This window comes from Amphiura filiformis, chromosome 4 (genome assembly GCF_039555335.1).
Source record: "Amphiura filiformis chromosome 4, Afil_fr2py, whole genome shotgun sequence".
NCBI lineage: Eukaryota > Metazoa > Echinodermata > Ophiuroidea > Amphilepidida > Amphiuridae > Amphiura > Amphiura filiformis.
In genome coordinates, this window is record NC_092631.1 from 35,814,510 (window position 1) to 35,940,340 (window position 125,831).

Here is a 125,831-nt window from a genome sequence, read left to right on the forward strand (position 1 = left end):
TATAGGATTTTCTCTGGTGACGTGATCATCGGTCATTGATGGCCTACATCTTTTTCTTCCATTTTGCCCAATTTTCCCGAACTTTGATGACTTTTTTTCTCAGAGTTGGCAGTCTTTGGCACTGAAACGAGTTAGCTAGTTACGATTATACACATATAAACTATTAAATTAAACAGGTTTTATGTACCGGACTTAACCGGAACATTGTGCATTATTTAAGAACATTTTACATCTATTTTTCATCGAAAAGTCACCAAAATCTTACCTTATTTGCTAAAGCTGAAACTCAGCAAAAAACTTCCGATTTTGACGACCTTTTCGATGTTTTAAAGGACATTTTCTACACAATACGATCAAGAAAACAGTTTGACTGTAGATCCCAAAACAAAGCTACTATACATGTTCAGAACATCAGTGAAATTCCAGAATCTTACTTCCGGGTAGCGTTTGTTTGTTCGTGGATGGGTTTGTTTATAGTTTATTCCAGTAATGATTTCGCCAAGCATCGATCGCTGTAAATGGATCATACATGAAAGGAGGTACCATTGATAGCTTTTCTTTTCATGCGTCAATAGATAAGCGGATTAAAACTTGGCCGATCGAAGTCGTTGTGGTTCCTTCTCATCTCTTTCTTCCATGGTCAGAAGAGCCGTAATCCACTTACTGGGAATGTAAGGCTGAATGAGTTCAGTGATGTATGATGGAGATGTTGTTGAGTCCATGAAACATTTGTAGACAATGGTTAACAGCTTGAAATAGATGCGACTAGGTATTGGTAACCAGTGGAGTTCACGAAGGAGAGGTGTGGCATGATCATACTTTTTTGCCTTGAAGATGAGCTTGGCATGATCTATACACTCGTAATTGAGAACAGAATTTTCCACCAATAATAGGAAACATAACCTACTACCCTATTACAGCTTGCTACATAAAAATATTTAAATGTCGGTAAGTATTTTATTTTAATTGTATTTATTTATCAATTCATCTTATTTTCATTTTTTAAATAAACATGCGCAATTTATTTTGAACTAAAAGTGTCTGAGGGCATTTGAGTGATCAAAACGCTGTAGAACAGAATATTTGAATAAAATACTCATCCGTGTGCAACATCGTTTTTGGTGTGTTTTCTAAGAATGTATTTTTCTTCAAAACCATTAGAGGTAAAGACATGATTTTTTCACCAATAATAGAAAACATACTATCCTGTTACAGCCTTCAAACACAAATTATTTAAATGTCCGCAAGTATTTAATTTTAATTTTTGAAGTTGGGTACAGTTCATTTTAAATCACCCTGTACTGTGAGACGATTAGCAAATGTGACACAAAAACACTACGCCTTCATAACGAGTGAATTATTTGGGGTTTTTTTCTGTGCCACTCGCAACCTTCGGGTGTGTCTTCGCTCAAAGTCAACATCTCAATGTCTTCGTAGCCGCTTCACCATCACCTGACCACCTACGTGTAATACGTAGCTATAGAAAACAACTGTCAGCAGAAAGCATACACCGTATCTCCAATCAGCTGAAAGGCACGTGAAAGTTGTCTTCCTCTTTCGATTTTACAGAGCATTCTTCTTGAAGTATTTTAAGATATATACAGTATTTGGTAAAAACTATTATTTACATTACGTATGTTGGAAATCTAACAAATGTACTCACATTTGTGTTGGTCCTGTAATTCTGTATCTTAAACTAACGTAGGGCTAGAGAGTACAAACAGTGATCCCCGGCAGTGCTCAAAACTCAATCAACGACAACAAACTTCCCGAAACTAACCTTAGCTACTAGTCATCCGAAAGCATATGTCAGCTCGTGTACACCAATCACTTCTCAACAGAGTCACTATCGCTCCAGCAACATTCAACTCAACATTGGCGTATTACAATCCACTCACTTTAGTTTAAATTGGACTTACAATAATGGGTTGCTTTTAAGCAATAATTAAAATTAAAGGCAATGATTAAAATTATTGCCTTTTTCAATAACATATAATAGTCATGTTATAATTAGTTGAGTTTAGAAAGCGTCTATACCAAAAGACACGCAACTCACGTAGACCTATAAATTACCGAATCCACTTTAGAAAATTAATATCTTCAAAGTTCTAGTCATGCTACAAGTAGAGACTTGCAGCTCACATAGACCTATAAATTACCGAATCCACTTTAGAAAATTAAAATCTTCTAAGTTCCAGTCATGCTACACGGACCTCGCCTATGTTTGGAATACCCTGCATTTGTGAGTTACTACCAATAATTCAGGTTTCGTAAGGGATTTAGGGGATTAGTAAAAGTTTATCACCTAGGTATCTTTACTAATTTGGACCTAATGAATCCACAAAAAGAGTTTGAATAAAACGCCGGAACCGGCGCTTTATTATTACGATGGAATTATTAGTCGAACGCATACATGATGTTCATAACACAGTACGTACACGGCGTGCGGGACGGTGATATACACAACAAAGGGTCGTACCACAACATGACCGAAGGAGTGGTACGTATTGGCGACATGTGCGCTGGTAGTAAATTCCAATTTTCTTTGCTTTGCCGTAGTTGTTCGGCTCAAAAATAAAAGGCGATATATCTGACAGTAAAAGCTAACATTTTATGGCAAAGAAAAGCTAATCTATTTTGTTTGAAAATGTTATAATATGGCTTTAAACATTAACATACTTATAAGTAGAAGTACAATTAAACATTACATCAGTTATGTTTTGTATATGCTTTGTTAAATAAATAAGTCTTTAACAAGTTCTTAAAGGTTTGAAAAGAATCACAGTTTCTTATATTCAGAGGTAACAAGTTCCAAAGCGTGGGTGGAACAACAGAAAAGGCTCGATCTGCAAATGTAGATGAATCCCGTGGAACGACAAGTAATTGTTTATCAGAAGAACGTAGTATGCGACTCGGAATATAAGGAAGAAGAAGATTCATTAGATACTCTGGTGCAGTGCCATTCAAAGCTTCATACAAGTTAAAATGAGTATTTTGAAGTCAATTCTCTCACGAATACGTAGCCAGTGAAGATCTTTTAATATAGGAGTCACTGCCTTAAGCCTTATATTGGAGCAACTTTTTGACCCCTGTACAAATTGAAAATTGACCTTCGACCCTTTTTGGAACATAAGTCCGCAACCACTGGTCGAACATCATTTTTTTTTATATATCGATATGCTTATGGGTGAAATCGGAGCCATGTTTAATTTTTGACCCCTGCATAACCCTAATGGGTCATTTCTGGGTTCAACAATGATACGACGGAGGCAGCGCTGATGGAAGCGTTCAAGGAGTTGTAGATGCTTGCGGTATGCTACCCACGACTCGGAGCCGTACAGGAGGGTGGACAGAACCACAGCTTTGTACACACTGATTTGGTGGCATTCTTCAGGTGCTTGTTGTTCCACACTCGTTGTACATTCTGCCAAAGGCACTGTTTGCTTTGGCAAATCTGCTATCAATATCTTTGTCCAGCTTGGTATCTGAGGAAATAGTAGATTCCAGGTAGGTAAACTGGTGCACTGATTTTAGTTCTGTCTTGTCGATGAAAACGTGGGGAGGTTGATACACATCATGTAGTGCTGGCTGGTGAAGCACTTCGGTCTCCTTCAGGCTGACATCAAGTCCAAAGAGTTTTGTGACCTCTGCGAAACATGATGTGATGCGCTGCATGACACTCTCTGTGTGGGCAACAAGAGCGGCATCATCCGCAAACAACAACTCCAGAACTAGCAGATCGATTGTCTTTGTACGGGCCTGCAGGCGCCTCAGATTAAACAAGCTACCATTAATTCGGTAACAGATATAGATGCTGCCGTCGTAGTCAAGATCGACGGAGGTCTGATGGAGCTTCATGCTGAAGAAGATGCTGAATAGAGTTGGCGGAAGAACACAGCCCTGCTTCAACCCATTGGTAATGGGGAAGGACTCCGTGAGGTCGTTATTCAGTCTACCTGACCAAGCTGGTGTTCATGGAGCTGGATGATCATGTTAGGGAACTTTGGGGGACAGCCTAGGCGTTCCAAGATTTGCCAAAGTCCTTCCCTGCTCACAGTATCAAACGCCTTGGTCAGATCCACAAAAGTGACATAAAGCCCTTTGTTTTGTTCACAACACTTCTCCTGGAGCTAGCGTAGAGCAAATACCATGTCTGTAGTGCCTCTGTTGGATCTAAAACCACATTGGCTTTCTTAGCGTTGTTCCTCTGCAATGGTGGTTACCAGTCTGTTCAAGAGGATCCGTGCAAGAACTTTTCCACAGATGGAGAGCAGGGTAATCCTCCTATAATTGGAGCAGTCAGACTTTTGCCCTTTGTTCTTGTACAAGGTGATAATAACTGCATCTCTTAGGTCTTGGGGAAGCTTGCCTTGATTCCAGCAGCAATAGAAGAGTTCATGTAGTTTGATGTGTAGTGTCGGTCCTCCATGCTTCCATATCTGCGCAGGTATGCCATCAACTCCTCCAGCATTCCCAGTCTTGAGGAATGCGGTTGAGTGCAGTGTCCGTGTAGCATGCGGTTGGCACTGAAGAGGGATTGGAAGTGTTCTGACCATCGGTTCAGAATAGAGGCCTTATCCGTGAGGAGTGTCTCTGCGCAATGGGCTCAGAACTTGATGTGTTGGGCCATAGACTGGGTTCAAGGCTTCATAAAATCTACCATAGTCTCCTGTGTCTGCACAAAGCTGGGTTTTCTGTGCCAGGTCTGTCCATCACTTGTTTTGGATCTCACGAAGAATGCTGCATGCAGTTCTGAAGGCTGATTTCTTTTCTGGACAAAGAGGCTGGGCCAGGTGGGCCCGAAGCGCTGATCTCTTCTTTGCCATGAGAGTTTGGATCTCAGCATTGTTTTCGTCGAACCAGACACGATTTTTCTTGGAAGTGTAACCCAGGACTTCTTCAGCCGACTGCTGGATGGTGGTTTTCAACTCTTCCCAGAACACTTCTGGTGAACTGTCTATGGGAGGCTTCCTTTCCTTGGCTTAGGTTCAAATTGGAGGTTCAGTTTGCAGAGTGCAGCGTACAAGGCGATGGTCAGTATGGCATTCTGCACTGGGCATCACTCTGGTGTGTAAAACATCTTTAAGGTCACTCTGGCGTGTAACTATGTAATCTATCTAATATTTGGACCGAGGATGCATCCACGTTGTTTTTAGGCTGTCCTTCTGCTGAAATATAGTATTGGTGATGACAAGTTGCTGTTCAGCACAAAGCTCCAGGAGTATGCGACCATTGTCGTTACCGTTTCCGATGTCATGTTTTCCAAGTACTCCTTTCCAGGTGTCCGAATCTCAACCTACTCTGGCATTGAAATCGCCGAGGATGAAAATCTTGTCTTCTGTTAAAGTGCTTTGCAAGAAGCTACGGAGATCGGAGTAGAACTTTTCTTTGTCTGCTGGTTCCGACTGTAGAGTTGGAGCATACTGAAGAGTGTAACAAACTGCTCGTTTTTCAGAGGGATACGCAAGGACATGATGCGGTCAGAGTGACCGGTGAGCAGGTTTTCAAATCTGGATGCAATGGAGTCTCTGATCATGAAACCAACACCCGAGATGCATCGATCCCCCTTTGACTTGGCCGACCAGTAGAGGGTGTATCCAGCGCCATGTTCTTTGAGGCTGCCTTCCCCCCAAAATCGGACTTCACAGAGAGCAGTGATGTCTACATCCAACCTCTGGAGTTCGTAAGCAATGAGGGCAGAGCGTCACTCAGGACGACCACTGTTTGTTTTGTCTAGCATGTTCTGATGTTCCAACATGCGAGTTTGAGTTTTTTTCCATTAGGTGAGTGAGAGACACCTTTTCTAGCTCATATGGCCCATTTTTGATTGCATTCCTACCATAAGGCAAGATCCATTTTTTTTTCACAAAATTAAATCGAGTACCGTAATAATTGAAGACGACATGAAACTAGTATTGAATAAGTATATTTTCAAATTTATTATCTGAAAACTCTTATCATTGGCCATGTTACATGTTCATTTATATTTTAATAAAATATACACTTTGTTATAATTTTCAAATTTTCTTATGAGATGAACTTTTTTCCAAGATGAACTATGCATGCATCACTTAATTATATATTGCTGATTATATAAAATATGTCATTTGAAAGTTGTTAGTTGTATATAATTGCAGTTTACACGTATGTCCTGGTATAATTAGCTGCTACCAAGAATCTACTATCATTAATCCATGAACAATAAAAAAGCAAGACAGTTTGTGTTTGACTGATTTTCATGTCATAGCAAGCTGGATTATACATTTTGAAATAAAATGAGTTAAACTACCATAAACTATAATAGACCAACTTAGTGTTTCATAACCAGTAAAGTGTAGGACATTTTTTGTTTTGGCTACTTGCTCAAAATAGCATTGTATCCAAACTTTGTTACACGTGCAATTACATTAGTTTTTAGAGCCTAAAATGAGGCTATATCGCCCTTTTCAACCTTCTCTAATCTTCATCTCCATAGACATTACATATAAAATGGAAAGATCCATTCAAGTTTGAAAATCAAACACAGTTCTTCCATCTAAAATAAATAGAATCAAGAAATTAAAAGTCTAATTGTCATGGCTTCTGCACAGGAATGATATAACTTAGTTATCTTTTAATGAGAAAATGGAATAAATGCTCCCTTATAGAAAATAAAACAATAGAAATATATCATAATTCAATTTGTATTTTTGTAACCTCAAGTGAGCTATAGAGGGCGGCATGATATATCGATCGATGGGGTCATATGATGTTAGGATCAAAGATCTCTGAGTTCAACAGAACTAATACATAAACATTTATTTCGCAGGAACAAGTGATTCATTCCTGTGTAGAACCTGTTACACCCACTTACAAACTGAAATAAAAGGCAGGTATATATAAACACAACCAAAAAAGAAAGTCTCCAGTAGTTCCATCCCCATTTAATCAGATTCTGATGAGTTTATGGCAAAATATTTTATATAATAATTTTCTATACACTCTCCTTCGAAGATTGATACCAAATTTGATATCAAAAGTTTAATCATCGTGAGCATAGAAACATTTGTTTGGAAAGTCGTGCAATTTTAAAAATGACATAGGGAATTGTATCACGTAGCAGAGATACCGTGAGTGCTAAGAATTACGCCGCCTGAATAGGCCGTCAGGTTAAAGGTTTGCCCATGCATGCCAAAATGCAAATCAAATACCCGCTCTTTCAATTGTGCAGGCAAGGGTACAATGATTCCTGTACGGGCATGCTTCAGGTCACATAATAAGCTGATACCATGCATTGATTTTTGCGTGGTCAATTCGTAATTTGTCATTTATAAAATTGCACGAATTTCCAAACAACAGCTCCTTTGCTCATGATGATTAAACTTTTGATATCAAATTTGGTATCAATCTTCGCAGGAAAGTGTATAGAAAATTATTATATAAATTATTTTGCCATAAACTCATCCGAATCTGATTCAATGGGGATGGAACTACTGGAGACTTTCTTTTTTGGCTGTGTTTATATATATATTTTATAGGCACTTGAATCATTCTAGAACTACATTAATACACACACTTAGTAAATATGGTGATGAATACTTGGGTATAGCTACATTTATCTTAAAAGTATTGAGTTTGCTTTATCTTTGTCAATTTAACTTTCTCTACTTTCTCTACTTATATCTACAATGTTTCTAGTTAATTCTAGCATGATGATTGGCAGGAAAGAACAGAAAAATATTATTTGAAATAAAGTAATCTGGTACTTTCATCAAATGATCGTAAAATAAAACTTACGTATATAAAAACCTTTGGTTTGAACTTTAACCTTCATTTAATATGAAGACCTGTATACCTTGCTCTCTTTTCAGTCAGTACTCACACAATTTAGAGTTAAAATCGCTGGTTTAAATAATAACTATACAGATGAACTAACTTAATTCTAAAACTAAGTAATGCAAGTAAAAGAAAAAATATCAACTGAGTTGCGCATATACACACAAAAGTAAAAATTAAAACGCAAATAAAGAAGCACACATAATATGGATGGATAAATATACTATATATTGCATTAATTCTAGACTAAAATGGAAGAGCTGTCAGTTGCATGCATTCTACATTACACACACAATAGAGGATTATATAAACCTCTAAATATTGTAATTACAAACCATTGGGGTTTTTAATAGGAAAAAAGTTATCTACATAGGCAAGAAAAATTGTGTTCTTTTAGTATTTTTTTTAACATGGAATATATATTATGGACCCTTGAAAGTTGACTGTGAGTTTCCTGTTGTAAGTCTGCCTGCGTCACCCTTTTTATGCTGTGACTTATTAAAGTCGTTTTGCAGAAATAATAAATTCACTATTTTGTCATTTCCTTGAAAACTTGGTATATTCAAGACTTGTTTCTACTTGTAATAGTTTGTGTAATACCTCTTACAAACAGCACATAGATGGCAATATACTAAATAAGCTGTGGTATTGATCTTGCCTTCGATGTTTTGTTGGCTACCATTACATTACATATTGCATGTTCAAACCATTTGGACTTTACTAGGAGTAAAGGAGGAAAAGAAAATATTGATGGGATCCCTCCATAGTTAGACCAAGTCTAAAGTTTGACCTAGTCTAACTTGTTTTGTGCATACAGACTTTAAAGAGTCACCTCATCATTCACCAACAAATTGTTTGACGGTAAACTTGCAATACACTTTCATGGGTCTAAATTTCAGTATTTTGTCACAATCAACAGTAATTGGTGTAGCATTGCTTTCCTTAACTACTTGTATAGCTTCAATCTTACAAATAAAATTGAAGGTCCTTGTCTCAATTTTAGTCATTTTGAGATCATTGCATTGAAATCATTCTGGCATACAAGGCTGTTTCACTGATCTATGGCTTTATTGGAATTTGAAATGGACTAATAAGTCTATGTTGTCAATAGAAAGCCCATTATTTTCCAAACAAAATTTTGGTTGGTACCAAATTCTCATTTTTGCCAAAAATGAAAATGAGGCAAAGTTGTGCTGGGCCAACAAAATGTCTACAATCTTAACAACAAATGTTCTCCACTAAACATTCATAAACCTATTTAAACTTGGACACTAAGAAACTATAATAGATATTCTCTAATTCTACTGAATCTAATGTAATAATATCTAGTATTTGTGACATAATATAGGATTTATAGCTGTATAATAACATATAAAAGTTTACACAATTCATGCATGTTGTTTAGTTACAAATCAGCATGAATGAGTACATGTAACTACATAATCCTATCATACATGACACTCTACTGACATGGGTATAGTCCCACAGATCATAATCCCAACCAACATTTTTTGGGAGGGATTCCAAAATTGCTGAAAATTCAGGTATAATCCTTACCCCGTAGTTTGTGTCCCAATAATGCTGAGATTGAGAGAACAATGTTAAAATATTGATGGTTATGCCAATTTGTTGACAGGGATTTGATACAAATGGACAGTAACAATCTATTGCAATAAACCTTTTCATATATCAAGAGCTGATCAAAAATCTCAGGAAGATGTGATGTGCGGTAAATGAACACCACAACTGTTCACACACTGGGGAGAGCACATTCAATGAGTGCTTGATGCATGTGGTATGATTGTACCACATTGCTTTGACTTGACAAGCATTATATTGCATGCCAATCCACTGCGTGGATGAATATACATTGAAATTACCAGATATTGATTGATTATGTATTGATGGTTGCAATCGAATGGTATTTTTTTGTAAAATTCATCCTTAATTTCATCACATGTCAGCAAGAAGATTTTTGGTAACTGACTAGTAAATGACATTTTTACAGTTTTTCTTAATTTACGCTTGTCTTGAATAACATCAATACAGTCAGTGACACATTATTTCAGAAACAGCCATAATTACACCATGTTGGAGTTTCATGTTCAGTTGGGATATCCTGGTATATAATCCAACCCATGATTACATTGTAGTTGTGAAAGAGGTGTAACTACACATACATGCTTGGAACTATGGTAATAACAATAAGCTTCTAATTGACTATTATTTATTATCTTTACTATGTACTTTATGAAGATCCCTTTACATATTAAAGAACAATATATATACAGTAAGCCAAAGAATTAAGGTACCAGTTGAGTCAAAATTAAAACAAGCAGTCAATACCTTTACTCGTTAGCTCTGATTTAAGACCCTATTTGTTGAAATTGGTTGAGAAATTAAGAAACGGTGATCTAAAACCTAATGAAGAAACAAAATCAAAAGTTGCACTTTTGTGCTCTAATCAATGAAAGCACAACGCTAATTTTAACGTGGTAATCAATGGAAGCGTGGCGCTTGTTCACGAACGCTTTGTACAAATCAATAGGGCATGCAATGCAGCAAACTGCAACTTTTACATTGGTATCTTCCTTGGGTTTTGGGATCGCCGTGTGTTTATTTCTTGAACAATTTCAACGAACGAGGTCTTAAATTGGAGCTAAAAGATGCAGCTATTGGCGGCTAGTTCCAATTATGACATATATGTCTTTGTTTAGGATATACAGGAGGTGAACATACCCGGTACCTTAATTTTTTGGCTTACTGTATATCAGGAATGTAAAACAGTGTTCTGACCAATAATTACATCCATATCAATACATTTCACATAAAGAAGACAATCTTACAAATGTGATAAGATTTTGACCTATTTCTTGTCCTTGTCATATATTGATTAAAAACACCTCAAATTCTTAACACATTATATATATAAGCAGGTGCCATGCATCATGTGTACACATGCCATTATCAGTACATAATCAAAAGTGTATATTTGTGTATAAATTGGACAAAGCTAATAAATTATATGTTTCATAATAATTTAATTATGAACAAAATTGCACATCCAATTCTATTTCTTGTAGTGAATTTTATACATCCTCAATTCCTGATAATTTCTCTGAGAATGTGACCACTTTATATAGTCACTTATTACTGTTTTTTACCACAGGAAATGAATTGGTTTTGAAGTAATACAATTAATATTTCTACTGAGAAAGTTCTCTTTGCTCTATATTGCAATGAACTTGGTCTCATTCACACAATAACTACAAGCTGCATCATTCTATCAAAATCCATTCTCTATGTGCCCTTTCCACTATCTTGCTCTCAAAACAAGGTTCTTCCTGCGAATGCATGAGCCGCAAGTGCATTTTTGTTTGTTATTCTTTTCGAGCAATGCGCCAGAAGGATTTTGCAAAGTGTACGCAATAATCAAGCGTGCCTATGAAGGGTGTACACACACACAACATACAGTTTGGGGTAGAAATTTGGTTTGAAATGACCGTGCATAGGGTCTATTTAGATAAACATGACCTAACAATTTGTGCACAACTACATTTTACATGAATTGCACAGTAGGACAGTATTGCAATCAGAAAATAGCAGCCAAATTTTGCCAAAAGAGGCAAATTAAGCACATTTCTTTACACAGATTTTCTTTAACATTAATGATGGGCACTTCCTGCCCTGGCGTGATGTTGCTGCATATAGTCTACTGCATGCCGCCATACATCAACTGCATGTCTCAAGACCAGATCAGCTGATAGTTGCTCTTCCATTTCATGCACAGGTTGACCATCTTTGCCATCTATGTAAGCACTCAATACAGCTGAGATACTGTGGAAGAGACAGTAAATAGGTTTCTCAATGAAAGGCACAATACTAAAATGAAAAAAAGTGGTCACTTTTGGAGTTTAAAAAAAAAGTGATTTGTAGCCTTTTCAGCTAGCTTCATAATGGAATGCTCACAGACTGGCAGCTTTATGGACTCACATTATTTCTACACACATCTGATATTTATAATGCTTATCTGTATAGTTTCTCACTCATGCAGTAAATAAACCATGTTTTCATATTGAAGTAACAGACCTCCAGAACAAGTTTCTTGTCCCCACTCTATGCATGACAGGTAGCAGAATTTGTACATCATGTAACATTTGTACACTATTAGTCCATTTGGCTTCCTTGAGAGTGACGTCAGTCCATGCTTCAGTGCAAGTAGTATTAAAGGAGGTAATCAGCAAACAATTATCTTGGCATATATGGGTAGCATGTTATTAAGATATACATATCCCAAAGTTTGCAGTTATTTCGACTTCAAATAATGAAGATAATCATAATTTTTTATCATTCACGTCGGCTGTTTAGCTTTTTATTCATGTGATATGATGTAGTAGTTGCAATCAGCAGTAAAACTGGTGAATCAGTATTGATCCATTTCGACGAGCCCTTCTCCTTTCCTCTAGCTCCTGAGGTGTAAACCTGAGTGCCAGTGCATAGGCAGGATATTCCTCCTGTTCTGACATGATAAATCAATGTTTTATATATCTACTACCAGATATTGAATTGATTTGAATAAAATATTAATTTCAACGATCTGGATCTTTGTTGTTGTTTGCTGTTCACCTCCTTTAACTCGCACAGATTGACTGGCATGTTTACAAGCACGATTAAAGACAGTACATCTGTACACACTCAAAGTAATTCTGACAAAGCACTGGCATCACTCTCTCTCTCAAGGAAGCAGAGTGGACTCTAGCAAGCGGAACAAATGTAGGCCAATAAAGACTTACAAATAGATTTACCGGAGCTGTATCCTTAACAAGGCATGATCAAATTATGATCACATTGGTCTATTCTTATTATTCTTGGAATAGTTAGGCAGAATTGTGTACACAGCTCACAATGTCCCTCTCATAAGAGGCCACTCTAGCTGCATTTAAAAATAATTGTATTTGTACTTGTCAGCTCTCCTTAGTTCCAATAATCACACAATGGTTTTCTGCATATAAATCTGCAATGGGCTATTCCATTTAAAATCCACACCACCCCTGTGAAATATATTGGAAACATCTTCCACAGAGGGAATATGTTTTTCAAATGTAATTGGTCAGGGTTAATCATTTTGAAACCCATACTCCCTCTGTATTATGGATTTACCTTTATTTTCCACACATGGAGTTAGCATTTCAAATGGAAGTTACCCAATTGTCTATTCTATTTGAAACTCATACCCCCACTATGGAAGACTTTCTAATGGTAAATCTTCCACAGGGGTAGTGTGATTTTAAATGGAACAGCCCAATGTCCCCTAATATAAAAAAGGCTGAAACAGGTCATATTGATACTTACGGCCACCCAGATCTATCTTGCTCCTGGTTGCTAGTTTTCTTGAGGTCCAACATGATATATTCATACAACTCAGCTACTAGATGTTCTACATTGATGTGCCTCAGTGACTGGCCCAATTCATGTTGCTGCTCAGGGTTGATTGGATCACGGTAGTCTTGTTTCACTCCTTCAAATGGATCCTGTTTGAAAATGATAAAAGATCGTCTGATGCCAATATTTATTTGTCACTAATATCTAAATATTTTGCATTTATTTATTTAATGTCAAATTAGTTTTGTTGTGCAAATAGGTTTACTCAAATCAAAAAAGAAAAAATTGCAAAACATTTGGAATGAACGAAAAGACCTTAAGATATTGAATCATACATCATTTTTAGGAGGGATGTTAGGTTGAGCAATGAGAAAATGCTTGATTATATGATCAACAAGTTGGACAATCTGCTACGAAGCATGTCATAGTTTTGATGCATTATTTAATATGCTCCTAGAGGCAGTTCATTGAATACATTTAACAATATTATGTTAGAGCTATAGACATTTTGAGATACCGTAACATGAATTACAAAATGCCACGATGATCACAAGAAAATAAAGAGTTACAGGGAAAAACTATGAAATCAAACATTCTGATTAGAATGAGCGTGCGCGTGTATGATTATATAATCATTCATTTCTTTGCAACCACTGCACAATCGAGAGCAACTTACATTGATGTACAAAACCGATTGTGCTGCAAATTGTGTGATTTAATATGTACTTTAGTAGTTATAACAAAACAATAGCATCCAGTAATTTTTATTGGGGCACACTGTATATCTCTCACATAATGCCCTTTGTTTTCTATGAAAACCTACCTGTCTATTGTCTAGTAGCCTACGAGCTCTCTCTACTGCCAAGGCTTGCCATAATGATAAGATGTGATTTAGACGGCAATATTGCTGGGCCTAGGAACAAGAACAGCATGTTTATTGTCAATATGAAATATCACAGGTAAGAGCAGTATCATTTCAACAAAATATGGATATTAATTTGATTTTATAATAACAATTGGGGTCCTACTGATCAGGGGGTCTTAAGAAGGGGTAAATAACAATATGATCCATATAATATACCAAAATGACTTTTCCTCAAAATTAAGTATTTTGATATGAAAAGGAGCAACTTAAGAACAGTGGTTGCCAACATGTATCCCAAACATAATTCTAGCCCCAACCCAATCTCTTAATCCTAACCTTAATCCAAATCCTCAAACCTAAGCATAATCCGGATCTCTTGTATTGGGGGGGGGGCAGCAGTTATTTATAATTCTTGCTAATGAACAATATAGGATTACAAAATCATGTGTAGATTGAGAAGCATTTTGAAACACACAGATTATATACTTGGTGTAACAATATTGGAAATATAAGACCAGTCCACACTAGTATATTTTTGTCATCCCGAATTACCCGATTATGAATTATGATATATGAGCGATGAGACCTTCCACAGGGTCAGCACCTCATTGTGTTGTAATAAATTTTGGTTATACACCCCCCACAGTAATCGACTGGAAAAAACCACACTTATGTGAACCGGGTTTAAGATGTGTGAAACCCTATAACACGTACCTTAGGGCTGTGTTTGAGTCCTCTATCTAGAGGCAGCTTTAGCATTCGATGCAGGTACTCTCTGATGCGCATTGAAGCTTCTACTTCTGTGTTCACTAAGAAACCAATGGCAATGTCTAATGCTGCAAGGCAGTCGCAGAGATCTGGAAAACTCCTCAAATCGGAAAGAATCTGGTGCTTGATGGCTGGTGAAAGACTCTCCTGTATTGAGGTAGAATCAAATTATGAGATAAGTTGCTCAATAAGTGCGGTGCTCAATTAATTGTTTCTAGAAGTTTAAAAAGCAAATTCAAAATCATTTACCAGATTAGATGTTTTTCTCTTTATACAAAGATTAGTAACTATAAGTAAAATGGAACTCCAATTGCAATTTTAAGTTTTCAAGATTGTCCACACTTGTTTACTAACAGGCAGACATTTTGCCTCTGTTGCATAGTATCTGGGATATAACCATTTGGCAAAAATAACCAGGGCTCAACTTTTACACAAACCCGCACGCCAATGGCGTGTAATTTTGCTGTCGGGCGTGTGACTTTCTACAAGTACATGCCCGGCTGGCATGTGACATTTTGACACACACAGGTAAATCTACGTGTAAATAACAAACAAACTTCATTTTACTTCAAATTAATTATGTAGCCCGCACTTTGAAAAACAGCATTTACCTTAGCATTTACTGCAATGAGGAATTCCCTTGCTTACAAAAATCCCCTCTCGCTTGAAAATTAACAATAACAATACCCCCTGATGTGCGCATGCCCCAGCCCAGTGCCGCCCCTCTTTGGTCGTTTTTCTTCAATACACATGCATGCAGGTTGTTATTGTATATTGAATGATGATTTCCAATTGCATAAACGTTTTGGTTTTGAGAGAGCTCTTCAGAGGCTGAGAATGTGGAAATATGTAGCCGACAGGGGCGTAACCAGACCTGACCTTCCGGGGGGGCAAGATTGAAAAATTTCCCAATTTCTGATCAAAAGTTGTAGCATAGCGAGCGGCTTGCCGCGAAGCGTTACACGAGCGGGGTCCAGGGGCCGCCTTAGGGCCCCTGGTGGGGTCCAGGGGCAAGCCCCGACGGGGGTCAAGGGGGCGGAGCCCCCTGAAGCTCCTGGTTTTTGGCATATTAGAAGCTAAAAAATCAGTGTTTCAGAGTACAAATTTCACAATGAAAGTAGTATAGATCTTCTTCCCTCTTTCTTTTCCTTTTCTCTTCCCCCTTCCCTTTTCTCTTCTCCCTTCCCTTTTTTTCTTTTCTTCACTCTTTCTTCCCTCTTTTTTCTCTTCTTTCCCCTTTCTCTTCCCTCTTTTTCTCTCCTTCTCCCCTTTTCCCCCTTCCCAATTTTTAGCTCTTCTTCCCAGTTTTTTGTGCCCCCCACTGGTTACGCCACTGGTAGCCGAGGTCAAAGACCCATCAAAACAGAGCGCTACCAAGGATGACAAGGTGTTAAAGAAGAAATTATATGAAGACAAGAGAGAAAGAAAATGGCGACTTGGCGAGAGCAGTGGTTAGCATACAACAAGGAAGAGAGCATGTATTGCAGTGTGTGCAAGTTGTACCCTGACCAGAAGAAGTCTAACTTCCTTCAAGGGACATCAAATATCAAGATAGAGGCCATACGCCAACATGCACACTCAAAAGCACACACTAAGTGCAAAGCTGCAGAATTGGTCAAAGCGCAACTGACAAAAACGCCGGCAGCTAGAGACCTTCGATCGCTGAACCGAGCCCAGACTGAGCGGATGACAATACTCTTAAGATCTGTACACGCCAAAAAGGGGAGGCCCTTTTCTGATTTTGAATGGATGTGTGGTTTACTTATACTTATAAAGATGTTTATTACTTATAATGTTTAATAAAGAACAAGTCACAAGCAGGGCTCACCTCTAATAGTTAATTTACTGCTACAAAGTGCTACATGTATTAAACTTAATAGACCATCGTCTTCTTTTTCGCATTTATTGTAACATTATTTCAGGACAAATTCGGGCTTGTTAAATTTCTGTGCCAAAAAAGTTAAGGTCGAGCCCTGAAAATAACTAATTACAGGGAAAATGTTCTGGTGTACACCCCTGGTTGGATAGACAATCAAGTGCACACACTGAACACACCTCTACACATATCACTGCCTTTCAAAGGACATCAAACTTGCCCCACCATCTCTTCACGTTTGACAGTTGCTGTTTCCCCACCCTGGGAGCTACATGCTCGTGATATTCACTAGGCTTCTGCTTCTCGCCCTGTTCGTTTGAAATAACTAGAAATAAGTGCAGTTATCAATTACCGATACATACAGTCAGAACCATACTAAATGTTGGTCCCAAGTTTTGGACTGAATTACCCTTGTATTTAAAAATCTGCTAGAACAATAGGTCAGTTTAAAAGAAATCTGGTTCTTTATCTTCAGACCGTGTAATGCTTATTTCTTGTGGTCACTAAATATGAAAAAATTATTATCTATAATCTTGCTGATTCAAATTGCTATTGTATTGTAAGTTTATTGAGCTTGCTTGCTACATGTTTGTACTGTTTTTTAGTTTATATGTTTTGGCTTTGTTTTTTTGATAGTATTTTTGTAAGGTAGTATTTATTTCAGTTTTTATGGGTCAACATTTTGCAGGCTTATTGCCTTTTGTTGTATTTTCTCAATATTATTGTATTTTGTTATTTTCAATTTTTTAAAGATAAAAATATAATAACTATGAACTATGAGCCATTGTTCAACATCATATGTTTTGTTTTGTTTTTGTTTTATTTCTTCTTTAACCTGGGACACTCAATCAGTTGAAAACACAATTAATCATCTGTTCTTCCTTGAGGCCCAGATATGTATTCTCAGCCACTTCAGCTTCAGATTCAGCAACAACTTCTTGTCACAATGTTGTTCCTGCATCTCCTTTGACCTCTTCCGCTTCACCAGATGATGCTCATTGGTGTAGGAAACGTAGACAAGTCAACTTATGCCAGAAAATACTGACAGCACCTTCAGCGATTAATTATCGTCATAATATTACCTTGCACAATTTGATCATATGCACATTGTCGACGAGGCAACATCTGCCATTGATCATCAGACCCAGCTACTGACCCAAATACTAGACAGACTGATGGACATTTCAAGGGATGTTAAAAGACTGAACAAGCAACTTATGCCAGAAAATACTGACAGCACCTTCAGCGATTAATTATCGTCATAATATTACCTTGCACAATTTGATCATATGCACATTGTCGACGAGGCAACATCTGCCATTGATCATCAGACCCAGCTACTGACCCAAATACTAGACAGACTGATGGACATTTCAAGGGATGTTAAAAGACTGAACAAGCAACTTATGCCAGAAAATACTGACAGCACCTTCAGCGATTAATTATCGTCATAATATTACCTTGCACAATTTGATCATATGCACATTGTCGACGAGACAACATCTGCCATTGATCATCAGACCCAGCTACTGACCCAAATACTAGACAGACTGATGGACATTTCAAGGGATGTTAAAAGACTGAACAAGCATCTTATGCCAGAAAAGACTGACAGCGCCTTCAGCGATTAATTATTGTCATAATATTACCTTGCACATTTTGATCATGTGCACATTATTGCAACACATGTTTCTGTTAACATTCTATGCATTGAATCATCATTTTATCATCTTATCATGTGAATGCGTACAATCACATCTTACTGTAAATAGGGAAAAGTTGTATGCGTGTATGTATATGATATACATTGTATGTACATGAAAGGCTCTGTCAGTTTTGATCCAAATGTTGCCAAATTCATACGAGAGATCAAGGAATATGCGGAAACACCTCTAAACACCGAACACACCTCTAAAGATATCACTGCCTTTCAAAGGATATTAAACTTGCCCCACTATCTTCACGTTTGACAGTCGCTGTTTCCCCACCCTGTGAGCCACATGCCCATGATCTTAACTCGGCTTCTGCTTCTCGCCCTGTTTGTTCGACATCATATATGTATCCTCAGCCACTTCTGCTTCTCGTGCCATTCAAGCATCTTCAGCTTCAGCAACAGCTTCTTCTCACAATGTTGTTCCTACATCTCCATTGACATCTTCCGCTTCACACGACGATGATCAAAGGTGTAGGAAACGTAGACAAGTCGACAAGACAACATCTGCCATTGATCATCAGACCCAGCTACTGACCCAAATACTAGACAGACTGATGGACATTTCGATGGATGTTAAAAGACTGAACAAGCATCTTATGCCAGAAAATACTGACAGCACCTTCAGCGATTAATTATCATCGTCTTGCACATTTTGATAATGTTGTAACACATGTTTTTGTTAACATTCTATGCATTGAATCGTCGTTTTATCATCTTATCATGTGAATGCGTACAATCGCATCTTACTGTAAATAGGGAAAAGTTGTATCTTGTATGTATATATGTATGGTGTTATACCTGTGCTCATGTCTCTAACGAAACTCACATCCGCGGTCCCAATGGGGGTTTTGACATGACCTCCCACTTCACATGCATTTCTCGCAATGTAGTTTATTGTATCCAGTGTACCATAGTACTGCCATATACTATAAATGGGGGAAACCAGCCGCCGATTAGTGGATCGTACCACAGAACATCTCCGTTCAATTTCTAAGAACGTCGCAGGTTTCCCTGTTGCTCACCATTTCAATCGTCCTTCTAGTTGCAATGTTAGCCACTTCAGAGTTTCCACTGTTATTCAATCTCGCGGCTCTAATAAGGACAGACTTTTTGCAGAACACTGTCTGATATTCAAACTTGGCACTATACAACCTTGTGGACAACCAGTATTGTACATTTAATTTATAATTTTCTTGTAACACCCTGTTCACCCTGTATTTTCATAGTTGCTTGATAGGTTTGTTTACATCAGCTTTTTGGTATTGATTTTTCTTATGGTTGTGTAATTGTACTTCAGTTTGTTATATATGCATTGTAGTGTAAGTTTTTTTCTCTCTGGTTGGCCTCACACTAGTCAAAGGGTCCTACCCAAAATATTGTGTATATTTATGCCTTCTCTTATATATATTTTTGCATTGTTTCAAACTCTTAGTTCTACAACCATATGCTTTCACAGTGCTACGCAGTTACTCAATCTTATGTATATGTATGTACATGAAAGGCTCTGTCAGATTTGATCCAAATGTCATAAAGTGCATAAGGGAGATCAAGGAATATGCAGAAAGGCTAATACACTTTATTTGGTTGAAAACGGTCATGCCTCAAAATCAGAAAAATATGCTTAAAACCAGGGGGTGTTTGTTATTAAAATCGGTTGCCAACCAATCGCGTCAACGCAACTTGCAGGCAGTGTGTCGGCACTGTGTACGTAATGCGCACCACTCCATCATGCATGTGAACGACGCAGAGCCACACAAGTAAGTGCCAGAGACCAGTGGACATGATAATACTGAAAGAAGGAAAAAGAAAGGAGGGCGAAAAGGTACATCGACAGGAACGGGCATAACTTTACTCAATAAAATAAGGGCATGCGAATTAAAGCAAAATGGTTCTCAAGTACAACAGCTTCAAGGGTTGCTATGGGCTCCAGACTGGACCCTGGTTTTGCCTGCATTCATGTTGGTTACCTTGAGGAGAAACTGTTCCGTGCATACAAGGGACCGGTTCCTAGTCTCTACAGAAGGTACATCGACAACATTGTTGGAGTCATAAATGGACCTCGTAAATCTCCTGAGGAATTTATTCAATTCATGTGCTCCTTTTCTACATCCCTTAAATTCACCTTGACAATATCAGATACTACCGTTAACTTCTTGGATCTCACCATTAGCATCAACTCTGACAAGCTTGCTACACGGTTTACTACAAACACAGACTTGCACAGCTTTCTTTTGTATTCTTCCAGCCACCCCAACAAATGCAAGCAATCCATTCCTTATGCCCAGTTTAGACGCCTTCGATGCATCTGCAGTAATAACAGTGACTTTGTGAACAAGTTGGATGAAATGGCCACATTCTTCCAAAAGTGCAACTACCCTCCGACATCATTAACTCATCTGCAGAACGCATTCATCAAACAGATAGAGACACAGCACTGGAATCTACTTCTAAAGAAGATAATATGGACAGTATCCCTCTGGTCATGAACCATCATCCTAGCAATATTCCCATCTGGAGCATCATCTTCAGGAACTTCAACATTCTGCAAACCCATTCCAGCACCAAAAGTCAAGACAACTTGGTTGATATCAACAAAGAGACATATATTAATCCTTCGCAAAAAAACGCCACCAGGACTAGGAAACAGAAAGCAGAAGTGCCCTTCGCAAGAACAGACACTTATAAATATTCATTTTTCCAAGAACACTAAAGCACTTGAATTCCACAGGAGCAGACACTGTAGACTTCCAGCAGAATGATGACACACTTGCAATTTAATGCGTGCAACCCACACAAGTTAGCAATATGTGGTGTACCGCCCTGCTGACTAAACATTCAGAAGGTTCGGAAGGTTCTTGAATGACATCAATGTGGATGTTGTTCATGCACCATGTCCCATACATGAAAAACTAATCCTGTTACACTACTTTAAATGTAAAAGTGGAAATTTTCAAGCTACATTTATTTTCATGCTTTTTGTCAACAACCAAATATATTCTATTAGTGAAATTAGAATTTCAAATTTAAAAAACAAGAGAAATGTATAAAAATTGGCAAAACGCGAAGAAATAATTGCACGAAAATTCCCAATTTTACAGTATCAGCTTATCACCTACATATACAACACACATGGCATACTACAAGCTTATTACGCTACCTGTGGTATCTTAGTCCTCAATGCCTGGAAAACTGTAGCATCCCTTGAATCCTGCCTGAATACCAGATGCTCTATCTTCTGTACCAATTTAGGTCTGCCTTGTACAAATCTTTCCTTGATTTGTCTCTGTAGGCCTAGTAAGTTGTATGTCAGCCTTGTGCCATTACTACCTGCTTCCATGGCATAGTCACAATGAGAGAGGATCATGGGTAATAGATCTCTATCATGGTGATAGGCGACTAGGTGACCGATGGATGCGTCACATGGATTGATAACAGTGGCTCTGGTTTGAGAAGGAAAAGAGAACAAAATAATTTGATTTTAGTCACAATATGAGATAAATCCCTTGATCAATCAATGGTGGCATCGCATGGATTGATAACAGTAGCTCTGGGTCAAGAAAAACAGAACAAAATTATTTTCATGAATATTTAATATTTCAGTGTAGAGTAAGATTTCAGTTGAATGAATGCAACAGTATGCTGTTGTATGTCAAAGGACCAAATGTGGGCACAGCATTTTGTAAAAACTGATCAAACCAGTCGAAAGACATTGGAATCAGAATACCAATTACAATTTACCATATATACTAGTTGTGAGACTTTCGTCACATTGGTCCACTTTTCTTGACAGTTTCTTGATAACTTTTTATTTTATTTTATCCGGCGGTCATTTCTTAAAAGTGATCAAAAGACATCGGAATCAGGAGTGAGTTGGATTCACTTCCTTGGATGTAGGCATATCTCATGATGTGTTCATTCAATTACAATAGATGGTGTAGATCCATTTCTTTTCAAGAATATCAGTGTAATCTTAAATATTGGTGCATGTTCATTTGCATTCAAAAAGAGCACATCAATGAAAGGAAAGTAAATGCAGAAATGCACCATCAAGTGTAAATTTTCTCTTTTTTTATTCCTGAAATTTACTCATTATTATTTTCAGCCCAATTTGAGCTTTTTTAGCATGACTTTGCATTATTGTCTTATTTTTAAAGCATTTTCCTCTTTTTTTCACAAATGGTCAGTTTCAGGTCTTTTTATTAAGTCATTGCAGCAGAGAAACAACAATACAGTGATTACCACAAAGGGAAAAAATTAGAAGTGAACTTTCAGTGAGAAATAATTAAAAATCGGGTTCAATTGCCCAATGGTGCTCCTGTAGAAAGGAGGGATTTACAACTATACTACTGATGGCGGCGCCCACGGAATTACATGGAGCATTACATTTTCGTGGAAAATGCAAAAAACTTACACCTGTAAGTGCATCATCAAGCAAGAGTGAAATTCAACCATAATTAGGTAATTAATAAAATGGATGCCGTGGAAGTTTGAGTCATAATAGGTTTTGTCCTATTTTAAGTTATTTTCCTTGATTTACTTCTAATTTTCTATGTCTTGTTTAGTATTTTTGTTTTAGTGCCTTGAGCACTCTTAATTGAGTGGATATGTGTTTTGTTGCTATTATAATTATCATTATTATTGTCCATGCAATTTAGCGATTGTCACTGACATGACTGATGCAAGTTTTAAGCTTAATCACACGATATGGCATGGAAATGTTTGCATTTTTGTTCATCTTTCATTGAAAAATTAGAGGGGGTGTTTATTAGAGGGGGAGCGTTTATTACAGACAATACAGTACATGCAAACCTTCAGACTGTTATGCTATAGTGTCTCATCTCATGTTGAGAGTAAAGCCATTTTGGATTTCATAATGGCAGATTCAAATCAGTACGTTTATGCGGTTGTGTAGGAACATATCATCATTCTATGCATGAACATATGACCTGAAGGATTAGGCAGAATCCACTGTGAAATCCAACATGGCATTACTCTCAACAAGACACACTATAATAGTCTTAATGGGGTGAGTACCAGATGGGAATGGTGAGATACAGGGATAGTCCCTGACTCATATACAGGATGAAGGCATAGTGACTTCTCTAACTCCCTCTGTGCACATTAAAGTTCTTTTTACAAGCTATTTTGTTTCTTGATTGCAGTCAACCAAATATGATGATAACTTACTTTGGCAGTCCTGGTTGCAATCTATGATATGTTTCTATGAAGCCATTGTGTGCACGGATCAGGAAATCTACTAAGGCTGTAGAGCAGACACCGGCCTCACGTCGTGTTGGTAGTAACATGGCTAGACTACTGGATTCTGTCATGATTTGCATACAGTGTTCACGTGGGACAGCAAGACCACCTGAATAAGTCATGAACACAGAATATGATGGGATAGTAAGATCAACTGAAGTGGTATAGTATCTAGGATTTATAAGATGCAAGGAAAATAAGGCTAGATCAGACTTCAACCTCATGGGGTGTCATTAGCATGACTAGACTGCCATAATATGCATAGTGCTCACTGAGAAGCAATGAGTTACGTGCCTCTTAGTTTCGGGCATACACTTCACAGAGATGCCAGTGATGTGCCAAAAAAATATGGAAATAATACGGACAATTGTGAGTCATAGGGAGCGTAGTAACTGGAGTGCGGTGGCTCACAGATGGGGAGTCCATTTTAGATATTAAATTGAAACTTAATGCAATTCCCCCCCCCCAATTCTTTTAAAATCAACCACAGATGATTATCGCACTTGGCTCTGGCTCTCGTCCAGGGACTCTCCAAATCCAAAAAAAATCGCATAAAAAAACGCTTTTTTTTTTCATAATCAAAAAATTAGATTTTTCAATTAATAAAAATTCTGGAAACCTAATAAATTCGGGAAACTGGCATCTCTGACTTCAATCAGTAAGGACTACATAAAAGGCAAGGATACTGTTCAATTACAATTCACCATATATACTAGTTGTGAGACTTTCGTCAGACTGGTCCACTTTTCTTGACCGTTTCTTGAAAACTTTTCTTTTACATAAATAGCAGAGAGGCTACATACAGATTTTGTGCAACATTTTTGGACAAAACATCTCATGAAGTTAACATTCGAGATGAAAAATAATTTTTTTGTGTGTGTGATTTATTTACAAATTTTTACTGATCCCAAAATGTCAGAATTGAAATAGCATTTAAAAAGTAAAATAAGAGCAAATTTAATATTTGATGTGTATTTTATTTATATAGCTGATCTTTCTTTTGGGCAGTGTAGCCCCTTCAATTCTAAGGTACTGATTTCCAAGGAGGCCCTGCAATGTGTAGAATTCTTAAGCTATATTTGGAGAAAATGCATTACTTTTTTTGATTTTGACCAAAAAAGGTGTCTGAATTATCAACCCAAACATCTGAACACCTAGCTTTGCAGGAAGGAAGAAAACAGAGTGTGTAGATTAATTCTAACATCATGAGAAGTTTTGTCCAAAAATGTTGGTATTTTTCTCAAAGTAAAAAATAAAAAATCATTCTCCCCACACAAGAATTGTCATTAATGGAACTTGTGTTCATTACTTCAAGTACTAGTTTCTTACCATTGTTGACATAGTTTGGTATATGCTCTCTAACCTGGTTCCATGTGTCTATGAAGATTCCTATAAGAGGCTGTATTTGATTGACATATTGATGATCTGAAAAGAAACAAAGAAATACTTGAGGAAATAACACAAGGAGTAGTATGTTATCAATAGAGGTTATCCATGTTACTCATGTGTGACTTCTAACAAAAGGTGCTGGTTCCCGTAGTATTCCTCATTCAACCCAATTCAGTGCACAACCTCGGAGTTACCTGCACGACTTTGGCAGGGCAATTTTGAAACAGTCATGGTTGCACATGCAGGTACGTCTTTTGAAAATCCTAAACAAGGTATACCAGTCTTATAGAACACGGATAACCTCTATCCCTTTAGCAATAGATTGCCACACACACTGGTGTGTACCTCCACTTGTTTGCCATCAAATAAGGACTCATGCACAGAATTAAGCAAGTGCAGTTTGTGTGCCTGGGTTTTCAATCGCTGTGCCTAGGCCATTTCCCAACCATATCTTGCGCTTATTTTTCGTAAATGCAAATTACATTAAATGGTGCAGTTCAACCATGGAAACTTCTAGTATCAATAGGGGATATATCATCAAATGTGAACTGCCATGACTAAATGAACGTAAAGTCCCCAAGTTGGTAGTTCTGTAATGCCCTGGCTACTGCTTTGTAGGTCATGGTTTCCTTCATGAGTGGCCCATTGTGCCCCCATTCACAAAGGACAGGCAGACATACTTCTGGCTTGAACGGGTGCACGGCAAACAAAGACATCAACTCAGTCAGCCTGGATGTCTCGAAACTACCAACTTGCAACTTTATACTCATTCTGTTGTGGCTTGTCGGTATTTGGAAGCCGCTATTGAGGCCAACAGTACACACACTTGTGCACCCCCTATATATAAAGTCTACCCACCCTTGTACTACTATTCTGAGTACACCAAAATTAGTTAAAATGTGTGTCCTCAGAAACGCCATGTGTTATCAAATTGAGGTGTTTGTCAAGCAAAATCAAACGTAAGTTTTTGATTTAATTAAATGTATGCACTACCCCCTACATGCACAAAGTTTACCTTGTGGCAATTTCTCCAGGAATTCTTGTATACTCATGGACGTAGCCTCTGCAGCATCAATGCGTCTATGGTACTTGTCAATCAACATCTGCTGTAGACGGATGATGTCTGGAAGATGATGTAATAGCTGCAGGATGGCCTCCTAAATAGTCAAAAGAAATAGTCCCATATCCATGATATCTTCAATTGTGTAGGTTCTCCAAATTATGAGTACAGATAGGCCTAATATTTGAAATGTTACCATGGTTCATGTAAATATTTAATATTTCAATGTTTAGTTCCCAGACCCATTCACTTGGGTTAAAACTTGGTAAATCCCATACAGCTTTCAAAACTCAACTGCCGGTTCTGTCTGGTTGGAGCCGGTTTCTATTATTTTAAACAATGTAACACAGTTCAACCACCATCAACAGCCTGTTGAGTTTTGGAGCCGTCCCCAAGTCTTTAACGAGTTAACCCTACATTATTTACCCTAATGTGCACATCATTAGCGACCGTCATTTCTGTAACGATGTGCGTATCAGCATGACGTATGTGAGGTTAAAAAAAGGCTTACGGGATTTACCAAAAAGGTCAATAGATTAAAAGGCATTGGCTCTCAACCGTTGCCTGAAATGGAGAACAGAATTAACAAAATATAATTGGTGTCTTCCAATAGTATACTGCATTGTGTGGAGTTGTTAGGCCTGCAATTGATAATAACACCTGCACAAAAATACAGGTATAGTTTGATCAGCTCGTAATCGGCAGGCCTTATAATACCGCGGATTAATATCAATATTTCAAGAATTGTGTTGTGACATCTCATCAGAAGCATCACAAATGATTAATTCAAGCCCTATCCTTTGTCTACTATCTTTAACATGCATCATACAGACCAGCCAGGTCAACTATATCTCTTTTAACATGGGTCTACTTTTTGGTGTAGTGGTACAAGCCTAACAATTCCTGCTGATTACGAGCTGATCAAACAATAATGTGTCATAATTATAACTGCAACCAACCTGTTCCAAGAAGGCTTGCAGCAATGCCAATGGCCTCTCTTGCTGATTTCCTCTACTGCTCTGCTGCATATTCTGTGTCAAATACTGCTGCAGACTTTCTACATTGATACGAGGTCTGTGTTGCCAGATGGCTGGGAGACTGTGTAGTTGATTGAGGTCTTCTGGCTTTGTTATAGGAGCCACAGGCTGGTGTAAGAGCCGCATCAATGGGTTGGCGCTGAAGCGTTGGTCTTTTCTAAGTGTTTCACTAGCATTTGCTAATTTTTGGTCCAAGTTCTGAAACAATTTGTTAAAAATAAAAGCTTTTTAAAACATTTTTGGATGAATTACAGTAGTCATGAACATCATGATGTACACATAATCTTTTATGATAATGGTCAATGTTCTCATTTCTCACTGTTATGATAGTGCCACAATTGAGTTTGTTTGCTGTATAATACCGATCCTTTAGAGGTATGCGAGCTGATTGACAGCCTCATCCCACACTTTGAAGGTATAATATTTGGGCCTTCTGGTTCCCTCCTGCATCGTATACTGTACAGCGGGCAATTTTGGGAAGGCTTTTATTTTGCCCTTTTCACGGTTACAATTACAGAATATGGAAGTCATAACTGTTTAAGGAGTTCCTGTTTGGTAGAAAAGCCAATGAATAAAAATTAGTGTTTCTTACCTCCATGGCAGGCATGATAAATGCTTGGTTAAACTGCATTTCCCAATCTCGTCTGCATTGCTTATTTGGCCATGTTGTACCAAATGTTCCTGTGTAAGAAATACATTAAGTGGAAGTGATTTTTATATGAAAAAACAAGAGGCATCAGGCTGGAGATAATTTTCGTTAATTTTGATGTATATCAAACAAACAAATGTTAAAGAGACATACAGATAGACTTCTCCAATGATACGAACACTGACTTTTTGAATGGTCACAATCATTACCCCAGTAGTAACTCACCTGTGCAAGGACTAAATGTTTTTGTGCAAGGACTAAATGTTTTTGAGCAAGAACACATTTCAGAACAGTTTCGATTTTTATCACAAGTGTTGCTTAGTGTATGATGACCATTGGGACTGAACAGGTAATTGAGTTGCCTAATGAATAAACTTTGAATATTGTGCTCAATCTGGCCTACATATTGTTGCGATCACTGCATCATTTATAAAATTTTCATCATTTATAAAATTTCATGTAAACAAATCACTGCATGTTGTTGATAGCACCCAATTATACCTTTTAACTTTGTGGAGCAACAAGACAAGGCAAAAAAGACAATATATGTGTGTCCTTTAAAGATCATTAGCAATCATGTTCTCACCATTTTGATCCCGACTTGTTGTTATTCTATGTAGCACCATATGGATAATGAATAGGCAATCATCCTGGCTTTTACCACATGCTGCAGCTAGATGGTTGAGATCTGTCACTAAGTGATGCATCAGGAAGTCAGCAGGCTGGGTGGCTGGGGTGGGGTGAATCATCTGATGAACAGCCTATAAATTGAGACAAAAGTAAGCTGGCTGATTTGATCAGCTCTGATTGCCAAACATTGTTTTTAGCCAGCCACATGCCCATTCTGCATTTTGGATGGGCTGTTTGGTTTTCAAGTTGGTTTGGGTGGGGATGTGCAGATAGGACATCGGAAAACAACCTGACTTAAAACCAAATTGAACGAAAAACAGACCTGAAATTATACCAATGTTTTGAAAAACACACTTTCTTAAACCAAATTTTTATGAAATAGAGGGCCATTAATGAACCAAAATGGCTAAAAATGCACCCCGATATGCCGCACATCCTCCATCTCCATTTACCAAAAGAACACCCCCCAATTAAAGTGCTCCTGTAATAGTGTCCGATTATTACCCTCAAGTGATGGTCAGTTGTAATGATAGCTATAGTCTCACAACTACAATGTCTCTAAATGAGATATTCTTTATGATGTGAAGACCCACGGCAAAAACGTTCAATCTGAGGTACTATATTCTTGATATTATCAGAGTCCAAATCTGTGTGGTGTTGTCTATTCAACTTACATTTTGATTGTTGAGAGTAGCTCCTATCATAGCAGCATGTAGTAAAGCCCTCATTATTGATATACTGATAGCATTCAGGTAACGCTCTGGTACAGCTCTTGCCCCTCTATTGGTAGCATCTCCTAACACATGACCTGCTGTAGTAGTGTCACGCCTGTAGAGAGATACAGATTAGACCATTATTGATATACTGATAGCATCAAGGCTACGCTCTGGTACAGCTCTTGGTAGCATCTCCTAACACATGACCTGCTGTAGTAGTATCACGCCTGTATAGAGAGATACAGATTAGACCATTATTGATATACTGATAGCATCAAGGCTACGCTCTGGTACAGCTCTTGGTAGCATCTCCTAACACATGACCTGCTGTAGTCGTATCACGCCTATAGAGAGATCAAATTTATAAAACTCATCAAGATTTATTAAGCGAATAAATCACTGAATGAATGAATGATACATAGTACACATTACACATCAAGTAATTTTGCAATAAATAATTAAGAAAGTCTTTTTGGGTGGCCGTTTTTTTCCCTTCTACAAAATCCAGCTGCATCATTCACCACCTACTTTCCTGTCAATATGGTGGTATGAACAAACCACTGAAACTTGACATTTTTGGTCAAAATCACCTAGAAGTTTGTCTTTTACATGCAATAAGATGTGAATATTAAAGGAGTATTTTGTGATTCCAGCATCCTTTTTTTGTAGTAAATTTGAGCAAATATCCATAAAAAACGTTAATTCTAAAAATTTCAGATGATTGATTCCGATTTTGTGTTTGCGAGTTATGCAAGAGTATGTATATTACATTGCTCCATCGGTCAGTGTGCTGTAATTTGGTTCAGTTAACAGAACATTAAAAATTAATACAAATTTGATATTTTTGCTAAGCAAATGAATCTGCAAGAAGTTGTTTGCACACAAACATTATGATGCAAGAGGTTTCAGGGGATATAAAAACCTCAACCTTTTTGTTTGAAGAAAGCGGGGGGATAAGGCTATAGACTACAAAATGCCCCTTAAATTGTAATTTTCAATATATAAATATATCCCAACAATTCTACAAAACAACACATGCTTGTGACTATGTAATGGACTAAAATGTGGGGGTCATTTGATATTGTGTCCCTCACTTTAAAAAATGGGTGGTTGTGTCCCCGTCCCGACCCTATTTACACCCTTGTGTGAAACACTACCAGCGTATGATTACTTAACAACTTTCAAATTGCATGCTGTGACTGCTAGTGCGATATCTACTCGTATGATATGGGCATTTTAGGGACATGGCTATTAATATTTTTTCGTAAGAGCACCAGGTCTTCATTCAGGTTTCGAGTGTGTAATGCCTATGAAGTACCAAAGAAGGATCATGATGTCATGACAGTACCTGCAGCTGTGTTCTCGGGAACATGTGCTAAACCCGCCATGCTTGTCCCATTTCGGGGAAAGTTGCAGTACACAGAGAGAACTGACAATAGGACGTAGTATAACCTGAGCTTGGTAATACTAGCATCTTCAAGACTGTACATTCTTCAAAAACTTTGATGCAGATGAAGCCAATGTAGTGGCCACATCTACTCATGGTTCTCAATCTTTAAAATACAAGTAGTCACTTTTCCAATTCACTGTTCGTTAGTTTCACTTACATAGCAGTGACCTGTCGACCTCCCCCAACCAATCGATGAGCGGCTCCACCAATGGGCATCCCACAGTCTTGGCATTTTCCAGGTTGATTAGGTTGACCACACTGAATTAAAAACAAAACAGTAACCTATGTGTTAATAGCAATTTAAAAATTGGAATTTTAGCACATAAGTTTTTTCCATGTTCATAAGTGTTTTCCATGTTCCAAGAACTTTTTTTCAAATAGGCCAAAGACACAATAATACAAAAAATGCACATATCTCGTAGATTCATTTATTTAAAAAATGCATGATGTATGTCAAATGTGACACGATCTGGTCCATGGGGGCCAAAGGAGGCATTTTTGAAAATTGAGTTACTGTAATTATTACATTATATATACAATAGGCTACCCTTTACTGAAAACACCAAAGGTCTAGCATACTTGGTTCTTAAGTTATGAAGTTTTTTGATGTCTATTTTCTTATGTATTTTACTATTTTTTACTCAATATTTTTACCTTTATCTCAGTTTCAAATGTGCCGCCTTTGACCCCCATGGACCAGATCGTGTCACAAATTAGTAATACATGAATCTAATTATTTAACTTGTAAAAAGAAATGGATCATGTCAGGATGCTTGAATATAGAAAAAAAAATTAGGGATCACAACAACTGTTTCATAGCTATTTCTGATATGTGATTCAATTAGCTAATCAGAACCCCACTTTTGTGTTTATGCTGTGTACATATGTATGCGCTAAAGTAAACAAGTTACTATTATATTGCTGGGCCATATGAAAGAACAGAGGGATATGGCCCTACAGTAAAGAAGAAATAAATAAACAAAACAAGTGCCAAGCAAGTGTAATTCAAAGCAGCAAATAAATAACCAGTTCATATGTGAACTCCAAGGGCAAAGCACAGGCATATCGGGTGTTACCCCTGTAGTAATTGTTCGCACAAAAGATGCATAAATTAGCAAATTAATAAAATGACAAAATATCTTTTAGGAATTACTTTTTAACTTACTTACCTCTCCAATTGTGTATGGGTGACCATTCTGGCACTCTATAAAAAAAAAAAAACCATCTTTGTTAATTTGTTGATTTCACATCCCCTGTCAATTCATACTTGTAATAGGTATTACAGAGATGAAAGCAAGTACTGAAAGAAATACATGAAACTACTTCAACGTTTCCTGAAAATGTGTATTTCCCTGTACTTTTGTACAGGGAAGATCCAAACAAAATGCCTAAATTCAGGCAAATGCCTGAAAACTTACATCCCTGAAATTACATGTTTTGAGCTCAAATAATTTCAAATGATAAAGATAAGAATGTATAATGACGAGCTCTTGTGAAGGCCACAGCAGCACATAAATTGGAGCCACATAATCTAAAAGAGACTGGTTACATTTTTTTTAAATAATCTTTGAAATAAAAGAAATCCATGGAAAAAAAAGCCTGAAAGCATTTTAAAAACCATATTATTTATGGGTTATCTCCTCAAAGTTTATCATACTGAAATAATTAAAATCCTCTCTTCACATAAAGATTGCTCAGTAAAATTTAAGTCTTTGAGAGATACACTAAAAGCTATACATACCATACCACTGTACATTATCTTTTGCTGCTAAGGCCTCTCTGGCTTCCATGCGGTAATCCTCAGGCATAGTGGGTAGAAAAGAAGTCTGTAATGTCAATTTCAACCAATTAGCTGGTACCAGTAGTGATCAAAATATAAGCAACATTTATCAAAATTAAAAAAAAAAAATTGGTTGTTTGTCCATAGAGGCTTATGAAACAGTTGGGTCGGTAGGTCGGATTTTTTTTTTTTTTTTTGCAGATATTGCACTTGAAACTGACAATTTGAAGACTGGTAAATAAGTCAAAACACACAGCACTTTACTGGTTTAACTCTTGAGATGGTTCTGCATGTTATACTGTTCATTTTCTTTACATTTTCTTTCTTTAAATTGATACTAACCACTGTTTTATACGATGTCCCATCGATGCCAAAAAAAAAAATTAGAAATTAAAAAAAAAAAAAATTAAAAAAAAAAAAAATTAAAAAAAAAAAAAAGACGCAGTCGGGACCAGGGTACACGGTCGGTCGGACGTGGACAAACAAACAATTTTTTTTTTTTTTTTTCACATCTCATCAGACTTCTCTATCTTACATGTGGTAAAGTCACTTTACTAGCATATGAAGTTGGATCAGCTCACAGATAAATCCACTGGACCTTACCTTGCAATGGCTGGCACTTGTTCTTCTCCTGCATTTCTTCTTCTTTTTTTTTGTATCTTATTTAATTTGTGTAAATCATTCAGTGTTGAAACACTGTTCTCCCATGATACACCCAGTGGCTAGGGTAGAGTGAATGGACAGCCAGGCATCACCCTTTGGCCATCCATCAGGTTTTGTCATTCACTGCATCTGCCCCACTTATTCAATTGCAGTAATGGAGAGAGCTTATAGTTAAATGTAAATTTTGCTTCCATCGGGAACGAATCAAACCAGAGACCTCTCACACCAGAGTCAAAGACCTGATAACTCTGCCCTCTCTCTTTAGATCCTGAATTGCAACATTATTTGCTTGAAATGTTTTTTTCCTTCATGTGAAGGTTTTTTTCTTCATATAAGGTGTGACCTACCAACGGCTTTATATTAACATATGTTTCTATGTTGTAAGCAACATACCTGTAATTGAGCTGGAGCTATTAGAAAGTTCTTTAGTGGTCGTAGAAGATGGTGGTTTGGTGCACAACTAAGAACTGTAAAAGTGTGCACTACAAGAGCCGACAAGGTCTGGTGAATGATTGTCTGACCTGGGGCTGCTGATAAGAAGGGACCCAATTGGTTGGTCACTAGACAATTGGCTAATTGCTGAAACAAGAGAATGTTGTAGATTCAATGTAACATATCTGACGTCTGATGATTAAGCAAATAAGAATGTACACAGCTCACAAAACTCCACGTTGTAGGCCTATGGGTCTTTTCCAACTATAATCAGACAGCCAGATTTTTACAATAATCTTCAAATCATCTACCAGATGCCTAGCAGCACTGTGCTGCCCAACTAGAAATTCTATGCACATCGGAATCACATATATAATACACACACTGGTACTGGATTGGTACTACACTGGTACTCTAGACTAGCCACATAGTAGCTGGCCTACAGTGTACCTCTGGGGTTGGCAGCAATAGGAATCTGGTTGTGTATTTGTCACATTTGTTGTATAATTGCCTATTTCTATTGCAATGCAACATAGAATTGCATGGGAAATGTTTAGACTTTAGCACTCATTAAATAATAAATAAAAAAACACCACCTTAAATAACATATTTTTAAGTACTTGTGGTACTGACTGACAAACTGACTGGGGAATTGATACAAACAGTAAGTAATTTAAAAGTTATCTCATTACATAAAGCAACAATATTATTACAAAAATACACAAGGGAGCCTTTAGATATGTCCCATTTGTTTGTTTCATACCTTGCAATGGACTGCCGGACTGCTTTGTATGTAAATCTGTAGTTCTTGCTTCATCTGAGAAAAAGTGAAACAGGGGTGGATTATTATCAATTTAAAAATCACAATTCTTAAATACACAAAGTTATAAATCCAACTTCAGTTAAGTTTGGTCTTAACTCTGGAATTCTGGGACTCATAACTGCGAAGTTGTTGGTTTGAATGGTATAAGAGTATATCATCTGTGACATCAAAATTTGGTAAAAATGCTGTTTTGGGGGAAACAAAAACAAATTAAAATTTTAAAAACCTTTAACATATTCAACTGAGGCTTTAAAAACAGGCTAAGTTAAGATATCAGTAAAAAAGCATAAATTAAGGCAACCAATAAAGTAAATTACGAGGAAGTAGGTTTACTAGAAGGGAAATGGGAATTATAGGCAAAGTATCTAATTCTCCATCATGAGAGGGTGTACCTTAACTGCGTACTGTTGCATCAGCGTACTTTTTGTGGTACAGCACGATCGCATGACCACAGACCGTGATAGGTCAATTAAAAAAAAATGTGATTGCACCGTAAGTGTGTGCTTTACGCAGTACGCTCAGTGCAAATATCTGAGCTTAACCAAGTTGACTCTCATGATCAAGAATTAAAAATTTTGCCTATAGTTGTGATGATATTACATTATCAAATCATACTGAAATCTCACCTGTTGTGGCACTTCCTCTTGGTCTCCCTGGGCACAGTGAGACAATGTCACCTCTCTGTATAAAGCTAACAACAAAGCCGCTTCTCGCTGGTTTTGTGGTTTCTTACAATCCTGTATCAAATAGAAAGAGAAAAAGGAGAGAAATTGATAAAGGAAATGAGAGGGAAAAGAGACAGCGAGGAGGTTATTAGCATAGGGGTACAGAATCCTCAAATAAGACATTTGCAATCAAGAACTGTAAGTTGTAATAGGGCTATTACTGACTTGCTAGTTTGGCTACATGGAAATTTCAGACTTGTCAAGAAAGTCTCACACAAAGGCACAACTGAAACTTAATCACCATACACTTAGTAAAATAGATGTCATATATCCAGAAAAGCTGAAAGCACCTGTTCCAATCTGAGACAACAGTCAAATGAAGTGAACAGTTATATGTGAGCCCTAATAATTCTTTGCATCTTGTGAAAGATGGTGGGTTGCTCTCCTCATCTAAAATTGCTGCCATCACTTACCCTGACTGCTGCTGTTACCCCACCAAACTGGTCTGTCATTACAAACTGTGCTAAGGCCTCTCTGATCTCTCGATATGCACTACCACACACAACAAAACGATCTGGAACTTGTGTAGTCTGAAAAAAATACAAATATTCAACAATTCACAAAATGCAATGATCATGTTCAGCATGATGTTAAACCATATTGTAGAAAGAAAGTACACATTTCAAATATCCAGATATTTATATACATTTTCAGAAAGAAAAGGAAAAATTAGCAGTTTTGAAAAAATCATAAAAATTAAATTTTACTTACAGCTGTTCTCAGCTCCCTGGGTTTGACCCATTTTAGCTGTGCATGCTGGGATAGCATATCCATGGTATTGGTGCCATAGCATTTGCACAGCTGCCGTATCAGGAATAGATGAGCTTGATGGTTGGAATCCTCATTGCAGAAAGATTTGGCTTCTTCAAACAAGTTCTTGATCTAAGGAAAGTAAAATACAAAGTTTGGAAAATAGTGCTGCGTGGCTCGCTAACGCGTGATCGCGGTCCGTATCGCGTGCGCGCTATCGTGTAGCGCGCGGAGTACCGACGGGCGCAGTGCGAGCATCGGAAAGCATTACAGTGTGGTTAAGCGTGCAGCAGGTGCATCGCATCGGATCAATAGGCCTATTTTCAACACATTTCAAAATGGCACACGTGCAGAGCATGTTGAGAGACATATATCATAGTAGTTTAAAAGGTCAGGGCAAGTAGGCCTATATGGGTAACGTGTGTTGGGTAATTAGAGATAGTCACAAGAACCACCCAACCCAGAGAACCACGAAATCTAGTATGGTATAAGTTCAGAACCTTTTGTTCGATTGCAAGGAGTGTTGTGGACAGGTTAGAGTTGTTGCTTCAGGGTCCATGGTCCACTAGTTCTTAAATTGGGGTATTCCATTTGAAGTCCACACTACCCCTGTGGAAGATTTTGGAAATACTTTCCACAAGGGGAGGATGAATTTCAAATGGAATGAACATAATTATTAGTAGCTCCATTTAAAACTCACTCTCCCTCAATGGGAGATTCAAGTTAAATCTTTCTCAGAGGGTGTATGAAATTCAAATGAAGTGGAAAATGTGATCATTCCATTTGAAATTCATACTCCTTCTGTGAAGGATATTTCCAAATTCTTCTACAGGGGGAGTGTGGATGTCAAATGGAATAGTCCATAGACAAGCATACACAAGTCGCCATTAGTCATTAGTTGTGACTATTACTGGTAGTCGTGACTACGACTTTAAAAACCAAAAGTCTACTAACACAACTATATTTTTATATTAAAAAATCATGTTAAAAGAGGAAAAACAGGGGAAAAGGCTATGTGCTAAAATGTGAATTTTAAAAGCTATGCGCGATTGCGTGTGGGTTTCTGAGACAAACCTTAATTGGCCTAATTAATATTATATATACTTTAAATTTGTTGCAACTATTAAATGTGAGAAACGTCAAAATTCGTCAAGTTTAAAAATTGTCAAAACAAAACATTACTAAGTTATTTCGTCATTGTTTGAATGTAGTTTAACAGTGTGAAAAGAAATTATATGTCATATGCATGTCCTTTTTTAAAGTGTGAGAATGCGAGAAAATAATATCCCTGTGAAAATTAAGCTACCCTAAAAATAACTTGCACAAGTATTCAGGTCAGATCAGAGCATCCCCCAACACGCATGTGGTTGCATGATCAATTTTGACTGGGCGGTCGCTGCCCTGGACTGTTCCCTGATATACACACCCCAGCGGAAATTTTCCATGTGGCTGGGGACAGGAAGAATTATTTTGTTGAAAAACATGCATGTGCCATTGACCCAATATATGTAAATATTTTTATTTCATTGGACTTTCTTTACTGTTTAAAATCTAAAAACTTGCCGTCAAATCCCCAAAACAACACACAAAAATCCCAGGATTCCCTTTCCTATTTTTAGCTGTTATAAAATCAAGTCATGACGAAATTTGCCATATAAGGTCACTTATTGCTGACGTCATATCAGACTAGCCAATCACAAACTCGGAAGTCTGCCCTTGGATCGAAAGTGGGAAACCCCAATTAGCAGCTGCTGAAAGTAGGGGAAACCCCAACTCGATACCGCCGTATAATTGTTTTATTTGTTTACGATAATCAGCTTGAGAAATCATCTAAATTTCATCAGAATATTGATGATGGATGTATACATTGCAAATAGGTTTTTTTCATCAAGCGCTGTGCGGTTTATTTATTTGGCCCACTTTCTTTCTTTCTTCTTTTTTTCCGATTCAAGGCCAATTTCTTTATTATTATTTTTTTCTTATTACTAAAAAAAAAAAGGAAAAACAAGGGGAAGCTATGCGCTAAAATATGAATTTTAAAAGCTATGCACGCGGGTTTCTGAGACAAACTTGTATTTTTTCTTGGCCTTAAAATGTTAAATATTTACAGTGGAAACTCGTTAATACGAGATCGCTTAATGCGAGAAACCGCTTACTACTTAACAGAAACTCGTGGTCCCGATTTCCCCCTATTATTTACTGTACAAAATAAACTGTTTAATACGAGGTAAATAACACGAAATCCGCATAATACGAGCACTTGCTGTCAGTCAAAGCTTTTGTTTTCTATTGTTTTTATGATGGATAAAACGAGCTAATTTCCCAAGGTGAATTTATGATGTAAATCATGTGAGAAGTTGACAAAATACTCGCCGAGACATCACTTTAGCGGCAAATGAGGATTCCCTTTCCTATTTTTAGATGTTATAAAATCAAGTCATGACGAAATTTTCCATATAAGGCCAATTATTGCTGACGACATATCAGACTACCCAATCGCAAACGCGGAAGTCCGCCCTTGGATCGAAAGTGGGAAACCCTTCAAGGCATGTTTACTAGCTGCTGGAAGTAGGGGAAATCCCGATATCACCGTAGAATTGTTTTATTTGTTTACGATAATCAGCTTGAGAAAATCATCTGAATTTCATCAGAAAGCTGTAAGAAAAATGCCTCTTACCGAAAATCAAAAACAATTATTAGCCTATCATACCGATTGAGGGAATTTCGAACTGTGACATTGCTCGGAAGCTGCAAATCTAGTATAAAATAATGTGAAGCTTTGCTTGTACAGCTCACTGAGCCGACTTTAGGCTTAAACACATGCAGTATTCCGACACATTTTTTGCACCTGACTTTTAAAACGAACTCCGCTTAATACGTCTTACCAATAGTAACACTAACAAACAAATAATTAAAAAGTCCATAAATCATCATCAAATTGGTGTTGCTGATTTGTTATTGTAAATTAGCACCAATCTTTCACCCAATTTTTCGGTCCAATTTTGACCACAGATAGTCGCGACTATAGTCATAGTTGTGACTATTGGCTGCCGACTAGTCGACTATGAAAAAAGTGATAGTCGCCCAACTCTACTCCCAATGGTACATTAGGCAAAAAAAAAAAGGTTTGTCAGCTCGCGAGTGGTCTGAAAACAAATGCGAAATGCGATTTTTTTTTTATTCCCGACTTGGTATTTTAATGGTATTTTGAGAAATTTTTTTGTTGTTGAAATCTCACGAATTTACAAATGCGCGCGTAAGCTTTGAGACGAACCTTTTTTTGTTTAGCCTTACAAAGTAGGTAAATGAACAATGAAATGTGCCTCTTTCTTCGATATGGGATGCAGTTTCGTAAGGAGAAGAGTGTGTATCCCAACTGTCCCAATTCATCCTGGTTCATAATATTGTAAATATTAATCCTAACCCAACCAGAGCTCACTAAAGCTCACTATTAAAACCACTGCTAGTGCATGTACTCCACCTGATGCGATGATGCAATCAGCTTAAGTCATATATACTCAGGGAATCGCTGGCCAGGCCAGCGTAACCCCCGTGGCTAGAGGCTGGTGATCTTCTGCAATGCATGTGAGGGGTCCGAGGTTTGAATCCTGGGGGTATAAAGTGACTTCTTTGTTCATCTTCTCGCCTTTTTCATTTCTTCTTTCCCTTCTGATAGCAAAAAAACCATGGGCACGGTTAGAGTTAAATTGGGCCCTGGGTCTACCGCCTACATGCGTATGTACTCACCTCTCGTTCAATTTCTCTATCATGTGGCCTGTTACTCTCATGAAGAAATTGTGCTGTTACTACCATTCCAAATCTGGCCCCTGCTATAGCTTGTAGGTACTGTACTGTCACACCCTCATCTGGTGCATGGTGACGTAACCATGCAGCTGATTCTCGGAACTCCAGGGTAGCAGAATTCAGCAATCCTAGACTAGGGTTTGCCTGAGATGAAGCTTTGCGATACAAGGCATCCTGTACAGGAAAGTTTGAATTAATAAATCAACCATTTACAACAGGTTGAATGCATGTTTTATAACAAGGGTAGGGTAATGTACTCCCTTCATATATAGTTGATGTCATAAATGATAAAAAGAAATATCCCTCTTTATGACTAAAGCCAGGGGATAAGACACTTTTTTGGTCCATCTTAAAGCATCAGAAATAACTGTTTACATGTAAGCAATGCCAACCAAGTTTTGACACTATTTTAGACATGTAAGTGTATCTCCTACATCTTACCTCTATACAGTTTATGAACAGTGTACAGACTTCTAGTACATCATGTGCAGGACTGTTGACTAGTACTCTTAGAGCTTGGTCCAAGTACTGACTCAATCTTACCTCTATACAGTTTATGAACAGTGTACAGACTTCAGGTACATCATGTGCAGGACTGTTGACTAGTACTCTTTGAGCTTGGTCCAAGTACTGACTCAATCTTACCTCTATACAGTTTATGAACAGTGTGTAGACTTCTAGTACATCATGTGCAGGACTGTTGACTAGTACTCTTAGAGCTTGGTCCAAGTACTGACTCAATCTTACCTCTATACAGTTTATGAACAGTGTACAGACTTCTAGTACATCATGTGCAGGACTGTTGACTAGTACTCTTAGAGCTTGGTCCAAGTACTCACTCAATCTTACCTCTATACAGTTTATGAACAGTGTACAGACTTCTAGTACATCATGTGTAGGACTGTTGACTAGTACTCTTAGAGCTTGGTCCAAGTACTCACTCAATCTTACCTCTATACAGTTTATGAACAGTGTACAGACTTCAAGTACATCATGTGCAGGACTGTTGACTAGTACTCTTTGAGCTTGGTCCAAGTACTCACTCAATCTTACCTCTATACAGTTTATGAACAGTGTACAGACTTCAAGTACATCATGTGCAGGACTGTTGACTAGTACTCTTAGAGCTTGGTCCAAGTACTCACTCAATCTTACCTCTATACAGTTTATGAACAGTGTACAGACTTCAAGTACATCATGTGCAGGACTGTTGACTAGTACTCTTAGAGCTTGGTCCAAGTACTGACTCAATCTTACCTCTATACAGTTTATGAACAGTGTACAGACTTCTAGTACATCATGTGCAGGACTGTTGACTAGTACTCTTAGAGCTTGGTCCAAGTACTCACTCAATCTTACCTCTATACAGTTTATGAACAGTGTACAGACTTCAAGTACATCATGTGCAGGACTGTTGACTAGTACTCTTAGAGCTTGGTCCAAGTACTGACTCAATCTTACCTCTATACAGTTTATGAACAGTGTGTAGACTTCTAGTACATCATGTGCAGGACTGTTGACTAGTACTCTTTGAGCTTGGTCCAAGTACTGACTCAATCTTACCTCTATACAGTTTATGAACAGTGTACAGACTTCTAGTACATCATGTGTAGGACTGTTGACTAGTACTCTTTGAGCTTGGTCTAAGTACTCACTCAATCTTACCTCTATACAGTTTATGAACAGTGTACAGACTTCTAGTACATCATGTGTAGGACTGTTGACTAGTACTCTTTGAGCTTGGTCCAAGTACTCACTCATGTACGCTTGTACTTCACCAACACTGAAAAAATAATATACATAAAAAGTAAGATTTAAAAAGTAACATTTTGAAGGCCAATAATGTTGGTATACTCTGGCATAATAAATGTAAATCGCCACCCCTCTACCGCCAATTCAATGTTTATGACAACAGAGATACAGGCACTAAGACAGAATTAAGAAGACTAGTTTGCATCTGATGTCACTACCAGTCAAACTCCTCATGACCCTTGATTAGCAAGTAGTGCGTAAAATGTCAAAAAGCAACTTTAGGCATTGTTAACATGGTGCCTTCAGGGAAAAAAGTTTTTTTTACTAAGACCTATCTTTTGAGATGGTTTGTGTGTTTTGACAAGTGACATAAGATGCAAACTAGTCTTTTAAATTCTAGCTGTTTTTGATTATAGCCTTTGAATGCAGGCATGAACCAGTCCTTTGGGTTGCTTATATATTTTATTAGTTTGTCAATTTCTAGGTATACCTTTTTGAAGGGCAATAATGTTGGCATACTCTGGCATAATAAATGTAAATCGCCACCCCTTTTCCTCCAATTCAATGTTAATGACAACAGAGATATAGGCACTAAGACAGAATTAAGAAGACTAGTTTGCATCTGATGTCACTACCAGTCAAACTCCTCATGACCCTTGATTAGTAAGTAGTGCGTAAAAGGTCAAAAAGCAACTTTTCTAGGCATTGTTAACATGGTGCCTTCAGGGAAAAAAGTTTCTTTTACTAAGATCTAACTTTTGAGATGGTTTTAATGTTTTGACATATGACATAAGATGCAAACTAGTCTTTTAAATTATGTTTTTGATTGTAGCCTTTGAGTTCAGGCATGAACCAGTCCTTTGGGTTATTAATATATTTTATGGGTTTGTCAGTTTTCATGTATACCTTGCTTGCAGCAGTAACTGTAATAGGACTGATCTAATAACAGGAGTACGGTCTATGCAGTCTCCTTTGAATACTACTACATACTGAGGGTTTGTCAGTTTTCATATATACCTTGCTTGCAGCAGTAACTGTAATAGGACTGATCTTATAACAGGAGTACGGTCTATGCAGTCTCCTTTGAATGCTACTACATACTGAGGGTTTGTCAGTTTTCATGTATACCTTGCTTGCAGTAGTAACTGTAATAGGACTGATCTAATAACAGGAGTACGGTCTATGCAGTCTCCTTTGAATACTACTACATACTGAGGGTTTGTCAGTTTTCATGTATACCTTGCTTGCAGCAGTAACTGTAATAGGACTGATCTTATAACAGGAGTACGGTCTATACAGTCTCCTTTGAATGCTACTACATACTGAGGGTTTGTCAGTTTTCATGTATACCTTGCTTGCAGCAGTAACTGTAATAGGACTGATCTTATAACAGGAGTACGGTCTATGCAGTCTCCTTTGAATGCTACTACATACTGAGGGTTTGTCAGTTTTCATGTATACCTTGCTTGCAGCAGTAACTGTAATAGGACTGATCTAATAACAGGAGTACGGTCTATACAGTCTCCTTTGAATGCTGTCAACATCTTAGTCTGCATAGCACCAGTCTCCATGTCCGACTCTGTCTTCCTTGTCACATATGAAAGCAGCTTGGTAATGACTTCATGGCTTGGTGCTGTGCCATCAGCAAAGCAGAGCTGGGAGACTACATCCATGAAGAAGGCATTGCAGCGTTGTCGGAAGGAATGGAACTTGTCTAGTGCAGCTCTGTAAAGGTTTGAGAGGAGAATTGAAAGACAAATTATTGTTGGCGGTGACAATAATTTCAATACAAAATGTAATAGTTTTCAGACTCCACAATACATATGGGTAAAAGAAGTTGCATAAATGAATTTTTTTTTATCATTAAGATCAATACAGATGACTTAATGTGGCCCACAGCACTCTGTAGCGATTGCCTATACCGATTTGGAGTCACCTCAGCCTGGTATCATAATTCAACAGGATTACGACTTCTGTACCACCGATCAGGTGCATGTGTGCGAAGAATCACAATTTTGTACCATTGTTCGAATTGGTCGAGTTGACTTTTTACAATTAGCCCCACCCTGCTGTACCATACATTTGGTTTTCCCAGAAAAGATGAGAAAAGACGTTTTTATCTATCTCGTCTGCTTTTTTACGTCATTGCATAACTCATTATGAGAATCACGTTTTGTCCAGCTCATTATTACCTATTCAAGATTATCTTTTTTCTGCAAGTCAATCTTCGTAGTGACATCATGCTGTCCTCAGTTTTGCTACTGGAGTGCCGCCTCTCATAATTTAGTACTCTCAAATTGAATGCAAAAGAATCATATATTTCCTCTTGCCGTCTGCCTCATAAGAATGAGTCTATTATCATCTCTTAAGCAAACATGTTTGTTAGCATGATAATTGTCACAAATACTGGTTCATTTTGACTCGGTTTAGACATCTCATATTGCAAGGCTATAGACAAATCCAATTTCACGCATTGCTACACCTCAATAGCAGCCATAACTGGGTCCCCGCTGAGTAAATCTCACCAAAAATGTGAAGTGATGCGTCCTTGGAGGGAATTTTAAACTGCATTCCATCACCCGTGTTACACGTAGACAAAAGAATGATGAAAGTTTACAGCATAATACAATATAACATCATTTTTTAAGCGGGTTTTAATCCACCCGATTGGGCAGTCACAACTCCAGTTAGGTGCGCCAGGGACCCAGTAATGGCCGACCTAATCCTGACCATGACTTGGCTCGTTAGATTTGTCTATATGATTTCCATTAATCATGGCCTTCATGGGCAGCTTGAAGTCTTAAGGACCATATAGCATAGGTCTAGGGTCCATCACTGATTTGAAACAGGGAATAGCTGCCACATGTAAGCCTTATAATGAGTTATATGTACATCATGACCTACTTGTTTTCTTTGGTCACAAGTGGTTTGTAGTCTTTTGGCACAGCAGTTCTGCATGTTGGACATTCATGTTTGTTTAAATCACGGAATAGCTGCCGGATGCAATTCTTACAGCACACATGATGACATGGTAACTCAACAGGTTCTTGTATGGTCATCAAACATATTGGACAGTCTTCAAAGCCATACCTTTAAAGGAAACAATACATATTGTAAAAGTAGAATTCTTTGTGCAAAATTAATTTTTGTGCTTTTGGCATATCAATCAAGCAAGTGAAACAGTTCAAAATTGGCAGGAGTGAAAATATTAATGCACAAAAAAATAAACAATAGATTACAAACATACAAGGCCTACATTTCATTTCAATATAATGAGTTGTGAGGGTAATAGAATTATGATTCCAGTACATACATGAACTCTGAACATTTACGAATAAAAACAAACTATAGTAGGAATTCCAACTGAATGAACACAGCTTTCAACAGTTGTACCCAATCCAACCATGATCCTATATCGCATATTTCGCTACAACGCGAACGCATGATCTTGGATACAAATCTAACCAATCACGAGTGCGTTGGCATAGTTGGATTCACTTCCACGTTACTCACACACAGTTGCACATGCTGGCGTACATCACACAGTGTACGCAAAAACGTCGTCAAGCTATTGAAAGCTGCGTTCATTCAATTGGAATTCCCAAGGAGTGTATGGAGTTCATGTAACTTACTTGAAATGCAGCTTGCTTGCACTTTTGTTCAACAGAATGAGGATTTTCTCTAGATGATCAAGACCATCTTTGTTCTTCATACTAGAGACATTACGCATGCCCTGTAAAAAGAAACACAGTGGTTGTATTTTTTAGTTATGTATGTTACACCTAAATGCAATATTTTTGCTTGGTCTTTGGGTAATAGCCTTAGAAATATTCCCTATGCATGTTCTCTATGCACACATAATAACATAATTATCATACAAACAAAGAAAGAGGCTTACACATCATACACTGGAACATGGAAACATTCAAACATTACTAGTGCACAAGATCAAGTTCATGATGCTTAATGGTTATTCGTAATATATCAATATACAGGGGAAAGAAGAATTACGCATCGCACACTAGCACATTTAAACATGAAATTACAAATGGAAACACAACATGCATAGGCAGATATACCCGAGTAAAAACTCTGGATATACTGCCTGTGCGGGGACTTGAACCCCAGACCTCTCGCTTGTTGGGCGAGTGCTGTACCACTGAGCTACACAGACGGTCCCTGATAAACAGGACTCAAGTCTGGTACTTATGGATATGAGCAATCAAGGGTGAACAGTACAAAAAATACATTACATACCAGTGTACGAGATCAATTAATGATGCTTACTCGCCAGCAAGAGGTCTGGGGTTCAAGCACAGGCAGGTAGTTTTTACTCTGATATATCTGCCTATGCATGTTATGTTTTCCATTTGTAAATTCATCTTTAAATGTTCTAGTGTGCGATGCTTAATTCTTCTTTCCCCTGTATAATTAACATACTTTATTTATTTCCACATGCAAAGTACTGTAAAAAACACAACAAATGAATAATACAAATGTTGAAGAAACATAGTGGAGGAGAACTGAGAAATTAGCCAGAGGCCTGTCAAGTCCCAGACTCCATATTTTTGTAATCTGAAATAAGAGTCTTTATAAGAACTTTTAAAATCTTGGAAGTTACATTGATGAAAGATTTGATGGATTAAGATGGGAAATGAAACTCAGCACCTACCCATCATATAGTCTGTATATCTACCTCGAGTCACCGGCACTAGCTTTAAAGTTCAGTATGTGCTGCGTTGGCTTAGCATCTTTTCTTGCATGTATATGCGGCACATTAATAGCGCCTGTAAAAGTATGTACACGCACCAAGTAACGCTAAGCTAATGAAGAATACACTGAACTTCAAAGCTATTGCCGGTGACTCGAGGTAGATATATAGAATATAGCACATACCAACTGAACTTGTACCCTTCAAAAAATTTCGACTTGCTGAAACATATATTTGCACCTACCCTCCACAGCATTGTGCCCTGCTGTGCAATCTTTTCATCTACATCTGCATTTGCTGGACACACATTCTCTATGAACAGCCGTTGTACTGACATCTTGTCCCACATTTGCCTGATGGGAAAACAACATGAAATAAAAGGCATTCAAGCTTATTTCAGTCAAGACTCAATTTGTGAGCAGGTGTGTTATAGTGCTATTAGTCAGTAACATCGAAGCAGCCGTTTAACATACTCATCTATGAAGAGTATAAGGACCCGGTGCTTAATCTCGCCGATTACCTCTGCGTCGTCTCGCAGCATTTCGATGGCTCTACTGCGCCTTGCAGTTTCAAGCCGCACCTTGCGCCGATGAATTAATATAGTGTAGCCATATACCTGGTTGCGAATTCGCGAGCAGTTATGGGCATCGAGTTCGCAACATCTTGCCATCTTCTTGCTCTGCGGTTTGCCATTCATTACTCAAAACCTTCATATTAATGTTTATTGTAGTACGTACTTGAGTTTACTCACCGTGAGCAATTTGCGGATCAGTCGATATAATCCGGCAAAGAATCAACGCACTCAAGGACACTAATTTGTAAGGGTATTGTTGTCAAGTGTTATAAGCTGGTTGCGAGAAATGTAGGAGTTGGGCCGATCAAGCCGATGAACGGGTGACTGAACGTGGCTTTTCATCGAGCAGACACACATTTTGTTAGTGCATATCGCAACAGTATTTTATTTCTCAGCATAGGCGCATCGGCTTGGGTCTGCGTCTTGGGTTGCGGGCACGCCGCAGACTTTATCGGCGAGATTAAGCACCCAGACCTAACCCCAATGTCCAAGCTGCTTTTAGTCTAAGAGGAAGGAAGGAAGGAAGGAAGGAAGGAAGGAAAGAAGGAAGGAAGGAAGGAAGGAAGGAAGGAGATGAAGAGAAAATGTGTATGCTTGCATGACCTGTTGGGTGATGGGATGTGATATTTAATAGAAGACTTACTTGGCATTTTCTGCAATCTTCTTTGTCGCAGGACCATACTCTGCACTACCTACGAGTATAGTCTGTATAACAGTCTCAATCACTGGCCTTGCTGCTTGTACCTTTCTCAACCAGATATGCTGAGACCGTTCTTCTTTGCATTCAGCGTTAGTAGGTTGGATGCTGTCAATGATGACATGGACTGCTTTGGCATCAAGAGTCTAAAAAGAATAAAAAGAAGAAATTGTAATTGTTTTCTAAGTGTCATTACATGTTTTTTCTTTCCTACAAATTATGATAGACACATCCCAGAGGATGATTTAAACATTTCCAAATACCCACTGTGAAAACTAAATATCCAGCTCAATGTGAGAAAATAGGCTTGGGGTCACCTGCAAATGTTTGTGTGGTCAAAAGTTCAGTATTAAAAGGGCATTTCGTGATCCACAGCCTCATCCCCCCCACTTTTCTCAAAAAAAGTTGAGATTTTGATATCACTGGAAACCTCTGGCTACATAATGTTTATGTACAAAATATTTCTTGCAGATTAATTCGTTTAGCAAAGATATCGTGAAATGTGAATTTCGTTCTGGTGCACCAGAACGAAATTACAACGCATTATCTATGGAGCATAATTATGCATAACTCGCGAACGCAAAATCGGAATCAACTGAAATTTTGGGAATGGTTTTTTTTCGTGGATATCTAATGAAAAATGACATAAATAGAGGATGCTAGGATCACGAAATACTCCTTTAAGTATTATCCTAAAATCTGGTCCATATGTTTATCTGTTGTAGAGATCCCTTTTGTTGTACCATCTGTTGACTGTGTATCTCTCTGTGGTAGTTTTGAAATAATAAGGCAAAAAAAAAAAGAAAGATTTGTCTCAGAAACATTTGGTCAGAAAGCTATGTGCTATGCAGTTTTTATTATTTTTATTTGGGAAAAGAAGCTATGTACTACGCAAGATTTCACTTTTAACTGCGTTTTAGCCCAACTTTTTCCCCCCAAAATTGCAGATTTCTTTTTTCATTTAATTTTTTGACAAAAAACAAAAGGTGATAGGGTTATTGTACGCTTACATTAAATCCAATTTCACATACCTATGCATGCGGGTCTCGAGATTAATGTGTAAGCTACAGTAGCAGTGAAGCCGTGTATAGTGACATTATTTTTGGCACCACCATCTTGTGCTAAACTCATCTTTTGGGCACATCCCTTCCTCCCAGAATTTCCACAAGGGAGCCTTATTTTCAATATTTTGAAATATGCGGGGTATATAACAGAAATAAACTAGAATTACACGATTCGCAATTAAGGTGGCCCCACAGCAAAGGTTTGTAAATACAAGTTTGAAGTTGATAGGTTTTGTTTAAGCTGCACAGTGAATTAATGGTTTTGCTTCTTGATTTGATAATATTGGTAGGTTGTTTGAATCCACAAGTTCTGGATACACCTTCATCAATCTAGAGAAATGCATCAGATGCCCCACACCGGCTAGGTCACTATCTACTTCCAAACCAGTTTAGCCTTACCATCTCTCCATCTTGGTTTGATAATCTTGGTAGGTTGTTTGGAATCACAAGGTCTGGATACACCTCCATCAATCTAGAGAAATGCAGCAGACGTCCTTGAATCTTGGCATGCGCCACATGTAGCCCCACCAACGACTCGATTAAGGTTGACCCTTGATCTGATTCACGCATTATAACTTGGCTGGTCAATAGCAATGCTTGGCAAACACACTGCAGTAAAAATGAATAGAGATATTAGTGTCAAAAGCTTATAATGGTGTACTAAACTGGAAACATTTTTGTAGCGTCGTTCATTGAAAGATTTTGCATATTTTTAGTTCCCAATTCACAATGTTATACTGTTTATTCAGCGAAGGAGGTGCTTTATTTTGTGACATATCTCAATTAGTCAATCAGGACCCCACTTCCATATTTGTGCAGAAATCACAAAACTTTGATGAAAAGTTTAAGCTGCAACTCATTTCACAAAAATTGAAGAAAATTGATAAAAATGCATGCATATTTTATATAAAATACGTTCATGGATTGCAGAGCAATGTCATCAATCTCCAAATGACACATGTTTATACCAACCTCTCGTTCCACATCAGATTTAGTAGTGTACACCATGCAAACATAGTCCATCATGTAGGCTTCCATGAATTCTTGACTGGCTCCAGGCGGTATAATCTGGTTTAACAATCGTCCCCATGGAGACTCATGAATTTGACTGCAGAATATTTCATGGACGGTGGACTGTTCTGTGTTGGCTGCAATGTACATGAATTTTTCTCATATGTTATTATTTGACCTGTTTTTGCTTTTTATTGAGCACAGTAAATGAGGTAAAATTCTAAAAGTAGGCAAACTGCTTCAATTTCTAGTAGTTCTCACTTGATTTTTGGCTTTCATAATTTGTTTTGCCAGCACACCCAAGCTTCTCTTTCTGTATTAATTCTGTCATCTTATCTTTACATGCAATCCTCCTATTATCTTACAGCCTACTTAAAGTTGTTAAAAATTTGGCCATTGTTATCCAATTGGCTTCCTTTTCAAGGCAGTGATGTCAGTGGGTGATCAAGTGGGCACATTTTTAAATCAAAGATGCTGCATCTGTACAAGCACAAAGTACTAATGTCACTGCATAGAGGAAGCCAAATGGACTAAGAAAGATTCCAAAGCAATTAATTTGCTGTAGATCTGTGTAGCACAGTTAGATGAGCTTTATCTAGACTTGACCATCAATCTTGAGTGCCCAGAGGCAAATTTCACTGTACAGAAAGTTTGAAGAGTTGCAAGTCCTTTAAACCATTATAAGTCCTTTTTCATTTTATTACATATCAGTTTGCCCGAGCTTCACTTTCAGAAAAAAAATGTATGAGACAGTCAACTTTAAAAAAAATCCACAAAATTATTTACCTTTGAGTTCCCTAGCAGTTGTATGTGCCAAGTCCAGATGATTCTTCAGTAGCCAAGAGAAAGACAACCTAGCAGTGAAATGCCTCTCACCACTCCCTAACATCTTCACCAAAGCTTTCTCTCTCAAAACCTGATTCTTAGGTGAAAGGAAATCTGCATAGTGTAGTGGTGATAAGGTGGGATCACTCAATATGGCAAGCCATAGCTGGTGTTGCCAGTGTCCTTGTGGATACATGCTCAGTATACTCAGATTATCATTGTAGTCACAAAATGCCAATATTTCTGCTAGTAGGGGAGTTACTATAGAAACCAGATGCTGCCAGACAGATCGCCTACGTTAAGATATTTCAAGAACACAGCATATTAAAAATAAATTTTAACCTTTTTGTTGTGTCATGTTGAATGCTTATGGTGCGATGCCGTCTAAGGTAAGTTCACCGTAATGCACATCCCAGGAATGTGCAATGATGTGGATCTCGCTTTCTGGGTAGTCACCTAATATAACACTAGCACTGTTAACATTTGGCCATTATTTCTAATATTTGGGCTTCAACAGATCACTGTTATCATCACAAGTAGCTAGAGTAAAATCAAATTCTACAAAAAAAACCAATCATCTCTTTTACTGACCTGAATGTGCCACTCTCCTGCACCTTAGCTACTGCTATTGCTTCATTATGAAGCCATCCATCTCTGCTACCACTTCTCTCTTCCCACTCCCCAGTCAATGCTGTCACACGCTGCTTTATTGCTGACAGGAAGTTGAGTGGGCCTGTAATTGACAGAATATAGAAAGTTATATTCTGATAGCTATATTTTTTATAATAATATTCAGTTGTTGGTTGATAGATTCAGGCTCAATCATGATCCGATGAATGATGTCTAGTCCACAATATATGTCTTTTAATAAACTCTAAATAAAAGTGTCAGTTGTCTTTTTCATTATAGACATTCTGACTGTATTCCAATGATGAACCTGGATAACAGCTTATGCTGTAAGCATAGATATTTTTGTGTGATGTTGAGTGGCTTAGATTGTGTGGACACTATAATCTGTATGCCTTCATTGAGTCAGTAATTTAGATATTGTTTTTTATTGTATACAGTGGTGTGTCCGGGGGTGCTTTGGGAGCTGAAGCCCCACACTTTGTTAAAAATCATGTTAAATCAACCATTTTTAGCGATTTTAGCCATTAAGCCTCCCGCATAACTCTGAAAGCCCCACACACACACATTTTAAGCTGTAAATTGCCTATGATAAAGGCTTGGAACTTTTTTTTTCTTTTTTTTAAATTTAAATTTTTTTAATTAAAAAAAAAAAGTGCAAAATAATAAGAAAAAAAGTCTAGAGTCGGGCCTATTTTTAGAGTCGGTCGGGTTACACCAATCAAACAATTTTGTTTAGGCCTTATAAATGACTAAAATTTTCAAAACAGGTTTTGTCTATTTGTGACAGATTCATGTTGTACAAAACTTTCATTTTACCTACCTTGGCCTACACCAGGCTGCAAATATTGCTGCAACAGTGTGATGCGCTCTGTGGTCCTGTGTCTTCTTTCCTCACTATCACCAATCCTTAGAGCTGCTGCATGTAGACTTTCTTGAAGTAGTTTGGTACAGTCAATAGGGGGCAAAGCAGCAACTGCAAGTTTGAAACAGTAATATTATGTGTTAATAGAGTAGACCCTCCATCCAAAATGATGGCTAGTCAAATGACTAGCTTTGACTGGTAATAGGACTTCATAGGAAGATGCATAGAATGTTATATGGTAATACAATATGTTGAATATTGTCCTACACATGAAAGATGATTTGCTGCCAAACGATGCATGAAAACCTTTTTTTTCCATTTTCTAAGTCTAAAATGAAAAATCATCAAATTTATAGCATAAGTTTTACAGAGGCATTTGGGCTTTCCCAGATGAAATCCATTAACCCACTATGAAAGACATGACCTTCATCTCCCACAGAGGGTGAGTAGAATTCAAATGGACTCACCCATTCAGGTAACCTCATTTGAAATTTACACTTCCTGTGTGGAAGATTAAGGTCATGTCTTCCATAGGGGTGTATTAGTTTCACCTGGAATAGCCTATTTAATTAGAAATGTTTGTTCATATTTCAATGGGTACAGTCTTAAGGTTTTTAAATTTAAACAATTAATTATACTTAATCAAATATGTTTCCCATTGACTTTTCTTTCTCTTACCTCTATTAGCTCTTTGAGCGGCATCTGGGGCTGATGACCTTTGAACTCTACTCTGTTCTCTTTCTTGGATGCAGGGCTCTACTTCCACAGCTCGCTGTACTGGAGGTGCAGCTGTATCCATTGTTTCTTCTAGTAAAACAAAGGTAATAAAATGAGTCAATCCATGAAAAAATTGTTTAAGTAAATCCATGAAACAATATATAATTAAAGACAGAGATAAAAAGAATTTATCGCGTCTGAAGTCATCTGTCAATCAAACTCGAGAACGGTTTGTTTACAAGTGTTGTGATGATGACTTGCTGAACCCGGCGGTATAACCGGGCGCCTTATTAATAATTTTGCACTTTCAAACATGCGAACCATCTCAAAAGTTAGGTCTTTATAGCAGGAAACTTTCTTTGGCGAAGGCACCATGTCAACAATGCCTAGAAAAGCTGCTTTTTGCCTTGTAAAAGTATGTATTTTTCGCCATTTGCTACTATTCTTTTTCTCCGATCAGCACCAGATAGATCGATCTTCCTTTTACGCCCTAATTTACATGTGTAAACCAATCAAAGATCGTAATTGACAGTGACATCATACGCGATAAATTCTTTTTATCTCTGTCTTTAATTATAGTCATGCACTTGCAGGCTGATGTTGGGTAGTAAGTCTTTGTAAAATTAGTAGAGATTTAAAACTGAATAATTAGCCAATTTTTGAATGGACATGAACTTTCAAACTGTGTTCACCCTAATGCACCCTTCATAATCCATTACAAAGTTATCTTATTACACATAACAACTATATTGTTCCAAAATACACAGGGCAACCTTGAGAGATATGTCAACTCTTCATATTGTAACAGATACCTTGTACATCAGCTACTGCCATATCCTCAGCATCCATTCCATTTTCTACCTCTACCTCCTCTCTCCTAACACCTTCCATTCCAATTTCCATGGTTTCCAAATTCTCCACCCTTGCATCCCTAACCTCTGTCTCCATCAGTGCATCTGCAGGCTCATAACCGGTTTGTATGTTCATAGCTGCCAAATCTTGTTGTAAGAGACTATGCACTCCTTGACCTCTTAGAGTACTTATTTCAGGACGGTTTGGTTGTGGAGGTCGAAGGTCATCAATGTGAGTAGAACGCGAGTTACCACCTAATGGAGAGGAAATATCATTTAGTGAAATATTGTACTATTATTAAAAGCTTCATTTAGATTCAAAATGCTGACACAAAAATGGCCTGATTTAAATTAATACAAAAAAAGAATAATCGTCTTCATGTCATTCCAGTAGTACAAAATATAATAGCAACCTCCCCTTTTCTACTGACAATGCAGCAGAATATTTTTCCATTTTTCCAAAGAAGTCCAAAGTATTTATGAGAATCATCCCTTGTTACCTAAATGGCATGCTGCATCTTCTAACCTTGCTGAAGGTATTCCAGATCAACAGCAATTGCTACCTACATTTTTTGCAAGATGGTGCTGCATGGCACATCACATAGATAAATAGATATGGGGTAATATGCGACTGTCCAGCATTTTCAGTGCGTAAGATATCGTGCAAGCAATGTTTCCTCAAAATAAGCTTTGCATTGATACATTACATGTCTCTGTAATCTGTTGCTGGCTTGCAAGGGAAATCCTAAATTTGTTTTCTATTTGTTTGTGACAGGTTCAATGAACCATATCTCAAAACAAGTTGTTCTGACAACATTACGGCCCATTCGTGGTGGACGGTCTGATATGCATTAATACTATATTCCTATGTAAAAATAAATCATGGTCAACACATTAGAAGAGTGGACCATCATCACATATGCACATTTTCAGACGTTGGTACTAGATGTCAGTACACAATTTCCTGAAGCACTGTCAAGACCATTGCCTTACCTTGGAATCCAGTGAATCCTTTGCCCATACGAGACAATTGAATCACAAACACAACATGTGCAGGATATAGCTGAATGCCTTTCTGTGAAGCTTCTTGTTTGGCTTGAGTTCTCCCATCCTGTATGCAGTATGAGGCACATGCTATCAGCTGGTTGTTCTGATGACCATCTTCACATTGTACAAGCAGTAGGCCCTCTCTTTCTTGTCTGCTACCAAAGAAGTCTCTGTAAAAGTAAAATTGTATGTCTTCTCATGACATTGTGCATCAACATAGATAGTAGATCTGTGGTTCCCAACCATGTGTCACTATCCCATTATTTCAAGCTCACAACTGCATTTGAGTTCGCAATCAAGCTCAGGATCACAAATGCATTTGGTCATGGCATGGATGATCAGACTTTCAATTAAAGGGGTCACATTCAAAAATCGTTTTGATATCAATACTCATTGCACACTTGAGATGAGTCATTGTTGAAATGTAAGCAAATTGAAAGTGCTGATATCAATAAAAAGATTTCACAAATTTGTCTTGGATCACTGAAATTCCAGTGTAGTAATTGGATTCCTTGCCCCTATAATATACATAACTTTTGTTACCACTGTGTTATTAGTTTTTGAGAAAAATGCAAAAATAAACACAAATTTATCGAGGGGTGTAGTACCCCCTTAATATGACATAATTAATTCAAGCAACTCAACCAACTTAAATATCAACTTTTTAAAAGGTAAAACAGAAAAACTGACCTTATTTCAGCGGAGAATTGTTGCTCAGTCTGGAATTTCTGTAGGAATAGTCCTTGTACACACTGTGGTGATAGGTCTAGCTCACCAGCAAGAGCCATCCGGTCTTCTTTTACTAGCAGTCTGGAATGTGTGGTCACCTGCACACAAACAAATTAATGTCCAAATTTACAATCTGTGATCTTGAAATCTGCAAATACTTCACTAACTACTAATAGTAATTAATATAAATTTATATACAAGACTTAAAAGTTTGGCTGATTCCTTTTTCATTCTAGAGGAAGGTGTGAGCGTATCCAAGGTTTGTTGAAATATAAACAAACAATAGAACAAAACAGGTATTATGGGTATAATTGCTGACAACTTTTTCAAAGTTAATACCTTATCACAACAGTGGCATAGCCAAGGGGGGGGGGGGTAGCTGTTCCTTTGAGAGATATTACCCCCCTGTGAGATGCTGGCCACCCTGATATTTTCAAATTTTAATTTTTCGTGCACAAGATTATGATAATGGGGCCAATATGTCAGGAAAATATAATGGGGCACAAAGTCACCTTCTTAGGAAAAACTCTCAATGCGTATATTCTCCATGCGCCTGTCATTCACTTAACCTTGTCGGATCTGATGCGGCAGCCATTTGCCCAGAAGCTGTAACTTTATTTGGTATTATACAGACCGTCTACAACACATGTTTCAGTAGTCCAAAATGGTGGGAACATATCGGATGTTCTCTTCATGGGCTGTCTGGCACACAAAGGACAGATGGCATAGATAGTGTACGTCCATTTGCAGCTCATTTACCGGGCATCAAAGCAACCCTTAGGAAGCTTTGATGTTGAATTTAACAGCAAAAGCAAAACATGACATCAATAGCATATGTTTCATCGTTCAAATGTATTGTTATATCTGCCATTTGGCTAAAGATCTTGACCGCTATTGAGCAAAGGAATCAAATAATCCAGCCAAGAAGTGCTATAATTGATGTTGAGGTATCAAACCTAGCAATTAAGTCTGCTTCATGACATGAAGGAATTGCGTAACAATTTCAAAGCAATTGTAGATGAATCTAAACAAGTTGCCAATGCTATGGGTATAGAGGCCGTCAGCCTTTCGCCATCTTGTGGGTACAAATGATCTGTGTGTTCATGCGTCGGACACAACGCGCAGGGCGCAGCTTGCCACGCAGCTGTTATCGCGCCTCAACGCGGTGATTTTGCTGCTCACGCATGGAGATCGAACGACCATCACAGCGTGTACCCACAAGATGGCGGCATATGACGTCACGCTTACGGCCTCTATTGTCTCAGCATTTGCAGAGAAAAGGAAAGGAAAGCAACGCATGTTCCATGATGAAGCTCCCGACGAATGAATGCTGGAAGGGGAAATTGGAGAAACTACAGAGGAAACAGAATTCAAACATTTGGTATATTACAAGATCCTAGACTCTGTAATTGCTGGACTTACTACTCACTACAATGCAGCTGATAATATCAACAATCGATTCAGCTTCTTGTGCCAGTATCAAGACATGTCTAATGAGGATATCATAAGTGCTTGCAAGACATTTGCAGTCTCAATCATTTGCAATCTCAATCCATTAAAACTGCTAAACAAAATAGAGGTTGTGTATATGACGTATCATACCATAGATATGGCGGACTTCTCAAATGCATTCAACAAAAGCATTATTGCAATCTACCGTGACAGTTCGTCGCACACAAGTAACAAATGCACAACGATCAAATAGGTTGATGCCCTTTGAATGGACTAAACTGTTCCATGATTACGGTGAAGCACACCAGTTCAAATCCTTTGTTTGTAGCCAATACATAAAAGCATGCAGGCATGTTTCAAGTTAGTTATGCTACTGTAACATATAAATTCAGCTTTAAAGAAAGGACATGAAAGAAAGTTGTATAGGCAGCAAGAAACAAAAAAGATAAAGATGAGAAAAAAAACATGCAAACAAGACAAAAGGGAAAATGAAATGAATAAGAAAATAATAAAGAATTAAACCTAAGAAAATAAGAACCCAAATCAAGACTTACTTGATGAATTATTTCCCTGTGGTGTCCATCACCCCCTGGTGTTCCACTCTTTAGCTGTTGTTTGAGGTAGCTAGCTAGACTGCTATGTTGCTGTACCTCCATATACTGTCTGTGTAATTCATCAGCTTCCTGTCTCAGTTTGGAATTGGTGAGACGACACACTGCTTCTGGTGTGGCACACTGCAGTAGTAAGTTCTTTACATGGTCACACACCTAGGAATAGAACATAATCAAACAAGAGAATTTGAATTTACGGAGGGAAAATGTGTCATCTTTGTTTTGGCTATGTCATAGGCAAATTTTCTAAACTAAACAACATATTCTGAGGTAAACTTTTTCTCCAAAGAAAAAGCCGAATCGACCCCAAAATTAACCTCTACAATCTCTTATAATATGCATTAATTTTGAATACATATAAGCATTTAAAGTGTTGAAATTGATAAATATTTCAGACATGATGCTCCCAAGGTAAGTTGTTAAACCTACATCTTCAGCTACAAAAAGTACTTTTCCAGTTGCCATCCATACACCCCAATGGAAGACATGACCTTAATCTTCCACACAGGGAGTGTGAATTTCAAATGGGGTTAGCTTCTTCTTCTTCTTCTTCTTTTTGTACAGTTCAACACCCCTGGTGGGGAAGACGAACCGGGTTGTGGTGTGCGCATAAATGTTGAGCTACTGGTAATTAATGACTTGCGTCTTGAATTGTTTAGGGTTTTCTATGTTAACTATCTCCTCTGGTAAACTGTTCCACTCCTTCACAGTTCTAGGCAGAAAAGAATGCTTGTAACAGTCTTTGGTTGTCTGTACTTCAATAAAAGCTTTGCTGTGTGAGCGACGCGTTGTACGTGTGACCGGGCGTAGCAGTGTTCGGATAGGGATGGACAGGTAACCCTGGTATGCTTTCTGGAAAGTTGACAGTCTTGCTATCTTGCGCCTTTGCTGTAGTGACGACCAGTTTGAGTTCTTTAACATTTCAGTTACGCTAGCTCTCTTGTCATAGTTGTTCTTGACGAAACGTATGGCCCTTCTCTGTACTGCTTCTAGTTGGTAGATTTTTTCAGCAGTATAAGGGTCCCATACTGATGAGCTGTACTCCAGGGATGGTCTAACTAGAGACTGGTAAGCTAGTTGTTTGATGTCCTCTGTACATGAGCGTAAATTTCTTTTGACAAAACCCAGAGCCCTATTTCCCTTTGCTGCAATGTTATTGATGTGTTTGTTCCATTTTAAGTCGTTGGCGATCTCGACGCCAAGGTATGTGTGAGAATTTGTTTCCTGGAGGATAGTATTTGCAAGTGAGTAGGTGACTCCATTTCCAGTCTACACCCATGTGATGGGAGATTAAGGTCATGTGTTTCATTATAGGGAGAGTAAAGATCTCAACTGGAATAGCCCAATACATCTTCATATTAACAGAGTTGAAATGATGGATCATCTACAAATACAACTATATAGGCTACTATTTATCAATACAGAGACCATCTTACCATATTTTTCCACTCATCATTTCCCTCAGCTTGTCCCATCTCACAGCATATTTGATATACCAGTGAAGCAAGTGTGTCATCATGGTATCCAACAAAGGCATCAGATATGGCAAACTTGTAGCTGTAGAAGAAAAAAGACATTTCATATTTTTTTGTAGAGTGAATCATGTTTAAATCATGTTTAGATTTTCGCATCAAAATAGGTCAATGACCATGTTTTGGTGCATACATAGATGAAACATAACTAGCATTATTCAAGGTCATTTTCATCTAATTTAGAGCATGTATAAAATGTTTACCCTTTAGAGATCAACGGTTGGCCTTTGACATTTTTGGTAATATCTCAAGAACGGTACATCTTAGATAGGTAAAACTATATATTTTCTGAATCCTTATGACCAGAGAAATACATTAGTGTTGTTTTTGACACAATTTGATTAAGTTTGAAATTTGACCCCATGTAAAGTTCAATGACCTTTCCCCCATCGATGGGACAATATTTTGTTTTGGGAACAACAAAATTTGTGTACTAGGGACTTTTAAGGATTACGAAGAAATAGGATAGAAAAATAAATCACCTGGGTGCATGCAAAGCCACCTGGGGACTAAACTAAGTCTGCACATGGCATGCATGCAAAGTTTGACATTTTAATGCGGGTATCCAAATATCGCAAGTGAAGTACCTATGTGGGATATAGGGAAAAATTCCATCAAAACTTGTCTTCTTAATTTGCCTTAAGCTCATCCCAAACTTACTTCGTGTCCCTTTTATATTGTGGTAGATCTATGGTAGCAAAATTCTTCACCCATTGTTCAAGTTGTGTTACTATTTCTCTCTGGTCCATAGTCAGCATGGTAGAGGTTGCCAGGAAGTGTTTCTCAAGACGATTGATGAGAGGAGTTGGGAAGCGTTCATACACAACATCTTTGTCAGCTATCACTATGAGTCTGAAACAAAACCATAAGGTGAAAAAGGTATTTAGCAAAGGATGATCGTGAGTACCCCCGTTTAGTGCGGGAGGCCCTCCAGATCAAGAAGAAAATGCCAGAACTAAATCGTGATCAAGGACTGGAATTGCCAACTCTCTACAACGCCCTCATTCGACCAAAAGTCGCCAATGATCAACAAAAGGGCAAGTCCATCACAACATCCTAGGACTTCTTCTGATGAAGATGTGTGTCACACATCGAAAATTCAGGGTTAGATGGATTTTTGTGCTGAATGTCAGTTTAAACTTTTAGAAAAAAAGGTATTGGTTAAAAAGATGGGGGCTATCAGCCACTATCTGTACTTTGATCAGCACCACAAGTTGAGGCTTTGTTGATATCAACCTTCCTTAATACTCTGCATGCTGGCCATATGCTTCAACATAAAAAGCCTAAGTTTTGAGATAATTTCTCAAAATATCAAGAGCTATCTCAGGAAACACTGAGCCAATACTGGGCTTATTTGTACTCATTTTAATGTATTTTTTGTGCTGATTCCAAATATGGTCACATAGTCGTATATTTATGATATTGCAGCAATAAAATTGATGGATAAATGGCTTCAAGTATGTTTTTGCTTCATTCTCTACACACAAAGTTAACACATAGGAAAATTATTGCACAAAAAGAAATTAACATATCAGGTGTAGTAACAAAAGCCACCTATTTGGTGCTGATCAGACAATATTTGGAGCTAGACCAAAACTCCTGTCCTAATATTGTATCTTGCCAGCTGCTGTCAGATTTTAAAGCTATCCCTTCTTTTCTTGTTTTGTGTGGATAATTCCACTACTGATTCGGATGTATATTTCTATGCATGGTACACTAAGCTTACCTGAAATCATTATGCACCCTGCATTTCACTCTGTGAGTCCCCAATCCCAAATCAACATATCTCTGTCCACCAAACGTCACATAATACTGGTTCAGGGCATCATATAAACTCTCATACAGGTTCTCAAGATTGAGAAGGACCACAGTGCGACCTGTCTCCATGCAGACTTTGATCTTGTTGATGTTACGACACACCTGAAAAATTGAAATACAATAATGGATTAGGTGTATCCTTGGTGTAAGATATCAATGACTTGGACTAGTGTGAAGACTCCATTGAGGAATTTTAAAGCGGCTTAGGGAATAAAGCTGTATAATCCTTCAATAGAAGATTTAATGCGCTAGGCTAATCCCATGATCCTCTTGTATACTTGTACCAACCCAACATAATTATAACATATACAAGTAAATTTCATCAAATGTGATAAATTGTTCAATGTATAGTGGCACTTGCTACATACACAGGTTTTGACTTATAAAACTGTAACCCACACAAGATAAATAACAGTTAGCTATGTCCTCCAAAGACAAGTGCTGGACTTTTGTATCAAATGGAATTGAAAAGTTGTCAAGGTTTGGTGAGCAGATGTGGCTTCGGGAGGCATGTGTAAGACTTTAGAATGACTGCTCTCATCCCAGTAGATGAGGATTAGGATTAGGTTTTAGGGTTCAGATGACAGATTAGGGTTAGTTAGGATTATGTTTATGGTGGCTTCTCATCAATTAGAATTCTTACTTGAGTGTATTCCTGATCATAGGGGAAACTGCTGCCAAATATAATGATAGCATCCTGTTGACTCAGTAGTTGTTGACGTAGGATTGGAAGAGCAGCGTAGTTCTCTGTCAACACCAACAGGTACCGACTCTCACTGAAATAAGAAAACAACATATGTCCAGTAAAAATTCATTGCATAGCCATATTTGTCAAAATCATCTTGTATTTTTATGTTATGATAACATTCTCTCCTGGAAAAAAGGGACTATTCGTGAAGTCTGCTGACTCTCTATATAGTAGGACTGGAACAGCAAAGTAACTTGAAACAACATCTTACTTTGGATATTGGTTATACTTTGGTAGCAGCAAGTATTGGCTGTCTAATATTGCATTTCTACTATGTTAGCAGACTGATAAGAAATCCCAATGCAAGGCCATGATCTGCTTTGTTACTGATTTACAATTTCTTTGTTAATTTTTCCAGGACTTGTTTACTTACCCTTCTCCTGTTGCGTGACCTTGAAGACTAGCTTGCAGGAGACCTGCTGGACTACAGTCTGGGTCATCAGGGGTGGCCTGAAATATCAATGAGAAAACAATGTAATAATCTAATAATAACCTGATATTGTTGCTTTTGAGTAGCAGTTAGATTTTATTTGAGAACTATTTTGATTGGTTATTAAGAGGGGTATATCAGGTATTGAGCCAATCAGAGACACCATTAGAATACCCAATAGGGTAGATGCGGATTAAGCTTAAAATTGCTAATACATGTAGTTCTAAAAGCTCTATTTTGAACTATTTGAACTATTTGCTGTTGTATGTCTGTAGAATAAATACATTATTAGTTGGGCTGACTGACTATATCAAGCTTAATACTCTTTTCTCTCCAGGCAAACAGTCAACATAGATTTCTGCCATTTCCATAGCAGCCAAACTGATGCATTCCCTAGGTTATGGTCACCAATGAAATTGTCTTTAGTTTGTTTCTTTTTGTGCAAATTGTGCAGATGTGTGTGCCTTTATCAGTAACTGTTGTGTATGGATTTGCTTTCTAAAATATTTTCCTTTTCGTCAATGGGGTTATCGTAGACCCATTTTGATGCACTTTATTTTGCTATTAAGGAATCTGCCGGGGACCGTTATGTTGACTATGTCTTTGCCTTTTTTCTTCTTTTGTATGTTTGCTTGTCTGGATTATCAAGTAATCAAATCAAATACGATCAACTATTTTGTTTGGTTAAAAAGAGAGGTATATCATGTATTGAGCCAATCAGAGACACTGTAAAAATAGTCAGTAGGACTGAAGGGGATTAAGTTTAAAATTGCTGAGAGATCTGAAAGTTCACTTTAATTGGTTACTCAGATGATTATATCATGTAATTAACCAATCAGGGGAACTGAAAGAAAGGCAGCAATGCCCCTGAGGTTAATGCATTCTGATGTTTGATATAATTGTATTACAGAAATGAAATGAATATCAAATAAGTTTAGTTTTTACATTGAACTCACTTTATCATCAATGTCACTCTACCAAATCCACATAGAACACATAAGAAACATGCAAACATAATATAAAGAAAATCAAAACATAAGAAAAAACATACAAAGATAACAAAAACATTAAAATCATTAGATGAGTGCCTACATTTATTTATTTATTTGATATTTAAAACAATTATCAAAAACACATTTTAAGGTGTTGTCTGTAACATAAAGGTTTATCTGAAATATGCAAATTATGAATCACCCTACACCAACCTCAGCTAAGGCTGTCATCTGCATGTGTTCTTCAAAATCCCTCATCGGATCTTCAGCACCAAGCAACCCACCAAAGTTGCGCTTCACTGAATGCTCTATCTCCAGTTGAGTTGGACTTCTACCAGACTTACTAGAGAAACTGTATACCATTTTGATAAGGCTGGAATAATTTACAAAGAAAATGGAAGCAGATTGGTTAAGTTTGGAAAGTGACATTTTTGGTTCACATTTCAACAGCATTAATGCCAACAGTACACAGTAGCCATATGAGTATAAAGATGTTGGTTCAAATACTGCAAAGCTGTAACATCATTGCTTTGTGGACTTACGCAAGACCCATTTACATCTATTGTTTCTCTCTACTCGGGTGTAAATGGGTATCAGCATATAATAGGAAGGTATAACTGCTGCGTATTTGATGTCATAAATCATGCAACGGTCCAACCCTTATAACAGACTACTTTTACCAAAGAAAAGAGATGTGCAATTCAGCTCTGACATACTCTTCACCTTTAAACTGTTTGAAATTGAGCATATTACATATCAAACATTTCTGAAAAACACAATTACCATTGAACTTTGAACTTCATGCTTGTGATCTGCAGAAACATTTGCAAAATCATGCATATTTTACATTAAAGCCACATTTCGGTGACTTATTGAAGCCATATTTTGGTGACATATTATGCAAACTAATTTGCATAATTACTACAGAAATCTGAGTTATCACAATAAAAGTTCAATTTGATTGTTATATCTGCTTACCTGTAGTAGTCACGTAGACCAAAGAATTCTCTCTTCTGATTCTTGTACAATGAGAGGTACGCCTTTGCTAATGACGGGATCAATGGTTCTATCAAACCTAGCACATGAGGGTCTGTTGCACAAATACCCCTATCAAATTAAAGTACACAATATGAAATATAAGTATTTAATGTTTTATGAAGTCAAGACAAGCCTTTGTGACCGAATCAAACTGAAAGGAGAGATACAGACAGACATACAGAGAGGAGACAGACATGGAGGAGATAGACAGGGACAAAAACAAAATGAGGAGACATTGTAGAAGCTGCAAAAGAGGAACAGACACACACCCTGAGCGTGAGAAAGAGGGGGGTGAGGGGGTGTGTGTGTAACAAAACCCTATCCGCTTGACTCGATCAGGAGTGTTGGGCAGTTTTCTATCAAGATCAAGATCCCTGTGCACTTGTATGTGTGCGCTTTGTATCCATCTTGCTCAGGTGTACAATAATTATGTGAGGGTCGGTTATTGGTCAATTTTAAGTGTCTTGTTCCAGAAATAAAATTTAGAGACACGCTCTGTGTCATTGGACATTTCTATAAAAACAATCATCCAAAATTAAACAAAATATGAATATTGGAGAATTTTTCTTGCTTTTCCAAAACTGGAAAAAAGTGGGCGAGCTTTTTTAAAAGGGTCGGTTGGTTTACCACAAACATACAGATTTTTTTGTCTTACCTAGCTGTGTTTACAAGTTCTTCTTCATCAGGTTCCTCCCTGGACACCAGAATTCCTCTGTTCATCTTGGCGGGATCCAAGGCCCAGTTAGACAACCCTACAAAGCCAACTTTCTTGTGTGCTGCTGGGCTGTCTTCATCTTCTTCTGAGCCGGTTTCCAACAGTGGATGTAGGGTCTGTGATGGAATTAATGTATTGTGGTTTAAGCTTTAGAATGTGATGATCATACCAACAATTATATATGTAATCTAGTGCTTTAACATGTACACTTAGTATTTATGGCTAACTTAGGAAAAAAAAAGGGTTGTCTCAAAGCTCGCGCGCGCATTTGTAAAATCGCGAGATTTGAACAAACGAAATGCAGATTTTTGTTTTTTTCCGGAAAAATTTGGCCAAAATCAGGGTTTTTTCCTCAAAACACCATAAAAATACCAAGTCGGGAATAAAAAAAAAATTGCATTTGTTTTCAAACAACTTGTGAGCTTTGAGACAACCCCCCTTTTTTTTTTGCCTTAACAAAGTGTCAGTTCAAGAGATCAGTATGTTGCCTGTTTGAATCTAAGAGTACACCTTTTTCCCAAGGATAACAACATCCCAGTCACCAGGAATTGGCTATTCTGGTTGAAATCCATACACCTCCTATGGAAGATGTGACCTTAATCTCTCACACAAGGGGTGTAGATTTCAAAAGCAGTCACCCATTCAGGTAGCCCCATTGAAATCTACACTCCCTGTGTGGGATATTAAGGTTATGTCTTATACAGGGGAGTATGGATTTCAACTGGAATAGCCTAATGCTATGTAATATAATATATTAATCCAAACCTAGAATTTGTCATACATTTTATCACATTTTTCAAATCCTTAGTTCTGGTTTACATGTGCAATAGACAGCTGACAAAAAATCTAACACACCTTCTTGCCTTCATAAGTAAAATTGAAAACCTTGCAAAATTGACAATCTATGATACCATATGATGCTGTTCTGCTCTTACTTAAAAGAAACATTTTTGGTGAAACTTTGATAGTATGCATGGTTCATTATGGCCCACTAGGTCTCTTACCTTCAGAGGCATTCTTGGCAGTCCTCAGCTAAGCCTACTTCATCTAGTACTACCACAGACACAAATCGGTTGAGATCCTTGCCTTCCTGGAAGCGACTACACTGCTTGAATGTACCTACGATACCATCTGGTGTTGACAAGGGACTGCATTGGAAGGATATCATATGCACCTGTCAAAAGAAAAATAATTATAGAATTTAGTAAAATATGTGTGCATATTACATCTTATATATTATGTCTGCATACAAACATAACACGTTCTGAGGTGTGAATTAAATGAATGGCCTTTCATCATTTCTTTGAGCCTATTTGAACATGAAATCACAAAATGTCAGCCCCTGTTGTACGCTGACACATTGTCAGCCTACTGATCTCTCATAATTGTGGGTGGACCCAGGTAGGTGCTGTTTGCCAGTATAGGCTTAGTGTAGATCTTCTGAAAGACCAGAAAAATAATGTTGACTGTATCGTTATCTTTTTACGATTAAATTTTTATGCAATCTTTGTCTATTTGATATTCATCATTTTATTTTGTTTTGATCGCTTTTCTTGCTCTGTAACTGATTGGCATATTTGTTATGAGCTGCTTTTCATGCTTTGATGGTGCAATCAAGCCCTGAATGCTTGAGTTAAAATACAAAATTCCACACTCTCAGCCTACATTAAATCTTGCATCTTACCTGCTTCAAATTCTTGAAGAGTTTACTGTGTGCAGCGTCTCCCTGCATGGCATCGGCTACAATGCTTTTGGCAAGAGACTTGGAACTACCAGGTTTGCCCACCAAGAAGAGTGGAATACGCAACTCTATGCACACCACCATCATGAAGACATTCTCCTTGAGGGCACTATTTCTGGCAATGTTGGGAGGAAGCTGAAGCTCTGTGAGGAACACATCTTGGCATCTAAGAAATAAAACATTTAATCCGGGTTGGTTATCATAGACAGTTTATATCAGAAATGGAACCTATTAAATGTGACCTGCTCCCACAAAACCAGCCATAAGTCACTAATTTTGAAAATTGAGTTTTTGATGTCATCATTTAGTGTAGGTATTCAGCTTTCATTTGATACATAAAATTATGTTTCTGGGACATGTGGTCCTCATTCTACAGTCTTTCAACAGGTAGGGGGGAAGTGACACATAATGAAAAGGCAAATACAAGAAAAATGGCTTTAAAGTTGTAAAATGACATGTTAAAGGACTTGGTTTGGCTCAGAAAATGCTAGATTTGGGTGCTTTAGACGTAAAACAATATTTTGTTTTCAATAGTAGGTTAAAGTAAACATATTAAGGAATCAAAAAATAATAAAAAATGAAAAATGAAATCTGCAAGGTTTTTCAACCCTTTCCCAACGTTAACTCGACGTATCTCGAAATGGCTGAGTGCGACTCATGGCGGGTTTCGTCAGAACGGATCACAAATTCCTGGGGATGGCTAATGTGGTTTTGTATATGTTGTTCTAAATTTTAGTCACCATTCACATTCATTTGAACAGTTCATCACATTATGTTTCCATGTGGCCTCATAGAGAGAAAACTTTCCCTAATTATCCTACCTGGATATTTCTTCCTGCATCTGGGCAGCTCCACCAGGTAAAGAACATGGCTCAGTGAAGACTCTTGATACTGCACGTCTATAGGCAGCTCTTCCGGTCTGTAGGCATGCATGGTAGCACACTCCAAGGGCAAGTACTAGGGACATGGTCAAATCATCTAGCAGCTGTGGAAATGAAGCAGATAAATATTTAAGCATTAATTGTTACGCTTGCAAAAGAGATAAAGAAACCAAATTCAACATCAGATATCACCAAAACTCACCACTGGTGCATTGATGATCTGTTGGTGTGATATAAAAAACTAGCAGCAATTGATGGCTTGAGTTTTCTGTACCCTTCGTCAAATTGGTCTACTATTTGTGACAGATTTTCTTTGACCACAATGCTTTGACTGAAATACCAGATTGTTTCTACCACATGCCTTTGCTTCTATACCTCTTTTCCATGGGCAAGTCCATGAAAAGTACAATATAAACATCCCATCAGAAAACCTTGAATACACACATTGTACATACAAGGCATCCTCAGCTGATGCAAATTTGCTGAATCATCCACTTTCATGTCGATTATATTTAATCTGATCAGCTTCTGTAATTACATGCTCAGTGCTCACAACCCAAATCAACAAAATTACACTACTGAATTTTGATGGAGACCTTATCAGCTAGCCCGATCCCAAATTGAACTACAATGGCATTCAAAGCAAGTGGTTACCGATTTGCCCGATTCACCCTAAAACGAGGTGGTCTGTTGAAAATCCAAACTTACACACAAATTTTCAGCATTCAAATGTGAAGAATGATGTGCTGTGGCAAATCTGCAATCTTGTGTCTAAAAGTGCCATTCCTAAATAGTGTAAAAAATCAGAATTATGGTAGAGACCCGGCCCCCCAACTCAACCCAAAATTGACAAACATGAGAGTTACCAAAAAGCGCGGAAAAGGGGTAATTTTTAACTAGTAGCAAGGACCGCGAAATTGGCAAAATAAGGGGTATTTAAGTTGGACTGTCCGCGAAATATGGATAAAAGGGGTACTTGAGAAAATCTAGTAATTTTTTGGCAATATTTAGTGTCATTGAAAAAGGGGTGTTTGAAATTCTAGTCATTTAAAATGGGTGTTGGAAATTCTAGTCATTGAAAACCACAAAAAGGGGTTGTTTTTGGCCAAATTTTGTCCTCGATTTTGTATGAAAAAGGGGGGTAAATTTGATGATAAATCATTGCAAAAGGGGGTGTTTGAAAGATTTGGTAACTCTCATGGTTGCCAACTTTTGTGTTGAGTTGGGGGCCGGGGGTAGAGACCAAAAAGTATTGAGAGTCTGTTGATACCAGAATCTTTGACCAGCCGTAATGAAAGGTGTTGCAGGATATTAAATGCTACTCAACCAATTTGAAAGCATCATCTCACCTCATCATCATCATCCTCTTCTTCATCTTCCTCCACCTGTTGTTGTCTCATCCCCTCATTTTGTCTCCTCTTCTCATCTCTCCTCAGGCGATCCATCATTGGTTCCAGCATGTCCATACGATTATAGAACCACACCATGACTTCAAGACATCGTTCTACGTCCCGCAGGCTCACAAAACTGCACTCATTCTGAAATACAAAATAATTACAAGTTATTACATTGCAGATATATTATCCCCTGATGAATTGATCAGCATTGACCAGGCACATAGCTGCAGCCTTCAAGTGGGGGCCTGGCTTTCTGTTCATAAATTTACAGAAATCAAATCATCTCTTACCTTTTGTGATCTCATGAAATCATGAGAAGCAGCTAACACTCTGGTGATGACATTGGCTTGGTGGTCATCTGCCAATTTATCTGGCCTCACCTGAAATATACACAAAGTAAAAGATATTGAGCTGGAAGCTTACCAACTGTCTGTATCGTTACTATCTCATTTAGTAAAAGATCATTTTACAATTTTTGACATAATTAGCATTCCTCCTGCAATTAGCAATCCCTGTGGACTTTCATTTTTTTTTTTTGCATGGAAATTGTCATTTTGTTTTTGCCTTCACAAAGTAATTATTAAGTGCTATTTGAAATAACTTTTATTAGTGCTTATTAGAACCTATGTAGAATATATTCCTTCCTTTTTCACTTCCACAGTAAAACATTCTGAATGGTAATATATAATGTTGTCTTGTCAAACCCTGCCTGAGTTGGGTTTTCCAGCTCTTGACCTGCAATGCTGGCCATAAGTGTTGGGACGGTTTGATAGGGTAATGTAAATAAGCCCCCCACTCCCCCGATCAATGTTGAATTCGACTTTTTTGGTCACACGAGCCTTGTGGCACCCAACATTGATTGGTGGGGAAGGGGAGGGTTGGGGTGTTAGGAAAGTGTTTAGGCTTGACACCAAAGAAACCTCCACTTTATCAACGTTAATAATAACGGAAATAAGGTCATACTATAGTGTACGTTTTCCATAAGTGTCCCAACACATTTTGGCCATGGTTGTATTTGAAAAGTTGAAAAAAAATCATCTAATTTCAGTTTTTTGCTTATAACTCTAAAAGTAAATATGATATTGACACCAAATTTGGAGCAGTTAGAGATCTTATCATGTGGCTTTACCAAAAATTTTTTGGATGGCTACATTTTAAATTTAGGGACTGGTCACTTAAAATGTCTTAAAAGCGATATTTTGGCCCTGTCTAAGTTCACTATTCGTCACTTTAACTGTCAAAAACTTGGGTTTTAAAATGGAAAATTATTGTTTCCACCAATTAAAATGTTACATTACAGCTATTGAAGAAAATAAAAGTTATCACAACATCTCGTGATCAAAAAACAAATAAAGGAATCGAACCCATGCACACTTGTTTTCCCAATTTACCGCAGTCTACCACAAATGAAGCAACAAAATACAGAAAAAAAGAAGGGCGGACATTGGCAAAAATTAATAGAACAACGAATATGATATGATGAAGGATATTGTAAAATAATAACAAAAAGAAAAGAAAAAGATATATAAATAAATTCAGGGGCTCGAACCCGTGTCCACTGTGCCTGTGGCAGATGCGTATCCATTGCACCACAGAGCTGTATTACTTTAACAGGCTTAAACTGTAATATAATGCTATTCAAGATGCATGTAAATATAAATATCGCTCTACTGGACGATAATCATGATTTTGGGACAAACAGTCAAATTTTTTACTTTAAAGACGTAAATAGTCATTTATCCCGACAAAACTGAACTAAATGTGGAGCACAATGTCAGCCAACACCTGCTATATGATAAATATTCAGTTAATGAAACAAATGCCGTAAAATGTATTTTTTGGACTGTATATCGTGTGTAGAGCGATATTTATATACATGCATGTTGAATAGCATTATATTATAGTTTTGCCTGTTGAAGTTACACAGCTCTGTGGGACAATGGATACGGCATATACAGGTGCGTTTGGAACGGGAAAAAGCCCCTGAATTTATTTAGATTCTTTTTCTTTTCTTTTTTGTTATTATTTTACAATATCCTTCATCATATTATATTCGCTGCTCTATTAATTTTTGCCAATGTCCCAATGAATCCTTTTTTTTTCTGTATGTCTACCTATATTTTACTTTCTATACTTACTATAAGTTTTTCTTTGAAAGCGCTTTAATAAATTTCAGTCATAAAATGTAATTTAAGCCTACTCCTGCCGACTATGATTATATTTACACGATATACTCGTTGCAAATACCACATACGTTTTTGATGCAAACGATGAAAATGATTAAAGTTTTGTTTTTTTTTCTTCTAAAAATTAGCTTTTTTTAATTTTAAGTATTTTTTCCCAAAATCACTCTTTTAAAAGACTTCAATCAATTCCTGTCAACAAATATCATGTATTTCTGGTGATTAAATCACTACTCTTTCAAAATAAAACGTCATTTTACGCAAAATACGTAGTTGGCATAGGCTAATAATGTTCAGAACGCACTGTAAAATACATGATATTGCGTATAAAATGTGACCGTATCCCTAAATCACATGAGGAAAATGCAATAATTTTTATATAAGTGAAAAGATAAATAGTTTCTCCGTTTTCATGTAAAATTTGATGAAAATCCAAGCTATGGTTGAGGAGATATGGGCCAAAACACACATTTTAAAATTAGATTTTTGTACCTTAGAGACAATGCTGGCCATAAGTGTTGGGACGGTTTGATAGGGTAATGTAAATAAGCCCCCACTCCCCGATCAATGTTGAATTCGACTTTTTGGTCACACGAGCCTTGTGGCACCCAACATTGATTGGTGGGGAAGGGGAGGGTTGGGGTGTTAGGAAAGTGTTTAGGCTTGACACCAAAGAAACCTCCACTTTATCACGCTAATAATAACGGAAATAAGGTCATACTATAGTGTACGTTTTCCATAAGTGTCCCAACACATTTTGGCCATGGTTGTGGGTTTATTTGATCCTTTTTTGTTTGTCTTTAAAATAAACTGAACTCTAACTCCCAACCTGCTTTTTGCCCAAGTGGAAAGAAAAAAAGGAAGGAAGGAGGAAAGAAGATGAAGAAAAAGGATATTTACCCCACCTGGGTTGTTGACCCCCTCCAACCCCTTGGGTGCAAACCAGCTGAATGCTTATAGAATGCCACACATGTGACCATTGCCCAACCAAGGTTTTGGTGGGTATATGTAGTTTGGCAGGATTGCGCAATCATATCATGTGTGATGCAAGGTCTTACAGTTGCTTTGTTCTGTATTGTTTTATATGGTCTTGTATTGTTAGGATAAATATATGGAAATATAAATATCTGTTGTATACTTACATGTCTTTGGACAATCTGCCTAATGTATTTTGTTTCTACATCTGTCCCTAGCTGTCCAAAATCCCATACCAATGGCAGCATACTGGGAGGTAAAGCCTGCACACGATACACCAACTCACGTAATGGTATGCTCCCTGCAAGTACAAAAAACATTGGAGATTTTCAACAACAAGAATAGACTTAAAAGAAGTTGGACGCTGCCATGTTTGCATGTCGCTCATTGAATGAAAATAGAGTACATCTGGATCATTTCACCACACTCCTGGCAAACCACGATTTAAAGTATATGCTTGTTTGCATTTGGTATGAAATGTGCTGATAATGCACACGTAGTATTACATGCCCAAACCTTTGCAATGTTCAATCAGAGAAACACACAATCCTTTATCAAATTGTCTCTTACCTAGCTTTTCTTGTGCATTTTCTGCTGACACATGGTATCCAAGACCTGCAGTCTTCAGGCGCTTGATCATTTCTTCTGAATGTCTGCAAGATGCAATATGTAGTAATACTAAATCATGGCATCATTATTATAACAGAAAGTGTGGCTATTTAAAATTTAGGTTACACAAGCAAGTAACAAGAGAAAGGAATGGTAGGACATTCAACATTTTGACTGATGATGTGAATGAGTTTCTAGTCAGGACTTGCATGGAACCCCTTACTTAAAACAATAACTGGACATATGAACCATGGTAATGTACAGGTACATGTAGCTTGCAGCCAGTTTAGAAAAGAGTAGGGTAAACAATCTTGACTAATACTCCATTCCAATAGCATACAAGAGGGTCCTGATTATTTGCCTTTATTTTGAGCATCATTGAGTAGGTTAGTATATAACAAAGAACTATACATATTATTATGCATCAAGTGGATTCCAATAAATTTGGAAAAGGGGTTATACCTTACCTTCTATATGGGTTACAGGCTGCCACTATCTTGAGTGCTCCATCAGCCATATTGATATGTTCACCATTTGATCTACCATCACACATGATTTCCTTGATTAGCCCTATGGCTTCTGTTGTATTGGCTTCATCAAAGAACAGGACTGTGTCTACACCAAATTTCCTTTTGTTTCGTCTGGCCTTTTCTTCAGCTCCCTTCACTTTCTTCAGGATATCTTTTGCTGTAGTGCCACCATGGACCTTGCACAATAATAACATCAATTTTATTGCAAAAAAAAAAATCAAGATTTTCAAGGCAAAACAGGCCAAAGGGTGTCTGAAAAAGTTTTCCTCTCTAATTTGAAGTTTTGAGTAATGCGCATACGAGTTGTTTGGTCTCAAAATCAGAACATGATAAATAACAAGTAGCAGAATTTGATTACAAAAATGCTCAGGCCTTGAAAACAGGCCAGTTTCCTGCATAAATAAGCCAAATATCCCGCAAAGACAGCTACATTTCTCATAAATTACAATATTCTCTATTTGAGAAGGCAACAAATACCAGAAACAGCTTCCTGGGTATGCCACTTGTTCATTGTGGTTCCAGCACTGTTTTGGGCAAAAGAGTTGAATAAAATGTTAGGTTAGGGTGGGTCAGGATGGAAAGAAAACCTACTTCTCAGGTCTCGTATAGACATACCTTCATGAGAATCATGTTGTTGAGTCCCTCCATAGAGCGCCATCCTGCTTGTTGACGACACAGGAATCTAATGAGACGAGTTTTGCCACATCCAGTTTCTCCCATGATCACTACTGGTATGCCACATCTTCAGACACAATAAAATGATTATTCATTTTTCATAAACCTATTTTAATAGCTCACTGAGTTTTTCTTCAAATTACAACACCAACATGTCATTTCCCATGATCTAGGCTGTATGCATTGAGAGCACTTTACCAGTATGCTGTATGCTATGTGGTATCAAATAAATAAATGAATGTTGGCATTTATGTAATGCTTTTTTAATTTGTTAAGATGCTTTAGATTTATTCCGCTGCACTTGGATCACACCATGTGGCTGCCAACAACAACAACAACAGCACCAGTATGATTACCCCTAACAGTTTCCCATGGTACACCTGGTGAAGCAAGCAGGATTAAGTGCCTTGCCCAAGGACAGCAACAAGTTAGCCCAGAAGAAGAATGGACGGCCAAAAGAATTATTTTAAAAAGGGCGGTTTTTAGGTTGCTAGCGCCTATTGTTCTTTTTCTTTTGCTCTTCACTTTTTCAAACCACCAAATAAAATGGGTCAACTTTTTCAGGCTGTTGAAGGGGCGACAAAATGTCCTTTTTCTCCAGTCCCGGGTAGGAGCAGCCTGGGTAGGAGATTTTACTGAGTTACATAGCTTTTTTACTTGATAAATAATATTACCTGAATCTCATATGTATAGCCAACATTTTCTTCACATTATCTGTGGTCAATTCATAGGTGTCATCTGGGTCAGTCACGTCTTCTACACCCAACACCATACAGAGAGCCATTAGTTTCTCAATTCTGTATGGAAAACAGAAATAGATATGGTTGGTACTTGAGATACTGAGGAGAATCTGATTTCCTGAGAATCCACGGTGATATTCTACAAATTGTCATTGTCAACATCACTGTCAAAATTGTTGTCATCATCATTGTAAATATCATAGTTAAAAACCATAAACACCTCCTCCATATGAAATCAAAATACAATGACGACACTCAGTCGGATATGTCCAAATACAATGACGACACTCAGTCGCATATGCCCAGAGGCTTTGAGCACCAGATTTTACAAGAAAATCAAATCAAAGCTTCAGACACTAACCTGCTTAACTGATCAAAGTCTGTGTTGAGATCCACTCTCTGAAGCTGAAGCCCTCCCCTCAGCTGAGGTGTCATCAAACCTGGCTCAATGATCTGTCGTCTGGTGGGTTCAATCAGTGAACCTTGCTGGTCTATGATGAAACCCATGAAGGTCATTGATTGGCGGTCATGATTGAAGAAGATGTAGGGATGGAAGCTGTGAATAATAAATACAAGGAAACTTAGAACGTATTGGCACCTTTATGAAATTGAATCAAATCTTTCCTCCCCACAAAAAATGTATTAATATTTACACATTTTAAAACTTTGTTCACAATGGGCTATGTTAGTTGAAATCCATACACCCCTACAGAAGACATGACCTTAATCTTCCACACAGGGGATTTCAACTGGAGTCGCCCATTCAGGTAATCCCATTTGAAATTCACACTCCATGTGTGGGAGATTAAGGTCATGTCTTCCATCCTAAGATGAACAGAATATCATTTTTGTAAAATCAACACTGGTTTGATTTCCAATTCAATGACTTCAATTAAACATTATTTTGTAGCTATCTTGGGTGGCCACTGACAAAAAGCTGTGTATACAAATTAGAATAGTACACATACCTTGACTCCCATCTTCGTCTGAGCTGAAAGGCAGCTAATTCTAAGATATCTGCCTGTTGTCCATTGCCTCTTCCATCATTATTACCCAATAGCAGCATGGCTTTAGATGGACTCTCTTCACTCATGTTCAGGGATGGCGTGGCAAAGTCCTGTAATGGGTAATGTGTGATTGTGTGACTGTAATCGGTGATAAGTACTGTCTAAGTGGTAATTTGTGTACAGTTATATTTGCGACTTGCTGTGAGAGACATATTTTTGTGAATGTTATTTTTGCGATTGCCCAGTCCTTCCCTATACTTGTAATACATTATTGCATATATTCGCAAGGTGTTATTTTTGCGGTTGGAGCTCTAATATCTCTAATCGCGAAAATAGAACCCTCTTGAAAATTAACATTTATACAGTAGTAGATTTCACTAACATTTACAATTCTTTGTAGATGAAAGTCCTCAACAAGTTATGATGCATCTCAAATGTGTTTGACAATATTATAAGTAATATACTTTCTAACAGAGATGAAGTCAAATCCTGTCACACAGAGTGGTAAACATCACATTACTCTTTACCTTTGCCATCTGTACCATGAATTTGACAACAAATGATTTGAATCCTTGAAGTCCAGTGTCTGCTAGTAATTCAGGAATACAGAATGTTGACTGCTGGCAATCTTGCAGTTGAATGCTCAGGAAATGTGCAAAGTGACGCAGCTCTGCCCAGGAGGGGTCAATTACACCACAGTTTCTGTATAGTAAAAAACAAGGAAAGAATGTGCAAAGTGTGACCATATGATAGATTTTATTTGTAGAAAGCAGCACAACACTGTTGCTAAGATGTTTGATTCTGGTATAAGAGGTCACTGGTGTGATCCCTGGTGGAAGAAAAATCATTAACAATAAATAATTGATTAACCCTAACACTCAAAGTGGTTTTTGGCTATTGGAACATGCAGAAAGGAAAGAAGGAACGAAAAGGAGAGAAGATGAGCAACAAAATGGCTTGACCAGTTTTGACCCCATGACCCCTCCCGTGCCAAGCATACTTCACTGATTGGTAGCTACAAGTGTTTTGCAGGCCTGGCCAAAGGAACTGTGTATATATATATGATTGCGTCATCCCATCACATGGTTTTGCTTTGCTATATTTTGTTACATTTGGCATGGTTAGGGTTTAAACCTAGTTCTGACTAGGGTAAAGACTGGCTGTTTATACATTAGCCATAACTTTGTAAAGATACAAGAAATTCAATCACTTCAAATTTAGTAAATAACCTGGGGGAACACATAACAACACACATGATACAGACCCCAACACATAATATACACACATAGATAAAAGTACACACATCAAAATGTCAGCCCTACAACCGAGGGAACAGATACAATGCAAAACTTACGTAAGAAGCGTTTCTAGAAATAGTTTCTCGGTGCCCTCTACAGAATTACGCTGAAAGTTGAAGGTGTCTAGATTGACATTCTGTTGTCGCCTCATGAGGTATTGGAAGGTCCTCTGGTAAGCCTCACTCTTGAATTCTTCCTTGTCAACCTTGGGGTCACTTCTGGGCCAGTCAGCTGAAATGTGTCAAAATATACGAGGGTCATTCAAAAAGTTCTACCTGTTGGGTCATAACTTTTGTTTTGTTAAAGGTAGCTACTTGAAAATTTGCATACGTTTAGTTCGTAATTTCACCTAGAGGTGGTGAAAAAATCCTGTCAAGACCGTTTTCAGATTTTTGTAGATGCCCTGAAAAACACAGTAAGATATGGTACACCGGAAACGGTGACTTATCTTTGGATATTGCACTTGAAAACATGCGTGCAGCCAATGTACGAACTTTCCTCTTTATACAAACAAATCATATTAGTAACAATATAAATTTTGAATGAATATACACCTTACAGTCCAAAACATTATCTGTGACTGAAAAAGTAAAATTTTGATGGACAGAAATTACCCAGAATTCCCCTTTTTAGAGGGATATCTTGTAACATCTCAGGTAATGATAATCAGAATAGTGTCCATCCTTACAGTGTGACTTTACTAGCTGCGCTTTTAGATAAAATACAAAAGTTATAGCTACTATAACACATTTTTCAGTCAAAAAAGTAAATTTAAGTCCCTTTGTGATCTATTGTGGTATTTTATTCCAAAGAAAGTGACATAATGCCACCATTTTACACCATGCTTTATTAAAGTCAATATCTTCATAAACAATGTTTGTGGTCACTTATACTAATTTTATTACACTGGCTATTTGTTATATTAGTTTTGTGCATATTAATGTCCACCATTTTCAGTTTGTGGCAACCTTTTAACCAGTACATATAATTTTATGATTATTTTTGTGTTTTACACAGTTTTTACTGTATAACATGACCAAATGGAATAATTATGGGATCTTCAACACACTGTACTTGAGACGCCTTTGTAAATATTGTACATATTTTGACCATTTCCGGTGAACCATATCTTACTGTGGTTTTCAGGTCACCAACAAAAATCTGAAAATGGTCTTGACATGATTTTTTTACCACTTGTTGGTGACATTACGAACTATATGTATGCAAATTTTTGGGTAGCTACCTTTAACAAAACAGAAGTTATGATCCAACAGGTAGAACTTTTTGAATGACCCTCGTACATTAATAGGTCATTATAGATTTTATCAAATAACAAGCCAGTTATAATTACATGATTCAAAGCTGAGCATATAAAAACAAGGAGTTGTTTATGATTTTTTATGGTATGCTTGAGTTGTTATCAATGAAAGAAGTTTATTCCCAAAATTTCAGTTGATTCCAATTTTGTAGTTATTTTCCTTATGCATCATATGTATATCAAATGGCTGCATAGACTACTAACATTATGTGGCCAATGGTTCCCTGTGGTAAAAAAAGTCTAAAAACTTTTTTGAGAAAAGTGAGGCATGAGGCTAAGGATCATATGCTAATGCTAATGTTCAATTGTTTTAAAGAAGGAAATGCTATCTAAACATATTTCAAGCTATTTCAGCACATCACATCAAAGCTCCCATTGGGTGCCCGTTCCTTTTTTAAAGGAATTTTTATTAAATCATGACTTCAGCATGTTAAGGCAACATGTAATTTATAAGCCCAATGTCCAGTGGGCAAAAAAATTTTCAGAGCATATCTTACCCGACTGTTGCATAGCTCTAAGTACTTCTTGAGGTGCTCTGCAAGTAACACTTGGCAGTAAGGCATAGAATGGATGTGTACTGTGCTTGGATGAATGCTGAAAAAAATACATGACATAATCAGTTGAATGTGCACACATGTGCTTTGTCTTAATATAATCCAGCATCAATTTCACAAGAAACTTGTGATTGCTCTTAAAAAATCCTGAACTGGCAGAAAATTTCCTGAACAAAGCTGTTCTTGGACCATAAATAAGTCTTGCCTGCTTTTGTAATTCCATATAGACTTGACCTTGAAATGGTCTTCATTTTAGGGTAAATCATGCTGATCGTATCTACCATGTTTCATGAAAATCCAACCATAAATTTTACTTATTTGATTTCAAATGACCCTGCAGAATGACCTTCAAAAATGGAGGCACATAATGCTGATCATATTAGTTTGATATCAAACAGTTGAATTATCCTTCCTTGGTCTACACAGGTGTGGATTGACTGATGGAAAAGTGATTACTAGCTCTCTTCCGGAATACAGTTCAGGTTAGACATACATGTACATTCGTATATATATTTTTGTAAAGGATCACTTGAGAAGCAAAATTTCCCAAATTGAGAAACATCTTTAAGACAAGGATCTCTGCAACATTCACTGACAAAGCCCTATAGTAGGAATTCCAATTGAATGAACGCAGCTTTCAATAGCGTGATGTTTTTTGCGTACACTGCGTTTTGTACGCCAGCATGTGCGACTGTGTGCGTGAGTAACGCGGAAGTGAATCCAACAATGCCAACGCACTTGTGATTGGTTAACATTGTATCCAAGGTCGTGCGTTCGTGTAGTAATTTAATATACGCGATATACGATCGCGGTTTACCGAGTACAGTTGTTGATAGCTGCGTTCATTCAATTGGAATTCATGTTGATTTTTCAAATTCATATCTTACCCTAGAATGTCTATGGTAATGCAAAGTCTGTGATCTCAAAAACATACAAGTTTTGTGGTTTGCGTTTGCAGGCTTTCCCATGGATATAATACCCATTTAAATTTCACACTTGTCTTATGATAATAAAGTCAAAATCATATCTTACCCTAGTGTGTCTATGTTGTAATGCAAAGTCTGTGATCTCAACAACATACAAGTCTTGTGGTTTGCGTTTCCAGGCTTTGCCATGGCTATTACATAAGCCTCCTAGAATCAGAAGACTGAAGAGCAGATGGTCTAGACCATCCTTGACCTGCGAAAAGGGCAGAAATTTGAGATTATAATAATGATTGAGACTTATCTGTCACAAGTTGGATAATATATCTTAAAAGTCTGGAAATACTGTACAGTGTGGGCCAAAAACAACTTTACCCGATTTAAAAGGTTCATATCTCAAAATTGAAAAGTCTGCTGCAAATTGTTTTCACATATTCATAAAGAACATCTTCTTTAGAGTATTTGGTGAAAAAACTATCCAAAAAAGTATTAAATTAAAAACGTGACGCTAGATTTGAATCAAAGAGTCAAAATTAACTTTGTCCACGCGAAGGCCTACTAGCTGTCGCGTCGCATCACTTGCAATGGCGAGTTCGATAAAGAATGAGAACCACTTAGTATACGCACAAATTTGTTCAGCAATTTTATATTACACAATCAAATAAATCAAACATGAACAATTTAAATGTCAAGCTATGATATTTCGTCATGATATGCAGTTTTCACGCTGCAAAGATAAACACAATTCTCTTCAAATATGCGCAAAGCATGCAATTGTAATCTCAGACCTGATTTTTTTGTCATTACGAAATGTTATCTACAAGAAAGTTTGAAGTTATTGAACTCATTGCGTTCGTGGTATGTTCGGCAAATTGTTGCGTCGACAACTGACTCGGGGGTAAGCTGCAAGTTCCCTTTGAACCGCTGCAATATTTGCAGCTGAACGACCAGTTCTTGGACGTCCGCTCCGTGCTTTCATCTATTCATCACACTTCCGAGGTTGTGAAAGTTGTTCGTATAAGTAGAGTTATGGTAGGTTTCGGTGGGCTCTTATTTTCGGGAAACGAATCCGAAATTGACGCTGCACTACCAAAATGCTTTCTGTTCTTAATTAAGTATACCTCTGCCATAAAAGTCATCTCTTGTGTTGTGAATTGCCTTATCTTGACACCTTGCAAACCTATTTAGAAATAAGCCACGCAGTCACAAAATGCATGAAGGCCTATTTAAAATTCAAAAATAAAACCTTTGTAATTGTGTAATTTTTATGCTAATTGTTGGTCAATGACAGGAGTGAAGTTCGAGTACATGACAAGTAACTAGGGGGTTAAAATCGATTGTATTTCTTTCATGCATGTAAAACAATCATCACTTTCAAAGACAAGCCAAACGTGTTTACCAATTAGGCCTACATACATGTATGCCTAACGCATTATGTATGCCGTACTCTTAGCAATCGGACACATACCATTGAATTACGTGTGGACAAAGTGATTTTTGACCCTCGGACGTAAAACTAGCACCATTTTGTTAATTTCGCTTCTTTTGCTTTCATTTCTTCATCACATACTTTTAGAAACATATACATTTAGAATATGTAACAATATTATGAATAGCTCTTCTACAATTCGAGCAACCACCCTCTGAAATTGGGTAAAGTTGTTTTTGGCCCACACTGTACAAAGAAGGTAGGTGAACTACAGGTGCATAATTTAGAAGATAGTGGTCCAATTTAATTAAACTACACATTCTACCCTAGAGAGTGGAACAGGCTTCCTGCACGTGTAAAGAGTGCTCCAGCAGTTGAGGCTTAACCTCCCATTTTAATTTAAGATTTTGTCACATTTAATAGCCCTTTTCAGGACTTTAAGAAAAATGACCATAAAACATATTCAACATATCAATTTCTAGCCCTTTGAAGGTATATTCAACAATGCAGTGGACACTGCATTTAATAAGCTGCATCAAGTAAAAGCAACATGGTATGTGATTGGTGTGAGCAATCATACCACACCACAAGCTCATCAAACGCAAACTTGCCAGTGTGTGATTGGGGTGGTTTTTTGTTTACTGCACACACCATTCTGTTGCGATAGATCACTTCTTCCCATTGGCTGCTTTTACCCAGATTTGGCTGTTCCATCTCGCCCCCTCGGACACGAAGGAGACACTTACCGTTGCACTGGGGGAAATCACAAAACATGCCATGAAATAAACACTTCTTGATGAAATAATTCCAAAAATTTGACTTCTTATCACAGAAATCAACTTTTAAATAATTACCAGAGACAAGGCAAATTGGTACTTTCTGTGCTGCGAAAACTGAAAGGCCCTGTACAAACCAATAGGGATTTTGCGAGGAGTGTCCCCTTTGACAGACATGAAAAGTGTGTAGGTGCAATTGATAGCTAACCCCGACCGAGAGAATCATTCTGAGCTAATATTCAACAATTTCTAATCAGCTGCTGAAAGGTCTATTGTATTTTGCTTACATATTTCATTTCTGAATTGCTCTCAATTTGTTTGAAGCATATGGTGATCTATAAATCAATAATTTATTTATTGATCTAACAAAATACTCACCATAGGTGCAATATCCAGATGGAAGATCCGTGGGCTTGTTGTATAAGATGCTTGCTGATATGGAAGCAATGCAGATACAACTATATCCTCCTCTACCTGTGCCGTTTGCAGTGGCACTGTCACCCACGTTTTGTCACCAGAATTACGGCCTAGATGCTTGCATAGTTTCTGTGCATAGCGTTTAATGGCTAGACTTTTGCCTACTCCTGGACGACTGGATACTATGACCTCAACAGTGCAACTGTTGTTGAATACAGACAAAAAACAGGCAGAAATAATAGGTAAGTCAAAAGGATAACAGAAAAAAATAGAGTCAGTATCACATGGAGACATGGATTGGTGTTCTGAGCTTGAGTCCTACCACAAGGCATTGATCTCCCTGGTCTTTTCCACCAAGATGCATAAATGGTAAGGTTAACATAACCTCTTCTGCTGATTTATTTTAGTTCATTCTCCTTTAATCTTGGTTAACCATTCAACACTGAGCCTCTTTTCAACTCTGTCAAGTCACAATAACTACAACTCCTGGGACGTATCCTGAGGATGCATGAAGATGAACTCTGCAGCAGATAATGCTATGTACACCCATTACATGGTAAAAGAAGACCTGGAAGACAAAGGACATTGTCTTTTGTACAAAAACTATTAGGAGACTTTGGCAACTTTTTTCTGCCAGATGCCACAAATTGAAAAAAAACCACCCTTTTTTAACCACAATAACTTACCCATGTGGAGTAATCATGGCTGCTGGGTGAACTCTTGTGGTACTCTGAACACTCTGTGCTTGTGCTTCCAATTCCTGCCTTAGATAGGCCTGTATCTCAGCTATTGATGGGATGCCAGGTATGTCAACACGATATTGGTCTAGAGCTGTTACAATGTGAGAGCTGTCTTCTCTCTCACTGCTGCTGAGTATTACCAGATGATAGCCTGATGACAAAAACAAATACAATGCAATTAAAGGCGAGTCTTTTGACAAATCAACCATATGATAACAGATTGGTCTCAAAGCTGTCACATTTCTGTATAATTGAATACCTGAGTGGAAGAAGGGCCCAACTCCATCAAAACTGTTTTTGAGATATTAAGAAACAAACTTAATATTTGGAAACGTTTTATAGACAGAATGTTTTCATCTTCAGGGGACCTGTAATACATGAACATACAATATTACATACATTCGAAATTATAAATGATGTTTCCATGGGAACGGTACAGGTCTTAATACGGTCTGGAGTTGGGCCCTTCTTCCACTAATATACTGCAATTGCCAGTTACGTAAGCAGATGTGTTATAAATAGCTACAGAAATTTGGTAATTATCCATTAATTGCAAAAGTAGACGCATGTAATATGTTAGCAAGAAAGTTTATTGTAGTGAAAAGCAAATTTCATGGATGTACAAAACTCCTCTTTAACCCAATATTTGTGGAAGAAGGGCCCAACTCCATGGAGTTGGGCCTTTCTTCCATGAAAACCATGATTATGTGTACATAGAAGACTATTTAGAGAGTGGATTTTGGCTCATCTTTCACACACAAGGAAGAACAGTCTGCTGGCAATAAAATGCTGGGGCTAACTCATTTTTGTAAAAAATTGGAGTTGGGCCCTTCTTCCACTCAGGTATTCAATTGTACCTTACTGTGCTTAGTGAAACAATTCAAGTAGCTATTTCATAAAAACAGCTTTATCAACTAAATCCATGGTTTGCACATGTCTCCACTGGCATAAAAGTATTGTGACATGGTAGGATGCGAGATGGGATGTAAAAGGTGGTAATCATTTTGGTAGTCTCCCCCATCTGCATCTGCCTGAATACACAAACACCAGTCTAAGACTATTGCACCTCTCTGCTAGTCCAATTAACCAATAAGATAATATTTATAAGTAATAGTACCATTGTTCACATTCTTGATTTTCCTTGCATCAAATGATTTATGAGGTACACATTTCTTTTCATCTTACCAGCTTTTCCTTGCATCAAATGATGCAACTGCTGCTCTGCTTTCACACTGACATCATAGTCCAACAGATCAGCTCTCACTAGGCAGAACACTCGATTCAATTGGTCACTCAAGGCTCGTCTCCATAGCAATAGAACCTTCAAATAGCAATAAGAAAGTATTATTCAAGTCAATGCAAATTTTTGCCAGGACATCTTCCATAGAAACAGACACATAGACATATAAAGGTCATGCTGGAGCAATGCTCACAGGCCTAAGTGCCCTTTACTTTTTCCTTGGCGTCTAAGGTTAGACTCCCCTGAATTAACTTGTTCTGGGGATTCCTCAAGTCTCTTTTTACCTACCCAGTATTATATATATATATGCTGGTTGGTACCCATTTATGCAACTGAGTGACGAGAGACAATAGGGGCTAAGTACTTTGTCTAAGGATATGTACACATATATATAATTTACCTATGGACCTAAAATAATCTAAGTTCAACCGGGTCCCAAGTTGACACTATAACCACTTTCATGAAGTAAATTGACAACCACCAAACGTTTGGAGAAGAAACTCAGGGTGACAGAAAGGGCTTTTGTAAGAATTATGATAGGTGTAACAAAGAAGGATGAGATGACAAATACAGATTCCAGACAGAAATCAGGAGTGTAGGATATTATGTTGACCATCAAATCAAAGAAATGGAGGTGGGCAGGATACCTGGCCAGGAGGTATGATAACAGATAAGACACATAGAGTAACAGATTCAAGCCCATGACACCTAACTAGAAGAAAAGGGAGACAAAGCAGGAGATGGAGGGATGAGTTAACAGCACAAAACAACATTGCTTGGCATAGAATATCTCAAGATAGAATGTATTGAAAAATTGGTAAAGAGGCCTTCCTTCTGCAGTGTAGTGAAATAGGCTAAAGAAAAAGATGAAGAATCATATATCTAAAAACAGTTAACAGCTTTGTGAGTAAATAAATGGTGGAGTAAAACCAGCTTGCATCAAGCACCTACAACAGCATGTCAAATTCTATTTAGGTACCCTCACCTGTTCTAGAGTTGTAGCTGTATTGCATATCAACACTTCTTCTTGAGTAGGCAGATGTCCTCCTTCATGCATGTATAATGACAACACTGTTGTCCAGATATCTCCTGCAAAAGGATATCAAACTCATTATCACAATGATTTCACAAAAAGGGGATTGAAATATCAAAATTGGTTCACACCTTGTTGATGTTGATGAAGTAACAATTCTTAAATCTACCACCTTTAAGAACATCACCATCACCGAAGGTCGATGGATGTCGGCCGCAGGCCACCACAGCTAAACAAGTAAGTCGTGAGAAATTGGTTAAACTTTTCTTTCATTCAACATCACCATTTGTTTCATAAGATGTGTGCAACAAGTTTTTCCCTTTGCACAAAACCATTCCCATTCTAAAAAATTTTGCATAAAGAATTGACAAATCCTGTATCATCTTAAAAGTAGCCACCTGCCTTTTTACATTTTTTAATTCTGGAAATTAAGTAAAATTACAATAAACACACAAATCAAAATAAAAACAAAAATAAACATAAACAGCAAGATAAATTCAATTTACCTGCAGATCTGACAATAAGGTTTGGTTGGCCCGTCTTCAAGAATGTTGGAAATTTTCTGTCAGGCTGTCGAGGGTCTTAAAGAGAAAACATATATGAGTTGTGAGAGAAAAAACGTAGTCATATCATTACATAATATGTGACATGATCTGGTCCATGGAGGCCAGAGGCGGCATTTAAAATTGAGTTATTAAAATAATATTATATTATACAAACATTAGGCTATCAAAAACTGAAAATACCAAAGGTCTAGATGGTTAATAGTGGCCATTATATGGATACCATTCATACATACTTGCTTCGTTGAGATGATGTAGAATGATGCCCAGATGTTCCAAGCTGAGACAATCTTCAACATCCATTGACTTCATGGAATGCAGATGATTCTGCCACAACTGCTTCAACTGATTATTCAAATCACTAGTCAAAGGAAAAATATAAATACACACACAAAACATGTTTCAAAACACATGTTGATTACTGAATGCATCTCCAGATTTACAAAATACTAACAAATTTCTAAAATATTGGCATTTTCAACAGCTTGAAGTTACTGCCTATATCTACCACATGATATTGAATGTTAAAAGTAACAAAACCTAACCATTTCTTTTACCTGCCTGTTTCAAATTAACTTTCTTGGCATTCAAATACCCAACTGCAACATCTATGAAGAATTTGGAATGCCTCCATTTAGCCTTTTTTTTTCAAATACAGACAAACTTTGAAAAACTGTATTTTTAATCTTTTTAAACAGAAATATATTTGTTTGCATTCATTTTCTACTTTTGCTCTCTCTTTACTAAAGAGTAATATTTGGACCCATGAATACTTGAACTTTTGTCATGTTGACAGTAGTAACTTTAGAAGAGGCAATTCATGGGGGCAGGGGGAGAGGATTTAGAAATATCACTCATCTGTATTTAGTCATACCATACTCTTAGTCATTGCTCATACATACCCTCTGTTTATATCTCTCAAAAGCTCTTCTGTGACTTCCTGCATTGTTTTTGCCATTGATGGAAATGACATTTCTTCCTCCTCGGCAAGCCTGCTGAGATCATCATCATCCATCTCTTCCCCAGTCGCTGCCTCATCAGTCATATCATCACTAAGCCTAAGCCCTTGGGCCTGCAATCCTGTTACCAGTTCTTGTATGAGTTCAGTGTTTTCATCATTATCCACACACCAATCCAGGTATTCATCTAAATCATCATCAGTATGTTCTAATCCAACAGCCTGCAGGAAGAAGAATACAAACAAAATTTGTAAACATGTTTTACGGCAGATAGTCTTAAGGAGATAGCAGCGTGGTCCAGTGATTAATGCTTGACTATGGTAGGAGAGGTCCCCGGTTCGATCCCCAGTGGAGGCAAATTTCATATTCAATTACCAGCTCTCTCTCCATTACTGTAAATGCATTGTGGGGCAAATGCAGGTGATGATAAAGATCTTGCAGCCAGATTGTGCAATGGTCTCTAAAAAAGGGCAGTTTTTTTTACCTTTATACCCAAAATTTCAATACCTCACCCCAATAAATCCCCAGGGGAATGAACAGGGTTAACCAGTGTCATCACACATGTGGTTCTATAGCTATTGCGCAAGATTTACCTTTGGTACGTAATTTTTAACTACAGACACCGTACATCAGTCAGTTTAAAAGGACACTGGCATTCCACAAGCCAAGATTCCCTTGGCAATTTAATTAAAACTGTAGTGAGCAGTCCAGTAAGCTTACAAGCTCTGGTGTGTGAGTGCTTGATGGTACAATTTCAAACTATCGCATGGTCTTTTCTAGTTCTTGTGAAAAAATTAAGCTAGCTTGAAATTCCCCATGGCAAGGAACTTACTACGCAAGATTTACAGAGCTGCTCCTGGCTGTGGTGGTTATTATTTGTAGACTAGGGTTCGTGCCTGTATCATCCTCTTTCCATAATGATATATGACCCATGCATATAGCCTAATCATGAAATGTCATGAATAATCATTTCTATTATCTTATGACCGATATCTATCACTTTTCAATTTCCAAACTTTTAATGGCAATTCATACAAAAGTATCAATGAAACAAACCTGTACAGCTGCCAGTGCCATGGATTCATCAAATAAGAACTCATCAACCAATTTCTTGGCAAGCAACTTCTTCTGATTCAATATGTCTGCCTCATTCACCTCTGGTGCATCAATGGCTTCTGCCTCCATGGGAGCAGGTGCTGCTTCATGAGCCACCTGTCTCATGGCTGCTTTGAGGGCAACATCGATGTCATCTGGATTGCACATCTGTTTGACACTGGACAGCAAGACATAGATCTGTAGAGGAATAATTAAGGGATTTATATTATTATCAAATAGACTCGGAAATTAATGACCCCCTACAGAAGGCAAACAGATTTTTAACAGAAACTTTTGGGAATTCCCAAGGCAAAATTTTGCCTAAAAGAAACAAAAGTGAGAATTGCAAAAAGTGGTTTCAAAATTGGGAATTCCCACTGTTTTTAGGGGGTATCACCAAGTCTTAGATACCAATTCCGAAGAAACATGGACCTTTTTTTTGGGCAATAAGGCCCTGGTGCTTAATCTCGCTGATTAACCCTGCGGCTTGCAGTTTCAAGCCGCAGTACGCCGACAAATTAATATAGTGTAGCCATATCCCTGGTTGCGAAATCGCGAGCAGTTATGGGCATCGAGTTCGTAACATCTTGCCATCTTCTTGTTCTGCGGTTTGTCATTCATTACACGAAACCTTTATATTAATGTTTATTGTAGTACCTACTTGAGTTTACTCACCGTGAGCAATTTGCGGATCAGTCAATATAATCCGGCAAAGAATCAACTCACTCAAGGACACTAATTTGTAAGGGTATTGTTGTCAAGTGTTGCGAAAAATGCAGGAGTTGGGCCGATCAAGCCGATGAACGGGTGACTGAACATGGCTTTTCATTGAGCAGACACACATTTTGTTAGTGCATATCGCAACAGTATTTAATTTCTCAGCATATGTGCATCGGCGTGTGTCTGCGGCTTAGGTTCCGGGCACGCCAAAGAGTTAATCGGCGAGATTGAGCACCCAGGCCTAAGTAGGTGCATATATTTCACTGGTTGCATCATTGAATCACCTGGGCTAACCTAATCTTATCTAACGGTCTTGCGGTGCACCTGCGAAAAGCACTTGTGCCATTATCAAAATCAAAGTGAAACAAAGGATGCGCATAGTTTCCTAATATGACTACCTTCATTGCACAAAGTTTCTTGTCAACTACCAACTTCTTAAATTTGTAATCAACTTTCTGCAATTTAAACCAATGTTATCATACTCATTTTTTACCTGTGCTGGAATCGCACTCTTAGTTTTTGTGAATTGTGCTACATGTTGCCGTAACATAACCAGCTGCTCTGTGGTGTAGTAGTTGAGCTCGTAACATTTGGACCTCTGCTCATTAACATAATGATGCCACTGATTCAGACAGTCATCCATAAATTCTCGCAAGAATCTTAGCTCCACCATAAGAGGGCGTGTGCCTTTTAGTAGTAGCTGCTCAGAAGCGCCAAAATCGACAATCACTGATACTTCGCCTAGTCTCTTGCCGCATCTCAAGACAGCCTTCCATTCTTTGAAGAGAATACATCCAGCTGAATTGAGTTTGGTGTATGTGGAGGCTAACTGCTGGGCTGCTGTGAATACCTGTTGGTATCAACAACAACAAAACAATTATCAAACATTACTTCTGAATCACAAGAGCAATTGAAATTCTCCCAACAATAAGTGGTCATCAAGAGACCTAATATGTGACATGATCTGGTCCATGGGGGCCAAAGGCGGCAAATATAAAATTGAGATAAAGGCATAAATATGGAATAAAAAACAATAAAATACATAAAAAAATACACATCATAACACTTCATAACTTTAGAACCAAGTATGCTAGACTTTGGTGTTTTCAGTGTATGATAGCCTAATGTTTCTTTAATGATTATAGGAACTCAATTTTTAAAAATGCCTTCTCCTTTAGACCCCATGGAGCAGATTGTGTCACATATAGCCAAAATCTCTTTATAACTTTGTAGGTCTTTGTGAGTCACCAGTCAGATTAGCCTAAAAAATAACACGCTCTTCAGGAATTATTAATATAAATATGACCCAATCAAGCAGAACTTGATGAGGACTATATGCCATGAAAATGCAATTTTCAATTATTTACTCTCATGATAAAGAACTTTTAATCAGGTTTCATTTTATTTAAATGCCATCAACATGTGGCATAGTTGAAACATTGGGTATTTACACAATATAGAACATTAGGATTCGACTCATAAAACAGCTAGTAAACTTCAAAATAACTTTATGACATTGTACTCATTTTGTTTGCATCACAAATAAACCTTGGGGCACTCACATTGTACATGCAAAGGTGGTACCGTATGTACGGCAGTCAAGGGCCCCTATTTCAAGCTCTATGGCAGTTCCTAAGAACTGCAGTTGGGGATCATGATCCAGTTCATTACCTTCACATTGATTAAAATTCACAAAATCATAGCTCTTTAGCTCAAATTTTGAAACATTCTGAATTTTCTTAGCTCTACAACCTATCATTAGGTGGAGGCACCCTATTTAGCGTTAGCTTTGGATATTTAATTATTTTCTTTCATTACATTTTCGGAGTCAACTAATGTGATATTTTCTCTGCACCATACAATCGTGGGAAAATTCTGTTTATTCTCATTCATCTGCAAAGAAATGTCCTTGAGCACATGAAATAAATCCCGAAACCTCAGTGTGAAAGCTACGGAGCTATAAACTGTCTCATTTGCATAACTGTCTCATTTGCATAACAAGGAACCACTTTAAAAAGAGCCAATGCCCTTTTATATCAATTAAGTTGATGTCTGATTTGTCATGAATTTTCCACCCGACTTACCAGGGTGAAAAATCAATAAAATACTAAAATGTCCAAAGCTAACGTCAAATAGGGCGACTCCTAATTTTGGCACAAATTTAGTTCACTAAACCCAAAAAGGTATGCTTAATTTTTAGTTCAGAAGGCCGAAGCCCCTATTTTGCCCCAAATCAGTTCTCAGTTCTCAAAGTTTGGAACTCCATGCTGCACACCCCTACCAAAATAACCACACAAACAATTTCTCTTACCTCCACAAATTGTTCCACCTGTGCTTGCAATCCCTGCCTGTCCTCCTGTGTCTTGCCTGCCACCAACGTCAACTTGCTCTGTAAATCACGCAACATCTCCAATGTATACACACGCTCATTCTCTTCTTCCTCTTCATCTACCGTCATCTCACGTATTGCAACGCGTAGCTTGATGGTGGCGGTATCCCTCAGATTGCCGACTGTGTATACACCGCCCTCATTGATGGCTTCTGCCTGGCTCAGGGATGAGGTCTCTACAGAGCCTTGAGAATCTTTGACTTCTTTCAGCCAGAACAGTTGTCTTTGTGTATCTCTCTGTGGGTATCAATGCATGGCATCATGAATATACATTTGATAAAACTGTAAAAATGCAAATGAAGTTACTGATACCCAGTAGGGTGCATCAAACCCCCTCATGTCAACTTATTTTTCTGTACCTAGTCTTGACACATGCCATTTACCAAAATATTAAGCTACACAAATTTAACTTCATTTCAAAGTTGTCTTCTGGATCCAATGTCAGCCTATATTTTGGGTGCGATATCCTGCACTATGCAGCACAATTGCCATAAGCCAGCTATTCTAATACACATACACATGCCATCTGGATTTTGAGTAATTGTGGTAATGTTGGGTCCTTTTACAGTCCCGAATCATATTATAAGGATGTGACACCTGTTGGGACATGAGAAGGTTAAAAAAATTAATAGCTGCCCTATATGTCAATATGTCAAATTAGACCTATTGCTGCCCTTTACATATCTAGACTTACAAGTTTAGGTTAAAAGCCCAGGAAATACAGAACGTACCCATGTGAGCAATTTGCAATATATAAGACAGTTATCAAACTATTAGAACTTGCCACAATGATGACCCCAGTTCAAGTGCAAAAGTTCTGTTATTTGTCATATAATGCTTATCTTCCTTGGGCAGGAAATACCTCCTATGTGTCCTTGGCCCCTGAACATGTTTAAAGCAAATCTCCTATATAATCTGTTGGCAGTTTTGTTTTAAAGATGTTCAGGGGCCACAAGCACATAGGAGGTTTTCCTGCCCAACAACGTTATGCAGGTCGGGCATTTTTTCCCTGTCCTGCTCAGCAACATAAAGATGTTTATATCCAAGTTGACTCTCACAGGAGGTGTTTCTGGGTGGTCAGCAATCCATCAAATTAACAGCAACCAGGAGCACTTCATAAGACAAGTTGGATGGCCAATTTGTTGTAATCCATCAAGATCTCCTTGCTGTTAGATCACATTCCACAGAACAATAAACACCAGTTGCCCCAGCTATGAGACTTTGTCCTTTTGCAACCATGGTTGATGACATGTGATGTTGCTGCTGACCACCATGAAATGACCTTAACCTGTGCAAACACCAATTGCAACTCCCCGAGCTATATGACCCTGGGAAATTCCTTGATGAAATGTTTACAATTTACCACAATACCCTCAATTTGTTGAATGTTAACAAGCACATACCAGTTTCTGCGGAAGGTGCTGATCATTCTCCAAAGCCTTCCACACCTTTGTTGTCATACTCAGTAATTCTCTGTACCCAGCTTTATCCTTCAACTCAAATATGAAAGGAGCATATCCAGTTGCAGCTCGATGGAAGCAGGACACACGGTCAACTTCTATGTCCGTTTCACCAGCAGATATCATGGCCAAGTCTACAAACACTTTCAGTTCTTGCACATCTATCAAGTAAATATTAAAAAACAAAATACTGTATCTCCATACATTGATGGAGGTTAGACTTATGGAGGGATACTTTTACTCTTTTCTTTTCCTCCTTTACTCCTAGCAAAGTCCAAGAGATAAACTACGGCCATCTAATATATTAAGCTACATGTATTTACCCTTATAACATGATCTGAATTAATATAGAATAAGGTATGTATATACCAAAGAGTTCTTTCTCCGTAAGGACAATCTCTATGGTTAGACCAGGTCTAAAGTTAGACCTGGTCCAACTTGTTTTGTGCATACAGACAATCGGGTTGAAGAAGGGGGAGCCGGGTTAAAGCCAAACTGGATAGAATAGAAAGACTAGACAGAAAATAATACATGCAAAACACTTTCCATGTCAACTGACCTTTGATCTCTTGTCGCACCCAATTGATGAGTTCTTTGCAGCGTGCCAGCTGTTCTAAGCATTCCACTTCTTTCTCTCCAACATTCTTCAGAATATTAGCTGCACTGATCACCTCTTGATTGATGGCTCCCAGTGGCTGATTTTTGAATGTCTTTGCATTCTGCAAAATTCAATTTCAGACAACCACAATGAAACTTTGAACATAAAAATTGCACTGAAAATGTTAAAGTAAGACTGAAAATCAGCAAAACAAGTGATACTAATATAAAATTGTTTTCAGAAGTGCTGTAACAATTCAGTGTTCAGTGTTGAAACAATATTAATTAACGACTGTCAGCTATAATGAGCAAAACCATTGCAATAATAATAATAAAACTGACCCACTCACTTCCAAGCATTCCACTTCTGGCCAACTCAATTTGTTTCTTCTTTAACCCTAACTGAACCAAACCCCACAAAAGCTCAATTCACAAAGCATCTGCAAGCACAGGTATTCCATGTGATGCGCGGTTATGCTATCATGCAAACACACATAATGGGCATGGAAAGCTTGGCTGTCTAAGGTAGACCCCGTGGCAAGCGATCCCGTGCACAGACCTTGAAGGGTGCGTGGTTTTTCTCTTCTTCTTCCTTCTTTCTTTCTTCCTTCTTTCCTTCCCCCTCGCCAGTTGGGTCCCCCCTATATGAGTAGGTTACAAATGTATAACCCTACTAACGAACCAAACCTCACAAAAGCTTAATTCACAAAGCATGTGCAAGTGCAGATATCCCACATGATGTGATTACATCATCATGCGAACACACATCAGGGCATGGAAAGCTTTAATACTATATTTCAAAGGGTTTAATGAAACATCAGTGCGCGCAATGACTTTTTTCAAGAGGTGTTTCAGCACTAGTCCACTGTTTTTCTCACTGTAGTTGAACAATGGTCATTTTCATACTTGAATTTTAAGTGTTGCTTTCTTAATTATTTTCAGATTTCAATGTGATTTTCACAGTGAAATACTGGTTAAAATTATTAATGATCTATAAGAGAAGTAAATATATCCAGCTCCTTTTTTTCCATCTGCTTTACAACTTCTAACCATACGAAGTATTCAGCTGAATTTATACTGATCACTTTGCGGAAATGCAATCACACCTTTGCTCAGTATGCAAAAGCGGTACGTAGCATTGTTGTACACTGAGCGTATACATAATCCACTTTTCTACAAAAGCGATCCAAGTATGAATTCAGCTTTAGACCAGCAAACCAAAGGTCACAGGTTCAAATCCTAAAAGGTCAAGGGATTTTCACTGGTTATCATTTCATAATGAGTGTTATATGAGCTCCAAAACTTTAGCCCTCTGATAAGGACTTCTTTAGGGAAAGATTAAATTCTACTCATGTTTACTGACCTAGAGTACCAAGCAGTTTCACATCATAATTTTTGGAAAATATATGACAGTATTTTTACGCAATATGCTACTTACCACATTGTTCAATGTCTCCATAGGTTTAAAGTTTCCTTTGAGAATGAAAGCATCACGTATCTTCAGCAATTCCCCTGCTGCCTGTGCTTGATGCTGGACTCGGTAATAATCCTGAATCTGCTTCAATCTGGGTGTCACCCAAGCTGCATTTTGATCTGATCTCAGCCTGGCAAGCATCTGAAACTCAGTCTGAAGAATTTGAGGTCTATCTCTGATGTCTCGAAATAGAAAATCCACTTGACCAAGTGTGATGGTTTCCATTTGAAGCTTTGTGAGAACCTCTGGTAGCTGGTTGGTATAGACTGGACCAAAGACTTGTGTGAATACTTCTAGGATTGACAACATTGGGTTTGGTTTCCCTTCTCTAACTCTTGCAGCTTGCTTCTTCAGCAGTCTGTTATCACAAACAAAACAAAATTGCTTAATTTTGAGCAATGAAACACAAAGTCTTTATAAAATAATTCTACTTTGATATTAGATAATGATCAAATTTTGTTTGGCAAAAAACACTTCTAATGAAAGTTCACAGCAAGTTTTTAAAATTGTGATGAAGACGGACAACCAAATTTGATCAACTGACCCAATTTTCAAAACTGAGCTGTCAGAATAAATGAATGATTGTGAAATCTGGTCAAATGTTTACAACTTTTGCATCTCAGTTCTGCTGGAGCTACATGTATATGCAGGTTAAAGTGCCCAGGGATCCTGCAAGGTCCAAAAATTATGGGGTCTAACTATTTGCTTATTTTCAAAATAATGGGTCTGTCGAGAAAAATGTTTTGGGTCCATATAAAAGAGTGAAAATGTGATACCAACAAGACAACGTCAAGCATGGCCATCTCCATTTCTAAGATGACCAATACACTTAGCCTCAAATTTAATTTTGTGTTTCGTTAATCAGTAGCACTAACCACATCAAGTGACCTTACAAAGAACCTGATGTTTGCACTACAAAGATCTGCTAGTTCTGAGTAACAAAAGAAAGTGTCCCAGGATGCAAAAACGTAGTGTAGCGGGAAGCCTGAAAATGCCCCATTTGTTTTCTGAATGCATTTGAGAGCCTTTTGCGTAATTTTGTTGGTTTGACATTTTCTCTTTTCTTCTAACAATATGAAAATATACAGCCTGGGTGGACATAGCTAAGCAATAAGTTGATTGTGGTGAAGCATAGTGTGCATTTCTAGTGACACAAACCCATGCCATTATTAGAAGTCTCTATTCATATTCCTGGCCCACAATCATGTAAACAATTCGTCGGTCGCAACACATAGTGGCGTACGTGAAGGAAAAAATATGTTTCCGATCAAACCGCTTTTGAAGGATATGCTACTAGTAATGGAGTCGATACTCCTCCACTGTTATCTCTCTGTGGCCCGTTTTCATTTGTAATTGAGTTTAAGTTTCAAACTATTAAACTGTATCTTTAATAGTTAACAAGGAATAACTATTATAGGATAATAGCTAGATCTAAAGCTATACGCCACTATGTGAAACGGAAAATTGTTAAAATCACTCTACGCTACTATGTGTTGCGACCGACGAATTGATACAAATTCAGAGGAAAATAATGAACATACTTCTGGAATACTTTGCAGTCTTGAATGTTGTTTAGTGGCAGCAGCAAATTCTGTATTGGTATGGGATGGGAGAAGAAAATGACATCTGGCTGGACCTCTTGGCCTTGCTGTGTTAGCTGCTCCATGGTAATTGGTTTACACACTTTGTTCAACTGCAGTTCTGAAATATTTGTCTTCAGTTTTTGAAGAAGTGCAGATGTGTCAACTGTAAAATGAACCAGAAAAAAGTAAATTAAGCTTCTCTGTCTTTTTATTTTATTTCCTTTTGTCCTATTTTTCCCCTATACTCTGTCACTTTCTCTTTTATTATGTTTTTTTCTAGCTCTATTGGAAAATCAACTAACTGATATATTATCTATCACAAGTATATAACTGACAGACCCAGTGTCAAATTGTTAGCAAATTAGATAGCCAAGTTGCTGTGCTATTTTGACTATGACTGGATTGGCAATAAAATTTGCACTGTCACTATAACTACAGTGTTTGATCACCAGTGATTTGCCTCTCTATTGCTGCAACTGATTGCATGATACAGGTATTAAGCATGAAGTAATTCAGATTTTGACTTTTCACTTCAATACAATAGCAGCATCACTTTATTGTTCCATACAACACTTCATACAGTACAATACGACTATGAGGTTTTTTCACATTTTACAAAAAAATAAAAATGCATTTCGCATTAGTTTTTCAGAGTTGGACAGCTTTGAGACAACCCAGTTTTTTAATTTGGCCTTACTTACACAAATTTGCTTCTACATAAAAAACTTTACCAAGTTACAGTATTTCTACAAGTACGCCGTGCATTATCACAGTACTGGTGCAGCCAGTCCCTGTCAGAGTGGTTGAGCTTTCATCAGATATGACTGTGACTTCAGACATTACTAATTTAATGTCCTGATGAAGTCAGTGACACATCTGACGAAAGCTTAACCACTCTGACCAGTACTGTGACTGATAACCAATAGCCTACTTGTAGAAATATTAAGATTTATTGTGAATTCCTGTCAAGAAAGCCTATCTACTTATAAACTTTACCAAATAAATCTATTCCTCTTACCTGGAGGAATAGTGTTACACACTGCAATCAACCTCTTGTTCAGCTCTATCTGCTCTTGTAATTCCTCCAACTCCTTCTTTCTTGTATTCAGCAACCTCAGAACTGCTCTTGTGTTCCTTTCTGACTCCATCCTCTTCTCAGCAGCAGTCAGTGGTTTCTCATCCACATCACTTTCTTGTTTCCTGGATGTCATGATCTTGTAGAGGTCTATGAATTGCTGAGTGCATCTTCTCTCTGCAATAAGCTTCAACTGGCCTACTGATACTGTGCCATCTTGAACAGATTCACGTAGAGATTCAAAGAGTGTCTTTGCTAGAGCTAGCTGGCTCTGGGCTTCTTGGGTCAGGAGCTTTCCAAAACCTGTGTCCATGTCTGTAAAAATGATGATACTACACATTTGTCCTGTTTTTCTAAAAACAACTATTCACATTCAGACTTGTTTACAGTGTATTTGCACGTAATATGCATGTAAGTGATCATATTTAGCTGGTTGACCTTTTGCATGTTCAAAAGGATTTCCTATGGGCCATGTACAGCTGTTTTGTTCATGGATATCATGCTCAGGGCACAAAATTGTGATCACAACTCAAACTGGAACTCTATATATAATTTTGATACCAATTTTAGTATCACTTTTGAGGTCTATTTTGTTTTTCAATTACTGTAAAAGTTGTTATTTTCCTGTGGGTATTATTTGTCACACTTTTCTGACTTTTAATTAATTACTTTGTTACAAATAAAAGCATAATTATATTTGCTGTAGCTCCGGCAATTTTAGTACATTAAATCTTATCATTGTTCCACAAATGACAAAATCTTGACTTTTGAAAAAATTTAATACTGGTCAGGTTTTACAAGTCACTGATTGTTCCTTAACGCTGACAATGTTGCCACAAAGAATCCTAGCACTCTAAATTTGAATATAAATGTCAAAACCCTCTGAGATAGTAAACTGTGGATAAAATCTAATAAATATCCATTTCATAATAAAAGAAAGTTTTTCCTTACCAACAATTTTGAAGAAATTGATAAATGGTGTCCATCTTAGCACATGTTGAAGCAGCTGCATCTCACCCACTTGTTGTCCCCTGGCAGTTGGTGCTGGCCATGCTTTTAACATCACATCTGAGAACAACTTGCCGCATTTCTTGGGATCTGAACCACTGCTTACAAATTGCCCAACAAATCTTTGAACTGCGTTTTGATCACCTTTGACCTGTCAAATACCAAAGAGATAATGTGTGGGCCACTCATTACCAATGTGAAAAGATCTTGCTGATAACTACAGATTACCAGCATTTTATTAAAACAGCAATTTCTGCTGTTACTAATGGTTTGCTATGTTGTTACATTGTGAAAGCTTACCTGTTTAATCTGGTATAGAGAAGGAATTAAAATTTTAAAAAAGTCCTGATATCTTATGATAGTTTCTTGTTTAGATTATTAGCAGATCACCCGTCCTTTGCAGTTCATAAATGCATATAGAGTTTGGATTTAATTGTTGGCAAATTTTACATGAAATCTTTGCATGTTGTGGCCAGGTTGCCCATAGTCACGACTATCAGTGATATAGTTGCAACTTTTGACAAATGACAACTATATATTGTGCCCTCAAGATACATAAATAAGACAACTATAATAATACAAGCTAATAATACATAAAGTTGACTCATTTTACACAATTGATCGTTAAACATCCATATAAATGTTGCTGAAAATATAAGCTTGACTACAATTGACAAAGAAGACTGTTAGGGTTCAAATATTAAACCTTTTGCACACTCACATTAACTGTTCATAGTAATATTGTAAGTAGCAGAAAAAGTAAAACCAAGTTTTGCAATGTCTGTTTCAATACCTTGTGTCTTTATATTATATTGTTTGCATCATCATGTATAACATATACCTAATACGTATTGCTTGTGCATTTTGGGCGTGAAAGTTACAAGAGCAAATTTTGACTTTCAAATAGCCAACTAGTCATGACTATTTCGTGCCAACTATAGTTAACTACTAACAAATTGAAGTCATGCAACCTTACTTTACAACAACAGTTATTACCTTGAGCAGGTTATCCAATGCTTTGAAAGCTGCTTCACTAAAGATCTTGCCTATGTCGCCATGGTAACTGCTGGCATCGATAGATCCAAAGAGCTCCAGTCTGTACTCGTCTCTTAACTTAAAATAACAGATTAAAAGATATTAGAACAGGCCTTCTCGACTAGTTTGTTTGAAGTGCCAACTGGAAAATTTTAGTGATTATGAAGTGGCAACATGTTAAGGGTGGATTTTGTGAGGGAGCGCGTGCACGACCTAACTCATAGCGGTGGGATCCAGTGTGAAACCCCCGGGCGTGGGGGTCCAGGGGGCAGTGCCCCCGGAAGCTCTGAGATTTTAGGGCTTTTAAAGGCTCAAATGTGGCTTTTTCACCCCTTTTTTGTTAAAAATTTATGTGAAACAAAATTAGTAAATTTACCGTGCGCCACTTTGTGCGCCACTTCGACCAACTCCAAGCACCACAAGTGGCTCGCGCGCCGCCAGTTGAGAAGGCCTGGCTTGTATTAGAATATAGCTTATGGCTCTAAATTCTGATGTCATAATGTATTCAACTGATTATAACAGTAACACAATCTTCATCTTCTCTCAAAACATACAAATTCAATTCCTGGATTTCCTTGTGAATATTACACCTTACCATTTGCAAGCTCCTGACCTAATACCTCTCCCCTTGAGTATTTTATTACCAGCACTTTTTTCTTCTAGATTTCTATTTTTGTCTGATTTTGTCAATTTCCACTGTGGTACAACGTTTGACCAAATGTGTTTCATAGATTAGATTCTTAGAGTAAAGATTTTTAGATTAAAAAAATTCTGTCACTAAAAATGGACCAAATTGTCAATGTCAAAAAGTTAGCCATTTTAGACCTTAATTATATAGCTATGCAGATTTATTTTTCTACTGTGAACAAATATACCAAAATACTAGGTGATCTTAAAATTAAGCTGAGCAAAATGTAGTTGATGAGATTAATAAAAAATCTTGATCACCATTAATCGAAACGTGTCCTACGATAGTTTTCTATAGTTTCTCAAAAATGAATAAATAAATGACCTTTTGGTTGGAATTTATTGACAACCACCCATATTACAACCTCTATACACATGTTTTGCATAGCAAAAACATCATATAGCTTCTCTTTACCTAAAACTTAGCAATTAATTTGCATAAAGGTAAAATATATAGCTATACCAATCTATTCTCTAAAAATATAGGCCTACCGATATCTGAACATTAGATTGTAACTCTATCCCCCCCTCACAAAGATTCTTCTCCCCCCCAACCCTAGATGTTGAAAATCCTACTGCTATGCCATTGCAACTTACATTTTCCACTCGTTTCTGAAGCTTCGCACAGAGTGCCTTGTTCCAAGATTCTGCGATAATGGGATCCATGTATGATATATTTAGAAGACTACTCCAAATCTGAAAAAATGAAAGAAAAGAAAAAGACTTAACTAAGAAATATTCAATCATGCTTTTTTTCCTGTCATGGTGCTGTCTTTTCAATCAAGATGTTCTACCAACCGACCCTGACATATATTTGAGCTTTAAGGGCATTACAAACTTTAGGCCTAATCAAATTTGTCTAATAATTAAACATAAATGCAGCATAAAACCATATTCAACTTCTCTTTAAAATTTATGTAGCAACATTTTTTAAAGAACGGGACAAATATTAAAAATGTAACACCAATGAAAAAAATATACGAGTGGAAATTCATACGTAGTGGTAGATAAAATGAATTAAAGTTTTAATTTCAACACTACACTATTTTTTGCTCACCTGGAACATTTTCACTCGTCCACTAAAATCGGTATGCAGACTAGTGAAAACGTTCCAGGTGAGCAAAAAATAGTGTAATGTTGAAGTTAAAACTTTAATTCAATGAAGAAAATGTTTCGGTAACATTATCGATGTACTGTAATTCAGTCATTGTCTGGTTCACTCTTCCTAAAATGTTCCTAAAATGTCCAATTTGTAAATCCTTATTTTCAGTAATTCAATATAAATTAATTTTCTCATACTTTCAAGGTGTTGCATAAAACTACCATTATGCAGACCATCCCAGGTGTCAAGTGGCTGAGGCAATTGGCTGCTACAAAGGCTACTGTTTGCCAGTGTTTGGAAAATACCTTAACTGGCAATTTGGCTCTAAATGTGAAAGTGAAAGAAAGTGTCCAAACTTTTAATGCCAATCTTCACACAGCTGATATTTTCATTTCAGGCTGATCAGATAAGGCCATAAAAAGGTTTGTCTCAGAAATCTGTGCACATAGCTAAGTGAAATTAGATTTTCTGCACAGCCCTAGGCAATGGGCCTTTTGTTCGACAATTTGGTCACAAAGTGGAAAAAGTGGGCCAAAAATGCAAATGCATATATCACATAGCTTTTAGACCTGTTTTCTGAGACAACCTTTTATGGCCTAATATCACTTACATGGAGCTCCTCTTTATATCCTTCATTCTTGGTATCACTTGATAGTGAATATGGGAGACGTTTGTCCAACCAGTCCACAACATCTTTCTGTAGTTTATTTGCAGAACTCTCTACATTTGTCACTAATGATGGTTGTGATCTTGTCTGTCTTGGAGCATTCACTAAGCAGAGATTGAAGCAAGTGGCGAAGAGTTCACAGCTTGCAGAGATGAGGCTGTGATATTCTTTCATAAAGGTCCTTTCATATGTTGTTTTTGCAATTCGACTTGCTAGATTTGCTAAGTGTATGCATGTAGGCATAGAGGTTGGGCTGTCACTGTGAAGAATAGCATACAATTTGTAAAAGACAAAAATGGTTGCAAAAAATCATTTGTCAAAAACAATGAATATCTTCAACTATTGTCTCTTCTCATGAAGTAATCTAGAAGAAGTCACCGAAATGAATGGAGGAACTGATTATGGAAAGCAGCTACTTAGTGGACAATCGACTTATACATTATATTTTCAGGGTAATTTAGAGCTTCAGAGACCCAAAACTTGCTAAACAAAGCGAAGTTACATACCATACCATAGAAAAAAAATCAAATATTACTAACTAGCACACAAGATCAAACTAATGATGCTTAATCGATTAAGCTCTTCCCTTGTTTGTATGATTATATTAGGCTAGCGGGTAAGCATCATTAATTGATATCATACAATAATATGTAATGTGTTGTTTGTACTTTTTACCCTGACTGCTCATATCCATAAGTAGCAGACTTGAATCCTGTTTATCAGGGACAGTCTGTGTAGCTCAGTGGAAGAGCACTCGCCAGAGGTCTGGGGTTCAAGTCCCTGCACAGGCAGGAATGTCCGGAGTTTTTACTCTGGTTATATCTGCCTGTGTATGTCCTGTTTCCATTTTTAAATTCATGTTTAATTGGGCTCGTGTGCGATGCGTAATTCTTCTTTCCCCTGTATTACATACCATGATTTTCACAAAATACCATGGGAATAAATTAGATTGATACTCTTTCAAGCATATGAAATGAAAGTTTAATACATGTACAGCATATCAGTCATTAATGTTAGTGTATTATTTATGATCACTGCCTTTTATGTAAGTCCTGCCCCTAGCATGCAAAACTATAGTGGGTCATCATGATTGTTCTTAAATTTTTCCAATACCCCTTTGCAACAATGTTACATCAAATTGGCACCCCATTAGCCATCAAAATCAAGGAAATGATCAAAATCATCAACTAGTAAATTTGGTTTCCTATGCAATTATAGAGTGTTCAATTTTCTTTTTCGCGCAAAATGCGTAGTTGTATGTACCTTTATCAGTAATTTGTTGTGTGTGTGTGTTTGCTATTAGGGAATCCGCCAGGGACCCCGTTGACTATTTGTAATTGTATAATTTTTTTTTTTTTTTGGCTTTTTTCTGCAATTGTTTGCCTGGAATATCAATAAATCAAATCAAATCAAATCAACAAATTATCCATTGATTATAATCCACAAAAATATAGGTGTATGAAAACATCTAGAAGATCTAAGCTTATTAACAATTATATCACACCCCAGGATTAGTTAAATTTGCCTGATTTCTTATCTTACCAGATTTCCCCCTTTATTACAAAAACTATAAATACCCATTTTTTTTTGCTAAACCTTGAAAATTCACATCCTTTCTGTGATGGTCATGGCTATAATCAAAGACAGAATTAAAAAGACTGGTTTGCATCTGTCAATCACCATTTGGTTACAAATGTTGTGATGATTGAGTTTCTGAACATGTGTCTTGTAATTAAAAATAGGAAACGTTCTTTCCTGAAGGCACCGTATCAACAATGCTTAATAGAAAAGACACTTTTACCTTGTATAGGTACCTGTAATTTTTCGCCATTTTCTGCGATTCCTTTTTCTCATGAATGCACCACATGAATCAACCTTTCTTTTAAGCGCTACTAACCAATCAAGGGTCATGAGGAGTTTTATTGGCAGTGACACCAGATGCAAACTAGTCTTTTAAATTATGTCTTGGATTATACCTACTCTAATATTACGTGCCAGGCTATTGGTTGATGTAAGCACTATGAACGATAGAGTGATGTATTTGAATGCTAGCTGTTCTCAATCTCATGCAAATACCACTTCTGCTACCCTATGCAAACAAATATTTACCAAATTAATGATCGAAAGTCTAAACTGAGATTTTAAGTGGCATATGAGGTGAGAAAACATCGTACATGAATGAAATAACCTTACCTTACATCTTTGACCATTTTGTTCACCTGGTCACTCAGAAGTTTCATGTCTCCAGATATTGTCTACAAGAGGTTTGAGAGATAAAAATCACATGTTTGCTAGTAACATTTGTATCCATAACATTTAACTTTTTCTTAGATATCATTTGTAACATTGAATTGGGTCACCACTGATCCTTTTACAAGCAACCTTGCGTAAATGAGCTACAAATAACTAAACAACACTTTCAACCACAGATTACCTAATTGAATCAGTATATGGGCAATATCACAATAAGTGATCAATCATAATCGATGGAGTTCAAGATCAAGATTAAGACCATCCCTCCAAGACCAATATCATCCCTTTCAAGACAAAGATAAATAATTGCCACACACTAAATATTGATCCGCACAGAGTAGCACCTTAAAGTATTCCTTTTAACCTCACTACAAGCTAAGGATAATATATGATTTGGGGCAAGAAAGATTCACAAATTAATCAGAACATGCCCCAAACATAACTCTGGATTTTGAATGTTTCTTGCGTTTCTGAAGTGTATCCACCAGTAGCCTATCAGTCGAATAACTACTTCTTACCTTGTGTTCTTCTCTCACTGAGGTAATGGTCAATAGTATAGTATGCAATGCACAACACAGCAGAGGTGCTGGGAATTGCTGTGCTTCTAGCACCTGTTGCAGACCAGTAGGGGTCATCTTGAGCCAGATGAAGCTACGTGGTAGTAGGCGGTCAGTGTCAAAGAGTGGCGCAAGTTGCTCGAGAAGAGATTGTAGCATATCAGCTTCCCTGTAAAGAATGAATATGATCACAGTTGGTTACATGTAGCATGAATGACAATTATCAGTCCTGTTTCCTTGATATTTCCTTGAAACATGGTTTAAATATTTTTTTCATGTTTCCTGTCATGTAATAGTGTTTCAAGCCACATTTTAGACTATACAGTAAGTTCAAATTGTCAGTGCCACATGTACCTGCATTCTTTAGGACCAGTCATAAATATTTGTCATCATGTGACATTACTCTTAAATCAGATTCATTTACCTCATCCACATCTATTTATCTGAGTCCACATTTCTATATAATAATAACCCATGTGGTAGCCTAACATCTACACAGATTACAACAGGGGCTCCCTATACCTTTCTGGAATGGAACATGACCCCATATCTTGGAAGTTGGATCACTTACAAACCACATCAAAACTGTTGCACATATCCCATCTAATGTATATATCACTCTCACCACCTAAACCTTTCGTGTCTGTGATCCCAAACGAGGTAACAACCCGCACAAGTGGCTTTCAAGATTACCTAAACATGTATGTGCATTTGAATTCCTACATCAACATCATAGAAATAGTGTCTTACTCGTCACTTATGTCTTTGATTTTGTCCACTCCAAGGTCCTCAACTCCCCACCATTTTGCACTGTGGTAATCCATTGTCAATGGAACATCAGTACATGGAAGGCAATCTTTTCTGAAGAAGTGCAATATGGGTAGAACCAGCAGCCAGTTGTACTTGTTGCCTCCAGCTACCTTGTGAAGCTCTGGGTTTTTGCAGAGATGCTTCAAGCTCAGTATGATATCCCTGGGTATTTTAAAAGGGCAAAAAAAGAAGATGCATAAATTACTTCTTTTTTTTTAGCACAGTCCACATGGTTTGACAATTATCACCTGACAGCTATTTTTGCTTTAAAAAAACATTTTTGAACTTGCTAAATCTTTTTGTAATTTGCAGGCATGAGAATGATCATCCCTTAAAAAAACCTGAAGTGTTTGAAACAAGCCTGAAAAATGTGTGAAATTGGGCTAAAAAGGCCCAAAACGGGCTGAAATTAAAAGAAAGTGTGGAAATTTGGACAACAAAAAAGCCTGAATTCAGGTTTAAACCTGAAGATTCTCATGCCTGAATTTGCTAACTTTCCAACTGAAGACTGATGGTACATGTAAACCACGCATAAACATAGAAGTTGCAAAACTCAAGTAAGTTCCAGATATCTCTGCAGCTAGATATCACAAGTGGGGTGGGCAGACCTGTATAGCTATTCCCCAACTAAAATCCCAAGCAGTAACAATCACAAATGTACTTACTTGTTATAACCACTGTACACTTTGCCGATGGTGTTCACTAATTTGTTGCATTCATTCCTGTTCAAGTGAGTTGGAACCCTCAAACCATCCAACAGATTGGCCCACTGGTCACTGGTTAGGGGCAGGTCATATTTATTGACAAGGTATGTGATGGCTAAAGCAGAAACCAAGCGATTCTCTATCACAAGTATCCCAGAGCCGTCAGAATCTGATCCGCTGGAGAACGATGTCAGACGTGAATTTAAAAACTTCACAAGAATCTGTTGGTAATATGGAAATAAAATGAGTATAAAACTCAAAGTTGTCATCCCTAGTTAAATAACAAACAAACAAACAAACAAGTAAATAAACAAACAAAGCTGCATTTCAACAGCAGATATCTTTGCCTAGGCGTTATCATGAGATTCCCTAGCTTCAGGAAATTATGACTTTTCATGACCTTTTTCCAATTTGCATCTTTGAAATGGATCTTATATCCCATGGGCTCAATCCTGCAGAGAAAACCATATGCTTTTGTTCTCTTTACTTCACATGGTTTGTACTCTTTTGTCTTTTGTGTTGATCTCACACACTATTTCTTCACATAGCCTAATACATCCTTTGATCAATTAAAGCCACTGTAGAGATCCGACTTCATAGGTAACTGACTTCACAGGTACCGAATGTAATTCACAGGTGGGTAACCATGATGATGAATCAAGTCAAAGTGAAGAGATAAATTTGCTCAATATTGAATATATGCAACAGCTTGTAAAGATACTGTTTGACATTGTCTGATCTTTAAACAGGGTTGTAGCTACAGTGGGTGGTGGTGGGCTGCAGAGCCCACCACTCACTTTAGGAGCCCACCACTCAGCTGCAATTTAAGCACTGAGCCCACCACTCAGAAGCCAAAATTGCACCATTTTATTAAATTAGTCAAGAATTTGGTCCATTTTGGCAAAAAAATTGCCAAATATGCAAAATGTCACCCACCACTAAAAATATCTTAGCTATAACCCTGTCTTTAAATTATACAGTTTATTCATTTATCCCAGGAATCAAACTTTTGGCCTCTTGGAATTGGATTTTGTGACTATAGGGACCACCTCATTGGTGTCATTGTTGAACTTTTCATGCATGCAAAAACAAGGGCAAAGCTTGTAAACATATTAAAAAATGTCCAAATTTTGGTCACTGTCTTAATGTGCTTTTGGGGCCACATGTAACACTCACCTCTTTCCAGTCAAACCCTTCTGGGATCCATATATCATTTGACCAGTGATTCCCTGTCATTACTCTTGGCATTCCAGCACACAACTTCACTTGTTCCACTCTCAGCAACGCATCACTGGCTTCCATGTTCTCCGTCTCTCCTGTAGTCACAAATCCTTCCCACTTTGGTAGATGTGTAAGCATTGCAAGCTGTCTATCATACACTAGCTGTGAAACTGGTTTGGTTGGCTCGTCTTTGTCTGCTGATGAGCTTCCGAAGATAAAATTCGACAGCTTTGTAGTGACTTTCTGCATCAGCCCTTCTTTGCTCTTTTCTAGTTGCAATGTATCATCATACTGGTGCCAGATACCTTTCAGTACCAAAAAAAATTGATATTAAAATGCAAATTAATAAAAGAAATGTTCTGAAGATATTTCAAGTGCTCAAAATCACTTCTAGGGGAAAATGTTTTGACTATTTACATTTTAGCATGTCCAATTTGAAACCGTACCATGCCTATGGAATAAATCTGTTATTTTTGTGACAGTGTAAATTCTATAAACTCACATCATTCACACAACCTTATGTTACTGCCTTTCCAATTACAGACATCAAACTTAAAACATAATGTATCGTAGGAAAGGTGAAGTGCTATCAATAATGACTGCATATGTTCAACACACCATCCTGGAACTCTAATTACAAGTTAGTCAGGGTTCTTCATCTTAGTATGTGTACTTCTTTTTTTGATATTTTTGGGTAATAATATTGTATGAGCACTCATGAGTGAAATTTCCCTTGTGGATCTAATAAAGTATTATTTGATTTGGCTTAACTTAACAAGACAGGGCTGTTTAAGTTGTGTGCAATTGGACAAATTAACCCCACCCCTTGATTTTATGTCACAAGAGTTTACTTCCAAGGCCATGATTATGCAAGGTTCTTGGGTGGCAGAAAAAACTGCTGTGCTTTCAGGTTCAAGTCCTCAAACATATAGTAAACCAACACACACCCCTGCCATCATCCTACACTGTCAATCACTGTGGACCTCGTGAGGATGTCTGATATAACGTTTAATCCACATACCAAGGCCAGGGCCAAAGTGGCAGGTTTTGTGTGTGTGGGGGTGTGTGTACGCGTGCATGATACAAAATATAAAACAGGACACCTCCACACACACCCCACCCTACAGGTATTTGCCACCAAACAGGAACTCATGATCATTTCATATGTGCACAATGTTCACATCAATACAACCCATAAACACACACTTGGCATTAAGCTTCCCATAAGAATAGCTTTGGCAAATTAATGAGTATAACACATTTCCGAGATTGCATTGGGCTATTCCATTTGAAATCCACACTACCCCTGTGGAAGATTTAGCTAAAGTCTTCTACGGAGGGAGAATGGGTTTCAAATAGAATAGACAATTGGATAACTTCCATTTGAAATACTCACTCCAGTTGTGGAAGATATTGGTAAAGCTATAATAGAGGGGGAGTATGGGTTTCAAAATGATTAACCCTAACCAATTATATTTGAAAAACATACTCCCCATGTGGAAGATATTTCCAAAATCTTCCATAGGGGTAGTATGGATTTTAAATGGAATAGCATATTATCACTTACCACCATTCTTGCAGTGTTTTAGTGGTACATTTAGAACTCTATCCCAAATGCCATACTTCTGCATGTGTATATATTCATAGGACCCTTTGCCTCCTTCATAGTAAACTAAGTATTTATATGGGTAGCTCTCCTTCTTCAGTGAGACAGGGTCTACAACCATGTGACCAGATAAGAGTGTGTATCCACCTTGTAACTCTCTGGTAATAAAAACATCAAGTTATTGCATCATCAAATTAAGTTTTTGCTTGTTCGATGTTATTGCCTTTCGAAAAATTCAGGTTCAAAGAAAATCAGCCTTCATCAGCAACTTTTAACTATGTGTATAATATTGCAGTTTTAATAAAAATATACTGCACTTACTTTGACTCAAACAATTAAAAAAAAAGCTATAAAATGTAAAAGTAATATTAAAAGGGCATTTCGTGATCCACAGCCTCATCCCCCACTTTTCTCAAAAAAGTTGAGACTTTTATACCACTGGAAACCTCTGGCTACATAAATGTTTATGTCCAAAAATTGAATTTCGAAACGAAATTACAACTGTGGCCTATGGAGCCGTGTCATACACATAATCATGCATAACTCGCAAACGCAAAATCGGAATCAACTGAAATTTTGGGAATAAGATTTTTTCATGGATATCTACTGAAAAATGTCATAAAAAGAGGATGCTATGATCACGAAATCCTCCTTTAATTCTAAAGTTTTCCTCAACATGAATATTATGATTGAACTGTCAGCGCATTACTGATATACAAACCTGAAGTAAAAACAATTAGGAATGATGGTCCCAAATATAGATCATCCAAAACTATTAATTACATAAAATTCCCACAGTGCAGCATGACAAAGTTTGAATCCAACACCCAAATTCATTGGTTGCGTCAAGATTTTTTTCAATATTTGACAAGATGCAGTCGTTAAAATAAATCCAATATTGGAAAAAATCTTGATGAGAACAATGAATTTGATATTGAGTGAATGAACCATCCAATTTTATCATTATTATGTTTTCATAATCGTTTATCATGCAAACATACAACCAAAAAGTCTGTGTTGTGACATGACAAAATTATAAATTGTGCATCAACTTGTGGAAAAAATGCTTGCAAAAAAACCCACCCTAAAGCTTCTGATTGGTTATAGTTGGGGGATGCAAGAGGGCCTAGTTAGCACCCCCACTGCGGCTGAAAGGGATTTTCAGTGATTCTGTGAAGAGTTTATAAATACAGGGTAAGTCTATTGTAGGATAAATCGACACTATAGTAAACTAGAGCGGTTCTCGGCTTGCGCGGTTCTCGACGCAAAGCGTCGGCCACAATGCCTCCACCTTGAGGCGTATCATGTTGAATGTACCCAACCAAGTTTCATGCCCATACTGACGGTTTTTAGTAATTTGACCTCAGATGACCCCTGTGTGAACCCAGATGACCCCAAAATGTCCATCCAAAAATTTAACTTTAAATGTTGACTGTATCCACCAAGTTTCATGCCCATACAACAGTTTTAAGTTATTTGACCTCAGATGACCCCGGATGACCCCAAAATGACCTTCCAAAAATTTAACTCTAAATGTTGACTGTACCCACCAAGTTTCATGCCCATACGACAGTTTTAAGTTATTTGACCTCAGATGACCTCTGTGTGACCCCAGATGACCCCAAAATGACCTTCAAAAAATTTGGTTCTAAATGTTTACAGTACCCACCAAGGTTCATGCCCATAGGACAGTTTTTGCTAATTTGACCTCAGATGACCCCTAGATGACCTTGGGTGACCTTGACCCACTAACCAAACCTACTGGAATTTGAAGACCGCCAACGACCATCCCCCCACCAAATTGCATCACTGTACACCAAGGTTCATGCCCATACTGACGGTTTTGCTAATTTGACCTCAGATGACCCCTAGATGACCTTGGGTGACCTTGACCCACTAACCAAACCTACTGGAATTTGAAGACCGCCAACGACCATCCCCCCACCAAATTGCATCACTGTACATCTTACCAGTTACGAGAAATTGCACCCGCAAGCTCGGACGGACAGATGGACGGACGGATGGACGGATGGACGGACGGACGGACGGACAACCAGGAAACATAATACCTCCGGTGGAGGCATAAAAACAGAACTGTCTAGTTAACACCCCCACTGGGACATTGAGCTAAAGTGCTAAGGTGTCTGGATATATATTTCCAGATTCCCAAAATTAAAAGCAGTTTGACCATGTTAAGGTCAATCAAAGATCAATACAGGAGTTAGGGTGCATCAGATGCCCCTCATGTCAATGGATTCATCTGTCCCTTGTCTTAAAATGTTCCTATTGTCACAAAACTAACATGTGGCAAGTTTGAATTAATTCGGAGGTCGTCCTGGGGGCCACCGAGAGCCTAAAGTTACAACGTGTGTTCCTATGTAGTAAAGTTCGTTGACCCCTGTACAATTCCAATTAGAAGCCGATCAAACAATTTAAAGTAGCTGCCATATCAAAACCGTTTGGATTTAGAAGCTCAAATCTTGGGAGCTAAGCGTACTGATAATCATCTTTGAATCTGTGATGAAAATCCATCTCCAAAGAAATGACTGTGTGTGTTTTATTGTCAAAAGCGCCCCCACAGTCCATATTCTTGGGAAAATCTATAATTTCTGTCTTAACCAAGTGCTATAATACTTTATTTCACGATGAAAGTTGTTAATATGTATTATATATTGATCTAAAGTTCAGAAAATCTGCTTTGTAAAAGTGTAATGACAACCAGGACATCAACATTTGTAAAATTTGATGTAAAAATTACCACAAAATGCCTATTTCACTGAAATTTTGTATCGAGGGCGCTTGTGCCAATTCCACACATGCTCATTTTGTTGGTGATTAATTTTTATCACCGATTCGAAGATGATTATCAGTACTATAAGCGCAAAAGATTTGAGCTTCTAAGTCCTAACGGTTTTGATATGGCAGCTACTTTAAATTGTTCGATCGGCTTCTAATTGGAATTGTACAGGGGTCAACGAACTTTACTACATAGGAACACACATTGTAACTTTAGGCTCTCGGTGGCCCCCCAGGACGACCTCCGAATTAATTCAAACTTGGCACATGTTAGTTTTGTGACAATAGGAACATTTTAATACTAGGGACAGATGAATCCATTGACATGAGGGGCATCTGATGCACCCTAACAGGAGTCCAATTTCAAATTTGCTCAGATTTGGTTAAAAACCATTCCAAAGTATTCCTCTTATTTTCAATTCAATTCAATTCCCTCAAATGAGGGAAATTTATTCAGTATATAAAGGCCTCCGGCCCTAAAATACATTGTAAATTACATAAACAATATTAACGTATACATCTACTGACGAAAGTATATATCTCTCTTCTTACATGCATTAAATAGATATTTACACAGATTTTTCAAGATCCTGCTATCAGAAGTCTGCATGAATTGGCAATACTTCAGTTCAGTTGGGTTTTCACGATAGTATCTAGGTATAAAACGTTGCAGCTCATTCGTAAAATAATCACACACTAGAACAAAATGCAGTTCATCTTCGACCAATCCAGACTCACATAATTTACAGAGACGTTCATCGCGTGCTATACCTTCATATCTTCCTAAAACTACTTCCAAATTCAAACTACCCAGATTAAAAGATTCAGAAAAGTAAAGTTTAACATAGATGTACCGTACCATTCTTGAGTTATAAGCAAAAAAGTCAAAGCAACATTTTGGCCACAGTACAGAGGTCAAAAATGGAAAATGCTCAGATTTCAATAAAATGGTCTTAAATTGCTCATCATGTAAGGAACAGTTATCATCATCTACGATGTTTTGTTACCTAAGAAACATCATAAAATAGGTCATGGTCAATAACCTGCAATAGGGGTTGACTTTTAGTAAGTAAGTAAGCATTTGTAATGCACCTATATTTACTGTACAAATGTGGATATATCTCTAGAATGCATTTGGCATACAATTGTGACCTTCTGCAAACTGAAGAAGGTCCTCATGGTTTGCAGGTAGGTCCATGATTTAACAGCCAAAAATGTGTGTCGTAAGTTACGAACAATTTCAAGACTTACAAAGCTTCGTAAAGTTTCGTGAAATGGACCCCAGATACATTATCAGCTATATGCACTTCATTTTTTCATGGTTCACAAAACTGTCACAATGATAAAATGGAGATAATAGTGGCAAGGCAAAAACACTGTTACCTATTGGATAGTTTATAAGACAATCTGATATGGCATGGTTTGTATTACATGATTTGTACTTCTTTAATTAAAATGAACGCAATCAATTTAGCACAATTAAAAAACAATGTGTTAATGACAGTTTTGGGAATCTATTAATAACTTTTCCTACACTTACCTGACTGGATGCATCTCTAAACAGTCGTATTTAAAGTAGTCGAAATTGAATTTACCAATTCTAACAACCACCTTGTCCTTGGTAGAATTGTAGTTAAAATCTGGTGGAATGATTGTGTGGAAATAGACCTCCATACTTCCTCCTGTCAATCGAAGAGCGAGGGGAGTTACCCTATATGATGATCTGACCGGTGCATTTGATGAGTCACTGCAAATATGAATCCAACAAATATGTTTGAAAATATGTAATGTAATAGCAAACCTTGACTGTGATTTGCAGATTTGCAAATATTCTTCTATTCATTATAATTATCATCATTATCAGTGCTCGAAACAAGGCTTATGCTTTACTTAAAACTGATAAGAACTTGAATTCCATACAAACCTGTATATCAACATCACCAAACTGACCAAAATGGCCAATTTTTCATGTATATAGATGTGTTTGATACCCATAAATGAAATACACCTACCAACAGAGGTGGCTATTTTTATTTCACAGTATTAAGTCAAAGTAAACGTATCTCTCAAATGTATTTGACATGCAACTGGCACTTACTGCATACCTCCACATTGCTTGTTTGCAGCTACAATCTTGGAAATAAGTACTTGGAACACTTGGCACACTCTGCCGTAAATTCCGTGCAGAATTTCTAATGATCATGGAAATGACATATATTGTGCTTGGGAACAAACATGACATCTACAACAATGATTTACCCTTCCCCCTCCCCATCAATCAATGTTGGACACATTGGGAAACTGCTGAAGACATTGGCATTTCTCAACATTGCATGGGGGAAACGGGGTGACAATTTCCCGTATACATGCAAGTGTTCCAAGACTTATTTCCAAGATTGTAGGTCCACGGTTTGAATGCAGAAAGTCTTGTGTGTGTCCTCGGTTTCAGGTAAACATGCACACACCGCTATACATACACACATATTAATACACATCCAGACCTGCATCCAGACAGATATAGTGACTACATGTAGTCTCTTTCTGAATCAGTTCAGGCAAGACAAAAAGGCACATACCTTTCCTTTTCTTCATTCCTGTTCTTTTCTGGCTTGTCTGTCTTTGCTTTCTTTCTCCTTCTTCCCCTTGTAACTGTTGTATATCCACTATCATCTTCTTCTGACTTCTTGTAGAAATAACCACCCTAATAAAAGAAAACATTGCAAAAAAATGACTTTAACAAGAATTTTTGATCATATAACTAGAATTACACGGTTCGTAATTAAGGTGGCCTCCACACATACATGTAGGTGTGTAAATAACAAGATTTGTAAATACAAATAATATGCAATATGGAAATCAGCTCATCAGGTCACCATATCCAATCACCAAACCCAGTTTGAAGTTCATTGGTTATTGCATTTAAGTTGTAGAGTGGATTAATGAAAATATAGGCAAAATATGCAAATGAGCTCATTAATATTCATAAATATGCAAATAACATGACACAAAACTACACAGCACATCAGGCCACCATATCCTACCACCATACCAAGTTTGAAGTTGATCGGTTATTGAGTTGGAGCTGCCGAGTGGATTTGCTTCTGCCCGGACAGCCAGGCAGCCAGCCAGTCAAACAAAGAAACAAACAACCAGGTAACCATTTGGATGATAACATACGTCCCACATGCGTGTGGGCCAAAATTTGGTGTCAACACAACATCTATGAATAACAAACTATTTTACCTCATTAACATTGGTAGCTCCCAAGGGGTCACCAGTTCCAGAGTCATCCCATGGTGCCATCTTCCACTCATTTGCATCATCACCAGCATCCCCACCAGCATCTTGTTGATCCTTATCTTTCTTCCAGCTGCCTGCATAGGTTGTAGATGATACTCCTTTGTCAGAGTTGGCTGAAGCTTTGTCACCTGAACCACTAGTGTTTGCCATTCCAGCCTTTTCTGCCAGTGTCTGCTTTGCCTTAGAAGATGAGCCACTGGTATCTCCAGGTGTACCATCAGGGTTATCATCTGTCAAGGTTGCATGAGTCCTACTGGATGCTTGGTTTGATTTATCAACACCAGTGCCTGGTGTATCACCGTTGCTTCCGCTGGTACCTGAAGAGGCACGTCTCTTGCTTGTACCATCTGTAGAGTCTTTGGGGTCAGATTGTGTCTGGCTGTCTGGTGTTGTATTACTCTGTTGTTCTTCATCACCTGCTTTAAAGTGGGAGACAAAAGATATTTCTAGATATTGGAATATATGATATGGAGTCAGATGTCGGGAATATTGATTTTAAAAAAAAAAAAAACACTTTTGATTTTGCTGGACAAACAACTCACTTTGCTTGATCACATCACATATACTAGGAACATGTTTTTTAATTGTTTGATACATTTGAATCTATATGTAGGGCAAATTTGTGTCGGAGACTCATTTTATAAGTTATAATGTCTACACTATGGAATGTTTACTAAACATTCCCAACACAAATGTTCTTTTTAAAACTCTCAACAGACTGTTATCTTTTGAGGCAATATGGAAACATTTTTCCAAGTAATAAGTAACCCATTTGATAGGGATTAAACACATTGATTTCAAAAGAAGGATGCTTATTTAGGGGAAGTTTTTGTTTTCTCAATTTTTTTGTAAATTGAGTAAAAATGTGTACTTTTTTGGACAAAAGTTTGCTTTGGAGTAAAAATTTTCATCACAACCAAATTATCAATGTCCTCAATGCAACTTTTTATCCATAATTTGAATAACCTAAAAAGGGTGAAAATTTCAATCATCAGAAGAGGACTGTTATCAAAAACCTAACTGACCTTTAACCTCCTTTGCTCTACTCACCTGATGCATCTTCCATCTCTGAATCTTCTATCGATGGTGGATCTTGAATAGTGTAACTCTTCTCCCCCTCCACATCCATCTTATTTCCCCCATCTTTATCTTGCCCTGGTTGAGAGCCTGATCCTGCAGTAGATGAAGTAGACTGAGTCTCCATTTGTTTGTCTGTACCTGTAGGCTGATCTTTTTTGCCAGAGACTGAAGGCTGATATTTGCTGCCAGTTGAGCTGTCAGATGATCTAGTCTTAACTCCATGAGAGACCTGACCAGCCTGTTTACTTGAAGACCCGCCTGTTTCTTTTTGTTGCCCACGTTGTCCACCATCATGCCCTTTTCTTCCTGAAGCATTTTTTTCCATCTTCACTTCCCCAGGAGCAGCTGGCTGATAATTTGCAGAAGGTGGAGGTCGTAATTTTAGAACTGGCCGACCAGACGCTCCCGGTTCTGTTTTCACTTTTGCTGCTGGATTCTGAGATGAGATACTTGTTTCCATGGCAACATTTTGGTGAGGATCAGGTGGTTCTTTCTTCACATCAATTTCAATCACACGTCCTGTAGATTGCTTATCTGGTGTAGACCTTGTGGTGTCTTGTTTGGGTTGTCCACCACCATGCTTTGATGGTTGAGCTGGTGGTGGTTTAGAGTTAGTGGGACTGGCACCTTGATGACCTTGCATATGGGCTGATGTACCATGCGCCATACCTTGGCGACTCTGCTGTTTCTGATGTCCATCTCCTATTCCATAATTTGGGTATGCTTGAGGATGACCCCTTCCGGCCATTCCAAATACCATCCCTTGCTGTTGCTGCTGCTGTTGTTGCTGGTACTGCTGCTGCTGTTGGGGATGTTGCAATTGATATGGGTTTCCATACCCGCGGCCTCCCTGCGGATTCTGGGCAACCATGTGAGATGGTGGAGGAGGTGCCATTGTTTCGGACCATTGCTGTTGCCACTGGAGGTTGGCTTGTTGCCCATGGTGTTGGAAACCTGTAATTTAAAAAGTGGAAATCATTTTAGATTATAATGTGGTGGTGAAAGTTCTCCACACATTTTTTGAGTCTCTTTTATCTTTCTGCCTGTCATTTTAATTACAGATGATTATTGGATCCAGATGAACCAGTTATGAGGTTTGACAACATGCTTTTATGTGCCTAGACCATTAGTATATTGATATATTAAGAATACGATTAAGCATCATTAATTTGATCTCGTGCGCTAGTTGGTAATGTTTGAATGTTTCCATGTTCCAGTGTATGATGCGTAGACCTCTTCCCTTGTTTGCATGATTATATTAGGCCGGCGGGTAAGCATCATTAATTGATCTTGTACACTGGTATGTAATGTGTTGTTTGTACTGTTTTTCCCCCGCATGACTGATCATATCCATAAGTACCGGTACCAGACTTGAGTCCTGTTTATCAGGGACAGTCTGTGTAGCTCAGTGGTAAGAGCGCTCGCCCGACAAGCGAGAGGTCTGGGGCTCGAGTCCCCGCACAGGCAGGTATGTCCGGAGTTTTTACTCTGGTATATCTGCCTATGCATGTAATGTTTCCATTTGTAAATTCATGTTTGATTGTGCAAGTGTGCGATGCGTAATTCTTCTTTCCCCTGTATATTGATATATTAAGAATACGGTTAAGCATCATTAATTTGATCTCGTGCGCTAGTTGGTAATGTTTGAATGTTTCCATGTTCCAGTGTATGATGCGTAGACCTCTTCCCTTGTTTGCCTAGACCCTAGAAATGTGGCTATGGTGGAATGATCCACTCAGCTTGGTCCTTAATGCAATGGAACTCGAATCCTGCAAAAAAATTGTTGCCACACCAACGTCTGATTATTTGTTGGTATTTTCCATGTTCAAGTGCAAACCATATTTAATGGCCATGTGTGTAATCTTTTTTTAAATGCATTATATCCTACACCCCCAATCATTCAATATCGAAGTCACACATGTCCACATCAATATTGCAATAAGACAAAAATATATTGTTATGTTGCCCTCAAGTGGGAAAAAATGGGAATGTTGTGTCGGTCAGTCTACCCCTACCCTCCCTCCCTCGTTCTATTTGTTTTAACCTTCCCGTGTTTTTTTAAATCCCCACAAATATTAAATAGTGCTTCTTCCATTTGTCAATTTTGACTACTGGTACTGGATACTTGTTGAATAATCAATTTAAGACTAGTCTTTCAATAAAATATTAATTTTAAGTGAAAAACCTATTTTTTGAACATATTTGTAAAAATCATCATTCAAAAAAAATTACTCCCCACTTCTAAACCTCACCAAAAGCTGCAAAAGGCTGCAGCACAAAGCGACTGTGTCGTCATCTGAAAACACATAGGCACAGAAACCTTGGTTGGCCAAGGTACACACCCATGGGTTGCAATCCCCAGTAGTGTGCACCCGGCAGGTACATGGTTCAAACCAGACCGGGGAAAACAACTTTTTCCTCCATCTTCTTCCTTCCTTCCTTACTTTCCCTTTGCCAAAAACCCTCCATTAGATTAATGATTGGTTAATTTTTACACCAAAACAAATCTAAATGGCATTTTTCCCAGTCAGTTGAAATGAACATATTGGTCTAATTTTAGTTTCACTTTTTAACTGACTATTGATACTTTGAAGTTGATGGACCTTGAACATATATGAAATGTATGTACATTCAACTTCAAAGGTTATATAAAGGTGCCATGTCACAGATAGCAAACATTGAAATGATAGAGAATACACAATTCATTTACTTTATTGACATTGATCATTTTTTATACAAAGGTTCAACTTCAAAGGTTATATGTAGTATGCCACATATAGATTATTGTTAAACTGATATACCCAATAGACGGTATTACCATGTGCTTACAACTATTTCTATCCAATGGAAGCAAACTATCATGTGCAATCTTTTAACTTTGGCATGAAACACTTTACAGGATTTGCACTTGACAACATAAAATTTCAGCCATATTTAAAAATTACTAAAATATGGTAATAAATTTTGTGCACTGTGAGACACTAAGTAAAAATAAAGTGTTCAGTTGGCATCCACAAGTACATAATTTTGCTCCCAAAAAGAAAAGTAATTGAAATTGTTTTCAGTGTGACAAAATCAATTTCAGTAGAATTAATGAACTAGAGCGGTTACCGCACCATAGCTGAACCATGATGCTTTGGCAGTATATTGTGGAATATCACTATCAACCGGGGGGCTCATACCTTGGGAGATATGAAAAGGACCCAGAATAGGAATATCGACCTGGTTCTTATGAGCAGTGTCATCCCCGGTGGGGGAAATTATTTTTATTATATATTCTTTACTTCTGATCTCTTTAATTTGACACCACTCAGGGGTCATACCTTCTTGGGATTTCGAGATATGAAAGGAGGACCCAAAATAGGAATATTGACACGGTCTTATGAGGAGTGTGACCCCCGGTGGGGAAATACTTTAAATGTATCCTTTACTTCTTTCGCTTTCATTTCACCACTCACGGTCATACCTTCTTGGCATTTCGAGATATAAAAGGACCCAAAATAAGTGGGGAAATAATTTTAATGCATTCTATACTTATTTCTCTTTCATTTGACACCACTCAGGGGGTCACCTTCTTGGCATTTCGAGATATGAAAAGGACCCAGAAATGAATATTGACCTGAGTCTAATGAGGAGTGTCACCTCTGTGGGGAAACTAATTTCAATACATTCTTTACTTCTTTCTCTTTCATTTGACACCACCCAGGGGTTCATACCTTCTTGGTATTCCAAGATATGAAAAGGACCCAAAATATGTATATTGACCCATGTCTTCTGAGGAGTGTCACCCCCAGTGGGGAAATTATTTTCATTATATATTCTTTACTAGTTTGTTCTCTTTCATTTGACATCAATCGGGGGTACAATGTACATACCTTCTTGGCATTTTGAGATATGAGCGAGCGAGCGAGCGAGCGAGCAAGCAAGCAAGCAAGCAAGCAAGCAAGCAAGCAAGCAAGCAAGCAAGCAAGCAACATACACTAATATAGGCTGATACCATCATGTTCAGTTCAGCAAAAATCTGAAATCTGAAAATTTAGCATTGTTTTTGCCCAATATAGTAGGTTTTCTGTGATTTTTGTTTTGTTTCGACTGGGGCAACCAGGGCACAAAACAAAAGTTGGGTGAATACCAATGATGCCTCCCCACCTACTCTTAACACCACCACTGACCCCCACCCCACCAGGGTATACATTACCTGCAAACTGCTGTTGTTGTTGTTGTTGATAGATAACTGGTTGTCCTCCGCAACGACACAGAAAATTCAGCGATGGTAACTGAGTGCCACATTTCTGGCAAACCACTACTAATACTGATGCCATTCTATAGATGCACTTTATAATAGTTCTGTAAAATGACAAAGAAGTTTGATAAAAGTCATAAAAAGTCAAATGGATTAAAAACTATATTATGGTGTTGATGATATTAACATTTCCATAAATCAAGAACACTTTAGTGTTACCAGTATAAAAATGTAGTTCATATGAAATAGATCTTCAACTTCAAGTAAACATTTCCAGGGACCGTTCACAAACACTTGTTAGGGGGGGCCTGATGCAAAAAGAGGGGCCCTGAAATTTGTTGACCCTCGTAAGGGGGGCCCTGAAAAAAATGACCACAAATTTTACTGGAAAAATTAAGTTTATATGCTTTTCTATGGGGTTGACCCATAATTTTCATGTCAAAGGGGGGGCCCTGAAATTTTTGAGGTCTGTAAAAGGGGCCCCGAAAAATTTTCGCGATGAAATTTTTTTGCATCAGGCCCCCCCCTTAGTGTTTGTGAACGGTCCCTTAATGCAAAAATCTCCTTACGTTTAGTATGTTCATGTTGCACCAGATAAGTTATACCTAAATTTAACTGCCCTCTAGAAATATACTGTGAAATAAAGTTGAATACGGTACCGTGCCAGCTGCACAAGTAAAGAAAAGGCTGATCAGATACGTTACACCAGATATGTCACTAATTTATAGTGAGGTAGCATCATGTACGCTATGTGCTAAATATGATGTCGTTAAAAATCACCAATGCCCGCCCCTGTTTTGTGAATATTATTATCAAACTTTATGATTCTAAATGATTTTCATGAATTGTTTGTGGTTGTTACTTTCTTATTTTTGAGACTAAACTTGAGCACTTTATGCCTACTGAATGTTAATATTAAATAGTTGACATGATTTCTTTGACTTTTTATAATAAATAATCTTGTTTCATGTATATACATGTATTTGGAATTTTTTCCAAGCTAAGAATAAGATGTACTTCTGACAAGTCTAAGGGTAAAATTACATGGAGAATACACAGAGCTATTTAGAACATGGAAGAGAGCTAAATAATTACTAAGTTAATTATTACTACGTACGGTACTATTGAAGGACATAATTTGTCATTTTAATTGAATGAATTTTAATGAAATCCCACACACTATTTAGCAAAATGTTAGTTGGTGTACAACCCCTGACTGCGAGGAGAGTACAATTTTTGTCTTCCTTATGATACCTTCACATTGAGGCTAATACATTGTAGGTATGCCCACGTCTCACATTGTTTATTATAGAGGCCCTCCTTCCCTCCAACTTGTGACCACAGAAATGGCTTAACTGCGTAATCCCCCCGGGTAATCCCCATAGGGAAATACAGAAATTTGAAATTTGGACACCAGAAACTTGAGGTTGAAAGTCAAAAAGTGTCAATAGTTTATCCTTGATACAGAAGTTATCATGCAGTGATAGTTAGATTTCATCAAATAAGGCCAAAAAAAAACAAGTTTGTTTCCTGTAGCACACGCGCATTTCATTTTTGATGGCTTATTGTTGAAATTTTTTTCACTTACAAAGAAAAAAAACCGGAAAAATCATAAAAAAATAATATAAAACACTACTGGAGTAAACATTTACACATTACACAACAAATAAACAATATAAATATTCTTGAATATATCATGGAATAAAGAATAGAGCACGAAGTGCGATGGAATTGCAACTCCGATCGTCGATGTGAGGTCAGCGATCGTCACGCTTGCAACATGTGGACGTAGATGGCAGCAGCATTTTTCTTTAATTAGCATATTCGTGACGTCATGTTAAAGTAAGTCTCCACAGCACTACGCATATTTTTTTAGGTAGCTTTTAGTACTATCGTGGTGGCAGCAGCATTTTCTTCACTTTTCTAAAATGGCGGCGCCCAGGGTTTAATGACAAATTCTTCAATTTATCAATATTTCATGAAAATTTACCAAACAAACGGATACAGTAATGACAGTTAATATTTAAAGTACATGTATAAATGGTCACAGTTATAAAAGAAAGAATATAAGAAACATAAACAAATGAATTGTAGCAATATTCAATATTAATGGCAGCGGCCGTGAATTATCAATGGCGCTGGCGGGTAATACACGGGGGAAGCCGATGGTGTCGCCACCTTTTTGCATTGCGCTGGTATACGAGTTGCAACGGCCTGAATATATGAAGAAATATGATTTTTTTGTGTGTGTCGGAGAAACCCCCTGTAAATTCCCATTCCAATTTGCAGCGAAAAGGGTATTTTTTTTCCATTTCAAGACATGGATTTTAAAAAATTTGTTGACTTTTTGGACCTGCTTACAGGAAACAAACATGTTTTGTTTTTTGGCCTAAAATCTCTTTTATGTAAAATGGATCACCATAGTGAAAAATGTTGCATTACTTGATTTTTTTAATTCATTTTAAGGTACTGTCAATGATGGTCACAGAATTTGGACAAATACAATTGCCCATAACTTCGCTAATTTTTTTCCTGCAGACATGGCTGACCCCTCATGCATTTTGTAAATTAAATAATCACCTTTTTAAACAAAACAATTTCCATGTGAAATATCCACTTCAAAATGTTATGATCATCCTATAGAGACTATTGTATGTGAAATGTAGTCACGTGATGAAGCATGTCCCAGTGTAAAGCAATGGAAGTCTTGTAAACACAGGCATACAATCATGATGGGCGCTAGCATCAAAAATGTTGCTAAAATTGCACTTCAATAGGAGTGAGTTTTACGGGGGTAAAAAATGCTTTTTTGGTTGTTTTTCTCTGTTAACACTACAGTTTTTTCTATTCAACTTGACCTATATCAAGATGAAATGACAACATTTTTGGATATTAATCGAACAAAAAAGTGTGCAGCGCCCTCAAGCATCACCATACTTTATCTAGTGAAATGAGTGAATTATGGTGCAAAATCCTTCAGATTATTTATATATTTGAATTTTGATATGATTTCGGTGTCTAAATATATGTAAATGATGTCGGAATATCAATTCTTGAAAGTTCCATGAAAATTGGATGTTAATTGCCTTTTTGTGAAAATTGACATTTAAGGTCAAAATTGAGAGTGAGGCGCTTTTCAAGATTTTGCAAAGATAACATTGTGGTTGACCTACTCAAGGAATTTCAGGCTTTTACTTGCAACGGTTTGTTTGCAACATCTCCTAGAACATCTACAATAATGCTTATGGGAGAAAAGTGTGTTGACCCCAATGCATTTCAAAATGCAAAATTGAAAATACATTCAAACTGGTACGACAGACAAAGTAAACATGATAGAATACTCAAATTTCGTAAGTCGGTTGGTCATGGTGTTATCTTTAGCGCTATAACCTCAAAATGAAAATTGGACGGAAACTTGCGTAAAAAAAAAATTAAAAAGTGCCCTCGCTCGAAAATTACGTAAAAGAATATATGCTAAAGGAAATTGTTTCCAAATGGAGGCAACAAATGGTACCACACTGACCGCGTAATAATTGAGCTGTTAAATCGATACCAATTGTCATGATTACCATTTCCATCGTTTATGCTAACCGCTCCCGTTTACTTACCACTCCTGTTTACTAACCGCTCCCGTTTACTCATCTAGCAGGGGCCCGCGCGAAGTGCGGGTACCCGCTAGTGTACATGTATATAATTTTGGTATCATTTGAAAGCTTATATTGTCTAGTGCTTACATTTTTATTGAAAACATGAAATGTCAAAAATGCCCCTTGTTCCTGGTTTTGACAGAACGGGTCAAATATGATTTACTAATATTTTTATAAGGTAATAATTTTATTATAGGGAGGTTTCATGTACGCCACGGGTCACTAGCCCTGGAGGCACAACAACGATCTGGAGGCACAACAACGATATTGGAGCACGTGAAAATGAAATATCACCTACAGAGTGCTAATATTCCTTACAAAGCATGGGTTTGAATAACGCACCAAAGATTCACAGTGGATGAAAATTGTTTGTCCTCCACCGCACTTGACTGACTCTCAATGCAGGTCATTTTTATCAACCTAAAACCTTTCGTGCAAGCACCCTATAGTAACTCAATTTTCAAAAATGTCTACTTTGGCCCCCATGGACCAGATCATGTCACATATTGGCTTGTGAAATATAGTTCCAATAATTGGAACTCACGGCTCCGACTGTGAGTTCCAAGAAGATACGTGTATGTGTCGCCGCGATTTAGCGTGCATTCATCACCATATTCACATGTACATAGTCGTGGAGTGGACTTTTCGCTGCTCATAAAAATCACTCAAAAATCATCTTTTTAAATATTTCTTTGGACAAAAGCTGCGCGCGTAGAATAGGTTGAGCAATATGAGATGACATATATCTGGTTTCTAAAGTGAGTATTTTACTAGATATACTATTACTAATGCAAACTTGCCAAAATAAAATCCTGGAGGCATGCTACAGGAGTACCTACAACTTGAGAACAAGTCCTCAAATGTTCGAAATTTGTAGTTACTACAACTATGTGAAATATGACAATCAATACTTGAATGTGTCAAGATTTCATGGATGTGAGACGGTGGTCAATCCCGCTATCGTACATGTTTTGGGCCGGGCCTCTGCTTGAGGAGGTGAGAAAAGTTCATGAGAAGTTTTGAGAATACTTGTACCAAGACCGCCTGAAACGATACCAGCGAATGAAGCGTTTCTAGATGATTTCAAGAACACCACTGCGCATGCGTAAGACCTTTTTAGCCTACGTCTCGTATCCTATCGGATCGTTGAAACAAGAAATCCTCATGACAAATTCACTCACCTTCCTACACCACAAGTTGAAATAAAACTCAAAACTTCCTGTGTTATTCCTAAAAAAAAGAGGTGGGCCAAAAACCATTATTTTTGAGATTTTGGGCCAAAAATGCATTTTGGCCCAAATTTGACCTCACAGATGAACTTATCAAGTCTTTGCCATTCTAAATATACATGCATACTTTTATATACTTTAGACCAACAATTTAGAAGTTATGAGGCCTGAAAGTTTCCATAATTCCAGCGTTCAGACCAACCTTAATTGGCAAACCACATGATCACTCAGGTGAACTAGGATTGGACGCTCGATTGAGTTAAATTTTATCCAGGTTACCGGGCCATGCCTAATGGCGATGCTCGCGTCTTGGAAATATTTTTCAGCCACTTTGCAAAATGATCGGAAATACACCATCAAGGCGACTCGATCGGTAAGCATCATTGAAACTAAGTAATATTTAGTATTTCTTCTTTTAATTTCTTGGATAAAATTGGTTTGATGAGAGTGGATTTAAAAACCAGTCCACTAGTAGACGTTGTAATTGACAGTTTGACATATTTCCGCCGGAGGATAATGTGAATCCATTAAGATGTGGCGATCAATTTCACGATTTAAATCTTTCCTTTGGGGCGATTTCCATTTCTTGCTATCATTTAAAGCCTGAAAGCATCAATACTACATGTAAAGATAGGCTATCAGTCGCTTGTGCAGATATATGTTAACATTGGATTTCATTTCTTGTTTATTGTTCACTGTATGGAAAAGCCTCTTCTGTTGTATCTTGTATTGGTTGTATTTCCCACGCTTAAGGATCGACAAGCGTCAGGCCGACACAATCTGGTCGTGTAGGATACTATCATCGTGACGCCCATGTTGGTGACGTTGGAAGTTGGAACCCAGTTGAAACCATGGAGTACGGAAGAAATATTCATTAATGGGACTAGCGCAATGTGCCCATTTCTATGTTTGTGCCGGGTAAGTACCTGGCATTTTTCGACACAGAGACTGCTACAAAGTCGTCCAAAGCCAGGTAAGCAAAGGGTCGGGGATCGCATTTTTAACTTTGCCTAAACTGTAGGTATGCGATGCCAGGTGAATTCAAATTTGCCATCAAACTGCATTCATTTTATATCAAATTAAAGCCCTTGAGAAAAGAAAGCCTATTCTGA

General features: G+C 37.6%; 3 protein-coding genes and 1 non-coding gene across 4 annotated transcripts; all 4 read right to left on the minus strand.

The window, feature by feature from the left end:
- Positions 1-10,594: 10,594 nt before the first annotated feature.
- LOC140150171 (E3 ubiquitin-protein ligase rnf213-alpha-like) lies at positions 10,595-41,194 on the minus strand. Its single transcript, XM_072172175.1, has 23 exons — positions 41,190-41,194; positions 40,029-41,145; positions 39,531-39,761; positions 35,745-35,915; positions 35,447-35,563; positions 34,935-35,045; positions 34,249-34,302; positions 33,447-33,632; positions 32,352-32,436; positions 31,780-31,814; positions 30,768-30,868; positions 29,119-29,272; positions 28,401-28,575; positions 27,758-27,846; positions 27,088-27,363; positions 26,084-26,225; positions 25,009-25,104; positions 23,608-23,788; positions 21,578-21,860; positions 14,777-14,977; positions 14,021-14,110; positions 13,168-13,346; positions 10,595-11,652 (listed from the first exon to the last, which is right to left on the minus strand). Exons 1-23 carry the CDS (start codon positions 41,192-41,194, stop codon positions 11,481-11,483), a joined length of 4,251 nt encoding a protein of 1,416 aa, XP_072028276.1. The 3' UTR covers positions 10,595-11,480.
- A 1,596-nt stretch (positions 41,195-42,790) lies between these two features.
- Positions 42,791-65,341, minus strand: LOC140150172 (E3 ubiquitin-protein ligase rnf213-alpha-like). Its single transcript, XM_072172176.1, has 25 exons — positions 65,249-65,341; positions 64,334-64,509; positions 63,619-63,747; positions 62,854-63,013; positions 62,605-62,622; positions 61,592-61,668; positions 61,114-61,246; positions 60,379-60,572; positions 59,313-59,504; positions 58,557-58,677; positions 57,064-57,276; positions 55,019-55,155; positions 54,275-54,498; positions 53,243-53,536; positions 52,392-52,520; positions 51,672-51,824; positions 50,813-50,954; positions 50,183-50,514; positions 49,358-49,533; positions 48,785-48,994; positions 47,268-47,467; positions 46,295-46,403; positions 44,972-45,072; positions 44,244-44,429; positions 42,791-43,064 (listed from the first exon to the last, which is right to left on the minus strand). Exons 1-25 carry the CDS (start codon positions 65,339-65,341, stop codon positions 42,791-42,793), a joined length of 4,173 nt encoding a protein of 1,390 aa, XP_072028277.1.
- Trnav-aac (transfer RNA valine (anticodon AAC)) lies at positions 45,442-45,513 on the minus strand. The gene has a single exon. It is a non-coding gene; the product is annotated as a tRNA-Val (tRNA).
- A 58-nt stretch (positions 65,342-65,399) lies between the features above and the next one.
- LOC140150173 (E3 ubiquitin-protein ligase rnf213-alpha-like) lies at positions 65,400-119,077 on the minus strand. The gene is made up of 46 exons (XM_072172177.1): positions 119,059-119,077; positions 115,571-116,554; positions 114,464-114,936; positions 113,797-113,921; positions 112,761-112,967; positions 108,386-108,582; positions 106,774-107,123; positions 105,559-105,818; positions 104,834-105,055; positions 104,045-104,252; positions 103,467-103,528; positions 101,217-101,532; positions 100,102-100,200; positions 98,779-98,895; positions 97,726-97,933; positions 96,718-97,089; positions 95,658-95,862; positions 94,081-94,474; positions 92,605-92,764; positions 91,989-92,206; positions 90,508-90,822; positions 88,690-89,046; positions 87,438-87,674; positions 86,325-86,602; positions 85,659-85,783; positions 85,366-85,440; positions 84,812-84,915; positions 83,772-83,907; positions 82,533-82,737; positions 81,808-82,048; positions 79,334-79,480; positions 78,245-78,341; positions 76,486-76,660; positions 75,659-75,833; positions 75,093-75,241; positions 74,486-74,680; positions 74,059-74,181; positions 73,325-73,451; positions 72,647-72,885; positions 72,141-72,223; positions 71,738-71,871; positions 68,703-68,792; positions 68,365-68,553; positions 66,956-67,119; positions 66,078-66,300; positions 65,400-65,567 (listed from the first exon to the last, which is right to left on the minus strand). The coding sequence occupies exons 1-46, from the start codon at positions 119,075-119,077 to the stop codon at positions 65,400-65,402; spliced, it is 9,747 nt and encodes a 3,248-aa protein (XP_072028278.1).
- Positions 119,078-125,831: the final 6,754 nt, after the last annotated feature.

Coding starts and splice junctions, on each gene's coding strand:
- LOC140150171 (XM_072172175.1), bottom strand. Junction 30,869..31,779: donor ACCCATACACAATTGGAGAG/GTAAGTAAGTTA, acceptor TTTTTAATTCAG/TGTGGTCAACCTAATCAACC. Junction 28,576..29,118: donor CTACTCTCAACAATCAAAAT/GTAAGTTGAATA, acceptor CTCAATTTATAG/GCTGTTCATCAGATGATTCA.
- LOC140150173 (XM_072172177.1), bottom strand. Junction 100,201..101,216: donor GATATAAAGAGGAGCTCCAT/GTAAGTGATATT, acceptor TCATTTTTTCAG/ATTTGGAGTAGTCTTCTAAA. Junction 85,441..85,658: donor ACATCATCTCAACGAAGCAA/GTATGTATGAAT, acceptor TTTCTCTTTAAG/ACCCTCGACAGCCTGACAGA.
- LOC140150172 (XM_072172176.1), bottom strand. CDS start 65,341: ATGTTTCTTTTAAGTAAGAGCAGAACAGCATCATATGGTATCATAGAT. Junction 61,247..61,591: donor GGTCACGCAACAGGAGAAGG/GTAAGTAAACAA, acceptor TTCTTATTTCAG/TGAGAGTCGGTACCTGTTGG. Junction 51,825..52,391: donor CGCTCAAAGAGCTAATAGAG/GTAAGAGAAAGA, acceptor TCAAACTTGCAG/TTGCTGCTTTGCCCCCTATT.